The sequence below is a fragment of the Jaculus jaculus genome, chromosome 3 (genome assembly GCF_020740685.1).
Source record: "Jaculus jaculus isolate mJacJac1 chromosome 3, mJacJac1.mat.Y.cur, whole genome shotgun sequence".
Taxonomy (NCBI): Eukaryota; Metazoa; Chordata; class Mammalia; order Rodentia; family Dipodidae; genus Jaculus; species Jaculus jaculus.
Genome location: NC_059104.1, coordinates 139,481,570 through 139,625,748, shown reverse-complemented (window position 1 = coordinate 139,625,748; position 144,179 = coordinate 139,481,570). Strand labels below are relative to the sequence as shown.

Here is a 144,179-nt window from a genome sequence, read left to right as displayed (position 1 = left end):
GAAATGAAACAGATTTCTCCACATACAAATGAGTATCAAGATGGAATGATGAAATTATTGTAAATGCATATAAAATTACTTGAAAATCAGCTACATAGAATGGTAATTAACCATCTAAAAGTTAAATGAATACAATATTATACAGGACACTTCAGTTTGATGATTAAAAATAAGAAGTTCTTTTTAGCTATTAGCATAAGGAGCTAAGAGGACAAGATGGCCTTGTTAGAGAAAAAAAAATGTGAAGGAAATGCAAAGCCTATGGAGATACTCTGGACATTCTACTTTCAAAGGAAGAAAATGGATCTGAAAAGTCTATTACTGAAAAGAAGTTTATAAAAATTTGAGGGATAAATTTATTTTCGAATAAGAAATGATAGCAAAACAAAGTTAAATGGCTAATACACACCAAACACAAAATAGTAATGAGTATATCTATCTGAAAAATAGCAGATATTTTCATATATTTATTAATCATCCAATATCATCTCTTTACAAAAATGTGTCTACATTGAGTATACATTAAAATAAGTAATATGTAGTAAGAGAAAAGTAGACTGGCCCCTCAAGGAGCCCATAGATTACTGGGCAAGATTCAGAAGTTACTCATAAATTACAGGAGCACATTGCTCTACACTGAAACATAAATCATGGTGAGAATGCTCCTGTCAATAAAGGGCTGAGGAGGCATTAAAGATGAGATGCAGATTGAGACCCTTACTCAATGCTTCCAGGCGCTTCTCATGCACTAGCATGAAAAAAAAAAAAAAATCAGAGACAAAGTGAGAAATTGGGAACAATTTTATTACTGGGTGGAAAATAACACACTGAAGGTTAGTGACATTCTTTGTTTTCATTTTTTAAATAATTTTTGGTTTATTTTTATTTATTTATTTAATACCGATAGTCAGGCAGAGAGAGAAAGAGGCAGAAAGAGAGAGAATGGGGGCATCTGGGCCTCCAGCTACTGCAAACAAACTCCAGATGCATGTGCCACCTTGTGCATCTGGCTTACATGGGTACTGGGAAATCAAGCCTCAAACCGGGGTCCTTAGGCTTCACAGGCAAATGCTTAACTGTTAAGCTATCTTTCCACCATCAGTTGCACTTCTTGAGAGGGAGAGCTGTATCATTCAGGATTTTGGTTAATGATTAGTTTCTTTTCTCACTGTTAGGACAAAATCAGTGTAAGTGAGGAAATGTTTATTTCTGCTTACAATTGAAGGTTACAGTGCAATGTTATAAGGAAGATATCGAGTCAAGAGCTTTCAGCTGGTCATAAAGTGATCAACCAGGAGTCACAAGGTAGTGAATACTTCTGTTCATCCAACACTTTCTTTTTTTTTTTATCTAGTCTAGGACCCCAATCTCCACAACGATGCTGCCCATAGTTAAAGTGTGACTTCCTACCTCAATTAACCTAATCAAGGCAACCCTTCAAAGACACACCCAGAGACTAATTTACTCTAGACAATTCCTTACAGGCATGATTTGTGGCAGTTTCCTAATTGATTCTAGATCCTGTCAAGCTGACAAGGAACAATCACAGATAGCACCTTAGTATCAAACATTTTTGGAAGGAAGGATTATTTATTAGTTAATGGAGAGTTAAGAATGTTAGGAATAGGTCAGGCTTTTCCTAGAATAAGGTTGAGTTTCCTATTCTGTCTTTAAATGGGATGTTCAGATGTCTTACTGCATCAGAGGCCTGATAAAAGCAGGCAATTTTGCAAGCCTAATGATTTGTACATGTTATTATAACAAAGCATAGGATAGCTACCAGTTATCTTGGTCAGCCATTTTATTCCCACAAATTTTGGGTGGTCTTGGGTGAACCTGTACTTAAGTGAACATGTATTTTAGTGCTATAGTGATAGTCACATGTTCCCTTGCTTGAAATTTAGCTGTGAGGTTACATCAGCCTCTCCACAGCACTTGCTTTTGCTTTTCACATCCTCCTGATGTCTATACAGCCTGTATCACAACACAGAAGAAGAATTCAATCCACAGTAATGCAGGATTTGGGGGTTTAGGAGGGGGTCTTCCAAACTTACAAACCCCAACTATCATTTTTATTTTTAAGAAAGTGTTAATAAATACAGACTCAAGGAGAATGAATTATGAGTTATTGAGTTCATTTAGTGAGAAATCACAAATTGTGGAGTTTATTTAAGGGAGATTGGGGTCTAGAAAAAAGCTAGAACAGAGTCATGAGCATGTGGATGACAGGAAACACACTTGGGTGGAAGGCACAGCACAGTTCATTAGGTTTCACTCAAGAGAAATGGAGGTCTAGGAAGAGGCCAAGGCAGTGCCATAAGCACATGGAAGATAGGATCTAGGAGATTATGTAGGGAGATTTAGAAGAAGCACACACTCATGTGAAAAGCACAGCATCCCCATGGAAGAAAATTAAGAGATCATGCAATGGAGGACTAAGGAAGAATAACAGAAAGAAAACATGAAAGCAGAGAGCAGGAAATTCAGATGTTTAATCTGGAGTAAAGAGAGTTACACCCATGCTTACCCCAAATTTACAGAAATTATACAGGTAGCAGACCTAGAGTTTAGAGGAAATACCCACATGTTAGGTCTAGAGTATAAAGGAAATATATATACATGGTAGACTCTGAGATAAGAGGGAAACCATACATGCAATTAAAGTGAGAACTTATCCTGCAGCATAAAGCAGAGGCAAGCAGAAACACTGCTCACCCCTGCCCATCCCAGCTGGGTAGGAAAAGTCAGAATTAACTTGTGTCCAGACTGAGATCACAGGGCAGAGAGAGGCACCAAGTTCGGCCTGGACAAACCTTAATAGTAGACTGAAAATGTATTCTTTCATCAGACTCAAGTATGTAAGAGCAAGACCCACTTGGTTTGCAGATTCAAATGGTTGACCCAGAAGGCCAACCCACCTAAGTAGTATGAGAGACTGAAGAGAACAGGAGGTGCTGCAGCTATTACGGATGAAACTGGATCAGACATGAGTTCCATGCCTGCCAAGGTGAAGTGGCATCTTCTGGGTTTCTCTTTGGCTGTCCCTAATTGAAATTGAGAAGCCGGGTTTCTCCCAGATCTCCTTCAGCCACAGCCTGACTCAAGTTCAGAGGCCAGTCCTATAGGATGCAAGGCTTATTATGTATATCATATTGTAACTATGACCATCAGCAAGCACTTATAGTGAAAAGAAAACATATAATGTGGAAAGCTATTGAATGGGCTACTCTAGAGTGTGATTCTAGAGAGCCTCTAAGTGTGATGAAAATAGATTTGTATCACTTGCCCATAAAAACTATTGTATTCATTATAAATTATGGGAAAATAAATTAAAAATTAAAACAAACCTCACTTTTAATTTACCTAACACCCCATTCATTGCTGAGATTATGTATTTTCTGTGTTTGATTTTTTTTCCTAAAAGACCTTAACTTTTACTTCTGTATATTTAAGCTTAGACCTTTTTTAACCTTTTATTGACAACTTCCATCAATGTAGAGAGTTTCCCATGATGATAATCCCCTCCCAACAGTCTCCTTTTCCAATCCTAAATACCCCCTTAGCTAAAACTCTTCCTACCATCCAGTCTCTTCTATTTTGATGCCATCTTTTTTTCCCCTCCTATTATGCAGGTCTTGTGTAAGTAGTGTCAGTCACCATGAGGTCATGAATATCAAGGCCACTTTGTATTTTTATGACAGCATTGTGAGAGTCCTCCCCTTCTTTTGACTTTTGATTTTCTTTCTGCCACTTCTACAATGTTCCCTGAGCCTTGGAGGGTGTGATAGAAATGGCTCAAATAAGCATATACTATTAAATGTTCTCAAGAAGTGCTTTATTTTCTTAAGCAGACAGACCCCAAATGTTTCCTCACATTTTCACTGTGAAAAGCCTTGTGATTTCTCAAACCTGTATGCACATGTCAGTGCTTCCAGAAAAAGGTATTGAGTGAGAGGACCTAGGTGACATATCAGCATGCATTTGTTTTACCTTTCAATTATTTTATCAATGTATACTCTATCTCTCCACATAGACTTTCCTATCTGTCAGGATTGGAATTAGCTCTTAAACAATTTGTCTCTTCTAGACATATAGTCAGTGTTAAAGAAAAATACTTGATTAATTAAGCTGTTAAATCTTAGTCTTAAGTAAGGATTTGATCACCTACTTTTAGAAGTCCATGCTGAGAGGTGGCATTCAGTTTAACAGGCCTGAGATGAACAAGAATCTCAAGGCAAGTCACCTGGACTTTCACCCATGAAATCCTGGGACTTGCATGTTGTAAACCTTTCAGTCTATTTCAATGTTACAACCATAAATTACCTAATTCTTTTTAACACCATTAGTTGATCCCTGAAACACTTGCATTAGTTGACCTCGAACTTCAGTGAGCTCATATCTGAACCTGAGTTATTATCCTTCCTTTTATGCTTATTTCAATTTTCCAAAGGGAAACTACTCTAAGGGTGGCCTTCCCCTGAGGTGACAGTATGATGTAATGACATTCAGGTCACAGTGTCATGAGCCATTGTCCAGAAAGTGATAACCCCCATGTCTACCAATTCATCCTTGAATGCTGAGGTTGGTTTCAATCTAGCCAAATGGAAAGTAGCCAGCCAGGATCAGATATTTACCACAAACTGTCCACTCTGAGCTATTTTAAGAAACCTGAAGTTCATAAAAGCATGGTGAGGCAGCAGACAGAATTCAGAGTGGTACTTTGCAAAATCATTTCCTATGGCAAGCAGAATTTGTTTGGTATCCTCCTCAGTTTGCTGCATCTAAAAAAAAAAAAAAAAAAAGGAAAAGCAGCTCTTTTTTTCCTCTTCCCCTCCTCCCCTCCCTTAGGGCCTCAGCTTGTGTCTGTGCATAAGTCCCGGGGTCTTGGGTGTCAAATGTCAGGCCTTGTACTGAGCTGTCAGAGAGAAGAATGGTCTGTGATGATTGATGACTGGGAGGCCTGAAACCCAAACCTCCACCGCAAATGCTTCTTTTACAAAAAAGCTGGGGCTCCCCACAGCGCCTATGTACAAGGTCACTTCGCATACCATTACACCCACTGCTGTAGGCTCCCAACAAGCCAGGCCATTCACACTCAGCCCAGCTCACGTCTCTCCCTCCATCCTTCTTCATCTCCCCTCATAGGAACGCTGAAATGCCTGAATACTTAATCCCAATCAACTACAATATATATATATATATATATATATATATGAAAATGTGGTCTTTTCATCTGGTTTCCTTGTCTCTTGTTTGTCCTCAGGCTATATTTGTTCTGAGAAGCCATAGACTGGGGCTTTCTGGAGCACAAGTCAGATGACAAGATTATTAATGGGAGAAGGGCAATGTCATATCTGATTTCATGCATATTCATGAAGGGAGCCACACAGCTGGGACCATGTGCTATGGAGAGGGAAAATAAAGAGTGCTCTGCCCCCAACCCTAGGCATGAAAATGTCATTGTGGAGATGAGGAGCCTGATTGGGAAAGTTTAAGTGACTGTATCCTTTATTTTGAAAGAAAGAGGGTAGAATTTACAGTAACAGTCCCCACCTCAAAGCTGCTTCTTCAGCTTTTCCGGCCAAGTTCAGTAACTCTATCCGCATGTAGAATCCCACACAGAAGGTCCAGTACCTAGGCGTTCTCCATGTCAAGTAAACAGAAATACAACTTTCACCAGTGATGTCAACAAATGCAGTTTGTATATTGGGGCAATAAAAGAAGAAAAAAGACAGAAAATGAATGTTAAACAAGAGACAAGAAGCAGTTCCTCAGGGCAATTAAAAATATGGAAGATTCTCCCAATACAAGATAAATTGATTAGTTATGGATTAGACAATGTAATCATAACAGGGATAAATCTTATCTGGATACTAATGCCCAGATCAAATATCCTTTTCAGTCCCAAGAAAATAAGTGCCAGGAAAGCATTCCCAGTGTTAATTTTGTAACCCAGACATGCATCAATCTGTTGCCCCACCATAGTGGCACTCTGGAATTCCCATGTGGTACCATAGACCCTGCTGATCATACTAACAGAATGACAACAGAGGAAAGCTAGTCACGAAATCATGATGTGCATCTTGCTGAAAAAAAAAAAAAATCTAAGAGGAATTGATAAGGGAACTGTTGGGAAGACAACTCTCCTGAGCCATCATGCAGTGTTTATACAGCTATAAGATCAGTGATGACTGAGAGAAAACACAATAAATGTCCCCAAACATGAAAGGTGGTCTATTGCACACCTCCTTTCTTAATTATGCACACTTTCTTTCCTTTTATTTTATTTTTCTCTTTTCTTTCTTTCCTTCTTTTTTCTTTCATTGGGCTGTGAAAATAAATTCCCATTGCAGGTCATAATGAGTTCTCTGTATAGTAATAAACCAACTAACCTACCTGTTCCCCCTCATTGTCAACCCCCTTAGTTACTGTTGAATTTAAAAGTGATGTTCAACTTTCCAGAAGGTCATAGAACCACACCTCAACCATACTCAGTCAAAAAATATTTTTAGTTATTTTGATTCTTCTCCCTCTTCTGAGAGGTGGAGGATCCTGGGAAGTTGCAGACTGAGCCAGGGGTCCAGGCATGTAAAACAAAATTTCAACCACTGAGCTATAGCCAATGCCCTGCCCCGCCACCACTCATCCAACAGTGTTTAACCTATGCAAGCATATGGTCTAAAACCTCTTTTACCTTGCACAGGAAGCATGCAGGATTGGATGTATTGTGTAGACTCAGAGCATAGACTAAACAGTTCAATGATATATGACTTACCAGTGTTTATATTTTGGGATTCTTATAGCAAAGAATTAAAACTTTGAAATAATGTCTATGAAGCTATTTAATGCAATATTATTAATATCAACATAACATTTTAATGAAAAAATATATCATATTAACCCATTAACAAATGATTATATTATTGTCATTCCACTGGAAATTATAAAGTGATACTTTCATATTCTGATATGATATATTTAGTAGTTTCTTTTGAGGTAAGGTCTCAGTCTAGCCCAAGCCAACCTGGAATTCACTTTGTAGTTTCAGGCTGGCCTAGAATTCACAGCTATTCTCCTACTTCTTCCTTAGTGCTATGCTTAAAAGTGATGCACCACCATGCTTGACCTCTACTCTAGTATTTTAGAATGATTGTATTCTAGGATGGTGTGAATGGATACTTTTTTGTTGTTATTTGTTTGTTTGTTTGGTTGGTTGGTTGGTTTTTGGAGGTTTGGAGGTAGGGTCTCACTTTAGCCCAGGCTGATCTGGAATTCACTATGTAGTATCATGATGGGTGGCCTTGAGTTCATGGTGATCCTCCTACCTCTGCCTCCTAAGTGCTGGGATTAAAGGCATGAATCACTGTGCCTGGATTGAATACATTTTTTTTTAACTCAAGTAAATAGCAGTCATTAGTTTAATAGGTCCCATGTACAGTCATGTTTAATATGGGAAAAGATAGTAAGTGTTCCTACCTACTTACCATCTCCCATGAAATGATAGAAGAGGTGACTTGTGTATGAGATATTACGTATCAAACTTCAAGATTCTGGATTTAATTATCCTCATTTGGTAAACATTGAATCATGCAAAATTAAAGGGCAATAAGAGAAATACTTAATTTTTAGTTCAGTGTAAATGAAATAATAATTGTTCTTCAGAGATCCTTACTAGTTACCTATGAGAAGTATGGGAACATTGGTAGAATAAGTTTAGTATGGTTCTCCATTTGGGGGGCCCTGAAGAATAACTTCTTCATTATCTCTTTTTTCTCAGGCCATGATTCAGATGCCTAAGTCCTTTTAACAATAAGTAGGTTATAGAGACTCAAATTTCAAAATCCACAAGTCCAATGTTTGGAATTTAATATAGGTAATGTTTTTTTCTTTAAATTTCAACAAAAATATAAGTACTGCACTTAGTTAAGTTAAATAGTTTATATTAAACATTGATTAATAAATATTAAATGTTTTAATAGAATGCTAATAATACATTAGGTTTTACATAAAACATACCATAAAATATATTAAATTTAAATATTTATGTCTAATAATAATGGGGATTCCTGGGGGAAATATGTTCTGGGATCTCCATCTACAACCGTGTTTTCTTTCTCTCTTATTATTCCATTTTTTTAACTGAACAGGGGATAGCATATATGGGTACACACTCTCAGTGTGCAGGGTAAAAGCCATGAAGTGAGTAAACAGAGGAAGAGACAGAGAAATGAATGAGGTCTGAGGGACAAACTTTGCTGCCTATTACTGTCTATGATTGGTTCTTCATTGCAGGGGAGAGACTTTGAAGCCTATGTTGAACTTCAGGGTGAAGAATATGAAGGGAATAACTTTAGGAGCCAAAGTGTAGCAGAGGTGGCAAGAAAGGCAGAATTCTACCTTGATAGCCAACCAAGCAGGAGTTGGATGGATAAATGGGATGCTCACAGTAGATGAGCAGAACCAGAAAGGGTGCCTATGTCCTGAGGAGGTGCTGATCTCACACAGATCTGCAGAACCAGGTAGGTTGAATTGCATTGCAAGAGTGAAGTAAAGTTTTTATCATTATGGGATGGGCTGGAAAATTAATGCAGCCCATAGACTCAGCCAGGGAGCCCCTGAGCTGCAAACTTAATCTTGCCTGCATATTAAAAACACCTGGGGAGCTTTAAAAACATACCAGTGGAGGCCCCACCCCAATTTAATTAAGCCAGAAATGCTGGAGGTCAGAGGCCAGAAACTGATATTTTTTAAAGTTTGCAGACTTAAATTTGAGGTTAGAGTTAAGCCAAGGTGTGAGGCATATGCATCTGGCTGGGATGAGTGAAGAAAAAATAGAGTTGAATACTAGCAGAGATTTCCTTATTTGGTCTGCAATCAAGATTCTCCAGTCTGTGGTGGTAGTTGCTTAAGTAACAGCTATGTATTGTCCCATGCTATTGGCTTCTAGCATCTTTGCTTCACATATGATCTTCTGAGGCACATACTCCTGCAGGTCCTGTGGATGCAGAGTTCATAACAGGAGGAGGAGCACTGGAATGTGAACGCAACTACACCTGAGTAATGAATCCATCATTGCAGTCATGGGATATTCAGATCCAGGACTGCTGGATTGTAGAGATAAGCATTGACTAGTGCTGTGATTTACAAGTGTCACCCAAAGTCAGTGTCTTACAATCTTGGTAATCAGTCTGTGGTGCTATTGGGAAATTGTGTATCCTTTAAGAGGTGGGAACTAGCAGAAGGAAGTTAGGTAGTTGGAGGTGTTCCCTTGAAGATGATACTGTGGCTTCCTTCTCTCCCTCTCCCTCTCTCTTCTTTGTTTTTCCTCTTCCTTCTCGACCTAAGATGAACAACTTTGGTCTGCATTTTGCTTTCTGACATAGTTATTGGCATCATGACAGGTCCAAAAGCAGTAGAACAACAGGCAATGGAGTAAAACTTCTGAAATGCCTTTCCACTTTACAAGTTATCTCAGGTATTTTATTACCATGACAAAAAGATGGCTAACACAATGTAATGTCAAAGGAGTACAGTTATTGATTAAACCTTTCTTAAAAGTGTCCCCCCTCCAAAAACATGTTCCAACCATTTATCTTGTATACACCTTCTACTCCAAGAGTGGTTCTATACCAGCAACAAATGTCTGCACATATTGATTAGTCCAGTGTGTTTGACATTGTTTGGCTTCTCCCCTCTTAAGCAAAGATTACCAAACTAGCTGTTCTAAATTATTATAACATGTTATTTTAAAAATACATTATTATTATATTTATTATATTATATTATATTATTATTATAACATGTTATTTTAAAAATCAGCAGATAATGTAATAATGATAGCAATAACAACAACATTAGTAATTAACAGTAATAGTAATGACTCAGCAACACCATCAAGAAAGCCTCAAGACTCAGACCCAATCTCCAGGCCCCAAACTGTGCATTTTGCTAGGAAATTGTTGGCAGGATGGCTTCTAAAATGGTTTGGTGATGAATGTTTTACTTTATATACACAGATTTACAACATTACGTACCCATCATACGTGTCAGTAGTTTCTAAGTTCGTCAGCTACCTCTAAAGTTTGTATTTAAAGATAAAGTCTAGATCCTAGCAAGCAATCCCCAGTAAGTTGATATAGTCTTTGTGTGTCAGAGCCAACCCAAACTCTACTGTATCATGACTACAGTGTTAAATGGAGTACTACCACTTTTCTACCATATAAATATAGACATGTTTGTAAAAGTATGTCTATGATACAGGTTTACAAGATAGGATTCACATTATATTACTTAACTCTCACATGAATGGTAAGTGGTGCAGCCAGAATTTCAAATCCATGCTTCTCTGAATCCGGGGTGTCCCAATGCCATTAAGAGAATCTTAAATTTCTCTACATAAATGAGAGTTTTATCAAAAAAAGAAAAAAAAGAAAAAGAAACAAGTGGAGTTTCTTTGCCACACCTCCCAAAATGGTGTATTCTTTTTTACTTCCTTCATATACTTAGGGGGTTTTGCCTTCAGGTTTTTTAAATATTTTATTTATTTATTTTTATTTGTTAAAGAAAGAGAGATAGAAAGAATGGGCACACCAGAACATCCAGCTGCTGCAAATGAATTTGAGACACATGGCCCCCTTGTGAATCTGGTTAACATGAGTCCTGGGGAATTGAACTTGGGTCCTTTAGCTTTTCAGGCAAACATCTTAACTGCTAAGCCATTCCTCCAGCCCACCTTCAGGTTTCTTTTCTTTTTTTTTTTTTTAATGATATAGTGCAGACTCATCACTATTTCCCTCCTCTTGGTAGGAAACCTTGAAGATTACAGAACAGGATGTTATCTGGAGAAGAAGATTTTTATCTTTTGCTCAGTTGCTTCCAAGGATGGCCCTGTAATTGATTTTCAAAGAGTAATATAGACAGAACTACTTACAATTTGGGGGGAGTATCAGTTGTTGGTATGATTCTGCTCCTTTTCCATCTTCCTCTTAGCTGTAAGTTACAGTATCCAGGAGGCACCATCCTAGGCCATGTGGTAGAAGCCACATTTTAAAGATAGCATACAGTCTGGCAGATGAGGAGACTGGCCTTGCTATTCCTAGATTGTTAGTGTCCAAAACAAAACAAAAGTCATTTTTAATACCAGGGATAAGCAAACAATGGCCTGTCAGCCAAATGGTTTCTGTCAATAAGGTTATGCTGGGTCATAAGAATGCTGATCATAAGGGTACTTATTATGGCTAGGAATATGCACCAAAGAATATTTGCAACCCATGGTAGCTTAACTGTATGGCCCCATAGACTGAGGCTTGAATCTTGAGTCTCCAGTGGGTGGAGTCCTACTGGAGTAGAGGTATGTCACTGGGGGCAAAGTCCAGCACTAAGGTGGATTTGGGGGAGATCTTAAGTCTAGCCCTAAGGTGTGTAGAGAACACTTTGAGGTCTGGATGTTGGTGCTTGCTGATATTGTTTTGTTTTGTTTTGTTTTTCAATTTCTCTCTCTGCTATGCTGATCTGATGTATGATGAAGTGAGCCAGATTCTTCTGCCACTGATATAACCTCCCCCTGGACTCTATAAACCTGAAATAAACCCTCTCCTTACATATTCTGTGCCTGGTTAGCTGTTTGTTCCAGTAAAGAGAAGCTGATTGCAACACCACACTTTGGCTTGCAAGGTCTGTAATTCTTACATTCTGGCTCCTTGTAGGAAAAGTTTGCTCACCACTGGTTTAAGCTATTATTCTTTTAGATATTCTGTTATGTAAAATTAATTCATACTAATAGAGAAACATTTTCCAGTGACTATAAAATTCTGTAGAAATCCATCTTAAAAAAAAAAAACAGTTTAGAAATGGGGGATGGTTCATCTGTTAAAGGCAAGCACTTGCTTGCAAAGATTGAAGTCTCTGGGTTCAACTCTTCACTACCCACATAAAGCCACCTGAGCCTCTTCCTTGTGTGGACAGCTTAGAAGATGGTCAGTCATTTTTTTTTTCAGGTGGTTCAGGTGGATAGGGTTCATCATGCTAGTGTTGTAACAACTCAGAAACTATGTGAAGATGACATTAGTCATTATGCAGCTCTCCACACTTGAGCCACCTGGTTTGTATTGATCCCAAGTACATGCTCCTCAGGGACCCAGATAAAATGTGTGCATGCTTCCCTAAACTCTCTTTTCCAGTTCTTCAAGCCATAGATAAGTCAGTGTTTGTGAGCCCACACATGTATAGCTCAAACTTGAGGTAATATGTGTGTGTTTATAGCAGACTTAGAAGAACCCCTTCTTTCTTTTCAGTTTATACCTCAAAGACTCTGACATTTAAGGGCTTATTTCCTATGACTAGAAATGTGTAGCACTTTTTATAAATTTTTTGTTTATTTATTTGAGAGTGACAGACACAGAGAGAAAGACAGGTAGAGGGAGAGAGAGAGAATGGGCGCGCCAGGGCTTCCAGCCACTGCAAACGAACTCCAGACGCGTGCGCCCCCTTGTGCATCTGGCTAACATGGGACCTGGGGAACCGAGCCTCGAACCGGGGTCCTTAGGCTTCACAGGCAAGCGCTTAAATGCTAAGCCATCTCTCCAGCCCATGTGTAGCATTTTTGATATTAGCTGGAGGTTTCATCACTGCTACATGCTATCTAATGACTATGTCATTAGGCAGTTATAGAAGAAAAAGGGAAAAAGTTCTATGAGGCTTATCTCTTTGTAGTTGAATCTTCATGCACTGTATTTTTAAATGTAAAATTTTATTTATTTATTTGAGAGAGAGGGAGAGACACAATGGGTGCACCATAGTCTTCAGCCACTGCAAACTAACTCCAGATGCATGTACCACCATGTACATCTAGCTCACATAGATACTGGGGAATAGAACCTGGGTCCTTTGTCTTTGCATGCAAGCTCCTGCTCACCAGTAAGCCATATATCCAGCCCTTCATGCTTTTTATTAATAGTACTAGTTTTTGTAGAATTGTACAAAGTCTTGAAGGAATTGTTTTGCTTTTTTTTCCTGACATTTTGTTATTAGTGGATGAAGTGGATAGGGATCATCATGCTAGTATTGAAACAATTAAGAATCTTTGTGAAGATGGCAAACTATAGATGTTAGTCATTATTCAGAAGGTGTATATGATAACATGGCTGTAGTTGAATGATTTCATGTATGGCAGCAAAAGGCCATCTGAACTCAGTTAGAGGAACTGGGTTAGAAACAAAATAGAAAAAAGTGGGTTATGAATGAGAATTGACAGAACTGTGGGAAGATTGGATGTGACATGTGTCAGATAGCAGGGGTCAGTGATGTACTAGTTCTGATTTAGCTTGCCCTATACTTAGCATCACTAAAAAGGGGTGAAGCAGAGACAGGAAACTTGGGCACAAATAGAAGAGATTTTCAGCCTGTATGTTATTTGTTGTGGACCGGGCATCACAGAGATGTGGAGTAAGAAATGGGTAACATGACTAACACAGAACACGTACTCCATAATGATGATGAATAAGTTAACTCCTTCAACAGAAATGTTCAATGGAACTATACTGGAGTTTAAACATAGGCCATTCCCCTAGGTTTCATTTCCTCCTTGCTTTGTGTTTCCAGCACATATATCACTGATAAACTGCTGGAGTTAATGGCATTTCACTCTTCATTCATGCCACCAGTCATTGTTTAGGATTTAAATATTACAAATGGAATTGAGTCTAATAAAGACATTACATTTTTCATTCCACTCAGGTATCTTCTTCTTTAGGAATTTCACAGATCATATAAAATAGAATTACTATGTACTTGTAAATGTGAACTAATTGTTCAAATGATGCTTTTTGATTGATTCAAATATTGCCTTTGCAATGGTCTGATGAAAGAAATTCACCATTAAAATTGCAACTGTGCATCATAAAAGTAAGTCAGAACTGAAAATGGTCAATAATGTATAGAGGCATAGAAGAGTTTGCTGAATGGAAAGGGCAGAAAGAAAGGACTAATGTGAATTGAGTCTTTTGAACAGCCAGCTCATTTATACCTGTTATAGCACTTGAACTTCATAAGAACTATTGAGACAGATGTTGTAAGATCTACTCTGAATGTTAAAAAAAATTGAGACTGGGAAAGTAGAAAGACTTATCCAGACCACACACCAAGTAATCTACAGAGTCTACTTCAAATGATTGATGGAAGATCTTCAAATGAGATGCTTAAAGATATTTTATCTAGCTATGCTAGTCCAGAAAAAGTCAACTTCTTAATACAAAATGTGGAGATCCTCAAACCACAGTCAAAGCAAGACTTTCAGTTTTTAAGTTATCGATTCAATGCCTCACTGTGTTATATATGAGTAATAATTAGACTCGAAGCTCTTTGGGTTAGAGTAAAAATTTTCTCACACTCAAATTTGTCCAACATATAAAGGACTATTTTTTCTAGTTTTGTTTTGTTTTACTGTGTTTGTTTAAGATCATGCTAAAGCCACTGAGGATATGGCTCAATGTTTGCTGAACAAGTGTGAGGACCTGAATTCTGATGGATTCCAAGTACCCATGTAAATGCTGGTGGGCATGGAAGCCTGCCGCTATTCCGGGACTCAGGAAGTGGAGAAAGGAAATCAGTGTGACATGTTAGCTAGGTAAATGAGCTGAATCATCAAACTCTGGATTCAAGTGAGAGGTTCTTCCTTGGTAAATAAAATGAAGAACAATCACAACAAACACCTGCCAATCACCAATGTACACACACACATGCTCATTTGCTCAGATTGGCATACAAACACAGACATACAATCCCATGCAAAAGTACTACTAAAGACTTCATCACAACTGTATTATCAACTATAAAACTAAAGCCCATATTATATGTTACCTTCATATCTGGGGAAGGCCAGAGAGTCTTGAATGGCCTAAACACATGCTCACATGCATAACTCTACTGGCTTACCACCCACCGTACATACAAAACTAGGAATAATTTGTACTATCTTTTAGTTATAGGCTTTTGTCCCATGTGAGTCTGTGGCCCTTATTCAAACAAAACACTCTGCAATTGTCTGTGGGATTCAGAGGTCAAAATATCATCTTGATATTCCAAAGACTTCCTCTTTCACAAAACCCGCTTTTTCACTCTGTTCCTGGGTACAGCCCTGATGTTGTGTTGAGTCACATGTAGAGTCTCAATTCTCCTAAGGCTGTTAGTACATGTGAGCTTGTATCCTCTGCTGATGCCCTCCATCCATTGTTGGGTATTGCCACGTGTTTGAATACTCCCCTCACCCTAATATCAAATCCCCTTTCTTGTGAAAGGGAAGTGTGGAAGCAACTTCAGCCACAGCTCACCAAGAAAGAATACTTATTAAATAAGGATATTTACTTTTAATTCTACTGACAAGGGAATCTTCCAGAGAGTCAGAGAAGCCTTACAACTTGCTAATACCAAAAATAGACTCTTTCATTACTGCCCCAAGTAAGAGATTAGTGAGAAATGAATTAAAGACATCAGGAAGTACTTATTTACTATATCTGCCTTCTATGTACAAAGGGAGGAATACAAAGTGGGAATACATGCATAATTTGTGGGAAAATACAATGTTCTACTTGCTTTCTCAAAGTTCTGTTTGCTGTGTCAAAACCAGCTTGGCTAGGTTCCATTTCCAGGTCCCACACAAATTAGCTTTTTGTCCTTGGGTAAGTTATGTAGCATCTCTATGACTCATTTTCATCATCTTTATAACTGGAAAATATTTCTTTGTATGGATATAATTGGCAAAGTTATAAAGATCCCATGTTAACCTAGTAAAGCACTTAGCAATACCCTATTCTTTGCTGAATATTCTCCCAGTAGTAACATCAACACTGCTATTATTACATTGGAAGGAAAATTATTAGTTACTTTCACCTTAAACCATATAAAATTGACATAGTTTAGGGAAAATATAGATAATTTCTTACTCAGCTTCTTTCATTTGTCTTTCCCATTGAGAAGAGAAATCCTGGAACTCAAAGTTATTATTTATATTTCATTTTACATGATTGTGTCTTTTTTAACTATACAGTAGCAGAGAGCCAAGGCTTATAAATTCATAAGAAAGAAAAGAGCATCTACCCATAAAGGGCCTTTCCTAATCTCGTGAGATGAAAATCCACAACTCTCCTTTATAATCATACATGTGTGATACAATATTCATCTTTTTTTTTAAATTTTGCTAAGCCAAAGCTTACAGACTTAGTTGTATCACCACCTCCATAATGTTGGAACTGTTCATTAAGTGAGTTTATATATGCAATAATTTGGTATATCTGTTTTCAGTGAGTATTCTTCAAGCAACTGCCTACTTAATATTCTCTCCTCTCGTAAAGAGATAGATTTATGATGTACATCTCCATCTATGTGTCATAGTCCTAGATTAGTCTCACATGAAGATGGTATAAATTGGGACAGGATGAATTTTCCAGAAACAGACATATCACATGCAAAATTCATATAAACTGTTCTATAAGCCTGAATATTCAGTTGAAAGTACCTTTAAAACAATCAGGAAAGGAATCCATTAACTTGTTGATTGAAATGTCCAAGGGAACAAGCTATCTAAGTGTTCACTCAGTTCTAGATTCCAGAAACATCATCAGGGATCTCCCTCCTCATGTGTTGATAAGCTTTCATTTCACTGATACAAAGGTTTCTTAAATATAGTCAGAAAACCATTGATTATTGCCTTTAAAATCTCAACTGAAATAGATATTGTCTTTTCCCATAAGTATGAATCAATACAAGAGATTTTTCTTGCTCTAATTAGGCCTTATGTACATTTATAAACAAGTATTAGGATGTAAGGGGATATGGTTTTATCACTGGCACAGCACGGGCTTGTTACTAACACCCATGATCAAACTGTGTACTCAGAGGTCAAGTAGAGGTGTGGGTGAAGGCCTCCAAGGAACACATGGAATAGAGAGGAATGATTCAATAACATGCCCACCACTTATAAAGCATATCTTTGATGAAAATACCATACTGTTCTTTAAGAAAGCAGTTGTCAAATTATTTTCACATTACATAGTGTACATCTGTGGTTGTTTTCCTTAAAATGATGGTTTAGGAGCTGTGTCATGTTCCCTGGAACTATATTTGATACTGTGAAATCTGTAAATAGAAGTAGAACTTAGCTATAAACTTACTGAATTATAGGCTCCAATACTTTCATGGAAATTTAACATGTAACTCTACCTAAAGACTCATTTAGTTTGACAGGACCATTTGAAAGGAATAATTTCCTACTGAAGGACTCCATTAGGTGATTAAGGGCAGTGCCATTCTCACTCAAAATCCCTCTGCACCAACTGTAACACTAATCCTTTTACACATTTGTGCAATGCCACTCCTTTGACAGTGTATTAATCTTTAGTCATGATAAAAATAAGTTGTATGGGCTGGAGAGATGGCTTAGCAGTTATGGTGTTTGCCTGCAAAGCCAAAGGACCTTTGTTTGATTCCCCAGAACCCACGTAAGCCAGATGTACAAAGGGTCACTTTTTTTTTTAATTTTTTTCATTTATTTATTTGAGAGTGACAGACACAGAGAGAAAGACAGAGGGAGAGAGAGAGAATGGGCGCGCCAGGGCTTCCAGCCTCTGCAAACGAACTCCAGACGCGTGCGCCCCCTTGTGCATCTGGCTAACGTGGGACCTGGGGAACCGAGCCTCAAACCGGGGTCCTTAGGCTTCACAGGCAAGCGCTTAACCGCTAGGCCATCTCTCCAGCCCCAAAGGGTCACTTTTATCTGGAGTTCATTTGCAGTGGCTGAAGGTCCTGGCATGGTATACCACTCTCTCTCTCCCTCTCCCTGCCTCTTTCTATGTCTAAAATAAATAAATAAGAACAAAGTTTAATTTTTTTAAAAAAATTAGTTGTATACATGGTTAACTGTATGCTTCTGGAAGGTTGAACAAGTTGACAGGCCACCAAGGAAGCCCTGAAACCTTGAATACATTAATTGGCAGACTTTATTCAACAAAGCCAGGAGAGTTGATGATGAATTATATTTGGAAATTTGCACTGAAAAGCAAAATTTATAAAAGAACAACAGCATTCTGGATCCCACTCCATTAATAGGCATTCTATTCCCTTTTCTCTGCTATGAGAATTGAAGTTCTGAGAATGTATAAAACTGGAGGATATATGTTAAGTGAAAGAAGGCAAGCATAGGAAGAAAAATACTGCACATTGTCATTCACATGTGGAAACTAAGAGTTGACTTCATAGAAAAAGAACATAGCATATTCAGTAGTTACTAGCTGTTATAAACATTGGAGTTGGCATGAAATAGATGCTAGATAAAAGGTATCAAAACACAGCAACAGGGCTGGAGAGATGCCTTAGTGGTTAAGCACTGGCCTGTGAAGCCTAAGGACCCCGGTTCAAGGCTCGGTTCCCCAAGTCCCACGTTAGCCAAATGCACAAGGGGGCGCACGCGTCTGGAGTTCATTTGCAGAGGCTGGAAGCCCTGACGCGCCCATTCTCTCTCTCTCCCTCTATCTGTCTTTCTCTCTGTGTCTGTTGCTCTCAAAAAAAAAAAAAAAAACAAAAAAAAAAGAACACAGCAACATAAAGAAAGTATGATATAGTAGGGCAAATATCATTTACATCAGTGTATCATATATTTTATTTAACACACTAAAAATCAGTTTGAACATTCTCAACACAATAAAATGAGGTTTAAGGAGATAAAATTGCTAAATTAACCTTATTTGATCTTTACACATTGTATACAAATGTTGCAGTCAGGTTCATGTTGCTGGAAGAAATCACACAACCCAAGAGCAACTTGTAGGAAAAAAAGGTTTATTTTGGCTTACAGGCTTGAGGGGGAAGTTCCATGATGGCAAGGAAAATGACAGCATGAGCAGAGGGTGGACATCATCCCTTTGCCAGCACCAGCTGGACAATAGTGACAGGAGAGTGTGCCAAACACTGGCATGGGGAAACTGGCTATAATACCTATAAGCCCGCCCTCACAATACACTGCCTCCAGGAGGCTTTAATTTTCAACTGCCATCAACTGGGGATACTAGCATTCAGAATACCAAACTTTATGGGGGACACCTGAATCAAATCACCACATTCCATCCCTGGCCCCCATAAACTGACAACCATCCATGATGTAAAATGTAATGTTTTCAGTACAACTTTCAAAGTACCCATGGATTTATAAATGCCAATGATGTTTAACCATCCTCCTAATTCAAGGTCTTTCAACTGAGTCATAATACCAAAAAAAAAAAAAGAAAGAAAGAAAACATAATGTCACAGAATACACATTCACATTGCAGAAGATGGCATTAGGCATAGCAAAGAAATATTCAACCAATACAAGATTTAAACAGGGCAAACATCAAACTCTGTAGTTCCAAGTGCAAGAACTCTAGTCAGTAAAGCATCTCTAAACTCAATAATTCTAACCAGTAACAAGTCTCTGGAATTACAATTCTTCCCCTCCAGGTAGGCTACTTACAGTCCAGGAAAACTTTATCCAAGGCTGGCAGCTCTCTTTGGCAGGCATGTTGTGGTCCCAGCCTCTCTACTGGGTCCCCACTGCAACCCATGGTTCATCCTTATGGCTCCATCGAGATGCCATGCACTCATACAGCAAACCTACTTCACACTGCCCATTGTGGTTTCAAAAAACACAAGACTGTGTTCCAAACTCAATTACCCCATCTTTCTGGCATTTCTTATAATCAATACCAGGTGGGGTGCCAGTTTGCTATTCCAGGAGTGAATAGGCACATTTTGAAGAACAGGACACTCTGTAAGCATTCTGACCCCTTCAAAAGAATCTACATTCTTCCTGTTGCCCCAGTGCAGGTCAGCTGACCCAATTTCAAAGGATATATATAATCTCTTATAAAATAGCAGCTTAACAGGCAGAATTTTCAACCCAAAGATTTCTTTTTGTGCCATATCCTTCTGCTCATACCTGTCCCTTTCTATGCAAGGCAACTACGCACAACTTCTTAGGACATGGCTATAAAGCAAGCCTCTCACATAAACTGCTGCTGGCCCAGTCCAGACATGACTCTTTATCACCATCAGAAACCAAACCTCACAGTCCATACTTCTTACTACATTCAGATCTTTCAACTCTGACCAGAATAGCCCATCAAGCTGTAATTAAAGCACTACAATGTATCTCTTAGCTCAAGGTTTCAAATCCTTCTACATTCCTTTTGAAAATGAGCCACAAAAGGACAAAGCCAGACAGTCAAGTATCTAGCAGCAATCCTACTCCTTGATACCAACATTATTGCAGTCAGGTTCACATTGCTGGCAGAAATAACCTGACCAACAGCAGCTTCTTGGGGGGGGGGGAAGGTTTATTTTGGCTTTCAGATTTGAGGGAAAGCTCTATGATGGCAGGAGAAAATGATGGCATCAACAGAAAGTGGACATCACCCCCTTGCCAGCATCATGTAAGAACAGGAGAGTGTGCCAAACACTGGTGAGGAGAAACTGGCTATAACAACCATAAGCCTGCCCCCGACATACACTGCCTCCAGAAAGTGATAATTCCCAAATCTCCATCAGCTGGGGATCTAGCATTCATAACACCTAAGTTTATGGGGATAACCTAATCAAACCACCACAACAAGTATCATACTAAACTTCATAAATAGTTATGTTAAAATTATTCCTAAAAAATACCTTAAGAGAGTTCCCAATTCCTTCCCCACCTCCCAGTTCTCTAGTCCCTGTTACCCTGCTGCTGCCTTGAAGCTGACTGAACCCTGCTAGGATTTAGAGGCAGACCCTTTGACCCACATTCCCGATTCATTCCCCACCCCACAGCTCCCTGGTCCCTGTACACCTGGTTTGGGCTTAGAGCAGCCTGATCTCAGCATGTGTGTGCAGCAGAAGCAGGCCTTTTGCTTGGACTACCTGATTGTCCTTACCCTGAGTCCCAAATCCCTATTCCCCTAAACTGGAATGTGAATGGGTCACTGTGGGACCTGGCTTCTTGTCCCTGGATACCCCGCTTCTTAGCTTCCAGGACTCCAATCCATGGTCCATTTGCACTAAAGACTGCATGCAAATGAAGTGATCAGGCTACAACTCCCAATTCCCTACCTCTCAGTTCCCCACCAAAGGTACCTTTGATGTACTTGCAAGCTCCACAATCTTTGCATCTGCAGTTATTACCCCATTATACACCAATCCAGTTCACATTTTAAATAGAACATTCATTAAAGACCCTACAAGGACAAATACTTGCTTCCTCCTTGATAAAATAAGACTTTTCTCCAGATGTATAGATCACAACAGAAAAATACCAACGGAAGTAAGAAAACTGAGAAATTTCCACCAAGGATGCATAGTCCAAAATGGAAGCCTCCAATGAACTCATAGAGAAAAGAACAGAAATTGAATGCCAAAATAAAAATAAAAATAAATTTAAAAAATTACACCAAATGATGTGAACCTGACCAAAAGAAATGCTGAGCCTGAAGTAAACCATCAGAACAAAAATGGTATAAATTAAATTAAGCGGAATTATCTCTTAGAGCACCCAGCTTTTGTCACTAAGCTTAACTTACTTGAAGAAAACCAGAGAAGCCTCAAAAGAAATATCAGTGAATTGAAGGTAAACCAACAAATAGAAGATCTCAATAACCAGCTGATTAAGGTTAATGTAGAAAAGACCACACGCAAGAATGAATTCCAGGAAGCATCGGCTGATGTCTGGATAAGTGTATATACTATGCTTATCAAACTGCCCAGTAAGCACTTCTCTTAATATTCATACCCTTATATTAATGCTACTCTCACTTTGGGTAGAGAATCTTCTCTTTTCAGATGGCAGTGACCTTGGGACGACTCAGAAGGTATCATGGTGCTGGAAAGAAGAGACTCGAGTACCGAGTAACATCTCGATCACACCTTCAAGGCTCAGAGTCTAATGCGGAAGAGGTGGCAGAAAGAATGTAAAAGCCAAAGGAAGGGTTGGACTCTTTACAACGTGCTCCCTCCAGACATAAAATGGCCTCAATATCCATGACCTCATAGTGCCTGACACCACTTACACAAGACCATCATAAGAAGAGATCACAACATCAAAATAAAAGAGAGACTTATTCAAATGGGGAGGGGATATGATGGAGAATGGAATTTCAAAGTGGAAAGTGGGAGGAGGGAGGGTATTACCAGTGGATATTTTTTATAATCATGGAAAATGTTTTAAAAAATTGAGAAAAAAAACTAATAAATTAATTTTTTAAAAAATTGAGAAAAAATAAAATAAGATTTTTAAAAATCTAAAAAGAAAAGAAAAGAAAAGAAAAGAAGACCTCAAATTGAAATCCCACCTCAAAAAAAGAGATGGATATGATGCAAAATAACACAACAGAAAATAATCAAACATGACTTTTAAAAACCTCTCTAGAAACCCTCACTAACTGTAAATTATTTGGAAGCCAGAAGCTCTGAGCTGACAGAAGAAATTGTTCAGAAGGCCAAAAACTTCACTAAATTAAAAAAAAAAAAAAAAAAAAAAACCTCATGGGAATATGAAGAAACAGTGGGATGCCCTAAAACAACCAAACATCCAGATTATGAGTATACCAAAAGGACAGAAAATCCAGACCAGAGCCATAGATAACATATTCAATAAAATTATTGAAGAATATTTTCCCAGTATCACAAATGAGAGGGCTATACAGATACAAGAGGCTTACAGAATGCCAGACAGACATGACCAGAGAAGAAACTCTCCAAGGTACAACATATTTCAAACTCTGCAATGAAAACAAAGATAGAATGTTAAAATCCGCTAAAGAAAGCTCCCTACATACAAAGGCAGAATCACCTCAGTTTTCTCAGTGATAAACCTGAAAGCCAGAAGTTTCTGGAAAAGAACACTTAAAATTCTGAAAAAAATATGGCTTCCAATCTAAACTACTGTACCCAGTGAAAATATCCCTTATAATAGATGGTGAAATGAAAACTATTCATGAATAAATCCAACTCTATGATTACATGAACAAAAAGCCAAAACTACAGAGAATACATAAGGGAATACTCCACACATAAGAGTCAAACAAAATCTGAAAAGCATATAAGAAGATCACAATAACCCAAACTAGAACAGACTCAACAAAGTATAAAGCACAAGGAAGCACCAAAGCCCATAAAGCATACCATCATGGCAGGGATTAAGTAAAAAACCATTATAACCTTAAATATTAACAGTCTTAACTCACCCATATAAAGGCACAAGTTAACAGATCGAACAGAAAAGTGAACCTTTATATGTGCTGTCTTCAAGAAACCCACCTCATCACTAAAGACAGACACCTACTCAGGGAGGAGGGATGGAAAATGATATTCCAAGCAAATGGAAACAACAAGCAAGCAGGTGTTGGTATGTTAATATCTGATAAAAATAGACTTCAAACAAAAATAGTCAAAAAGGCAAAGAAGGGCTGGAGAGATGGCTTAGCAGTTAAGCACTTGCCTGTGAAGCCTAAGGACCCTGGTTTGAGGCTCGATTCCCCAGGACCCACGTTAGTTAGATGCACAAGGGGGTGCATGCATCTGGAGTTCGTTTGCAGTGGCTGGAGGCCCTGGCACACCCATTCTTTCTCTCTCTCCCTCTTTCTCTCTCTGTTGCTCTCAAATAAATAAATAAAAATAAATTATCTTGAAAAAAGGCAAAGAAGTCCACTTCTTGCTCATCAAGGGTATGACCTAACACAAAGATATAACAATCATAAACATATGTGCTCCAAACACAGGTGCACCACAGTTTATAAAACAAAACTTACTTCACAACAAAGCAGAAATAAACACCATCATAACTGGGGACTTCAATATACCACTATCATCAACAGACAGATCAAGCAAACAGTAAAATCAACAGGGAAATAATAGAGATCTAGAACACCATATATCAACTTGATTTAACAGAAACCTACAGAACTTTCTATCCCAATTCTACAGAACACATATTCTTCTCAATAGCCCACAGAACATTCTCCAAAATACATCATATATTAGGACATAAAGTATGCTTCCATAAATTCAGAAAAAATTGAACTAGCTTTCTGCATCATATCAGATCATAATGCTTTAAAGCTAGAAATTAACAACAAGCGACACATCAAGAACTCCATCACCTCATGAGACTGAACTTTTAAACAATGAGTGGGTTGGGGAAGAAATTAAAAAAGAAATTTAAAAATTTCTAGACTTGAATGAGAATATAAACATAACTTGCTAAAACTTATAGAACACAATGAATACAGTCCTAAGTGGGAAAACTAGGTGCTAAATGTCTTCATGACAAAGATGGATAGTTCACAAATTAATAACCTAACTGTCCACTTAAAGTCACTTGCAAAACAAGAATCCAACCCTAAGAGCTCTGGACAGAAAGAAATAATCAAGATCAAAACAGAAATTAATGAATTGTAAACTAAGAAAACAATTAGGAAAATGGATGAAACAAAGAGCTGGCTCTTTGAAAAAAATTAAACAAGGTTGGAAAAATCCCAGACCAATTTGATCAAGCAAAAATGAGAAGTCTCAAATTAACAAAATCAGAAATGAGAGCTGGGTGTTGTGGTGCACACCTTTAATCCAAGCACTTGGGATGCAGAGGTATTAAGATCACCATGAGTTCAAGAAGATTATGGGATGAAGCCTTACCTTAAAATGTTTGTCTTTGTCCTGTAACTCCCAGTACCAGAAATGGGTTGCTACCCACATTGAGCTGTTGATTGGAGAGACCTACAAGGTCCACAAACTAAGGCAGGCTTCTGTCAAAGCACTTGATAGCATAGCTGAGGCAAAGGTAAGATTCTATTGCTGAAGACACCATATGTTGCTGACACAGAACATGAAAAGATCTGGCAGAAATAAGTAAGATGGCAAGTCCCCGGTCAGTTAGCCTGTCTAGTGCCTAAAGTGCTACACGTGCTATGGGAGGGAAGTGGCCAACAGTGGTCTGAGCAATCTGAGCACCCAGAGGTATAAGCTACTCAGAAGCAAACATTCTGATAAGGGATGTACATGCCACACGCCAGTGCAACAGCGGTACACAGTCTTGGTGGGTACCAACAGCTTTCTGATTGACTAAGAGACTGGCTCAGTGAAAAGGATCCTATGCCTAGGATTGGGAACCAGGTCAGAATCCTCTGGAGACAAAGGTTATGCATTCCAGTGTTAATCTCTCACTGGTGTTTTGCTAAAAGAGGGGCTACATACACAAAATGCTCCTTTTAATTAATAATTCTTATCCCATTTAAACTATGCTGACTTAATTCTACATTGAAGAATCTGTTTTTACTTTCTCAGAGCTAGAAAAACCAGAGGAGACAAACTACCCCTCACATATCTACCAAGCCACAGCTGACAATCAGTGCCAGGGTGAAAGAGACAGACTCTGAGGATATTAAACACTTACAGAAGCAGAGATCCAGAGGCTCCTAAGAGTTCATTACTGAAGTAAACTAAAACAAAAGAACCACCTCACCCTCTCCAAAATTATTGCTGCTCCCAAAGTGCATAACCCACAATCCCATGGGAAATACCAGCCACCCCAATTAGGAGAGTCCCCAGCAGAATAGGGGCAGGGATGAGTGAAAAGATGGTATCAACCTATGGTAGAGCTATACAAAATATGTTGTTAATAATAATAATAAATAAAATAGGGCTGGAGAGATGGCTTAGTGGTTAAGTGCTTGTCTGTGAAGCATAAGGACCCCCGTTCCAGGCTCAATTCCCCAGGACACACCTTAGCCAAATGCACAAGGGGGCTCACGCATCTGGAGTTTGTTTGCAGTAGGTGGAATCCCTGATGCTCCCATTCTCTCTCTCTCTCTCTCTCTCTCTCTCTCTCAAATAAATAAATAAAAATGAATAAAATATGTTTAAAAATAGTAGATAAAATAATAAATAAATAAAATATCTAAGAGCTAAAATTCAGGAGTTGAGGGCTTGCCTAACATGTGCAGTTCTCCAGGAAAAGCCTTTAAGTCACATTTCTGGATCTGACTGGCATGACCCACTGCTGTTTAACTGGATGAGAAAACCAAAATAAAAGGGGTTATGAGGACATAACTCTATGGCATTGGTCAGTTCCAAAGATATTCCTTTCCATGTGAATTACCTTAACAGAATATTAGAAAAGTTTCTAATAGTAACTTTTCATTCCATTCCAGTTTGGTGGAAACACAAACAGAAACGCAACCACTCTCTGAACTCCTAAAAACAAAGCACACTGTGGGAAAATAAATAACTTGGGGTGCAAGGGAGATAAAGTATAAGACACAAATAGCAGAATATGATCCTATGTTTATCTTTATTGACCCTGAATTTACAAATCCATTTCACAGATGCATGATCTCATAAACCCTTGGGACATTTTCATTTTTTTCTTTTTGTATAATATACAATTTTTAAGTCTAATAAATATTTAATTTCAGATCAGAATAGTGATGAAATTCATGTGAATTTTATTTAATGCAATCTATAACGATGTTCACAATATAAGCTTGGAGATTATGTAACATACAGGATATTCTGGGTCAGGTTCCTGGGATAGAGACAGATCCAGGATGGAAAGTAGGACTATGCTGAGGGAGACCTGCCACACAGAAGGCAATAATTAATAATAAAAATAATAATAATCAAAATTAAAGATTCCCTGGAGGACTGTGCAGATGGGCCATCACTTGGGAACAATTTGCTTTGAGGTATTGGTCTTAATCTGTCCCCATGTACAATTCCATTCATGGGATCTGAGCATGCTGGGAGGAAGTACAGGCTTAGGGTGGGTAGTTCTTAGATGGAAGGCATTGCCTAAAGATGAAATCCGCTGGAAGATACAGCTACCAATATGTGGTAAGTAGGTGTATGAGTACCTTAATTCTGAAGGATGACCCAGTGTATTCTAGCATGGTATCCATGATAGGTTTGGAAACTGTAGTTCTAGAAACAAGTTTTGCAGTTGTGTATACTGCTCCACTATTCTATTCTTATTACTGTGTGAATGTGGGGAAGCCATAAATATACCCAGAATATATCACCATACATTCCAAGAGGTCTGAGGTTGTAACACAAAGTAAGAAAAATAATGATGGGAACAGGTAATTGGGGAGATGTTCAGGGGTAATGTCCTCACCATGCAAGCATGAAGATCCAAGTTTGGAATTTGGGCATATCAGTGCTTGCCTGCAATTCCAGCATGGAATCAATGAAGACAAAAGATTTCTTGCACTTGCTGGCTAGTTAGTCTAGACGAATCAGTCTTATCTGGGTTAAAAAAGACATGCTCATTCAAAAAAAAAAAATCATAGTAACATATTGGGTATTTAAGAACAACAAGTGGATGTCAATATTTGGCCTACACACACACACACACACACACACACACACACACATACACACACTTGCACAGACATGCTCATACATCCTCACACTCCCACACATAGATATATGCATGCACACCATACACATATACAACCAAAACCATGCGAATTAGTATTGTTTTAACATATTACAGCTAAATATCACTCTCCATCCTGTTTTCATCATCTATTTAGTTGTTAATCTCAACATCACCACCAAATGAACTTCATACATAGTAATGTCTATCTCTGTCTGCTTCCAAGGGAAGCCAAGTTGCAACAAGTGAGAAGATGCCAAACTGGGATTTGGGGAAAAAATCATAGCCCTCTTGGGTGGGGCTGCAGATTCATTCATCACTGTTATTGATAGGTTAAGTCGTCAGTCATTGCTAAGCTTTGGTGGTGACCTTCAGTGACTTACCCTAGGCAATGATCCAGCTGCAACAGTGCTCCAAGTAAGTAGTGTAAGAGAAATTATAGTACTGGGAACAGAAGAACTGAATGGCAGTAACTGGAGGCAATGAATGCTTTGGAGATGCTGAGTGATTAATGAACAATTAAAGGTCCAAAACCACTTTTTGACAACTGAAAAAGAGTTTGCCATCTATAGCTGGGGACAGAGCAAATAGACTAAAAATAAAGCCCCTGATCTAAACATTTGACTAGTGAGTTTTAGACATTGGTCATTAAAATTTTTACAATAGATACTGATACTGGATTTAAAAAAAATTAGATGCTAAAGACCCTAAGAATAAAATGAGGAAATTTATAGTTTGCTATGCATAAACCTCAAATATTCACAAGGTCAATAAAATACTCTAAGCTTTGGTAATAGGGAGCACTTCCTGCCTGAAGTTAGAGCCCTGGAGCTGGAGATATTGCTCAGTGGACAAAGCATTTTGACACAATTTTAGGGGTTAGAGCTCATGTCCCCAGTACCCACGTAATGCTCAATGTGCAACATGAAAGTTGGTAGAGTACACAATGGAGGGACTCAAAAGGCACTGAAGGAATTAGAGCACAAAATGAGATAGATAAAGAGAGTTTACCAAAATGCAGGTGCCACCAGGAATCGAGGCCACAATGATGATTTCATCATGTTGCTAGGACATCATTTAGAAGAATGACAAAACTGATGACATCGAGTAGGTTAAGTAAAAATAACAGAACTGAGAAAGAGAAGTATTCTGCCACGGAGAGTAAAGTTGGCACCAAATAAATGGGATAACCATTATTTTTTAGAGAGAATTTAAGAGGTGTAGGCTCTCATGTAGGCCACAACTGGTGGGAGCTTGATAGTGGAGAGCAGGCTCATTTTTGGATATGGTTCTGACTTGTTTCCCAGCTCTATCAGATAGAAGCAGATCCTAAGGAGAAAACCACCCAATCATATCTCAGCTGAAACTAAGAATAATTGGTGAAACAAGCAAGAGTGCTGTTCTCTTGGTGAACGTAATACCAGCACAAGGGTGAAGGTGATGGACACAGAGAACATTCAACTCCTACAAAATCAGAAATCCAGAGAAACAGAGGCTCCCAAGACCTTATCAGTGAAACAAATCTAAAATGAACCCATCATAGCTCAGGGAAATTTGCAGAAGAGGGGGTGGAAAGAATGTCAGAGTCACATGTTCGGTCATGATACACAGAGACATTTCTTCCTACTTATACCTGATGGCAAATCCCAAAATGCATGACCCATATACCCCATCAAGGAGGGTTCAGGTGGAGTGGGGAGGACAGTGAGGAGACTAACAATTGTACCAACTTGACTGTATTCACTGAGTACAGAACTAATTTAAAAAAAAAATACAGGGCTGGAGAGATGGCTTAGCAGTTAAGCGCTTGCCTGCGAAGCCTGAGGACCTGGGTTTGAGGCTTGATTCTCCAGGACCCACATTAGCCAGATGCACAAGGGGGCGCATGTGTCTGGAGTTCGGTTTGCAGTGGCTGGAGGCCCTGGTGCGCCCTTTCTCTCTCTCTATCTGCCTCTTTCTCTCTTTCTCTCTGTCACTCTCAAATAAGTAAAAATAAACAAAAAAAAATTAAAAAAAGCAGAACTACAATTACGGTCTACCGCTAAAAATAAAAGACCGCTCAGACAGTAGGGCTTCTGGAGACCATATGCTAATACTGAAGTCCCCACCAACTAGCTACTGTATTTTCCAGGTAGTAACAGAGGCCAGCTTTCTCATCAAATTGGCACCAATGCAGTTATGAGAATGTACCAGTTCGCTGCGTCCAGTAGAATCTGGGTGGTGTTTGGTAGAGACTATAGGGTATACTGCTGTAGAGATAAACTTACTAGAAGAATGGAATGACAGAACACAGAAATATTCGAGGGAAGGTAGTAGCATTTCACTACCAGAACAAGTTTTATGCAGTGGTCATGACTGATATATTTGTAATGGTAGATAGAGGTGCCTAGCTTTCTGGGAATTGTAAAGAGAGGCGATGGAATCCACCATATTCAGGAAAAGAGTAGATCAACAAGAGTGCTTCTCAATATCCCATTCATATGACCAGAAGACTTTAAAAATTGATGATCAAAAGGTTTAGGAGAAGGGCTGAAGAGATATCTTAGAGGCTAAGGGGCTTGCCTGCAAAGTATAAGGACTGAGGTTTGATTACCTAGTATCCATGTAAGCCAGATGCACAAGGTTGCCCATGTGTCTGGGGTTTGTTTGCAGTGGCTGGAGGACCTGGTGCACCTATGCTCTCTGTATATTGGCCTCTTTCTCCCTCCCTCTCTCTCTCTCTCAAATAAAGTTTCACAAATTAAAAAAAAAAAGTTTTGGAAGAACAACTCAATAAAATGTCACAGCTCCTTGTCCGTTTCCGAAGTATGACTTAGTTTACTTTTCCCACCCACTTGTTGAAAAAAAGATTGAGTTTCCAAGAGAAACAAATATGTAAACACGATAAGAAATGGTTATTAATGTTATATGCACTTTGATAATACTTTTTTAATCTTATAACAATTAATTTACTTGAGCAACAAGAAAATGTAGCCAAACATAGCCAGATGTGGTGGCACATGCCTTTTATCCTAGCACTTATAAGACAGAGGTGGGAGAATCAATGTGAGTTCAAGGTCAGCCTGAGACTACATTGTGAATTCAAGGTCAGCCTAGGCTAGAGTGAGACCCTACCTTGTAAAGCAAAAGAAAAAGTAGCCTAACATTGTTAAAGCTTAAGAATTTTTGGATACTGTGTCTGAGTAGCTAAGGATATTCCAGTGATAAAAGCTTGTCTTTGATTTTGATTCTTTATCTGTTTGGGTGCAAACAGCCACTGGATAATAGAAAAAAGTTCTGCATCACCCACCAGGTGGTACAAAGGCTGACATCTTTGTGTCATTCCCAGGGAAAGAGCTTTGTGGTAGACAAGGCCATGCTATGTGCCATCCTGTCACCTAGGCCAAGACCGAACCAATATAAAGTTACATCAGTGGTCATGAAGGCACAAGAAAAGCAGAAAGTAAAAGAGAAACTCCCATCATCCTAGCAAAGGTCAGTGGCAGTAATAATTAGGAGGCTAGATAAAGGGCCAGAGGGAAATAAACTTAGTTATAGTTCCTGGGTGAGTCTTGCTAATTTTTGCTAATTTTCATGTGTCTAACTTTGATGAAGAATGAATCAACGCAGAAGACGTGGTCAGAGACATGTGTGGTGGCCGGGAGTTCATCCCCTTAGAATAACTGTGGTCATCCTGTCTCATAGTGAAGATATCTAAACTATCAAGGAACTTCCACAATGAGACATGTCCATATGAATTTTTGTACTGAACGCATAATAAAATATAGATTGAAATTTTGAGAGCATGTTATAGGGATTAGACCCAAAAAATATGCTTTGAAGTTTGAGAATTTGTGATCTCTCTTTCTTTTCATCAACATCTCATCTGTACACACACACACATATGAGCACACAACTGATTTTTTTCAAATGTTATAATTTTCTTCTAAACTATAAGCTGCAGGCTTTAGTTGTATTGTCAGGTGCTTTTCCTCACATAAATATTATGTGTGCAAACAGACTGGTTTTTTCCAATAAATTAAAAGTAAATTAATGCCAATAGAATATTTTAACTGTATTTTCCTTTTCTATTCTTGGGTTTTGAACCATTAATTCACCTCCTGTTACTTTCTACATATTGTGATGGGAAGAATGCAGCTGTACACTCCATTGAAGCTGGTAGATCGATTATGTTTCATATAAGCTATACATTTGTAACACTGCTTCCTTACATCAGTGGTCCTTTTAAATAATAGTTTATGAAGATAAGGTAAAAGAGCCAAAGTAAAGAAAATTTTGCTTGCCCAATGAAGAGTCACCCATATACTGGTTTGTGTGACTAAGCCACAAAGGTGAGTTGGCCTATAAGCAGTTTGACCTTAGACCCATCAGTTTCAGAAAGTCACAGTGAAGGCTCTCAAAACATTCCATTTAAAGAGGTAATGTTTTGAGATCATAGTTATTGATTTAAAGTAGACATTTCAACAGGATTGACTGCTACCTTTAAAGGCAAGCAGTATATTGAGAGCTTTGGTGGACCCCTGGGATAATAAGCTGCTAGAGAGGAAGAATGGACTCCCACCCGGGTCCAGAAGGACCGGACTTGACACACTATACTGAATGGAGGAAGCACATGACTGAGGAACCAGGGCATATTGAAAATGGGAGACAAGGGCTAGATAGATGGCTGGGTGGTTAATGGTGCTTGCTTGCAAAACCCTGGCGACTTGGGATTGATTCCCCAGTGCCCACATAAAGCAATATGCACAAAATGGTGCATGCATCTGGAGTTCATTTACAGTGGCAGGAGGCCCTGATACATCTATACACCCCCACCCTCTGGCTTCCTCTTTCTCAGCCTGTCTCTGTCAAATAAAAAAGAAATAAAAATGTGTACATATATATTTTTTTTTAATGGGAGAAGGGCTTTGATGTACTGTATCCACCTGAAAAGAGATGGAAACAGTGTGATCTAGCTGGATATGGAAGAGCGACGTAAGGGACAGGTTCTTCTGGAGACAGATAAATTTGAAACTTTTACTACTAAGTGTTATTATGGGTACTTCAAGTAGTTTGTAACTTAAAAGTATGTTGTCCATAACTCTGAAGAGACAATTGGACATAACTGGAGTTAGGGACCTCAGGTTATACAACCTTGTGAAAACATCACCATGTATGATCTCACCTTTGACAATTAACACTCTTCCAATGCAACATTCATTGTTTATATTACTTTAAGGCATGTGATGTAAAAGTTAAATTCTACCAGCATAAGATTATATATATTCTCCCTAAGTGATATACTAAAGCAATAGAAATTAAAACAAACTTTAAAACTTACATTAGAATAGTTTATTATACGAAAAGAGATTCATGTAGCTAACTTCTTTAAAAATAACCTCAAGCAAAGACTTAAAAGTCTCTAATACATACTTAAAATTAATCTGAATTTAAAATTCACTGTCTTCATCCTAAGCTGATTCAGTTAATTAAAAAAAAATAAACAAGAGATCTTGGATAAAATTTTGTGGTGAAGCCTGATTATAGAGCTCAATGATGTCTCACGTTTTGGAAACAAACTCAATACAACATCCCTTATTAATTTTTCTATATATCAGGGGCCCATGTCACTTCTTCAATCAGTACAGCTGTGGGAAAATTTAAAGCACTAAAACAAACGTCATTTTTCTCAGGCTGATAAACCAAAGAAAAACCCACTGATAGAGATTATAACAGTGTGAAGAACATGACAGGGAGATCAGAAGAGAGGAAATAACATGTTAATGGCATTCAATATTCTCCCTGTGTCGACCCATCAACATTTTTATTGCCTCAGTTTCTCAGCATATACTATTAGAATTTATTGAGTCAATCTGTCTCCATCACCTGTGATATAATATATTTTATTCAATAAGAGGTATGGAATAATATTTATCTTTCAAATCCAGTGACTGGTTTTCAGGACAATAACTGCTTATCAACCAAGTGTTACAAGAGCAAAAGAGATCATATATTTTCATCTCTGACCAGAGACTTGACATTTTAGCATCTCTACATTTGGTGTTAAGAAAGGTACAGATTTCCATCCAAAAAAAAAAATCCCTCAGATTCAACACTTATGAGAGATGGCATCTCATCAAATCATGGTATAAAGCCTTTGGATGGTGAAGTACACAGCAAGAGGAAGTTGGATTCTGAAGTTAATTCTGTGACATCATTACAGTTGGTTCTCTACACAAAAACTGAGGCTCAAATACATGACAGAACTCACTCATCTCAGAAGTCATATGGAAAGGAATAATGTTTTTCTTTTTAATGTCTCCCATAGCAGTCATTTAAAGATCGCAAGAAATGAGTCTGCACATTATATGAATCTGCGTCCATCCAAGGCTGAACAAATACTTGATTTGCCATGCCAGCCACTTGGAAGAAGTATACTGTGGAAGGCTACCTGCTTTTAATCGAGGAAGGCAGATGAATTTTAATAATCCATATAGCAGTGGTAATTAAATCTCCACTTTAGACTAGGTTCAAGCCCCTGTTATTTACGCCAAGTAATTCCAAGAATCAAAAGTTTCCTTCCTGGGTGCATTAATAAACATTTATTTTGTATCCTTTCCCTACCAGCTTTCTCAGAAGTTCCAGTATCAATGTGTGACAAAGATGTTTCTTGGCTGTGACAAGACTGAGTTGATATTTGGTGACTATTCCTCAGAAATGAAGGACTCTTGAACTCTGGCTGGTAAAAAGCACTAATTCATGTGCTGTTGGATTTACTCTCCAGGAAGTCTTTTCTCCATGCCAGAGAGCATGGGGGTTCTCAGAAGCCACTTCCTGTCAGCCAGTTTACTGCTTGATTGTGTCGACCATTGCCAACCTTCATGAATAGGTCACACAGCAGGTAAAACACAGACATATGCCTTCCAACAAGTGCATGTCACCTCAGTACAGACCACATAGGGGACTTCTGTGCTCAGGGAAGCCATCTTTACAACTTCCTATCTCCTCCCTGACTTTTCATTCATTATCCTGAGTTCTCTTACAATAATACAAATTTATGAAGACACTTTCCACTGCTCAAACCACTCATTTATTTATTTATTTATTTATATTTACTTATTTATTAGTATATTGAAAGAAAATGAAAAAGTTTGGATGTTTGAGTCATCCTATTTGAGTTTAAATCCCAGTGACGTGAGACTTAGTCATAGTTTGATCTTAAGTCAACTCATCTTTCTGAGCTCCAGCCCCTGTACCATTAATGCCAGCTTTCACGGGGGGCTATGATGACAATAAGTGAATTCATATATGTAGAGGCACAGCTGTTGAGTCTTGCTCATTGTAGATGCCTTTGCTATCTTCGGGAACTCAAATGAAACAACTAAACTTTTAGGTTACATAACCTGTCCAAAACAAACAAAATAGTATTGCTTAGTGGTTCATTTATTCACTTACGACTGCACAGGAAAGGGAGCTGGGAAGGAGGAAGTGTGGTTAGGCAAGATCATGCATTAACCCCATGGGGAATTGCTCTAAGTGTATGTTTTGTGTACCCTACTTATATCTTCTTAATGTCCCCATTTTGAAAGCATTTCTTTTCTTTACTTTGGCACCACAAAAAACAGCAACAATAGGATTAGAAGGAGTGTATCTAGTGTAAGATTTGTCCTGAAGTTTTAGCTGAGCCAAAGGAAGGTGTTATATTCTGGGCTTAGTGGGAAAGTGCTTGGCACGGGAAACCTCTACCTCAAATCCTTGGCCATCCTCCAGAGATTTGAGGTTGCTTTGTTGTGTGTGTAACTTTGTGTATTGATGTTGTGGGGAGAAGTGATAGATGTGGGGAGGGTGTTAGAGAAGTAAATAAAGTGGGAACATCGGATAGAGAGATGGGTAGTTTGGACTAGATCCTGATTTTTGTACTCAGGTTGTGGAGGTCTTGTTTACAAATATTAGTTCTTCTGGTCTGGGCCATTATTCCTACAACCACAAGGAACTTTACTTCTCTGTGAAGGGGTAGAAGAATAGGTATCTAATGCAAAGGAATGAGGATACATATCAGACTATATATATATATATATATATATATATATATATATATATATATATATATATATATATACACAATGTAGTGCAGTGATGATTTATTAGTTAGTACATGTTAATTTCCTTCTTCTATATTTTTAAACTTAAAAAAACTATGTGACAGAGAGAGAGCAAGAATGGGAATGACAGGGCCTCTAGCCACTGCAAACAAACTCCAGACACATGAGCCTCCATGTGAATCTTGCATCTGGCTTACATGGGACCTGGATAATTGAACTTGGGTCCTTAGCCTTCGCAGGCAAGCGCCTTAACTGCTAAGCCATCTCTCCATTCCTCCCTTTTCTATCTGTAAACATAGCTCCTTACCTTATATCTTGAGAGAAGCCTACATGGTGTAGTTACATATGGCATCTATTCCTATTACATAATTTAAACATCAATTTAGGCCTTAGGCTTTCACTTAGATAATTCATTTCAAACCTTCTCTCCTATTCATTAGAGTTGTCCTTGGATCAGATGTCCAGATTGGATGGCAAACAATATGGTTCTTTGGACTCTATATGACACACTTCCTTTTATGAATGAAAATGAAGAATCCAGGCCACAAGTTCAAAGTCAACTCTGAGTTGTAAAAGTGGCCATAAAAATGATAGTTCATTGAATATTTATTTAATGGCTTATTGAAAATCTTAAAAACCTATTAAATTCCAGGTAGAATATCCAGAAGAAAATAAGATGTACAAAGTTCCTGAATTTCAGAGCTCTTATGTCAATTAGAAAGAATCAACAAACCTATGAAATATGCACATTAGTGTCTGACAGTGAGGAAATTATCAGAAGAAAACCAGACAAGGGAATGGGACAAGCAGTACACTACAGATGGACTTATGTATATTGAATTGATTAAAGAAGTCCTTTAGGAGCATGTCCCCAAGCACAGATCTTGAAGTTAAGAGGAGATCCAGCCAATGACTTAGACAAAGAATAGTTTTAAAGAGAAAAGAAACCAGCTTATTACAGAAGATTAGTGCAAGGAAAATTCTGTGGCTGGGGTTAAGTCCTCTCTTTTCCTTACAAAGAAAAGAGGTCAGATAGGTAGAATTTGGGTCATAGAAGATGTTAAGAGCCAGAGAATACCAAGTATTGTAGGTTAGGTGAATTAGATGGGACTTATTCTGTGTATGGTAGAAAGCCACTGATGGCTTTGCACCTGAGAATGCTATTCATTTTTGCAGATTTTTGTAAAGTCATTCTGTCCACTTCAGGAAGAACTGATCGAGTGAGCAATGATGGATGAATTCCTATGTTATGTATTACTTTTTACTGCAGTTGTGATGTCACTGAGCAGGACCACAGGACAGATTCGGCAGCACACTGTTCTCTGCTAGCTGACTCTAGGAAAGATACTAAAAAAATTTCAACTGAAAACTTTATTATATGAATATATTGCAAAGTTGTCATATTCCTGTTGAGTTTTACTCTCATGTTCCCTCCCCTCACTCCCATTTCACTGAGGAGTACCCTCAGTGGGGTTACCAGTATTCACTTCTGAGTCATGAATGCACCAGTCAGTCTCTGTGTAGTGGGGGAGGAGCAATCCCTCAGAGTACATCTTCTCACCCTGTGGCTCCTACATTCTTTCTGTCCCCTCTTCTGCAATGTTCCCTGAACCTAAGAGTCTCCTTGAATGTTGAGTTCCTAGCAGTCTCTGACTTTCTGTTTGGATGAATTTTCAGTCTCCTTAGTGTCTACGGCCATCTCCCAGGAGGATGTTAGCAGGATAGCAGTGACAGGAGCATTCATATTTAGTCTGCCTCTTCCTCTGCAATGATACCTGGGCCCTGGGGGGTGTGATATCGATATTCGGCTAGTGCTAGGCAGTTGTCTTTCATTGTCATGCTGAAAGATCTTGGAGATGCCTATTATTCACTGTTATATGTAAAAAGTAAAGTATCTAACCAAGAGTGAGAGCAGCATGTATCACAAGGAATAAGCATAGACATTTAGAAGACTGATTGATGGGCATTACCTGGACTCTTTTTAGAACTGTGGAAGCTTCCCTCTAGGAACTATGACCTTCCAAGCCGTAGACTTTTGACTTGGTTCTCAGTACCAAATATCATTCCCACTGATGAGGTTTCATATCCAAGCAAAGAGCAGTTTATTACATTCACAGCCTGTGTGCCACTATAGCACCAGTGTGTACATCTTGCCTGACTAATTGAGTTTATAGCTTATAGGAACCACTCCTTGTTCATGCTGTTAGTGAACTTTATCTCCCAGGAGCTCACTTATTGTTTGGTAGCAGTATGAGAACTAGCCAGCAGAGATCTGATTATCACCTCACCAAATACCAAACTTTGAGCTTAGTAGTTTCCATGCATTAATTGGGAATAAAGATTGTACATCCATGGAGTTGTCCTGAAAAATAATGAAGAATGCATGTGAAATGTTTGTTGAGTACCCAGAAAATAGCAATCCCTTTCAAAAGTCTAATGTCCCTCCCTTTTAACTCCTTATCAATAGTTACCCTTTGTGGTAGGCAAGGCACTTTGTCAGATGGTACAGGATTCCACTTTGGCCATGCTGCCATGATGAATTCACAGTCTGACAGACATGGTGAGGTTAGGGTATCAGAAGAGACACTGCTAGTGAGCCATACTAAATGCCCACTGTTAAGTAATGCAGAGTGAGTTCTGGAGAATTTGAAAGAAAAGGAATGACTGTGCCCAAATTGACTTCCAAGGTTATGTGAACTGTGAACATCACAACAAGTAAGGGAAGGTAGTACAGATGGCCTTTAACTCAGATAGAGACCAAAAGAAGAACATGTACTAAAAAGGGAGGGGTCATTGTATTTGGAAGAAAGTACTAAACTGATATTGGCAAAACACAATATTGGAAATATATGATGGTTCCAGGATACAGATGCTCTGAAAAAAAGCAGATAGAAATGTTTTCTTTGGACTCCATGAACTATAATTCTGAATTCTATAGAAAAATATCCTGAACATTACTGTTCTACATTTTGCCCAGGTATATTTATTGCTCTGGCAACACCCTGAGAGGGGATTATATTACTAACATTGCTTGTATTTGAAGACATGCATCTCTAGCTCTTTCATTTACATGGTAAAGAATCATACATGGGACTGTACAGTCAGTGTTATGAAGGGAATAGAGAAAGAAAAAAAGCATTTTATTGAAAGAGAAGTTGCTGTAAAACCCCAGAGACTAAGTTTAATCAACCATGGTGGAGAAGACACAGGCACAGGACATTATGATGGATTTCAACAAAAGACATAGTTACCTTTTATAGAATGTACAGTACTAAAGAGAATAGCCAAAGGAAGCTTTCATTTCTTAGATGCACATTATCTATCACAAGGTCAAAAATATCATGGTGCTTTCTCCTAACACAAACTTCCAAAGGCTCTATGCTTTTGAAATGTCATGCATTGGCTAATAAGTGTCTGAAAAATCCATTTTGTACTATATTTGTTAATAAATCTTAGTAAAGCATGAATTAAAATGTGAATTATAATGAAATGTAAAGTCTTAGCAAAAAGAAATCAATAATGCTTTTAAACACAAGCTCATTAGTATTAAAGATTATTCCCATTTTTCATTATATTGAGAAAGAAAGAAAATGATAATCATATCAAAGCATGACATCCATTGAAGTAACATCAAGTGAAAAGCATTGTCTAAAAATTAAAGTACCCCATACAAATCAAATATTATTTATTTATTCACTAGTCCTCTTCTTAGCAATCCTTCCCCCATGTATACACAATTATTTCCAGAGTATTTGAGATGGCTTACAAAACATGTGTACAATGCACTAAGTCAAAAGTAGATAAATAAAAGAATCAGAGAAACATCTTAAACATAGCCTGTCATGAAGATGGTAAGAGAAACAATTTATAATGTTAGTTAGAAGTTATTTTCATTTTATAAACTAAAAGTACTTCCTCCTTCTCTCTATCCCCCTCTCTCCATATATATCTCTGTGTGCCTGTGTGTATATATGTATGCATTGTGATTTTTGTTAATAGATCTGTTATATTCACTCAGGTAGTTTATTTTAGATATCATTAATTTTCAGCCAACTATAAAGTAACTTGATATGGCTATAGAAATAAAAATATTCTTGAAACAGTTTTCCATCTTTTAGGTCATTTATACTTCATTTCTTTCATGATTAAATGTAAAAATAATAATAATATTTCACAATTTTAAAGTACCTGGAACAATGCCTGTTTAGCTAACTCAAACAGACCCAGTTATGTTCACACATATGCTTGTGTTCCAGCATGTGTAATAGCTGTTTATATGTTTTATGGGTGGGGGAAAGATTGCCCCATGACTCTGCTATTGAAGGAAATTATCATATTTCTTAGTTCTTGAAATATGGGAGCTAGCACCACTGCAACAAACTACACAAGGGCTTTTTGCTAGGTGGAATGAATGCTGTGCTGCAGGAAGCTGGTTGTCCTCGCCTATGACAACACTCCAAATTACCAAGCCTTGAATTCCTCCCAGCTCAGTGTTCTGAAGAAGAGTTGCTACCTTACCTAGGCAGAATCTGTGGGAATGGAAAGCCTGCTGATTCTTTTATAAGAGATGCAAACCTGCAAGGTGCACCTAATGTTCACTTACTACTTAGTCATTGTATCACAGGGCCTCATAAGCAGAAGTCTCTCAAGTTAGTAAAATACACTTTTTAAAGGAATTATAGAATCTTAATGGTAGTTTTCTTCTCAGTTTATGTAAATCACACTTTGAGTATTTGTGGTATTGCTATTTTCTTTCCTTTTTCTGTTCAGTCTTTGATGGAGAACATTTCATTATCAAAACCATGGGTATAAAATATGAAATCAAGATTGCCTACCTCTGAGGAGAAGCCAAACATCACTAAAAAGGATTAGTTTCTTTCACTGTCTAGAAATATTTCATGGAAGACCTTTGTTGGCCTTTTGATATTAAAACTTCTTAACAAGTATTCCACAGTAGTTTTAAATTAGAACTTGCTGTCACCAAGACAGTTATAAACTGTTAAATATGTCCTTTCCATGTTAAGCTCCTGTAAAGTATGTTCATGGCCATGGCTGGGATGCTCGCTCTGACAAGGAGCCGGGTGAGATCACAGAGATATTTGCAAGCTGCCTGCAAGGTTGTGCAGGTCCCCCCCCCCCGGTGTGTGTGTGTGTGTGTGTGTGATATGCATATTACATTTGTTCAAAAGCAGGTATACTTCTCTCTTTCTCAAATCATATATATACTTCTCACCAGTGAGGACTTCTAACAGAAACACCTAATGCGCTTTTCAATAATATCTGCAAATAAAAGGCCCATTTTCAAACTTACTTTTCATGCATATGACTAAAACATTGAGTATTCTGAAATAGCAAGAACTTTAAACATTCATTTTATACTGTTTCAATATTTTCTATAAGATTGAGTCTAACAGTTTTACTAACTGTGGATAAACATGAGTTATCTTTAAAGTATTGTTTTTTTCTTATCACTACTTTCCACAAAACAGAAGAGTAATATGTAAAGTTACTAAGCTCAGCATAGACAACATGCAATAATGGAATAAGGGAAGAAAAAATGAAATCTTCCTTTTATTTCATTTCCTCGTTTCATTTTGGTTATTTTCTAATGTTCCCACAGCAAGGGCTTGTTGAGGCTAGTACGTAGTGGACTCTTTCTTCTCCTATCTGACCAGTAGACCCCATAATCAATCCTCAATTCTAGCTTATATGGCAACTTTGTCCAGGAAGAAAAGAAAAGCTTTGTTACAGTCAATGAATTATGTAAGGTTATACCCACGTCTGGAATAGGTTTATTAAACACTTGGATAAGCAATCATAAACTTACATTGATGGTTCAACTCTATGGCTCTTTTATATACTGTTTACTGAAAAAAAATCTCCAGGTGGAATTAAGAAACAATCTTCGGGTGGCTCTGAACAAACTGACAGTGACCTATTCCCTACAAAACCAGCATAATAAGAGCAATAAAATATCTCCCTCTAAGAAAATCTGATCTCTAAAACTGAAAATGCCCATTGTTATTATGATTTTGACCAAAAGAATTGAATACAGCTTAAAATATGTAATAATAGGCAGCATGCCTTGGGAGCCAGGTTAAGCTTAGTACTTTACTTGGATACATAAATAGTTTAAGATTATATGAAAGATAGGGTGGGGAGAAACCACAGCAACTACTTATCTGCCCAATTCTTTTGTGCCAATGTATCCTAGGGCCGGCCAGCCAATGGGATTGTGGGACTTGAATTGGGAGCCTCTTGAGGGAAGTTGGAAGACATTTATTTTGGTGGCAGCAGAGGGCAGTGGAAGTACCATAAATGATCCGGATCACTTCCTGTCACTGTAAAACACTGATTCATTCATTCATTCATTGCCTTGGTCAATGTATGGCTTAGCCCCAGAGAGTAGCCAAATAATTCCACAAATGCACAGGGTCAAATGTTCACATGTATTCTGAAGGTAAAGTCCGAAGCAGCTTGCATACCTATGCATGACTGATTGTGGACTGTGATTTTATAGAAATGACACAAGGATGTGCTGAGAAGATGGCAGAGGGGCAGAGAGCTGTTTATGTAAGGATGTAGGATGCAAGCTGTAAACGTTACTGCCTTAAATTATCACACATTTAGTGCTTTAAATTGTCTGTTTTTTTAATAGTTTGAGAAGCCAGAAGTTGAAAATGGGTCTCATTGAGTTAAAATCAAGATGTCAACAGAGCTGGTATTTACCTGAGACTATAGAACACAATCCCTTGTTAGTCTTTTCCAGAGATTGGAGACCTTTTAGACTTTGTGGCTCATGGCTCCTTCCTCCACCCTCAAATCATCTCCTCTCCAAGCAATGCATCCATCTTTCCACATACTGCCTCTCACGTTGAATGTCTTGTTTCCTCAAAAGGAAAACTACTGATTATGTTGGGCTTGCCTGGATAATCCAATGCAATTTCCTCATTTCCCCACCCTCAGTCACATATGCAGTCACTTTTACCATGTAGAATAATGTAGTTATAGGTTCCAAAGTTTATGATATGGCCCAGATATTCTGGGCAGTGATAAGATCCTATGTCAAGGTACTGAGGCAGACTAGACCATGGTGCGTTGGTACAAGGAAAGAAGGTCAAGTGAAGAGAATTGTGGGAAAGTGCTACAAAAAGTGTTAGAGGGAAATTAAATACACAATTTGCATAGGGAAAGCCTCACTGGTCATGTTGATGGCTTTGCTAGTTACCGTAATACAGCAAGGAGCCATGGTCCGATTTGCAGTTTTAAAGATGGTTATAACTCTAGAGTGAAGAACTGATTCTTGTATACCCTGAGAAGAAGGACAAGAAACCACATGGTCTTCACAACATGTGTTGTCAGGGAATGCCAGGCAAAAAGAGTCTGGAATACTGTCAGAGAACAGGGACACGATATAGAGTTAGACTCCTTAAAATTGAGGGACCACTTCATACATCATCTCTAGACCATCAACACACCATCCCAGTTGTGCTGAAGACTTTCTGAACAGGAACAGGATTTCAACATCCCAGTTAACCAAGCATGGGTATGTATAACCTGGGGAATTAAAATAAAAGGACTTAGAATAGCGTTGGTGTTGTTTTTTAAAGCAAAGTTAATTCTTGAAGCAACTCCATCTAAAATAAACAAAAGTCATGAGTTTAAGTTTTTGGAACAAGCAAGCACTCAAATTCCTGCCCTGATAGGTTATCCTTTATCTCGGCCATTCTGTTATTCAATTTCCCAGGAGTTTTCATTATGCAAACTCACTTTTTCAAAGGAGTTAAACTCACTCTTTACACATGAAATGCAGTCTTTCACATTTGCCTCCTCATTTATTTTGTTTACATTTGTCTTTGCTAAAAGAAACAAATACTTTTCTATACTAAGTGCTAGCTCACATTACCCTTGAGCTTATCCTAGAAAAAATTTTGTTAACATCGAACTCACTTTCATGAAAAGTCCACTGGTATCCACAGGATCCTGCAGAATTCTAGAGATGAAATGACCTGGTCACCAGCAGTTTTTATGACCTTTCTTATAATACGAGTTAGTTTAAGGGTCACCTCACATTTCTGTGCCTGCCCCACCACCCCCTTGTACATACATGTAAGAAATTTTGCAGACATTTTTATTTGTCGATTCTTAATAATTAAGTTATTGGGATATATAAAATATGTTTGGCAAGTAAGATAAAATGATAATTCCAATTATAAGTTTAAATAAATTTCAGGGAAGTAATTATTTTATTTATTTATTTATTTTTACTTTCTAAAGACTGACTCCTAGGATATAATCAGTCAAAAAGGAAGGGATGGATCCACTTTGCAGAAAGCATATTCACCTTTCAATAAAACCCACTTCCTCTTTTAGGACTAAATCTTGGTGTTACCTCCGAAACTCACGGGTCTTTATTGCTCCATTTTACCACACATATGTCTTAGAGTAAAAGTTCTGGAGAGGGCTGGGGAGATAGCTTAGTAGTTAAGGCACTAGCTGGCAAAGCCAAAGGACCTAGTTTTGATTACCCAATACCTTGATAAAGCCTGATGCACAAGGTTCCACATGCTTCTGAAGTTCATTTACAATGGCTAGAGTCTCTGACAAACCCGCTCTCTCTCTCTCTCTCTCCCCATATATATCTGCTTCACTCTTTCAAATAAATAAAATGTATTTTAAAGAGATATGAGGAGATTTACTGCAACACATCTGAATGCTGATTCCTCCTTCAATCCCTTTCCTCTACAGGTAAAACAAAGTTCTGGGCTTTTTCCTGAGCCTTTTCCTGAGCCCATTCTTCTCCTTCACCCCATATGTTGTGTGTTTTAATTGTTTCAAGGCCTTTCTCTCTATATTTTTTCCTTTGGACATATAATCATCTATACCAATCACTCAAAGTATACTTTAACCCAAACTCCTTTCTGTAACTTATAACCCCAAACCTATCTTCACAGAGTATTCAAAATGTTATTGAATGTTTCTGGCCACTTTACAACCTCTTTCTGAACGTGTTTCTTGCCGTCTCTCGCTTCCATCTCTCTTCTCCATTACCAAGTCCTATTCGCTTTTTCTCCCAATCATTCCATTCTCTTCATCTGCATTGTTGTATTACATACTGAGATGCAAACTACTGGGGCCACCATATGTCTTCCATTCCTTTATCAGTAGCATGCATCCGTTGATTCCCCAGGATGTTTACATATGCCATTCTCATCATATGCTTAACTCACTTTAAATCTCAGTTGTGAAAATGTATACTTAAAAAATGTAAGTTGATCTCCAAATCTAAATTAATAAATTTGCTTCATTCCATATAGTTGTAAGCCTTTATTCTTTGAAACCACATTATTATGGAATTTTAGAATTATTCAAGGGATAATTCATTTAATGTTAGTCTTCTCAATAAGCTATAATTTGCATGAGGACAAGACATTTTAAATCATTTAATATACCACCATTATGTCTAAAATTATGCCCATAATGACAAATATAAACATATATTTCATGAATGAATGACTAAATTTGTGACTCAGATAATTATACTATGATTTAGCCTACATGATGGGTCATTTTCTTCTAAAGCCCACATAACAAACATTTTAAGTTTTGCAGTCAGGGATGCTTGGAGCAATTTCTGATGCCTTTCGGTGTGAAAACAGCTATACATAATCTGTAAACAAATGAGCCTATGCCCAATAACAGTAACAAAATTTTTCTAGGTTTAGCTCAAAAGCTTGGTTTTCCAAACTATAATCTGGGCTATGGAGTTTTTAAGTGATGTCTGGTTAAGTATTGTTTTTTGAATTATTTTCCCCACTTTAGCAAAAGTTAAAAATGTCTCAGTTCATATTATAAATGTCAAAATTAGCCTCTTTCTTCATTGTGTTCAAATTATCAAGAATCTCATAGTTTTCTCCTGAAATAGGAAGGGCTCATTTGTTTTTATTCATTTCACTAAATGGTTGCACCAAGTGGTTCACCAAATAAAGGAAACAACCTTTACAGCTGTGAAGGTTTTCTCTTGTGCAGGTAGAAGAGTGACTACCCACACTGGCCTACCTCTCACTGACACCAAGCTGATTCAGAATGTCTTCAGTGATACCATTGGTATGAAAGACTCCACCTTCTCTTCTTTATGGCTAAGAGTTACAATTCCTCATCCCATGTTATTGCATGATAAAATGAGTTTCAATGTTGTGATTGGTTTCAAGAAGTGTTCTGAACTTGCCTTTGATAGCCCACATTATTATAGAAGAGACTGATCATGGTGCCAGAGAAAAAAGAAGAGCCTAGAGTATGTGAATACCCATAATGAATACATAGTACAAGTGAAACAAAGAAACAATTTTCATGTTTCAGCCTTGAGATTGTAGGCTCAGGTTTTCCTGCATCTTACCTCTGTCACTCCTGGCAAATATAATGACTCACACAAAAGAAATAAATCATTTTTGGCAAAGTTACTGTTGATGACAAACATCCGTATTTTTACTGATTTAATAAGGCTGCCAATAACCATCAATAATCATTTGATGGAATTAGGTACGCAAGCTATATAACAAAGGGGACAGACCATATCTAAGAAAGCATATGTAAGAATTTGAACTAATGAGAAATTATTTTATGGTACCAGAAAATACAGACTTTCTATTTTTCTTCAAACCTCAAAGTATCTGGTACAGTGATCTGTCTTCACACACAGAAATGATTTCCAGAAGCTTAGTTTAGACTGCCATTTTTAAACATGGCACCCATGATCTAGCTAGTACATACCTTTCCACTCTTAAAGTCCATGCACATGACTTCCTACAACTTCCCCGAGTATCCCCTTCCCATCTCCTATGACAACTGTAAAACTTATCCAACATCAGGTCAATACCCAGACAACAAGAATCTCAATACCAGTCATGGGCTTGTGTATCTTTGTGTACTCAGCCCCTACACAGTACTTCGAGCACAGCAAGGAGTTAGCATATACTGGCCAAATATATTGCTTTAAATGAGTACCTGGCATTAGAAGTGTTCATAAAGTCAATTAACTATGCTATAGGTTCACATTGAACTGATTATCATTCCACATGAATATTAATTAAATGCAAATGATTAATGAAGAAAATGCATCTGTAAAATGCAGTAAATAGAACAGACTAGAAAGGTCAAAGAAATTCACACATGATATCAACAAGTTCAATCACCTGCAAGGTGCTTTATATATTTAAACCTCAAAGTTTTATTGTTTTTTTTTTTAAAGCAGGAAGCTTCAGGACTTTTTCATTCTAGATACTTATTAGTACTATGAGACTTTCTCCTAGTGAGGCATGGTTAAGGTCCATCCAAGTCTCAGGAAGAAGGGAACAAATTTGATGTCTATGAACTCAGAACTTTAATATGCATCACACAGGCTATATCATTTTCCCAAACCTATTGTATTTCACTTCTCCATTCTCTCCTCTCCTTCCTTCTTGGTCCATTACACTTTATTCTCTTCTTGCGGGTGGGTGGTGGGTGGAGGGAGGCTGAGGTAATTCATGCTGCATCTTTAGACTGAGTGCGGCATGTACCTCCCCTCAAGGTGAACAGCACTAAGTCAAACTCTTCATTTGAGTGAGAGTGAAATCAACAATGTGTACAAGAATTATACACAGCAGTAACAGAATTATGATCAAAATGGGTCAGGTACAGAAGCCACTTGAATATAGCATTTCTTACCTTCTGATTATGAATAGATTTTAAGAAGTACACAAATTTTGTAATTGAAGTGAAGACGTTGCGGTGACATGTTTTCTGTCACCCATTTCATTTCTTCACAAAAATAAAGAAGTGATGAAGTTAGGTGAATATATTTGATAAACTCATACATAAGCAATATTTTAATTCTGTTTTACTTCCATGACATACATTGTTTAATTAATATGACACAGTTATCACTCAGCATTTTATGAAAGACTGGTCTAAAACAGTACTCTGAGTTGCAGAGTTTCACAGCTTGTCTGTATTATGCATGACTTTGCATCAAGGGAATCACAATATCTTGTAAAAATAAATAAATAAATGCAGTAAAAGGAACTTTATCAAGTTCAAGGTGCCTGTATTTTACTCATAGGTGAATTTTTATTGTCCATTATCATTTATATCTAATATGAACCATTCTATAGTGCTTGCGTCTAATCCCCGTGCTTGTTAAGGAGCTTAAGAGGAGAATCCGTTGATTTCAAGGCCTTTTGGATTTCAAGGGCAAAGTGATTATTTCCTTAAAGGAAAAAAAGATCAGGGACCCATCACAATTTCCAAAGTTCAGCTCTTTTTTGTTTCACTAATTAGAAGACAGACCAAACGCATATCTGGAAGCTTTTATACAGCCCACCAGCCCTTTGCCCTGGGACCAATTACAGAAAAGTGTCTTTTATACATTTCTCTCTGTGAATAATCTAGTGTTCATCTGAGCTGTCATGTTTGACCATGAGTCATGGTAAGACCACATAGTCACACAGTTGAAGAGCTAATGATATGTTTGTTCTTCTTAGCTTAACTTATAAATGCAATTGCATGAAAACGGCTGTCATTTAAACATGATTGCATGTAAATATACATAACTGGAGGTGTATGAAAGACACCAATCAGACTATAAATTCATACTCTGTAATCTAAAAATTATGTTTTTATCCCTAATTCCAGAGAAAATTTATTTTTCTTGAAAAAGGAAAGCAACAGTTCAATATACCAGTTCATTTTAATACTGCCTTGTAATACACAGTCTTTTCCTATGGCTTCAGGAAAAGTACTGCAACACATGTTATGTAATTCTAAGCTTAAAATATTTAATATTTACTACTGGCTTCTCTTAAGATTTGGTATTAAAGAGCAGATCAGGTGAATAAGGAGGCTAAGAAGTCCATACTTGCTTGGAGGCATAAACTAGTCTGTGGCCTGCATTCCAGACTGAAAGGAGAACTGATATTCCAGCCATAACAAGGTGAGATGAGAATGGGAATTTTTTTTCACTCAACCCTCTATTCCATTCCATTAGATGGAAACACCAGAATGGGGGAGAGTGGTATGTTAGGCTGCCTACCCATTTAAATACCACTCTTACCTCAAGACATAGATCCTGCAACAGAGCTTAGCGAAGATCTGGGTACCCAGCATCCAGTCAAATTGGCACAGAATATCAACCATAATACCAGCAATATTAGGGTTATATACTTATGTTTCTGATATCCCCAAAAGCTCTAAATAAGTTAAACTCTGACAGGGCTTGGTGCTTATTCATGCTTTGAAAATCTGAGAAAATTAAGTGAAAGTAAGGGAAAACCATGTTCTTCAAAAGGCAATTGTGTTGGTCTAGAGAGATTTCTTAGAGGTTAAAGCACTTGTCTGTAAAGCCAAAGGACCCAGGTTTGATTCCTGAGTAAAGCCATATGTGCTAAGCAACCCATGCATCTGGACTTTGTTTGAAGCAGGGTTGGAGGCCCGAGTGCAACCATTTATCCTCTCTCTCATTTTGCTTGCAAATAAATTGTTAAAAGTTAAAAAAAAAATAGAAAATCAATTGTGCATCTTCTCACAGTGGAGAGTCTATTGAAAACAATGTAGGCTTTTTAGAATGATGACTCTTGGAAAAATTATACAGGCTTCATGTCAAATGCTGCATGGATTAATCTGTGAATGAAATTTTAAAAAGGGTCATGTCCTTGTGACATTACAAGTGACGGCTCTCATTGAAGGTTGTGAATGGTTGTAAGGTGAATGGCTACAATAGCATACATCTCTCTTTGTCCTCCAGTGGAGAAACAACTTGATTATACTTGATGAAAAGGAAAACATATTGCATCTTCAAATAATTACCACCGCTAAAATGTGAATTTATCTTTTATTTTATTGATGGAGTTAGACCAATTTATTTTGAAAAATAAAGTAACATATAAACAATCACTTCAGTTATGTTTTATTTCTCTGATTCCACAAAGTATTTGCAATATTTTGCCATGACAAAGTGGTCATCTTCTCAGTAACAGTATTGGAATGCTAGGATGGTTATCTACAGAATAAAAAAATCTTATAGGAAGTGTGTGGACATATTTGGACACTGCTTTGTTCTGTATACATGCCTTACCTATGAGGTTTCTCCTCATATCCCACCCTGTAACTTATATTTATGTTGGATGTCCATTCCCAAAACAAAGAAAATTGCTTTAGCAAATGACACACAGGTAAAGATCATATCTTCTCAGACTTATCAAAGAAGCATTAAGTTCTTCCCACTGTGCCCCTCATGTGAGTGGTTATTTGTATTTGTGGCTTTGCAATTTTATACCAGTTCATGCTACAAGAGCTTCCTCGCAAGAACTCCTAAAAATTTCTTTGTTCCATATCCACTTTTGTAAAATTAAACATTCCTGCTGAAAATCTTAACTCTATTTTGGTAGCTCCAAATCTGAGCTTTCCTATTTATTCAAGATAAGATTTTCAGTTAGTCAAATAACAGTTTCTAATATTCATTGCTATAGAATGTCAGAAGACAGGGAGGGCATTCTTTCCCAGACAAGTGAATAAAACTAGCTGGAACCCTCTGAAAAGCCTCTGCCAGGGATGCCCAGTCCTGTGCAGGCTCTTACTCATTGATGTATCCACTGAAGACCTCTGCATCTTTGGAACTTAGAGGACTGCATTATCGCTTCAGGTTTTCATCACCTTCAAAAAGCTGCCTCTACACAATGTTCTTCAATGTAACAGAAGCTAATTTTTGAGACAGCAGCTATGTTATGTCTACCTGTTACTTTTCCAAACAGCAAGCTATGTTTTCCTTTCTTCAGTTCCATCTCTTGACTACTTATATTCTACATTCTGGAAATTCCTAGGGCTCAGTTTATTTCCTAGTATTAAATTGGTTAGGATTTTGCACATCATCTGGTGCTTTATCTTAAAAAGTTATGGTATGGTCAATAAATAATAATGATTTTCTTAGTTCTGAGAAAAAAATGAATGCTATTCTAAACTTCCATTTGACATAGATTTTAGTAATTATTATTACTTTGTAGTAAAATTTGTATATTTAGTATGTACAAAATAAAATGTGAATTTCAGATTTCAAATTTGGTCAAAAACATATTTTTCTCCTTTAAAATAATACACTTCTCTAACTTTATGGATCAAACAGCTACGTTTTACAAATTGTATCTGTAATTTCAATTGATAAAATTCATATTGTAACTTGATTTGCAATTAATTTTATTTAGTATAAATTTGAAAGTAGTGTGCCTAGTAAACTTTTGCTTGATTGTGAATGGAATAAATGTATTAGATATTAAAAAAAAAGCTGCCTCTAGAAGTTGCCTCTCCAGGTATGGCAGTGTGAATGAATGTTACCACAAAGACTCAGATGTTTTATTACAGCTTATAACTTGGATTTCCAGCTGCCTGGCTGGAAGAGGTGTTACTGAGGATGAATTTTGGTCCCCAACCCTAAGGTGTGTTTTGGGGGCCAATCTGAAATCCAGCCCAAAAGTGTAAGAGAGCAGTCTGAGCTCTGTTTGCTGTTTTGTGCTGGTTGTTTGTTGATAGTTGGTTCTGCTTAGATCTGTGAAAGGGGGCCAGTCTCTTCCACCACTATGGAAGTTCCCTGGGATCTGTAAGACTGGAATAAGTTGCTCTTTCTTTCATAAACTGCTGGGAGGTTTATCCTTGGAATGTGGAGCTGACTACAGTGCCAGGGTTCCTCTAGACACCGTGTAAGGTGAAATAGCACAGAAACAGTTGTGTGCTTCTGAAAGGCATTGACATGTCAACAAACAAGGTATGTGACAGAATACACAGGTGTTCTTTTGTAGGTGCATGGATTGTGGTATAGAAATTTTAAAAAAAGGTAATTTTACTTCAACTTGGGCAAACTGGGAACTTATATACTATAAGATAGTGCATTTGACCTGGACTCCTAGAAAGAAAAGAAAAAGTGTTGTATTGTGTTAAGATACATATAACATAAAAGATATTTTAGCCACCTCAGTGACATCATATTAAGTTTCAAAAATGGAACAACTGCACACAACAACACAGGATTGCGAAGACTCCAAAATAGTCTTTATGTAAGGCTGAGGTATGAATTTTTGGAAACTGTTAGGTGATAGGTATGGTTAGTAGTCATAACAGAAACTTTCAAATTCGTTTTGCAAATTAAGGGGGAAAGGAGGCATTCTTAGGGACTTTAAGCTATGGAATTATATAATGTACAGAAATATGAAATACAAGAACCAAGATATTACAAATATCCACATAAGGGAAAAGAGTTTACATAATGCAATCAATTTACATAATGATGGATAAAATGTTAAGATACTTGCAGTGCTACATATAGTGGACTGTAAAAGAAGGAAGAGTTAGAACAATAGTATTTTTAAATATTATGGAGTTGAGGATTTTGGAAGCAGCATCAAGAGTAAATAAGTAAATAAATAAATAAGAAGACCAAGGTTCAAGGATAGAAGTTTTGGGCAAAGTATAGCATCAATATGGCTAAGATCGAGCTTCCAGTCAAGATGGCTACAGCTTACCTGTACTGCAGATCCCGAGGAAAGAAAGGCAAGACATTAAGGGTTCACTGGGTCTTTTAGGGGAGAGCAATCTCCAATAGATTGCCAGTGGGAGGGCACAGATGGGGTAAAAACAGAGAATTGCTGATTTACTCGTGGGTGGGTAGCTCCCCCCTCCCCCCAAGTAGCCGCCATATCCACAGCACCACTGTGCACCAATAGATCCCTGCATGGGGAAGGTTACACTGCTCCACCCACTTACTGCTCCTGTCACTGTACCTTCATTGAGTCTATGCCCATAGCAACTGCCACACAAGCTGAGACTGTGTCTGTTGCATGCACCAGCTCAGGTGCTATCCCCTACCAGTCTGATGTGCTGGCTGTCCACCATTGCCTTGTGACAGGGGAGCGCAGACTGCTTTTGGGTCCCACTGTCCCCATGCTAGAGTTTGGGATGCTTTAGTGCTTGGTGCCTCAGTGTCCCTCCTAGCTTGAACACAAACAGCTTTGACACATTACCACTTGAGAGATTGGGCAACTTTGGCACCCTGGCCAGGCAATAGATCAGGCGGCTTTGGCAAGTGAAAGCCAAAGCCCAGGCTGTTTGGCAACTGCCTCAGGCTGCTCAGATTCCCACTGTGCTTGAGCCCAGGCTGATTCACCCACCTAAGTGCCCATACACTGTAATGGGCAGACCACAGTGCAAAAGAAATAACATGAAAAATCAAATGCAAGAAAATCCAGTTAGATCAACCAGTCCTACAGTGAAGATCTCTAATCAAAACATAGAAGAGTCATTAGGGTCAGCACACCAAGATGAAACTATGAGCAATTCAACCTTGACCAAGCTACTGGTAGAAGTTGCAGAAAAGCAACAAAGGACCAATAATCATGTGGATACTGCCATCACTAAACTAGAACTAATAGATAAGAAAATGGAAGGAGTTAAAAGAGAGTTAAGAGTTTTGAAGGAGAGTGAAAAAAAAAAAAAGACCTCAAAAAACAGCTAGACATGCTAAATGAAGACATAAAGAAATGCAAGGATGAATTCCAGGAATCAACAAGAAAATCAGAAAATGATGTGAAAAGGGAGCTTGACAGAGGGATGGAAAGTATACATAGAAAAGAAGTAGAAAATGCAAACCTAATTGAACAAGTCCAAAACTCTCTAGAAGCTCTCAAGAATAGAGTCAGATATGTGGAGGATAGAAACTCTGTTCTGGAAGGCAAGATTGAAGAAACAGTTCAAGAGTTCAAAAATTTCAGTAAGTTCAAAAGTTTCTGTGAACAGAACTTGAGGGAATTGTGGGACACACTTAAACGTCCTAATATCAGGATCACTGGAATACCAGAAGGAGAAGAAATTCATATCAAAGTCATGGAGAACTTATTTAACAAAATAATTGAAGAAAACTTCCCCAGTCCCTTAAAAGAAAGGCCCATCAAGATACAAGAAGCCAACAGAATGCCAAACAGACTGGATCAAACTAGAAACTCTCCAAGACAAATTGTAATTAAGACTCTAAACATTGACACCAAAGAGGAAATCCTAAAAGCAGCTAGGGAAAAACAACACACCACTTTCAAAGGTAACCCCATCAGAATTACTTCAGACTTCTCAATGGAAACCCTGAAAGCTAGAAGGGCCTATGGCTTCCAACCCAAACTACTCTACCCAGCAAAAGTATCCCTCATAATAGACAGTGAAAGAAAAACTTTCCATGACAAAACTCAGCTTTACAATTATATGAACACAAAACCAAACCTACAGAGAGTATTTCAGGAAATTTTCCACAGAGAAGAAACCAATTATCAATCTCAAATGCCTGCAAGAAGCAGATCATAATAACCAAACTAAGAGTAGTCACAAAAAACTTCAAAGTCCATGAAAACAAACCCACATTTACCATCACAATATGGCAGGGATCAAATAAAATCTCACAGTCATTACCCTAAATATTAATGACCTTAATTCACCCATCAAGAGACACAAGCTAACAGGATGGATCAAAAAATTATACCCCTCAATCTGTTGTCTTCAAGAAACCCACCTCACCACTAAAGACAGATACCTCCTCAGGGTTAAAGGGTAGAAAATAATATTCCAAGCAAAAGGAAATAAGAAACAAACAGGTGTAGCTATATTAATATTGGATAAAATAGACCTCAAACCAAAAATAATCAAAAAAGACAAAGAAGGCCACTTCCTACTTATCAAGGGAATGATCCATCAAGAGGATATTACAATCATACATCTGTATGCACCAAACACAGGGGTACCACAGTTTATAAAACAAAACCTACTTAATAATAAAACAGAAATAACCACCAACACCATCATAACTGGGGAATTTATACTATTATCAGTAATGGACAGATCATCCAAACAGAAACTCAACAGGGAAGTAAGAGACCTCAACAAAACTATAGATCACTTAGACCTAATGGACATCTACAAAACTTTCTATGCCAAATCCACAGACTCCACATTCTCAGCAGCCCATGGAACATTCTCTAAAATAGACCATATACTGGGTCACAAAAACTGCCTCCACATATTTAGGAAGACTGACATAATTCCCTGTATGATATCAGATCACAATGCTATATTGCTAGAAATCAACAGGAAAAGACCCACCAAGAATCCCAATAGCACCTGAAAACTGAACAGCACACTTTTAAACAATAATTGGATAGTGGATGAAATAAAAAATGAAATTGCAAAATTTCTAGAATTGAATGACGATGAGAACACATCGTACCAAAACTTATGGGACACAATGAAGGTGGTCCTCAGGGGAAAATTCATAGCACTCAATGCCTTCTTAAAAAAGACATAGTGATCCCAAATCAACAACCTAACCATCCACCTTAAGGTACTGGAAAAGCAAGAAATATCCAACCCAAAGAGCTCCAGAAAGAAAGAAATAATTAAAATCAGAGCATCAGAGCAGAAATTAATGAATTGTAAACCAAGAAAACAATTAAGACAATTGACAAAACAAAGAGCTGGTTCTTAGAAAAATACACAAGATTGAAAACTACTGGCCAATTTGATCAAGCAAAAAAAACCAGAAGCTTCAAATTAACAAACTTCAAAATGAAAAAGGAGAGATCACAAGAAACATAAGTGAAATTGGGAGAATCATCAGGACTTATTTTAAAAACCTGTACTCCACAAAACTGGATAATATGGATGAGATGGTAAATTCCTGGATGCATACCAACTATCAAAGCTAAACTCAGAGAAGATTAATCTCCTCAATGAACCCATCACACTCATGGAGATTGAACAGTAATAAAAAAAACCTCCCCCAAATGAAGAGTCCAGGACCAGATAGCTTCTCACCTGAATTCTACCAAACCTTCATGGAAGAACTCAAACCAATATTCCTCAAACTGTGCCACACAATGGGAGAACAGGGAACACTACCCAACTCCTTTTATGAAGCCAGTATCACCCTAATTCCAAAACCAGGCAGAGATGCCAGAAGAAAAGAAAACTACCAGCCTATTTCCCTGATGAACTTAGATGCAAAGATCCTGAACAAAATCCTCGCAAACCAAATCTGACAACACATCAAAAGCATTATCCACCCTGACCAAGTGGGGTTCATCCCAGGACACAGGGATGAACAAATGGAAATCTGTTAATGTAATACACCACATAAACAAGGTTAAACATAAAAACCACATGATCATTTCAATAGATGCAGAAAAGGCCTTAGACAAGATACAACATCACTTTATTATCAAAACATCAAAAAGAATTGGCATGGTTGGTTCATATCTTAACATAATAAAGGCAATATATAAAGCTCCTAATCCCACACAAGTGCAATAGTGGCACACTGCCATAGTGAGGAACCAACTGCTCTTGATTTGGCTAACAGATACCCTCAGTGGTACCAGACCCATAGCTGGAGCTGGGAAACAAGTTAGAACCATATCCAAACATAAGCCCACTCTCCATTATCAAGCTACCATCAATCATGGGCTACAAGAGGGCTTGTACCTATTAAATTCTCTATAAAAAAAGTAAGAGTTATCTCATTTGTCCTGGAGCTAACTTACTCTCTGTTGGAGAATCTGTTTCTCTTTTTCAGATAGATATAGATCCTAAGGAGAGCGCCACCCCATCATACCTCAAAAGGGCCCTGGCTGAAAGTAAGAAAAATTGGGGAAACAAGCAAGGGTGCTGTTTTCCTGGTGAACCAGATACCAGCACAAGGGTGAAGGAGATCAACAGAGAGAAAAATCATCTCCTACCAAATCAGAGAGCCAGAGACCCAGAGGCCCCCAACACCTTATTACTGAAACAAACCAAAAATGAACCCAACATGGCTCAGGGAAATTTTGCAGAAGAGGGGGCAGAAAGTATGTCAGAGCCAAATGTTGGGTCATGATGTGCAGAGATATTTATCCTACCCATAACTGAGGGCTAACTCCCCAATGCATGACCCATATACCTCAACCAGGAGGGACCAAGAGGAGGGGGTAAGTCACAGATGAGCCTAATAATGGTACCAAACTGACTGTATTTGCTGAATACAAAAATAATTAATTAAACAATAATATGGCTAAGATACTGAGAGATTTCAAATGGGGCAAGAGTATTTGTAATTAAAAAGGCAAAACCAAAAATAAATCTGTCATTGAGTTGTTGCTATTACAACAACAGATGCTGTAAATACCCCTATGTGCAGATCCCACATATACATGACAGAGCATAATCTCTGAACACCCGCTTAAAAATATCTATTCACAATCCCACTTAAGACTAAGTACATTTGAAATACACAGAGAGGTTGTCAATATTGCTCATAGAGTAAGAAATGGCAAGAGTTAAAGAAAGTGCCATCTCTCATGCTGGTATTTTTGTCAGGTTCCCAGTAGAGATTAATCCTAAAAGATAGCTAAGGAGAGCAATAAGTTTGGCTCTAGGCCTCAGGGAAGCACCTATGTCCTCATAGAATGACCTTGTACCCAACAGTCAGCACCACTAAAGCCTAAATGCTCTGCTGTGCCCTCCCAATCCTCTAGATTTGCTATAGCAACATCCAGGTGGTCAAACCTCCCTAAATTTATGTTCATAAGTGTTGAAAAATGAAAATGATGATATTGTCCTTAAATCCAGAGGTTTGTCTAATCTCAGAAAAGTCACAGTAAGAAAAACCACTATTCTGAGTTCAGGAATTACAGGGCTCCTCAGCTTGGGAAAATATATGTATATATTATTCTATACTTTCAAAGATGCAGAAGATCAGCACTCAAAGAAATGAAATATATAGCTGATTATGTAGACCAGAAATAAATATCAAAAGTGCAAAATTATGAAAATCATCATTCAATTCACAAACCCATTAAATTACAGACTTGGAAATGACAAATAGATTAATTGCAGAATATACTAATAAATATTTTGAGGGCTTAGGACAAAGGATAACTACAATACCAAAAACAAAAAAATGTTTGACATCCACAATAAACACAATATAAAATATTATTTATTTAGAATGATAACAAAGAATAAAAATTAAGGAAATCTACAAGATCCCAATATGTTTTATAAGTTAGCACCTTCCTAATATAACTGAGTATAATATTCTAAGTTATTCATTTGCTGCCTAAATGTAAATTAACTTATGGATTGATTTATAAGCCAAAATAAAGCCACAGATAGCTTTAATATATGTGAAACAGATGCTCTAAATATCCCTATATGCAGATTCCATGTATACATGGCAGTGTCTGAGCTTTGAACACCCACTTAGAAACAACTATTCACAATCCCACTGAAGACTAGGTGCATCTGAAATACATAGTGAGGTTGTCAATATTGGACATAGTGAAAGAAGTGACAAGATTTAATGACAGTGCTATCTCTCTTGTTCGTTTTGCCAAGCTCTCAGTAGAGAATAATCCTAGCAGAAGGCTATGGAAGGGCTGACTCTTTGTCCTTAGGCCTTAGGGAAGCACCTACATCATCATAGATTGGCATTGTGTGCAGCAATCAGCACCACTAAAGCCCAAAAGCTCTGCTGTGCCCACCTTATCCTGTTGTGTCTGAGTCATGGAAACTCTTGCTCTATGTCCAGAGTTGTCCTGGGAAATTTGTCACCAGTTCAGGAGACTAGTGTAAGAAACATCTCCAAACTTTGAGAGATGCCATCAGGATGGCCAGGTTCTTGCACAATGTCTACTCTCCTGAGGTTTTCCCTGGTATGGTTCACTTATGACAACTAAGAATCCATGTCTAGGGCTGGAGGGATTGCTTAGTGGTTAAGGCGTTAGCCTGCAAAGTCAAAGGACCCAGGTTCGATTCCCCAGGGCCCATGTTAGCCAGATATAAAAGAGGGTGTATGCATCTGGAGTTCATTTGCAGTGGCTGGAGGCCCTGTTGATCTCTCTCTCTCTCTCTCTCTCTCTCTCTCTCTCTCTCTCTCTCTCTCTCCCTCTCTCCCTCTTTTTCTGGCAAATAAATAAATAAATAAAAGTATTAAAAAATTAAAAAAAAAAAGAATCCATGTCTAGCTACCAGTGAAACTTGGAGGAAGATCTTGGATTTTTTTTTTCATGAGTCAAATGAGAAATAAAGCTGTCTTTAATGAAGGTGAAGTAAAAGAAAAGTTGGACAGTGTAGTGTTCCTTACGTGAATGCTGCTTCTACTGGGTGCACTGGTAATCTCAGTGTTGTGACCATAAGACAAGTCATCTAGAGAAGAGGAGACAGAGAGGTCAATCAATGACCAGTGATATCTCAGATAGGAAGAAGAATCTTTGAATAGGAGAATCCAGTCACTGTCTTAAGGAGAAATTCAGTGTAAAACTGATTTTTTATATGCACTATTATTTACACATACTAGCTTTAGCAATTTTGATATATAAAACTGTAATGCTCAACTTTCAACTTCAGAACTTACACTCAGAGATATTGTCTTCATCCGATGGTCCAAATCCATGTGGAAGTTGTCACCTTTGCATCTGTCCATGGGTGGCAACTGGCTGAATATAGTCCATGGAAGTTTTCCCCTTAAAAGTACTAAAATAGTTGATGAAATTGGGACCTGTGTAAAGCCAAAGCTATGGTAGTACAGATGCTGACTTGTAATGACCTCAGTTTGTAATACACTAAAAGAAAGATAGAACACATTTTTCTCCATATGTTTAAGAATCGTTTCCAAGAGGATGAATTTGAAGGATCTTTTTCCTCATTGGGCATACATATTCTTATGTACAGAAAAATTACTAAATCCCTATTTTCCAAAGTAATTTTAAGTAAAAGATAGTCTCCCATCCACCTGTTTCTGAAAAGGGGAACAGTAATATAATTGCTATTTTAAGAAGATAATGGATTTGCACAATGGACAGTCTAGCTTCTTGAAGAGATGTAACACTCTCTTGGCTGGCACCCAACAATTGAAAAAATACGTATTAACTGAACAGAGAAATCCAAAAATCATAAAAATCAATTAACTACAAATATTAAGAATGCAAAGAGTTAAAATAAATGCAAATCCCTGGCTAGAGTAATGAAATTTTTCCCTTTCGCAACAGATGGAGACAGACTATCAAAGCGGAAATCCAGAAGGTGCTGAGAGCACAACACTAAGTAGACTTAACTCACACCCTCCAAGGTGCAGGGAACTTGGTGGAAGAAGAGGTGGAAGACTGTAAGAGCCTCAGAGCGGGAGGGAACGTCCAGAGGCATTGCTCACCCCCATAGTGACTCACAACTGCTCTCACATTTCATAACCCAGAACCTATGGGGAATACCATCAACCCCACTGAGGAGGGCCCTCAGGCGAATGAGGGCAAGGAAGAGAGAAATGATGGTACCAACATGTGATATATCAGAACAAAGTTTCTACTTAATAAAATACAATTTCTGAGGGGGCACAAGGATGAGGGTAAGGATGGTACCAACATGTGCTGTTCACATACTCTGTATGCTATAACTAACAAAAAATGTATCTGTTTGGAGTATATTAAATAATGTTATATTTAAATAATAAAATAATACTTTCAGATGATTCTTTATAAAAATAATGTAGTTACCTGCAGCTGTAACTATGCTGGTGGCGGGGGTGGGGGAGGAGGACCCTGTGTGCTCAATAGAAAGCAAAAGTTTTGGATGAATTTGCTTTTATAGTTATCATGCTTGCATCCTAAAATAATTGTTTCTACCTTCTCACAAGTATTAATGCCAAACTACCTGTACTTATTTCCAGCAAGTAAAAATAGCATTTTCAAATAAGGGAGTTTAAATTACCATATATATATAAGGTTAATTATATTTAAGAAATATGGTAAGAATTTTTGACTCAATCACTCTGTTATGCATTTTAATGGTGGTCAATTATGGCCAAATAAATTTTCTGAGTCATAAGACAGCATCATCAATAGGTACTTGTCAATTGTTGTACAATTTATTATGCACAAATTATATCAAGCAACACTCAAGTCTGGAAGAATTCCTAGGTAATGATGAGCAAAGATAGGACAGCCAAAAAGAGTTGGAAGAGAAAGTGTGTGATTTTTTTTTTTTTTTTTTTTTTAATGTAAGGCTGAATGCAGGGAGAAACTATAGGAGCTGCTGAGGACCCACTCAGACAGGTTTCACCAGAGCATGGCCCCAGAGAAGACTTCTAGCAAGGAAGCATTCCATCCTGCATTGGTATTGATTTGTAAAGTTAACTCCAAAGGGAAGAGAGGAAAAAAGAAAAGAGAAGAAATGAAAAGGAAAGAAATGAAATGAAATGAAATGAAAGGAAAGGAAAAGATGAGACAGAGATAAAGGAATGGAAGGAGGAATAGTAAGAGGGAAGACAGAGTAGGGAGAGAAAGAAAGAGAAGAAGGAAAAGAAAGCAGTGGGAAAGAACATGACAGATAAGAATTGAAACTAGAAAAAAACGCAGGCTTTTTAAGAATGACAACCAAAAGAAGTAAGCTGAGGAACAGAAATGGAGATATAAAATTATTTTGACTAAAACTAGAAATAATTGTGATTTTAACTTTTATATTTATATTTCATATTAAAAGTTAATTTGATTTAAACTGATTGTAAATCAGCTAATCTGAAATGTACATGATAATTTTAATGCGCTGTGTTTAAATGTTGTTTCATTTCCATATAAATGACTCAAGGGGAGGCACTATGTGGTACTTCTATGCTCAGTTCAACAAATTGCATCCTTCTTTTTCTCACTTTCAGACCAATCTTTTAGAATCATAGACATAGAGATCTAACTTTTATTCGCCAGAAGAATTCCTTTCCCTGCCCCTTGTTAAAGGACAGATGGTTGATAATGGCTCTCTGGCTGGGATAGATACAATTTTTTAAAAATAGAGTGAGGGGGACTGGGCAGCAATGTGGGTCATGCTGGGTCGTAGCCAGCCCTCCAAGCAATGTGTTCCTTCAGCAGAGAGATTAGGGACTCACTTGGCCAAGGGGCAACAGAGGGCACGCCAGGCCAGGCCAGGTTAAGCTGTGGTCACTTTATCTCTTGTTGTTGACGCAAAGTCCTGAGGCCATGGCCCAGGGCTTTCCTGCAGAAATGTGTTTACAAGCAGGTCAAGGACTTGCAGACAGATAACCATTAGCAAAACAACTTTTCTATTGACTACAGCAAAGAAAGGTGTGTTTGCAGATGAATTATCACTTGCTTCTTAAAAAAAAAAGAAAAAAAAACACTCATTCAAAACCCAAATCCGAGCTTTCTTACCCCCTGGAGGAAATTTGTAAGAAGTATATGGAGAGTTTCTTCTCTTCCCTTCAAAATAACTGTCCCATCTTATCCACTGAAGTCTGCTGATACATACAAGTCACCTTTTTAGAGCTAATTCAGATGAAGTAGCAATTTTATACAGGAATTAGAAAAAAAGTGGGAAAACATTGAAACATCAAAAAATTAGATAGATAGATAAATAGATAGATTTTAGAGAATGTTATTGCCCTAACAGTAAATGAATAATACTGAGATCGTTATACAACAACTGAATAAAATGTAAAAACCTGCTGTCGTTTTCTGATACAAAAATCACTCTCATGACCTTTAAGCAGAAAAATTTGTTTTTGGTTAAATCCAATTTCTGTGAGGTCTGAAGACAGAAATAATAATAAAAAAAAATATTCCAAATTAATTGAGACAAGAGGAGGAAAAACAAATTAAACAAACGACTTAACCTAAAGTTATCAGGAACATGGATGAAAAGTTTGACGAGTGGATGTATTTAAGGCGTTGAAGAAGGTAGCCCATTACAGCTTGGGGTATGAGGTAACTGGCATAGGAACAAGGAAAATAGCTTCTCATGGCAGGTCTAGTCTTCTGCTAAGGAAGGCCACTCACGTTCTCACAAGAAAAATCTAAACTTGGGAATCAGCACATGGTAACTATAGGCTGTCTCATTAGAAAGATACTTCTCAATTAGTTTTCTTTTCATCTCCTCTTTCTTTGGGCCTCCAGCCTTGTGACACACACCCAGGCAGACACACAGAGACCTGTGCTTGTGAGGGTCAGAAGGGGTCCTGCCGATTTCTCTCCATAGAAGTCCTGACAATGTGGCATGTGCAGTCTCGATAATGACATGCCACTCAAAATCCCTCCCTTCAGATTGTCCCTCCCTTTAAAGGAGACAGCTAGTGTGAATGAAGCACTTTCCCCCCGGGTACATCTGACTTGCTTTTATTAACCCAGATACAAAGTGCCACTCAGAGGCCTCGGACAGTAGACTTCTTTATTCTCCTAACGACCAATTCATCTGACCCTTAAGAATAGTATTGAAGCTCTACAGTTTCTATATTTATTTATTTTATGTTCCCACTGCTCCATGAAACATGCTTATAAAAATATTGCCATGTACCATAAAGCCTTCATATTAAAAGGACATTCTAAATGGTTTCATCTTTAACATGTTTCTGTCACTCAAATTGGAAAACTTTATGCCAGTTCCTTTCCAAGCTGTTAAAGATTAGCTTGATGTAGATAAGGCTATTCCCCAAACTCATTATCTGCCTTCCAAATGCACCTTAAGGACTCCTTAATAAAGTCAAGGTTACATGAAGAGTATTTTACTGAAAAGCAGTGAATGACTATTAATAAGTCTGCATTACAGATGAGTTATGTTTCCCTGTCTCTCTCCTTTACAAAGGATGCTCTTTCCTTCTCATCAGTTTCTTTAAACAAGGAAATGACCTCTTAATCTTACATCATCAGTGAACTGCTGGACATACTGGCTAGAACTAGGTAAAATTTTTGTTGTCAGCTTGTAATTAACTATAGGCCATGCTATAAAAACCACATTGATGTCTTTCATGTCTACATCACCCCCAAATCAAAACTCCTCCACACTCCACCTTCTCCCCTCTGCTAATGCTAGTATATTATATATGTACACGCACACACGCGCGCACACACACACACACACACAACTTTCCTAAAATAGAAAACCAATGCCCCCCATCTATTATGTATTCATTGTAGCTCAAATAAAATTCCTGTCACTATAATTGATGTAGTAGGTGTTTCTCAAGATCTGAGGGGTATAAAGGCATACCAGTATTATTTTATTTAGTAACTCTATTACCATTCCTTCCCCTATGGAAGTGGAATTCCATCCCTTATTCTTTTTTTTAATATTTTTTGTTCATTTTTATTTACTTATTTGAGAATGACAGAGAGAGAGGGAGAGAGAGACAGATAGAGAGAGAATGGGCGCGCCAGGGCTTCCAGCCACTGCAAACGAACTCCAGACGCATGCGCCCCCTGCTGCATCTGGCTAATGTGGGTCTTGGAGAATAGAGCCTCGAACCGAGGTCCTTAGGCTTCACAGGCAAGAGCTTAACCACTAAGCCATCTCTCCAGCCCCCCTTATTCTTTTTAAGTGATTATTTTTCATGAGCTCTACACCATCACTACCACACACAGTGAATGTCTAGTGCTACCTATGTAAGGATTATTTCATTCTTTTTCTTCTTATCTCCTCCATTTCTCTTGCTTAATTCACCCCATTCAAAATCTCCATATTATTTAGGATGTGGCTTCATTCATTTATACAACAACAGCAAGGACAGCTTATCATGTAAGATTTGTTCATAGTGGGATTTTCACTAGTTTGCTTGTATCAAGCACATCAAAATTGCATGCAAGTAGTCAGGTGTGGTGGCACACAACTTTTATCCCAGCACTGGGGAGGTAGAGGGAGGAGGATGGCCATGAGTTTGAGGCTACCCTGAGATTACATAGTGAATTCCAGGTCAGCCTGGGCCAGAGTGAGACACTACCTTGAAAAAAAAAAAAAATTGCATGCAAACCTTTTCATGTTTGCTAAGAGAGATGCATGTTTATCAGTTTACTCCTTTCTGACACACCTCATCAAGAGTCCAATAATTTCTTCCAAAGTTAAGCTGGGGATTGTCTCAGCACTGTCTTCTCAAAAGTGATTTCTCCAGTTTTTCTGATGTAAATAAAATTAAAATAGAGTGCATGTAGATCATCTATATTTATTAATTATTCTAACATCAAGCTAAAATTACAAACTGCAGGGTGTGATCAAACTCATAGTGGGCTTGCAGGGTCAATACCATAATGGAGCATTCAGAGGCTGCATCCTCTTGGCTCCTGGGAATTATTGTATTCCTAATAACACAGCTCCAGACTGTGAAATATGAGCAGATGGAAGCCTTTTTCCCTGGACCACACCTTCTTAATACCTACTCGTTAGTGTCCTCCCAAATTTAGAGCTCCATGAGCATCCACAGCTCTTCTGGGGTTGGAGGAAACAGAGCTGGCTGGAAAGTGAAGAGCTAGAGTGTATCTTCGAGTCCCTTCCTCAGACACCTGTTGTTCTCCCAAAGGAGATGGACCTTACCCTTGCCAGCCATCCGGTGTGGCTCATGGCTGACAGAGTGAAGCATACAAAAGAGAAAAGCACAGAAGCCAAAGGCCAAGGAGACAACTGCAAGCCAATGAGGTCCCGACTCCTGTCCTCTGGGAGTGTCTGGATCATGGTGTCCCCAAGGTGACTGCTCCAGATGGTCATCAAATGCCTAATGCCTGAGGGGTGATCAGTCTGTGCTGAGCCATTAATAATGCCCCTCCCATTTACAAGGAGACTTAAGGGGCAGAGGTTGCAGATAAACCTAAAACTGAGAGCCCTTAAAAGTTGTTATGTACAAGAGAATCATAAAAGCAGATCATGGAAGACTCTATCAATAACATTTTATACATTTTAAATTAGAAATCATAGTTGTATCTTTGAACTTCCATTACCAGACTTCATTTTCTGTGCACAGCCTGTATCTTTCTCTGGCTCCTGGATCACTGGGAGACTTGGTTTTGTGTATCAAAGTTCATTTTAAAAATTAATCAGTATACATATGGCCTGTGTTATTTTGATTTTAAAATTCAGAATTCTCAGTTTCCAACTTGCAAATCCATCAAGGGTCCTGAGTCCAACCTCTAGGAGCCAGATTTTCTTTTAGGCTCAAAGCTGGCTTTGTAACCTACCTGGACTACCTCAATGAAGAGGCCTGGTTGTACAGAGGACAAGGAAATGATAATCAGGTAGAAAAAGTATTTCTGAAATTGTAAACCTATGTATATAAAGTCACAGTATATGTGATTAGTATACAGAAAGCTATGTATGTATGTATGTATGTATGTATGAATACAGAACTATAGACAACCTGATCTGATTTAATAAGGGAGGCACCTTATATATTATTAGGATCATTACTGTGAGCTGGGCATTCTTCTTTTGCTTAGAGAGGAAATCAAGCTATTCAGAATTCAGGTCACCCTGGAGATACTTGATGCTCAACTGCATTTGTAAGATAAAGCAAGTGAAAACTATATTAGGCATATTTTTAGGCACCACTAAAATTTGGTTTAATTATTCATGCATATATAACTATACAGATTTGCATGTAAATTTGGATATATGTACCCTCTTAGTACATATATGTTGTATATATACATACACTCTGTAAAGGGTGAAGTGAATCATTAGGACACCTATGTCAGATATTTGTTAAATACTTAAAATGCAGGGCTAGAGGGATGGCTTAGTGGTTAAGGTGTTTGCCTGCAAAGCCAAAGGAACCTGGTTCAATTTCCCAGATGCACAAAGGGGCACACACATGTGGAGTTAGTTTGCAGTGGCTGGAATCCTTGGCACACCCATTCACGCTCTCTCTCCCTGCATCGTTCTTTGTCAAATAAATAAATAAAAATAAAAATTAAAATTAAATTAAATACTTATGCAATTTAATAATACTTTTTTTTCTTTTAGTAAGCTTCTAATTATGTTATTACTAATAAGTTATTATAATAAAAGTAAAATATTATCAAAACTTATAGATATGAAAACTGAATCAAACATAAATAGTTTTTAAAATTTAAAATGCTAGTTTTCATGGCTGATGAGATGGCTCATCAAGTAAGAAAGTTTATAGAACAAGAATGAGAACCTGAGTTTAATCCTTAAATCTTAAGCACCCATGTTAAAAAGGAAAGTAAAAGAGGTGGGTGTGGTTGGGAATGTCTGTAACCTCAGATCCGAGGGGTGGTAAAGAGAGGCAATTCTCTGGGGTTCCCTGTTCAGATAGTACAACGTAAAATGGGGAAACTCCAGTAATAGAATCCTTTCAAGGACATAACATACGAGCAATAGAGGAGGCACCTGATAACTTCCTCTGGCTACACAACACCCTCCACATGTGTGCATGCACATGCATAGAAAAGTCACTTTATAAAGTATTTTCCAGTGCTAAAAATAAATGCACTTTTAGTTGCAGTAATATTTACACTCAATAAAATGCATAATACTTACATGTACAGTTTAATGAGTTATTTTGCCTGCATATACTTTAGTAACCACCAGACAACATGAGAGGCATAGCATTCTGTTACCTTAGGAGTGTTCCGGAGTCCTAGCAATTCTCAAAATTCATGGGCAGCAACTGTTTAAATTTCTATCATCAGAGTTCATTATGCTTTCTTCTAGAATTCCATGTAAAGATTTTTTCATTGTTTGTTTGTATAGCTGCAATCAACATACCTGACAGAGCATCGTAAGGACTAGAAAGATTTATGTTGGCTCTCTATTTTAGCAATGTCATCTCCATGGTCAGGAGGGCATGATGGAACAGATCTGTGCACACCATTGAAACCAGAGAAGGAATATAGAAAGGAGATCAAAGTAAGATATAGCCCCAAAGATATCTCCCAATGATTTATGAGCCCCATCTACTACCTTTCACCACCTCCCCAAATTGCCATCTTATTATTAAATTATTCCTTCGATCAACTGGATGGAACATAAGATTCTCCTACCTCAGCCTCCCTAGTGCTAGGATTCCAGGTATGTACCACCACACTAGATTTATTTAGGACTCATAAAGATGCTTATACATGTACTACTATAGCTGTTTTTTTTTTTTTTTCTGAACTCATTCTTTTTATTCTCAACATTATGATATCTTTAAATGCTTTCTGTTGTAAACATCTTTGTACAAGGCTGGGTAGATGGCTTAGTGGTTAAGGTGCTTGCCTGCCAACCCTAAGGACTCCTGTTCTACTCTCCAGGTCCCACGTAAGCCCAATGCACAGTGATGCTAGCAAGCAAGGTCGCACATAGGCATAGGGCAACACACATGTCTGGAGTTTTGATTGCAGTAGCTGGAGGTCTTGGCATGCCAATTCTCTCTCTCTCTTTCTATCTCATATAAAAAGGCCAGTCTGTTGGGTTTGCCTTGACAAAATTAATAATTTTAAAAAGTGGTGCTGGAGAGATGGCTTAGCAGTTTAGCACGTTCCTGAGAAGCCTAAGGACCCGGATTCAAGGCTCATTTCCCCAGGACCCATATTAGCCAGATGCACAAGAGGGCACACATGTCTGGAGTTCCTTTGCAATGGCTGGAGGCTCTGGAGTGCCCATTCTCTCCCTCCCTCCCTCTCTCTCTCTCTCTCTCTCTCTCTCTCTCTCTCTCTTTCTCTCTCTGTCTGTCACTTTCAAATAAATAAAAAAAAAATTTAAAAATATTTTTTAAAAACTGGGGAAAATGTCTTCTCATCATGTTTTAGCCACACCATGTATGTTGCTTCTACACTTCTCTATTTCAATTCTCTGATTCTATATGTTTTAGGGTTATTTTGTACATGTAGTTTTTTTTTTTAAGTCTATTTCTAATGTCTGTTTCTTAATGGAGTGTTCATTTGGAATTAATATAAACATCAATGTTTTGATCAACCCTGGTGCCATGAAGTCTTCCTCATACTTATCTCAGTTCTTTTATTCCTTCTTTTGGGTAAATTGGGAATAAGTTTTAAATTTCATTTTTTAAAAATATTGTTTGCACTACTTTCTTTGATTGCTTTTGTGATTCCATCACTTTAAAGGAATATCTTCATATAATGTTATGATAACATTACTTTTACAGCAATGTCCACATTCTGCAATTATAATTGGATTTTAATTTCTTTCCTTTCTTTGTTCACTTGCTGTCTTATTTTCACTGTTATAAGTTCTATAATATCTTATTACTTTTTTAAACAACCATGGCTTTTTAAAAAATATATGTATAGGGCTGGAGGGATGGCTTAACAGTTAAGGCATTTGACTGCAAAGCCAAAGATCCCATGTTTGATTCCCCAGGACCCACGTTAGCCAGACAAACAAGGGGATGTATGCGTCTGGAGTTCATTTGCTGTTGCTGGAGGCCCTGGCACACCCATTCTCCACCCCCCCTTTCTCTGGCAGGTAAATAAATAAATAAATAAAATATATACATATAATATAAAGTGAAGGTTTCCCCAAATATGTATTCTTGTGAGTTGAATATGAAATACTCTCCATTGATTCATGTTTTTGAATTATCAATAATCATGTCTCAGATAAACCTCATTGGTTACGATACTGCCCCTGCACAAAATGTGGTTCCTGTTTTTGAACATTAAGCCCCAGCTGGGTGTGCTGTTCTAAAATAATGTAGAGCTTTGGTGAAGTAGAGTCTCACTGTAGGAATAAGCCCCAGTGGGACAGACCTCACTTGCTGTATTCTCGCTTCCTGATGGCTGACTCATCAGCATTTTTAGTCCTTCCTCATCATCCCTTCTTAAACTATGAGCAAAAGAAACACTTCTTTAATTTGCCAGGTATTTTAGCAAAATAGCAAGAATAGTACTAATATACTCACCTTTTTTGGTTTCCTCTAATCTTTCTTGCACTTGATTCTGAGTTCCATATGCTATAATTTCCTTCAACTCCATGAACTTATTTTAGTGCATTATAATGTTGAAGATTATGTTCCAATTACTTGAGAATTAATATCAGTTAAGAAGTATTAAAATTTCTTTTGAAACATCTTTTGAGTTTGGAGTGTATTTAGAGAATATGGGAAGGAGGGAAGGAGAGAGGAAAGGAGGGAAAGCAAGGCAAGAAAAAAGACAAGGGAGAGAAAAATAGAGGAAGATACCTGATATCAACCTCTGACCTCCACATGCACATTCACATATTTGCATGTGCTCCCCCCCACACACAAAAAGAACATATATAGGAGACTTCCAGTTAAGATGGCAGTTTACGCACCATGCCAAAGCAGCCTATGGGGGAAAAAGACTGAAAAAACTCAGCAAAATACACACTTTTACTAAAAAGTGAGGTGTATAGGAAATTGAAAAGGCAGTGGAGAAGTAGAAGAGATCCAGTGCCCGCACAGGCTGGCAAAAGTGGCCCCAGCAGGTCCACCAACCGCGGTGGCGGCAGCGCACCTGAAAGCCACCAGGCTCGGCTCCAGCCCCAGGGAAAGCCAGGTGAGGGGAGCTTCCACTCACACAACAGCTCTCTGCAACTCAAGAAACGTGAAGGGAGAGTGGCAGTGAGCAATGGAGGAGCAGACCATGAGGTAGAAAAACACGTGGAACAGCGAGAGAACCAGAGCAGCTGCAGCTCCCTCCCCTCCCCCACCACCTGTGCCCAGCCATCCAGCGAACAGAGCAGTGGTCCCGGGACATGGCCATGCCAACTTGAGTGAACAGCAGGACCCAATCAGGAGCAGGGTCCCTCAGCAACATCAGCAACTCCGGCACCAGCAGCAGTGGCCCCAGCAGTGGCATATCCAACAGCAGCAGCTTCAGAGGCAGCAGCCGCAGATCCAGCAGTAGCAGCAGAGGATCCAGCAGTGGCAACTAAAGGAGCAGCAGCAGTGGCAGCAGTAGGGGTGAACCCAACAGAGGTGACAGACCCAGCAGTGGCAGCTTTAGCAGCAGTGGCAGTTCCAGCAGCGGGCATGCCAATCTGCAGAGCCACAGTTGCCAGGCTCAGTTTGCCCCACAGGAAAAGCCAGTACCCAACTCCAGAAATCAGAACAGCAGCCCAACAACCCAGCCAGCAATTTGACTGAGACCAAAATCTTCCAAAAAGGTAACTGGGGGGCTGGAGAGATGGCTTAGCAGTTAAGCGCTTGCCTGTGAAGCCTAAGGACCCCGGTTCGAGGCTCAACTAGCCAGGACCCACATTAGCCAGATGCACAAGGGGGCACAACGCATCTGGAGTACGTTTGCAGTGGCTGGAGGCCCTGGCATGCCCATTCTTTCTCTCTGTCTGTTTGCCTCTTTCTCTCTCTGTCTGTTGCTCTCAAATAAATAAATAAACAATTTTAAAAAAATTTAAAAAAAAAGATAACTGGGATTGATTGCACCAGGGAAGGGTCTCACTTCATCACAAGCTGACTTGGATTCCTCAACAGACCAGAAATCTTAACCTCTTTGTTGCTAGAACATCTGGTTGTTATAATAACTACTCTTGCATAAATACTCAGTTCTGTTTTTGATTGGATGTGTACAGTGTTTAGTTAAATTTTAGAATCTACCTGTATTTTATTCCACTCAGCCTACTTGAATACTCCCATAGCAGGGAAACTCACCCCTAGGAACATGATTATAGATACTCTGAGAGCCTTAAGAGCCACACCTAATACCTTAAGCTCCTATCCTGAAGATATATAACATCAAATCAATTGATACAGCTAAGAATACCTAGCTAGCTAGAAAATCCAAGCATTAACTTAATCCAAGATGCAAAAAGATATACATTATAACACAAGAAACACTAAAAAGAAAGACAAGATAAATCCACCTAACAGTATTAATGCATCAGAAATGACCTCCAGTGAGAACGAGTTAGAGGAAATGCCTGAGGAAGATTTCAAAAGAATGATTGTAAATATGTTCAAAGAAATCAGAGAACAAATCAAAGGAGTCAAAGAGGAACTCAAAGAGGAAATCAAAGGAATCAAAGAAGATGCAAGATGCCAATTTCATGAAATAAAGAAGGCAATACAAGACATAAATAAGGAAATAGAAATAATAAAGAAAAACCAATCAGAATTACTAGCAATGAAGAACACAGTTAATGAAATAAAAAACTCTGCAGAAAATCTCACCAGTAGAATGGATGAAGGAGAGGACAGAATAGCTAAAAGACCAGGTGGCAGACCTAATACAGTCCAACAAAGAGAAAGACAAACTTATAGAAAAGTATGAGTGGGAATTTCAAGATATTCGGGACACTGTGAAAAGATCAAATATAAGAATTCTGGGCATAGTAGAAGGAGAAGAATTCTACTGCAAAGGCATAGTAGGTGTCTTCAACAAAATCATAGAAGAAAACTTCACCCAAATTGGGAAAGAGGTGTCAATGCAGATACAGGAAGCCTTTACAACCCCAGCCAGACAAAACCTGGAAAGAAACTCTCCTCATCATATTATAATCAAACTACCAAACACACAAACCAAGGAAAAAATATTGAAAGCAGTTCGAGAGAAAAATCAAGTTACCTACAAAGGCAAGCCCATCAGGATTACAGCAGATTATTCAACACAAACTTTAAAAGCCAGAAGGGCTTGGAGTGATGTATTCCAAGTTCTGAAACATAACATCTGTCAACCAAAGTTACTTTATCCTTCAAAGCTATCCATTCAAATAGATGGAGAAATAAGGGCATTCCATAACAAAAGCAGGTTAAAGGAGTATTTGAAGACAAAACCAGCTCTACATAAAATACTTGATAGGATCCTCCACGCTGAAGAAAAGGAAAAGCACACATATAAGGAACCTGGAAAAAACAAGCAATACTCAAATACTAGTTAACACAATAAAGCAAAGGTAGAACCGGAACCACAAAAAAAAAAAAAAGGCAAACATAAATACACACTTTTCAATAATATCTCTTAATATCAACGGCCTCAATGCCCCAACCAAAAGCCATAGGTTTGCAGGGTTAAAAAGCAGGATCCTACAATTTGTTGCTCCAAGAAACTCACATTTCTACAAAGGATAGACATTATCTTAGGGTGAAAGGTTGGAAAATGGTGTGTCAAGCAAATAGGCCTAGAAAACAAGCAGGGGTTGCTATCCTAATATCTGACAAGGTAGACTTCACTCCAACATTGGTCAAGAAAGATAAGAAAGGTCACTTTATATTTATTAAGGGAACACTCCAACAAGAGGACATTACAATCCTAAACATATATGCACCTAACATCGGGGCTCCCAAATTCATCCAACAAACACTATTAGAACTAAGGTCACAGATAACACCAAACACAGTGGTGGTGGGTGACTTTAACACACCACTCTCATCAATTGACAGGTCATCCCAGGAAAAAATAAACAGAGAGGCATCTGGATGAAATGAGGTCATAGAAGGAATGGACCTAAAAGATATATACAGGACATTTCATCCAAATACTGCAGAATATACATTCTTTTCAGCAACACATGGAACATTCTCTAAAATAGACCATATATTAGGACACAAAGCAAATCTTAACAAATTCAGGAAAATTGAAATAATTCCTTGCATTCTCTCTGACCACAATGGAATTAAACTACAAATCAGTAGCAAGAAAGGCTATAAAGCATACACAAAATCATGGAAACTAAACAAGACACTGGTAAATGATGAATGGGTCAATGAAGAAATCAAGAAGGAAATCAAAAAAATTTATAGAGTCAAACGATAATGAGAACACAGCATACCAAAATCTCTGGGACACAATGAAGGCAGTTCTAAGAGGTTAATTTATAGCCTTAAGTGCCTATATTAAGAAATTAGAAAGGTTGCAAGTAAACGACCTAATGCTTCACCTTAAAGCCTTGGATAAAGAAGAACTAGGCAAACCAAAAATCAGTGACAGGAAGAAATAACAAAGATTAGGACAGAAATTAATGAAATAGAAACAAACAACAACAAATAATACAAGGAATTAATGAAACAAAGAGTTTGTTCTTTGAAAGGATAAACAGGATTGATAAACCCTTAGCAAATCTGACCAAAAGAAAGAGAGAAGAGACACAAATTAATAAAATCAGAGATGAACAAGGTAACATCACAACAGATTCCAGAGAAATTCAAAAAATCATAGGGACATACTATAAAAACATATACTCCACAAAGTTTGAAAATCTGAAAGAAATGGATGATTGCCTTGATTTATATGACCTACCTAATTTAAATCAAAATGAGATTAATCAGTTAAATAGACCTATAACAAACATGGAGATCTGAACAGTTATCAATAATCTCCTAACTAAAAAAAGCCCAGGCCCAGATGGATTCACTGCTGAATTTTACCAGACCTTTAAGGAAGAACTAACACCATTGTTGCTTAGCTTTTCCAGGAAATAGAAAAAGAAGGAATTCTACCAAACTCTTTCTATGAAGCCAGCATCACCATGACACCAAAACCAGACAAAGATAGAACAAAAAAAAGAAAATTACAGACCAATCTTCCTCATGAACATAGATGCAAAAATTCTCAACAAAATATTGGCAAACAGAATACAAGAGTATATCAGAAAGATCATTCACCTGACCAAGAAGGCTTTATCCCAGAGATGCAGGGATGGTTCAACATACGCAAATCTATAAATGTAATACATAATATAAATGGGTTGAAGGACAAAAATTACATGATCATCTCATTAGATGCAGAGAAAGCATTTGACAAAATCCAACATTGCTTCATGATAAAAGTCCTACAGAGACTGGGAATAGAAGGAGCATATCTCAGTATAATAAAAGCTATTTATGACAAGCCTACAGCCAACATATTACTAAATGGGGAAAAATTGGAAGCTTTTCCACTAAAATCAGGAACAAGACAAGTGTGTCCACTGTCCCTACTTTTATTTAACATAGTTTTGGAAGGCTTAGCAAATAGCAATAAGGCAAGAGACACACATAAAAGGGATACAAATTGGAAAGGAAGAGATCAAGTTATCATTATTTGAAGATGACATGATTCTATACATAAAGGACCCTAAAGACTCTACTAGCAAACTGTTAGAGCTGATAAAAACCTACATCCATGTAGCAGGATACAAAATAAATACACAGAAATCAGTAGCCTTCATATATGCTAACAACAAACACACAGAGGATGAAATCAGAGAATCACTTCCATTCACAATTGCATAAAAAAAATAATAAAGTACCTTGGAATAAACCTAACCAAGGCAGTAAAGAATCTCTACAATGAGAACTGTAAAACACTCAAGCGAGAAATTACAGAAGACATTAGAAAGTGGAGAAACATCCCTTGTTCCTGGATTGGAAGAATCAATATTGTGAAAATGGCAATCTTACCAAAAACAATCTACACATTTAATGCAATCCCTATCAAAATTCCAAAGGCATGCTTCATAGAAATAGAAAAAACAACCCAAAAATTCATTTGGAATCACAAAAAACCTCAAATATCTAAAGTAATACTGAGCAACAAAAATAAGGCTGATGGTATCACCATACCTGGTTTTAACCTATACTACAGAGCCATAGTAACAAAAACAGCGTGGTACTGGCACAAAAATAGACATGTAGATCAATGGCATAGAATACAGGGCCCAGATGTAAGCCCAGGTAGCTCTAGCCTCCTGATATTTGATAAAAATGCCAAAAATACTCATTGGAACAAAGACAGCCTCTTCAGCAAATGGTGTTGGAAAAACTGGATATATATCTGCATAAGGATGGAAATAGATTCTTCTCTCTCACCATGCACAAGAATTAAGCCCAGATGAATTAAAGACCTTAACATGAGACCTGAAACTCTGAAACTGCTAGAGGAAAAAGTAGGGGAAACCCTTCAACATATTGGTCTTGGCAAAGACTTTCTGAATGCAACCCCAATTGCTCGGGCAATAAAACCACAGATTAATCACTAGGACCTCATGAAATTACAAAGATTTTGCACTGCAAAGGACACAGTGAAAAAAGCAAAGAGGCAACCTACAGAATGGGGAAAAATCTTCACCAGCTATATATCTGATAGAGGATTAATATCTAGGATATACAAAGAACTCAAAAAGTTACATAATAAGGAATCAAACAAGCCAATCAAAAAATGGGCTTTAGAGCTAAATAGAGCATTCTCAAAGGAAGAAATACAAATGGCATATAAATATCTAAAAAAATGTTCTATGTCAAGTGTGATCAGGGAAATGCAGATTAAAACTACATTGAGATTCCATCTCACTCCTGTCAGATCGGCCACCATCATGAAAACAAATGATCATAAATGTTGGTGGGGATGTGGAAAAAGAGGAACCCTTCTACACTGCTGGTGGGAATGCAATGTGGTCCAGCCATTGTGGAATTCAGTGTGGAGGTCCTAAAACAGCTAAAGATTGATCTATCATATGACCCAACTATAGTACTCCTAGGCATATATCCTAAGGACTCATATCATTTCCTTAGAAGTACGAGTTCAACCATGTTTATTGCTGCTCAACTTATAATAGCTGGGAAATGGAACCAGCCTAAATGTCCATCAACTGACGAGTGGATAATGAAGATGTGGCACATTTATACAATGGAGTTCTACTCAGCGGTAAAGAAAAATGAAGTTATGAAATTTGCAGAAAAATGGATGGATCTGGAAAGGATTATGCTAAGTGAGGTAACCCAGGCCCAGAAAGCCAAGCGCCACATGTTCTCCCTCATATGTGGATCCTAGCTACAGATGATTGGGCTTCTGGGTGAGAAGGAAAATACTTAGTAGCAGAGGCCAGTAAGTTAAAAAGGAGATATAAATGGAAGAGAAAGGAAGAGAGGAGGGTACTTAATTGGTTGGTATTGTATATATGTAAGTACAATGATTGAAATGGGGAGGTAATATGATGGAGAATGGAATGTCAAAGGGGAAAGTGTGGAGGGGGGAAGGAGGGTGTTACCATGGGATTTTTTTTATAATCATGTAAAATGTTAATAAAAATTTTAAAAAATAAAATAAATAACAAGAAAGGGAAAAACATATATAAATATACACACACCACATACACTCAAAAATATTACTGAGAACATGATGTTGCTTTTCATTTTTAAAAAAATGAGGTGAGTGATATTTGAACATAAAGACATAAACCCTGAAGAAATAATTGTTGTATTTAGCTGAATATAAATGCAAATGTTTGTATTTTAATTAAAATGTTAAAAGTAATTAAAAGGTAAAGTGATTACCTTTAAAAAAATAAGACAAAATAAAATAATAAACCATTTGTATAAAAAGATCTTTGAGCTTGGGCATGGTGGTGCATGCATTTAATCCTAGCACTCATGAGGGAGAGGTAGGAGGGATCACTGTGAGTTCATAGCCAGCCTGAGATTACATAGTGAGCCCCTAACTCAAAACCAAAACAACAGCAATCTTTGAAAAGTATACCTATACTGAATAGCACACGAGGTATGAAGAGGTGCCTTAGTGAGTGAGATACTTGCCTGCAAAGCCTAAGGTCCCAGATTTGATTCTCTGGTACCTATGGGAGCAAGATGCACATGTGTCTAAATAGAGACCCTAGTATGCCCATTCCTTCTCTCTCAAATAAATATATTCTTTCATTTAAAAAAAAAAAAAGTACATTAGAGTCTGAAAATATCTATTCTCAAAAGAAAAGTAAGTGAAAAATAGACAAAGAGTGTCTTCAATGTTTGCTACTAAACAAATGCAAATTGATAAAATAGGATACACTATTTAATTTATATTAGCAAGAAATTTCACCTGTAATACCCCATGATACTATACCACAGACAATTAAAAGACTGATGAAATTATCGTACTTAGGTTTGCATGGCTGATAAAAATCACCTGACCAAGAGCAATTTGTAGGAAAAGAAGGCTTATTTTGGCTTACAGACTTGAGGGGAAGCTTCATAATGGCAGGGGAAAACGATGGCATGAGCAGAAGTTGAACGTCACCCCCGGCCAACACCAGGTGGACTACAGGAACGGGAGAGTGTACCAAAAACTGGCATGGGGAAACTGGCGATAATACTGCCCATAGGCCCATCCTCAATAATGCTGCCTCCAGGAGGCATTAGTTCCCAAATTTGCATCAGCTGGGAACCTAGCATTCAAAACACCTAATTTTATGGGGGGTCACCTAACTCAAACAACCAAAGAAACAGTGTGATATTTTGTTGAACAAATGATGAAAGAACTTGGAATGCTCTTTCCTGTGGGCTTTCCAAGTGGATATAGAGTGATTTATATAAAAATCAAAGAGACAAAAATCTAACATACAAATTCATAGGTATTAGTGATGACTTCATTTATTATGGAAAACATAATGGATATGGGATCATAACAGTCAAAAATAAGCTGTGGTTATTCATTGATAGGAATATAAACATATATTCAACATTAATTAAAAGAAAATATATCATTATGTAAGGAAAACTTTATATTCTTAAAGATAAAAATGAGTTAAAAACACAATTCAACTTAAATGCATGCATGTATATAGCCAAAAGCCAAAAAGGATATTATGCTGCATTTCTTATCAACATAGTAGGTGAATTCCTGGTACTCTAAGGAATAATTGTTTTGTAATAATATCAAACTTTCATAGAAAATACTCGATTTACCAAGAAACAATATACATATCTACACTGCTACAAATGACTTGAATATTCCTTGATTGCCTTCTTCAGGTTTTAGTGAATCTTTCTGGTACTCATTCTCTGTTAATGGTGGTGAGCTCTGCTAATTTCACCTTCATATAAAAGCTATTCCAGTTTGAATTTCTTAAACTCTGTCATGTTTTATTGTTGACCTTTTATTTCTCCTTTTTATGAAAGAGATTTCAGCAATTTAAATGTCCTTCCCCAAGCCTTTGTACAAAAGCAACATTTTAAGTGTCTGCTCTTTTATTTTTATATCCAAAGGCTGGGATTGTGAAAAGTCTCCTCATTTTGCATTTGTTTGAAGGATACTAAACTGAATACTGTGTATTTAAATAGTTTGTGAAATTTAAGATCTTTGCATAATGACATATAACAGCGTCATCTCAATATTTCAGCTGGCCAACCTGGGCTGGCAAAGATGGGTCATAGATCAAATATAAACCATAATTATCTGGGCAGGACTGTATGCAATGTCTTCTCATCTGTCTGTAACTCCATGTGATCCTTTCGAATATCTACACTAGCTTGCCATAATTAGAAAAAAACAAATGTTACACAGAAACACATATACAGAACTGCAGTTATTTAGTGGGGACAAGATCTTGAAATGATTTCGGGGGTTCTGGAGCTGGCAATAACAGCATGCTTGTCCCTGCACAAACCGGAAGTCACAGCATCAACATCTTTGGGGACCATAGGAAGAGATAAATTCATATCTTTTAGCCTTCACAACATCATATTTATGTGTTTTCCAGCACAGAACTGTAATGTAATAATTGGAGAAGTCGATAGCAATAGCCAACAGAGGTATACCCAATTTCACAGTGCTCTTAAAGCTTAGAGAAATTATTTAACCTGATGTTGGCACAAATGAAGTTTGATATATGAGTATGCCAATTCTCATCAAGACTGCCATTTTAAGAAGTAGGAATAAAAACTCAAAAGGGGAAAAATCAAAAGAGAAAAAAAATGCTTCCTTGAAACAAAATTGGATTTTCAGCATTTTGTAGTTTTGAATTTCACATGAAGATGACCTCAAAAACATTGACCATTAAAAGAGTTGTTGGAAAAGTATATTATGTATACACCAGGCACTTTTGAAATAGAGGTTTCAGGAAGACATAATCATACCATACAGTGTAACCTACTTTGAAATGTAGGCAGCATAGCAAAAAAAAAAAAAAAAAAAAAAAAATGTCCTTACATCATACTTGTCAAGAAACAGAAGTTTTATTACCAAGGAATTTCACTTTTTGCTGCTTATTCCTAACACTAGCCCAAGGACTGAGCGGATTTGTTGATCTAATATAGATAGTGATGTCTTGGGTTTGTTCAGATTTATATGGACAGCATCTGGGGATCAGGAATTACATTTAAAATGTAATAAAATGCTCCTGTGCACTTTAACTTACAAATACAATACTTAAAAAAGTAAACATCAAATAATCTCAGGTATCTTTCAAGAAAATGTTGACATAGCTCAGGCAGCTCACATGGGTATCTTTGAATCATTTCTAAGTAAACTTAATAAACTCATTTTCGTATTCTATTGCTGTACAAGAAATGATCATACCTGGAAAAGAAGAGATATCAAGGTATATAGCAAGCTTATTTGCTCCAAAGTGTATGATTTGTATTTTAAAAAATGATGTTTTTCAAGCAGTATGAGACTCCTTTCAAACTAAAAGTGAACATTTATAAAGGACAACAATCTATTATGGGAGACAGACATAACAGTAACTACACATAAAAGAGCAAACACACTCCACCTAATGAGCATGCAGTTTTGCTGGTCAGAGTTGCTGTTCAGCTCTGATACTCTAGATGAAGGGGATTTTCAGGATTTATATTTCTATTTAAACCTGAGGACTATTCGTTCATTTAACATCTATATTATAAGCTGCTCTTGAAAATATTTCTTAATAAAAAGAACTTGGAAGCTCACTCTGGCATTTTTTTTTTTTTTACACAAGACCACCATAATAGGAAGAAAAGATGATGGCATCAACATAAAAGAGAGACTGTTTGAGAGGTGGAGGGGATATGATGGAGTTTCAAAGGAGAAAGTGGGGGGAGGGAGGGAATTACCATGGAATATTATTTACAATTGTGGAAGTAATAAATATCTTTTAAAAAGGCTCAAAACTTCATTTTTCAAACTATAAGTTTTATTCTTCATTTCCTATGTAAGGAAGTGTTCAAAAGATATTTTTCTTACACCCTAAACCAAATCCACTCAATATTTCTGTGTCTACAAGTCCACACCACTGAGATGGCTGGGGACCTATGGTCAGGACAGTGTCCACATGGCCAGGAAAAAGGCTATGATTCTGTGAGCTTATGTATCCTCTAGAGAACCATTGAATTCAAACTTTATCAGACTATATTTTGAGAGATAGTTTTGGCCCATTTTTTACATATATATTTTTGCATTTATTTTACATTTTATATATGGATAATTTTGATAATATATAATCCATATTACCTTCCCTTACTCCTTTGGTCTTGCTGTTCCATCTTCTTACCTCTTCTTAACAGTGGCTATGCTATGAAAGAGAATGACTCTCCAGCAAACTTAAACTGTCATTAACTCATTAAGTAGTCTCCCTACCCCTCCAGATTTATAACAGAATATTTACTGGCCCCATTATGTGCAGGTCTTGTGGGGCTAGCCACACCTGATGTGAATTCCTCAGTTCCTCATAATGTCTGAAATCAGAGTCCCACAGTGCTCCTCCCCATCCTCCAGTTCCTACCTTCCCATCTGCTGCATGTTCCCCAAGTCCTGAGGGGATAAGGCATATGCCTCATATAAGACAAGCACTCACCAGTCACTTATTTTCAGCACTTGCAGTTAAGATACTCTGCGTTGACTGACTCCCACTGCTTGTCTTTCCACAGGTAAGCAAAGGTAAACATCTTATGTGATGTAAAGATTATGCTTCAAGGATTTTTTTTTTTTCTGTTTTTACATCACATTGGTAGATATTCACTCTGGACATACAAAGTGACTTTCTGACACTATGGACAAATACCAACATACTCCAGCACATATCATTGATCTGTATAGTTACTTCCATTGAATCCATGTAAAAAACCCAGCCAAATATGAATTTTAATATACTTAGATCAAATACTTATATGATAAAATTATTGAATTATATAGGCTTTATTTGGGGATCTTAAGCATAATGAATTAAATTAAGCTTGTATATCCTTAGTTTTAAGTCCTTGAGTGGGAAAAAGTCATAGTTCTCATGATTTATTTTTATTTTCATGAGAGAGAGTGTTAGAGACAAGTAAGTGAGAAAGAAATGGCACTCCAGGGCCTCTAGCCATTGCAATCAAACTCCAGATGCATACGACACCTTGTGTACATGTGTGACTTTGTACGCATGTGTGACCTTGTGAACTTCACCTTTTACATCTGGCTTATGTGGGTATGGGTCCTTAGGCTTCACAGGCAACTGCCTTAAATGCTAAGACAACTCTCCAGCCTGATTTAGGTTTATTTTTAATAATGCAACATGAAAGTCAACATCTCTCTTACATGAATGAAACAGACAGAGACAAAGGGAGGGAGGGAGGGAAGGAGGGAAGGAAGGAAGGAAGAAAGGAAGGAAGGAAGGAAGGAAGGAAGGAAGGAAAAAAGGAAGGAAGGAAGGAGGGAGGAACAGAGGAAGGAAGGAAGGGGAGGAAGGAAGGAAGGGGAGAGAGAAGGACAAGAGAGAAAATTGTATTTTTTGGATTTTCTTCAAGCATATGATATATGATGGAGCCTTGTATACTTTGAAACACAAAAATACTATTACATTTCCCATCCTTGAACTGAGGACATTTCATCTAATATTTGGAAGCAAACATGAAGAGTTTGGCAGCTAAGCTATTTCCTTTCAGAACTCAACAAAATGGAATAACTGCTATCTCTTAATAGCAAGCTGCAGGTTTCCATCTGTTAGGAGGACTCTGCTAACTTCAAAGGACCATTCTTATTTTTGAGCCCTTTTGAAAACTTAAAAGGACATAAATAATTTCAATATGGTTAAATATTTATTTGGAAAGCATGTTTTCCCAGGGCTCACTTAACAATTTGCTACTCCTAGAGTAGATAGAAACAAAGGTGCCAATGAAACGTTGCAGGGGATTTTTCATGCTGTGGAGAAATGAGAACGGACAACTTTCTTTTATTCATCATTTTTTTAATTGACATCCTATTAGCACAGTCATGTACTCTTCCTCATTGCTTTCTGACAACAGAAATTTGCAGAATTTCCTTAATGTATTTTTGCTTTTTATTTATTTTTCTTTCTCCTCCTCTTCCTCTTCTGAAAAAGGATCTTATTATATAGCCCAGTGTGATCTCAAATTTACCATGATCTTCCTGCCTCAGCCTCCCACATTTTAGAATTTATTACTTCATTCACCTAAATAAAATTTATGTCAAGTTAAATGATAAAATGTATTTTCATAACAACTATCCATAGGTATAATGATATCAAATTAGCCAAAAGAAATGGATGGTTGCAAACAAATAAACGACTAATTAATGAAAAGTCTCTTGGAAAGTCCCATGCCCCTGGAAACCAGCCTGACCTAATTTAAAGGCAGTTACAGGAATCTTTCCTCTTTGCTGCTATTACCAACTGTGTGAACAACATTTTGGCACTTATTGTCATCAACATTGACAAGATATCAAGGATGTCACTCATTTTATCACATGCCAATCAGGCCGTAATTACAGGCTGCTATTTGTCACCCAACACCAGAGACATACTCAATGAGTTTAACTTTCAGCTGAAGTGAGATTTATTTAATTTAGATAACCATCCTCCCTTCCTAAGAAATATATGGGGCTTTCAAATATTAGAATCAAAATATCAGAATAAAAGTACGATTACATTTGAAACACATATATTTTGTTCTGGTACCAAATATTTATTAAATATATACTTAAAAGAAATAATACTTTTCTATTAAAAATAAATTCATGTACCCACTATAATTTGTAAAAAAATATTATTTATTATTATGGATACTACCTTTTAAAGAAAGGTTCAGAAATATTTGGTAAGTTTCATGAATTTGCCATATTTCTTTGACCAACATATCTTAAACTATCAAGATTTCATAATCTGAATAATTCTTCTGTACCTCCAAAAGACCAAATGGAGACTATAAAATTGAATTAATTTCTATGTAAAGTCTTAAGTTTTTACTTTTCTTTATTGTAAAGGTAGATTTCCCACTGAATGGAAGAAAATCTTTGCCAGCTATACCATTGACAGAAGCCTAATATCTAGAATCTACAAAGAACTCAAAAAACTAAACAATAAAAAGTCAAATAACCCACTCCAAAAATGGGGCAGAGAACTGAATAGAGAGTTCTCAGAGGAATAAATATAAATGGCTAACACACACTTAAGAAAATGTTCAACATCCCTGACCATAGGGAAATGCAAATTAAAACAACCATGACATCCCACCTTACTCCAGTAAGGATTGCAATCATTAAAAACCCTAACAACAACAAATGTTCATGAGAAAGCAGGGAAAGATGAAACCACTATTCGTGGAAATTTGTACAACCACTGTGGAATTCAATATGGAGATTCCTGAAAAGGTACCAACAGACCCAATTATTTCTTCGCTGGCCATTTATCCTAAATGTTCCATGCTTTGCTGTAGAGATATTTTCTCAACCATGTTTGTAGCTGCTCAATTCATTATAGCTAAGAACTGGAATCAACCCAGGTGCCCATCATTGGATAAATGGCTAATGAAGTTGTGACACATTTACACAATGGAATTCTACTCAGCAGTCAGAAAAAACTAATACAATGAAATTTGTAGAAAAAATGGACAAACATGGGTACAGATCATACTCAGCAAATTTATGCAATCACAGAAAGACAAATGCCACACAGTCTCACTAATCTGTAGTTCCTAACCTGCACCAGGTCAAGTTGATGACTTGCCTGGTAGGCAACTCAAAGCCCAGACACAGGGGTGGAAGGGCTTGGGGGAGGGGAAGGAGAGGAAAGGGAAATACAAACACAAAACTAAGTCCAAAATGAACTGCTACCATAAAAACTTTACCCTTGGAGATAGACTGAAAGATATAACCCTCAAAAGAAGTAAGAGAGGAAGCACCTGAAAAGAAGGGCCCTGGAGAGGGCAGGATGAAGCCTAAGCTTAAAAATGTTATCATTTTCTCTGGCCTATAACTCCCCAGTACCAGAAATCAACTGCTACCCACAATAAGCTGTTGACCTGAGAGACCTTTGAGGTCCCCAAAACAAGACAGGTTTCTGTCAAAGCACTTGATTACCTGCCCGAAGCAAAATGTAAGATCCTATTGTTGAAGACACCATATGGGGCCAACACAGAGCATTGAGGGACCTGGCTGGAATCCAGAACAGAGCCAGTCTCCAGTTATCCCATCTAGGGCTGGAATGTACTAAATGAGCTACTGGGGAAAAGTGACCAACAACCGTTTGAGCAACCAGAGGTCTAAGCTACTCAGAAGCAAACACCCTGACAGGAGGTTCATGCCAGTGCAATAGTGGCACACAGCCTTGGTGGGTAACCAATAGCTTTCTGATTGGCTAAGAGATCTGCTCAGTGTAAAAGAAACCATATCTGGAATTGGAAACCAGATCAGAATCCCATGGAGACAAAAGTTATGCTCTCCAGTGTCAAGGATCTCTAGTGTCAAGCTCTCACTAGTCTTTAGCTAAAAAAGGGGTTACATAGATAAGATTCTTCCTAAATTAACAATGCTTATACCATTAAAACTGTTCTGACTTCACTCTCCATTGGGGAATCTGATATTCTTTTTCAAAAGGTAGTGAGGAAATAAACTACCCTTCACTTTTCAACCAATCCACAGCTGAAACCACAGAGGAATTGGGGAGATGAGCAAGAATTCTGCTTCTATGCTGAACCTGATAATCAGCACCATGATGAAAGAGAAAAACCCTGAGGATACCCAATAGTCACCAAAGCAGGATCCATAGGCTCTTAGGAGCTCATCACTGAAGTAGATTTAAAACTCACCTGCCACAGCTCAGGGCACTTTGCAGAACAGAGAGCAGAAAGATTGTAGGAGCCACAGGTTGAGACATCATGCCCACAGGCATTCCCTCCCCACCCAAAATAACAGTCTTCAGTGTGTGCACAACACATAACCCACAACTCCACAGGGAATACCTGCAAACCCACTGAGGAAGGTTCCCAGCAGAATGGGGAAGGGATGAGGGAAAAGAGCATACCAACACATGAAGTATCCATACAAAAAAATGTTGTTAATAATATAAAAAGAAGGAAAAAAAATTGTACTTGGGTGCTGGAGAAATAATGTAGCAGTTAATTCACTTGCCAAAGCTAAAGGATCCAGGTTCAATTTCCCAGAACACTCCTAAGCCAGATGCACAAGGGGGCGCATGTGTCTGGAGTTTTTGTTTGCGGTGGTAGAGGCCCTGGCTTGCCCATGTTTTCTTCCTCTTTCCCTTTCTCTTTCTCTTGTTCTCTCTCTCTCTCTCTCTTTCCCTCTCTCCCTCTTTCTCTTTGTCTTAATAAATAAATAATTATTCAAAATGATGCTTGAATTTAGGTTTGCTTGCAAGAGTTAAGTAGGATACTCTTCTGCATGTTCAACATGAAACTTGTACAAGTGTACATAAGCCTTTTCTGGACACATTCAAGGCACCCATGTAAACCATGAACTAAGTAGAAACTTAAAACACAATTAAAGTTAACTAGCTAAATATATGTTTACATTATATAAGAGACATAAAGAAATCAAAGATAAACCAAACTAAAATTCTGTTTTAATCACTTCAAAGTTCAATGGGATTTCAATAACCTACTAATTTTCTCTGTTTGGCTTGGCATGTGTGTGTGGTGGTTGGGAGGAGTTCATATTTATGAAGGTCAGAGGACAATTTCGGTTGTTGGTTCTAAGCTTCCAGATGAGTTGAGGCAGGATCGCTTGCTGCTCATTGTTGCACTCACCAGGCTCGCTGGCCAGTAAGCTTCCAAAGGATGCTGCTGTCTCTGCCTCCCTTCTCATTGCAGCTGAACTGGGACACTCATGCTACAAGGTCCAGCTTCACATGGGTTCTTGGGTCTGAATTCAGGTACTCACACTTGTGCAGCAGGCACTTCATGGATCCATTTCAGCTCATAAATCACAAATTTTTGATGGATCTGTGGGATTCTCATGTTGATGTTGCTATGACAAATCAAATGCTCATCCGTCTCCAAATTTACTGTACTTGTGAAAACTATCAACTGATAGAAAATGTGGTCTCTATCAAGAGAGAACTTACAAACTCCTAGCACTTTTGCTGAATGGGATCAGTTTCTTTTCCAGTTATGTGTGATATTTAATAGAACAGGACATGAATATATCTACACTGCCTTAGGACAGAGAACACTGGTAGTCCACATTTCTTTATTGATATACCACCATGAAATCTTCCCTGTCATTAGTACCTTAGTCTGTCATCTGTGTAATTAGAGTCATAGATTAGATGAGGAATTAGAATACTCCTGAATCTAATATCCTGTTATTTTGAGCTTGTTTTCTTTTATTTTTATCTCCTGTTTCTCTTGGTCTTTTATTTACCACATTAATTTGGTAGGAAAAGCAAAGAAACCTAGAACACTAAGTACTTCCACTCTATCTCTACTATGAGCATGGAGAACAAAAGAAGATGAACTCTGTAGGATTTACTGAATATACTCAGATGGACAGATCTATATATGTTCTCAAGGTTTTATTTTTCTTTCCTATAGTTAAGTATTATGGCATTATTAGGTGTCCTACCCTTTACTTTATTATTCTCCAGATATTTCTTTTAAAGTTATGCCTCAGCTATTGTAAATATAATTCTGCTAACACTGAAAAATGCAGAAACTTAATCTAGTATAAGAAAAAGGTTGCCTATGTATATATTCTTTTAGTATGCTTGGGTCTTTCTATGCCAACAACCATTTTCAGGTGTAATAATTTCATAGATATAACTTTTATATTTTTCATTTCTTTAATTTAACTTTGACAATAACAACTAGCTCATATTGGTCTCTCTTTCCCTACTTCTCTCTAGGGCAAGTGTTATCATCTAAAACTATTTTCTGGATCTAAGAAAACTTCCTTACATGATAAAACTTTAGTTTGTCCATCTCTCCCCACCACTTTTTCACTATGTTGATTTATTTAAATGGAGATATTAATTGCAACACCAGATTCATAGGTGTTTTAGAGCTGTTCTAATTTTTCTTATACTACCTCTATTTTACAGATGCACACTTTTAAAAGGATATGGAAAAATTAAAGTCTGTACAGATGGAAATAATAAAAATGATTAAAGCATGGGAGAATAGGACCTTGGACAAAGGATAAAAGAACATGAGATTATTTGTTCTTGAGAAAAGAAACCGAAAATTGAAGTTTTAGAATGTCCTTAAAGAATGTGCAGAATTATCATAAGAACAAATGTTTCCAGTTGTTTGTTTTTAGTTCATAATAAAAAATGGATATTCAGATTTAAATTGTGATTAAGGTAGGCGCTGGATCCAGTGACGGCATACCTCTGGAAAAGGGCAGTAAGGATACTTGTCAGGGAGACATCCGAAGGAAGAGAAACACAGGTGTTTCCCACTTCGCTAAAGAGAGATGTATCTTACTGTATGTTGGTGATAAGAAGTCCAATGCAGTCTTCCTTCAGGATGCCATGATTATTTTACAGACTATGATGATATTGAATGTCAATAGAAGAATTTCTGAAATGGATGCTGAGTCATCTGTCAAAAGAGATTTTTTTTTTCACCTATTCTACTCCTTTCTCCTAAACAAGTAGGTTTACTGAACACCAATTTTGCAATAAGCCAAGAATTCCTCTTAATATTATTTTGTTTTCTTTTTCCCGCTCTTTTTTCCCCCAGTTTAGTCAACATGTGTAGCATGCTGCTTAGATACACATTTTGGATATTGCTATTTTGCTGTGGCTGTGAGTAGGTATTCAAATAAGTTAATTTGAAGGACTGGATAAACAAACAAAAACTTTTTGTTTTTGCCAGTTCATTGGATCTTTGTTTACTAATATCAGTTAAGCAGGTACAAAGTAAAATTAAGAACTTGCAAACTAAATAGAGGTATCTGCTTTAAAGTTATTTCATGAGGAGGAAATGGAGAGTGGTTAAAAAATGCACGACCCATATACTTCAACAAGGAGGGGCCAATGGGAAGGGGGTAGGTCACAGATGAGCCTAATAATGGTACCAAACTGACTGTATTTGCTGAATACAAAACTAATTAATTAAAAAAATTAAAATAAAATAAAATATTAAAATGAAACTCTAAAACAAAACAAACAAACAAACAAAATGCATCTAAGTTTACCCTATGCATTGATGACACAAGAAAAGTAGAAATTTGGTCTCTTAGTTTCTGGGAATCATACCGAATATATTCTCCATGAGAACTGCTTGAGACTGTATTATTGAATCAAAAAAATGATAAATACATATATACACATGTATTGCTAATTTACTGGGCCTAGAATTATGCATATACTGATTTTTCTTTTCCTAACAAGTTTACACTTGGTAGAAAGAACCTTTTGTGAGTTTTCCTTGACTGCCAGGTTTCATTTGATAGCCATGAACTGTGGCTGCAGAATAAATATGGCTTTTGTGTTTCTTACAACCATCCTCTCTGACTTATTTATGTATGACCTGGTACAGTACTGCTGACCTTGGAAAGTTTAATTGAGGCTGGAATTACATGACACAGCTTGAAGCCACCTGAATGGAGAATGTGACATACACAAAGACACATACCCGTTGACAGTGAGAAGGCCTGATGAAGTGAGCATGTGTGTGCATGTGTGCTCAGTGCTGTCAAACTGACACAGAGAATTGGCCAATTGTAAATTTTCACTGTGCAGAACTCTTGTGAAACACATCTTCATTCCTCTATAGTTAACATTAACTTTATTTGCTAAATAAATGATTGAATCAAATATGGAGCTTAAAATAAGCCATGGTTAATAGTAACTAAAGAAATATCTACTCCATGAAATATTGAAAGTCTGATGACAGTTTAAGTACATAGTAAGTACTGACATTTTCACTTTGGAATTAAGATGTTTTAATACAATGCAAACAAAAATGCCATTAATTTACTTGTGTTAGGTAACTAATTGTTTTGAAGTTATCATAAATAACCTATTACTCAAAATAACTTATTAAACTTAATAAGATTATGACTAAGACTTTAGATATAATTGGTTCATGAAATCAAAAATGTTCTTACAAGATTCTTTAAATTTACATATTAATTAATTTCAATTACATTCTTACCTATACATTCCCACATTTGTTTTTACTACATGGTAGTTCTTGAACTATTTTATCTATGGATGTCACTATAGATAAATTTAAACATTCTTAAAAACTAGGTCCATACTAATTTTATGTAATAAAAAAATAATTACATAATTATTTTCAGAGGTACAATTACATATCCTGAGCTTTTTGTTAACATTATGCTAAAACTCAAAACCTTTGACAAAATATTTCCATTTAGAAGTGGAAGATCTAATTCTTGATTCATGTAATATAACTAAAATTAGTTCTGAAAGACTTCCTTAAATAACCATAAAAATGATTAAATTAGTCAATGCAAAATATTTTCATATTCATGTATATGTATAAAAAGGCCTCTAGAAAACTCAAGTTTCACTAACTAAAATTTTAAGGCAAAAGATCTCTCAATAGATAGATGAGTAGACGTTGATAGATAGAAAGATAGATAGAGAGATAGATAGGTAAGTAGATAGATAGGTAGATAGATAGATAGATAGATAGATAGATAGATAGATAGATAGATAGATAGATAGATAGATAGATAGGTGGATGGATGGATGGATGGATGGATGGATAGATAGACAGACAGACAGACAGATAGGTAGATTAGTACAGAGATGAGAGGTTGATGACAGAAAATAGGTGGGCAAATAGAGAAATAGATGAGGTCTCTTGCTGCAGCGAAGCGAGTGGAGCACCAGGAGCCCGGGCTCGGAAGGAGATTCTGCACGGATTGCTTTAAGAAAATGGCAGACAAACCAGACATGGGAGAAATCGCCAGCTTCGATAAGGCCAAGCTGAAGAAAACCGAGACGCAGGAGAAAAACACCCTGCCGACCAAAGAGACCATTGAACAGGAAAAGCGGAGTGAGATTTCCTAAAAGCCTAGAGGATCCCCCACCCCGTCATCTCTTGAGTCCCCTCGTGATGTGGAGGAAGAGCCACCTGCAAGATGGACACGAGCCACAAGCTGCTCTGTGAACCCGGGCACTCCGCGCCGATGCCACCGGCCTGCGGGTCTCTTTAGGGACCCCCAATCGGACTGCCAGATGTCTCCGGTTTGCCCTGGGATATTATAGAAAATTATTTGTATGATTAATGAAAATAAAACACACCTCGTAGCAAAAAAAAAAAAGAAAAGAAATAGATGACACTTAAATACATGATAGCTAATAGGTTGATAATAAATTGATAGATACATAGATGATACCTAGATAGACAACAGATAGGTAAATTAAATTAAAGAGAAAAATAAGAATGTACGTCTATGATCTGTTAACAGCTAGAGTTTTATCTATTTGTTATGCTGAGAGACTGACAAATAAGAGGATCTTAATTATTATATTCTAACCTAGGAATCTAAATACTAATCATAAATGAATGATATGTGTGATAGTCAGGCCTCATTGAAAACCATGTGCCAACTCTGCCATAAACATCTTACATCTGGAAATTTCTTTCATTTTAGTTATTATTAATCATTTTTGCATAAAGAAGAATTCCATGTGCTTCAGAGCTAATACTGAATTTCGTATAAACCATAGGAAACATGGAAAGCAAGGTGTTTAACCTTTATTTACCCTCACATTTATTTCTTATTCTGTATCTTAACCTGGAAGTGCAAAGGTTTATGAGAACCATGTTTGGTTGATGCAAATCTAATAGCTTTCAGTAAATGAACAACATCATTTTAAAAGTGGCAAGTTAAAAAAGACAGATGAGAATTTCTATCTGTAATAATTTTTTGAACATCCTAATACTTTAGATCTGATATTCCATGTTCCATATAAGCTTGAATTCCTTCCTTTCTTCTGAGCAGTAATATCTTTCTACACCTAGAAAACTTAAAATTTGATAATATAATAACAAGATTTGGAAAAGTTGAGTTATTAAAGAAATCAGTGTTGGATTATGACATTGTAAATGTTACAATTAGTCTGGATCATATTCCTGGTGTACTTTGAAATGATTGTAAATGGTTCCACTTTTTCCTTTTCATGATTAGCTGCTCAGAACTATCATCAAATGTTTCTCATTTATGGCACTCAATTTACCACGCTGAGAAAGACTCTACCCCACATGCAATAGGAAATATTTTGGAAAGATGATTATATCGTTTTTCACTCCCAAAGCTGTAAGGAACTATAGTGTACATTGATATAATGTTCTCAAATTATCTATAGATAAAATGTAAAACATAAATTCAATTCCAGAAAATGCATATGAATACATATTATATTAGAATAAAAACAAAATAAAATGAAATGGTGTGCATACCTACTATCCAAAAGGGTGATAGTTTCCTTCCATGAGCCATTCCAGCACAGGCACAAGCTGAGCAGAAGGATGTTGAGACTGTCTGATGTGTTATATCTTGCAGAGAGACATGTTATGACCTAGGACTCTTACCCTCTGGAGTTGGCACAGATACCTTGAACCATTCGCCTAAGCCCACAGATCACACGCAAGTTGCAGGCCATAGAGACCTTGGTACTGCACTGGAGTCTCTTTGTCCAGATCTCCCTCCTTCCCACTTCTCTGAGGTTGAAAGGGCCAAAGGCACTGAGATAGTTTGCATGGGTCTATGCAGATTGTAGCAGTGTTTGTTTTATTAACACCTATCTGGTTTTCAATTTCAGTTCCATAGTGGGATCATGAAATATCAGTAAAATCCATTGCTGACAGCACCTAAGGGGTCCTAAGAGAACGATGTATATTGAAAATAATAATAAAATGGCAAAATGAAAACACTGAATTTTCCCTAAGGGACATCATAAGCAAAGATCTACTCGTGTGTTTTTCAATCTGTGTTTGGATTCCTGGTGAGGGTATTGAATAACTGTGCCATTACTGCCAGCGTTCCATGCAGGCTTACTGTACTGCTCCCTTATTTGTGTAAATAAAGTCTATTTATTCAAATAATGGACTTTACTTAAGGACTCAGAGAGCACCTATCTGATGCTGTCATATCTTTCACATGACTCCAGCAGAGAATATGTTTACAACTGTGAATAGAATCCATGTACAGATGAAAATATCAGACATTTATGGTGAGCAATACAGGAACAAACTGCTGGCCTGGAAAAAGAATTTGGATTTCTTATTTATTTCATTTTTAATAGAAATTCAGAGAAAGTCTTATCTGCTGTCATTTGGTTTAAATTCCACAGCATTTTTTGTATTTGACCAAATTCCCTTATCTACACCTTGTATTCAGCTGCGCCAGCCTACTAGCAGTTGATACACTTATCTATGGTTTTATAATAAAGTTTTAGCTTTTACTGAAAAGGGGGGGAGGAGTACGGAGAGCAAAAGCTGGTCATCAGATACTAAATATACCAGCTGCCTGCATCCATTATGTGACTTTGAAATAGTAGCCTACTCTTGGAATATTTGGGAATTCTGGGGCTAGTTCCATGCATCTCATACAGGATTACATGATGCTGGGTCCATACGCTTTGATTTCTTTATAAAACAGGAAACAGGTGTGTAGAGTATAAACAGGGAAGAAAAGTGCAGATGTATACATGCATACACCAAGGGCAAAGGGAATTTAAACCATGTGCTCCTAAGATAATGTTTTTATTATGTTTTTATTTCACTTGAGAACAAGCCATTATCTTCATTTTCTTTTTTAATTGATTTTTAAGTTAGCATACAAAGTAACAGATTTTATTAAGGCATTTTTTTCATATGTATCAATAAATATAGATGTGCTGAACCCCCTCACAACACTGTGTTGTCCTACATGTTATTTTTAAAAGAATATTTTTGACAGGGCTTCTAATTTGATATTAAGCACTTTACTTATTTTAGTCTCAATTCAAAAGCTGGGGGAGATTTAAAGTGTTTTACAGGGGTAAGTGAAAAAACTAGTTGAGAGCCAACATGTCTAAAGGTGATAAGATGTAAACTCTGACAGCTTTGAGGGAGACTGAGAGTCATGAACAAGTGAATGGAGCCCCTTAGCCAGGGCCAACCATTCCTTTTGAGAGGGATAGTCATGACAAGGGGGCGGAGAGATGACTCAGCAATTAAAATACTTGCCTGAAAGAGTTAAGGGAAGATAAATTCTTCATTTTGATATCAATCTTGGAAGATCGTGTAATAAGCAGTTCAACAACGAAGCAAAGTCCCTTTAATGCCCTAGACCCTCTTCCAGATGTTGACCATTTTAAGGTATGTAATTGTGACCCACAACTTAGGGTCCTGGGCAATGTGCTATGTGTAAAACTCATCGAATCTGCGAGGCTGGGGAGGTGGGCTAATGGTTAAGAGTGCTTACCGTGCAAGCACGAGGAACAGAGTGCCTGACATGGCCCAAGTTCAATTCCCAAAACTCCCCATGAAATAGGTATATGTGGCCATGCATGTCTGTAAGCCCAATCTACAGGGCAGGTGTAAGAGTGAGTTGAAGACCAGAAAATCACTAGGGTTTGCTGACTGAAAACCTGACACCCAGGAAATATAGTAGCTCTGGGTTGAGTGAGAGACTTTATCTCAAGGAAAGAGGCAGATGAGTGAATGCAGGAGTACACTCATTGTTCTCTCCTGTCCTCCTCGAGTGTGCACACAGAATATGTGTGTGGCAACACACACACACACACATACACACACACACACACACGCCCCCTCACATCTCACAGGTACTCTACACACAAAATAATAAACAACCTTCATTTAATTTTTGAGCTCCAGTGACCAGATCTATACGAGAGAGACACGGCTGCTTATCCCACTTGAAGGAAGGAAACAGAACCATGTAACATTTTATGTATTGCTAAAGTAGACAACTTTACAGTTTGAGCTACGTGGCTGGCTGCATGAAAACAAAGCTCTGAAAAGATGAGTATCATTGAAAGAGGAACGTGGCTTTACAGAATTCTATGGGATGCTGGCATTACAGCTTTTAAGTTCAAGTCCAGCCTGAATTTTCCCTTCTGTCCACTTAGATAAATATGATGCTTAGGTGCAGCTACAGAATGCGGAAAATACACACTATCTTTTCCTTCATCCAGACACCGTCCCATGTCTCTCCACACCTGGGGTCTTGAAAGTGACAAGCTGTCACTTTGCAATAGCAGTCAATCCGGCAGCTGCTTTCTGTGTGGGCCCACAGGAGAGCTGAAGACTCTCCACCTCCCTTGTCTTCATCAACAGATGCTTTACCTCTGTGACAGAGTGCAATAAACCTGCAAAATAACAAAAGCATAACTGGTACCCAAACCCCGGCTACTTATGAAGGAAGTAAACAGATTGGGCCATCTCCAAGACATTTGGCTCTGACAGCATGTGACAAGTATACCTTTCCATTTCCGATTCTGCCTCCAGGAGACGCAAGATTTAGTATCCTTTCACACTCTTGAAGTCTGAGAAACTTCTTATGACTTCTTATGAGTACTGGAGGATGTAAAATATATCAATCAAAGATGTTCAGCAAGGACTCATATGAAGGGACTTTAATTTGCAGGACAGATGTTGGTGGCACGTTGCAAATATTGTCACCGTGGACCTGCAAAGGTTGAACAGCTAAACCTCTGAGAGCAGCTTTCATGTTGGCAAATGAGCTGCTTCAATCCCAGTTCCATGTTGTTGTTTTTTTGTTGTTGTTGCTGTTTTTTGTTATTGTTTCTTTGTTTTTTTTTCTGTTTTGCCAAGTTCCAGGCTGAGACTGTCAACATTACTACAATTTGTGATCTTGCAAGCCATCGGTTTAAAACAATTTCCATGCACATTTATTCAGGCTGAGGCACAAGCAGGAGGTCCCAAGGTGGCAGGTTCTTGCATTACTCTAATCCAGTTACCACTGAGTTAAAATGCTTTCATTACAGTTTCAAACCCCTGGGAGAAAGGAGATATGACAAGCGGGGGTCTGCTGATTATGCTTTGAACCAGGATTGTCTCTAGGAAATTGTAGCAAGCCTGAACAAGCATGTTTTTACATGCTTCTCTTCTGTCTTTCTTGGTTCATATTTTTAATTCTTCTCAAATTGAGCTCACTTTAAGGTCTTTCAGTCCATCTTGTTGGAAATTTGTAGAACCAAATCTGAATGGCAATTATCAAATAAATTCTTACTATGCAATGTCCTTTGGAATTTGTAAGTCTTCTACTTGTTTTTTGTTTTTTTTAAAATTTATTTATTTATTTGAGAGCGACAGACACAGAGAGAAAGACAGATAGAGGGAGAGAGAGAGAATGGGCGCGCCAGGGCTTCCAGCCTCTGCAAACGAACTCCAGACGCGTGCGCCCCCTTGTGCATCTGGCTAACGTGGGACCTGGGGAACCGAGCCTTGAACTGGCGTCCTTAGGCTTCACAGGCAAGCGCTTAACCGCTAAGCCATCTCTCCAGCCCAAGTCTTCTACTTGTATTATCTGTCCCAACCATTCAAGGAAGCTATTTTAGACTGTCTAATCCTGTTCACCAAAGCCTTGGTGAATTATTAAAAATTAACTACTTCCTTAATCATTGCAGATGAACACTAAATCAAATATTTAAGTTACATTTTGATATCATGCAACTTATTTATTCAATAAATATTTATGAAACATCTACTTAAATGCAAGTAATATAGCAAGATTATCACTTTTCTCTAAGTTTACAATTTTAGTAGGGAAATGGAACAAGTGTGCATATAATTTTGAGAATTTAACCTAGATGTGCATTGTAACAGAGGATGAATAAAGTGGGGAGAGAAAGTCTCAGAACCTTCTCAGTATCTAACATATATTTATTTTTCTATCTATTTATCTACCTATCATTAAGCTCTCTATATCTATCTATCTATCTCCTAGACCAGACACCAAAAGGACTTCCCCAAGGGAGTGATGTCTTTTCCATTTAAACTAAAGGTGACAGGGTACTTTAAGGGAAGGGCATATAATCCTTATGCACCCTGATCAGCTATGCATAGTAAAGAAAGTATAGGAAGGACTTTGAAAGATGAAAAAAGGAAGCTAGCCTAAGTGTTTTTATATGCTAGTACATATACGTGCCTCATTTTTACAACACTAGTAGGGATAAATCAATATTCTGTGGAAGTATATGCCATTAAGTATCATATGTTTGATTTCTGTCACGATGACAAAATACTTGAGGCAAGCGGTTTATAAGGGGCAATGGTTGAAGAGGTTTCAGTTCATGGTCCAACATTTCAGGCATGTGGCACAGAGTACAGAGTGATGGACTTTGTGGAAGAGGATGTTGTTCACCCCAAGACACCCCAGGGATGCAAACAGGAGAGGAGAGCTATAGTGGTTTGAAAGTAAAATGTCCCCCACAGCTTTGAGTAGTGTTTGTGATTAAACTTCCTATGCAGCTCCAAGCTGGAGAAGTCTTTGAGAGGTGGAGCCTTACTGGAAGAGGCTTCTCACTGGGTTGCAGGATTTGAGGTTTATGAGTCTAGCCCACTGGGTGCCGAATGTTAGCTCACTTAGACTGCTCCTTTCCTGCAGCTCTGTAAGCCAGCTGTCTGCTTCACATGCTTTTCTCCATAATGATGAAACTTCCTCATGAAACGGTAAGCCTTAAATAATTTCCTCCCATAAACTGCTTCTGCTTGAGTGTTTTGTCCCAGCAATGAGAAGGTAACTGCTACAAGGCACTGTGTTCTAATATCCTCTCCCATGACCTAACTTCCTCCCAGTAGTTGCTACCTCTTAAAGACTCCATCACACAATAGCCCTTGATAAAAGACTTCGGGGTATAAGATATGGGGTCATTTCAGATTGAAAGTATAGCACTGTCTACACTTAAGTTTTTAGTCTTAGACATTTCCATCTCAAAGACTTCACCTAGTTCCTCTCATTTCCACACAATCTAATGTAATGATTTTTTCAAAATATGATGCATAGTGGATGAAATGTGTAGTAACAATGAAAATCGCATAATTCTGTCCAGTTTCTATGATTTTTGAAGTCTAAGACATTGTTTTCCTGTGTTCTATATACTTTTTCTGTACAATTGTTTGTGTGTGTGGTATCTATGTACACGTGTGTGTCTGTGCATGCCGAGGCCAAAGGTTAACTTCAGGTGTCCTCTTCAAACATAATTCAGGACATTCGCTGAGGAATACTCTCAGTTGAATGCAGAGCTCACTGATTCAGCTAGTCTAGCTAACCAGGCTGCTGCAGGGGTTCCCTGTCTCTACCTTCTATGTGCTTCGATGCAAGGCAGGCCACGATGCCTACCACATGTGTATTTGGGTTCTAGAAATCTGATTGCTCATCCTCAGACATGCGTAACAAGAACTTGATCCATTGAGTACTCTCCCCGTTCACTTTATATACTTTAATACAGATTGTATGGTGAATATAATGCATGATTGAATGCATGACTTTGAAAAGTTTTTTTTTTCTTTTATGTTTTTCTTAAACATATTTTGTTGTTGTTGTTGTTGTTGTTTTGGTTTTTGGAGGTAGGGTCTCACTCTAGCCCAGGCTGACCTGGAATTCACTATGGAGTCTCGGGGTGGCCTCAAACTCATGGCAATCCTCCTACCTCTGCTGGGATTAAAGGCATGCACCACCATGCCCGGCTAGGATATTTTTTCTTAATTACTCTTATTCATCAGATAATAGCTGAGCTTTAAAAAAACAGTAAAAACATGTAAGATTTATTCTTTGGGGTTGTAGAGATGGCTCAATGGTTTGAAATTACAAAATTTGGCAGCCAAGGGTTTGATTCCCAAGTCCCCATGTAAAACCAGATGCACATGTGTCTGGAGTTTGTCTCTTGTGGCAAGAGGACCTGGTACACCCATACTCATTCTCATTCTGTTTGTCTCTTTCTCAAATAAATAAAAATATATTTTAAGGATTTATATTTTGGTGTCTTTTTAGCATTTGTCATGATAATTTCATTAGTCTTTTAATATAATATTCTAAATGATCATTGATTTTTATGCTTAAAATACATACCTTGGAATCTAATTTAAAGCTGTATACTTAAGGTATCTTATATGAAGTTCACATGGAAATAATTCCAGCCTTAAATTTTTACATGTAGTTCATGGTTAAAAAAAAAAAAAAAAAAAAAAAAAAAAAAAAAAAAAAAAAAAAAAAACAGAAACACATTCTTATTACTTTGAATTTTTTAAATTGTAAAATAAACTGACATGGTTTCTCACACTGTATGGTTAGTTCTTTTTTAAAGTATTTTATTTTTATTTATTTGTTACATAGAGAAAGAGAGAATGAGCATGCTAGGGCCTCCCGTCACTGCAAATGAACTCCAGATACATGTGCCACCATGTGTATCTGGGTTACATAAATTCTGGGGAATTGAACTTGAGTCCTTAGGCTTCACAAGCAAGTGGCTCAAACACTAAGCCATCTCTCCAGCTCCAGTTGGTTTGTTTTTGAAATGATGACTTTGATATTGTTTGACAGTACCTGTGAATGACTTTAAGAAAGCCAGTGTAGAGTCTTAGGCTAAGCTAGAGTTTGGATGAGCACATACATGTAACTCAGAAGGCTGGAAATAATGTTGGAGAGCAGAAAACTTTACAAGTTCATGGAAATGGCTGGTACACATATTGCATGAAATACAACATTACTCAAAAAAAGATGATAAACCAATGAGCCACAGAAAGTCACTGCTGATGCTTTCTTACATAAATCCTTAAGTAAAAATCCAAAAAATATTTCAAAACTTCCTCATCTACTTTGAAGAACATAAGAAAGTATTCAAATTCCTTTGATGTGACGTAGAGATGCTGCTGGGAATATAGCAAGCTTAAATCCCCTCCCTCTATGCTGTTACATTCTTGCTGGTAAGGATAGGCTTCAAACAATAATTAAATTTTGTAATACATTAGATGTCTCTCTCTCTCTCTCTCTCTCTCTCTCTCTCCATATATATATACATACACACACACACACACACACATATATATATATATATATATATACACACATACACACACACACATATATATATATACATATATATACATATATATATATATATATATATATATATATATATATATGGAAGAACACATGTGCTATGGAGAAAAATAAAGCAGAGCCCTCAGTAACTATGACTTTGACTGCATGGGATGGGAAGCCATTGAAATTGGGGATAATGGTTGACAAATCTGATTTGCTGTTTTAAAAGAACACTCGGACTTCTGATAGAGATGGCTGTAGGTACCACGAAGATAAGTTGGATTATGAGGTGCAAGTGTGCCAAATATTATAACAGCCACTTAAAAGCTGGAGCCAGGGTGATGGTAACCAAAGTGGTGAGGAGTGCTGAGGCTCTGGGTTGGTTTTGCAGGTAGAAATGATTGAATTATGCTCAGGGGCCAAACCTAGGACATTAGCAATAGGAAAGAAAACAGAAAACATTGGAATCCTGAATTAGTATCCATTCAAAGGTTTACATTTCCTGGGTTGAACTGATGCATAAAAAACTACTCCAAGGACTGAACTCAACAGTTAAATCCACTTTAACTTTTCTAAAGCCTATCGACTTGGGGTTCCATTACCAAGGCACCTACATAAAGCCAGATGGTGTTCATTTGCAGTAGCAAGAGAACCTAGTGCACTTAAACACACATGTGCACATGCAAGCATGCATGCACACCTGTGTGCACAGGCACACATACAAGTAAGTAAAATAATAATAATAATTTTTAAATACCACAAACTGAATGAAAACTATTTATCTATTTTCTAAGAAAATAGTTATCTTCCCACAAGTAAAAAAAAATTGAACTCCTGAACATTCAAGAACAGAGCCCAGTATTAATTCTAGGCTTTTTTTTTTTTTTTTCATTCAGTGGCCAGCATGTCTAGAAAGAGTTATTTTCATGTTCATGTCAATCCACGTATCATGAACATCATGTGACAGATTGCCTCAGAGTAATCACTCAGCACATATTGATAAAACCTAGTTTATCTTCCTGAAAATCTACAGAAAACAGTATTGCAAGAGTGGCAAAATTTCCCAGAAAACTTAAAGGAATAGTTTTTATGTCATAGTGTAACTTTTTTCCACATATTTGATTTTGAACAGCACTAGTTGAACACGTAAATTGGAGAAGTGCTAAAGGACTTATAAGATGAACAGCACTTATCTATTTTCAAAGATCTTATGGGTTGGTGAGGGACACAGGCATGTATTCAATACAATGTGAGGAATAAAGGAAAATACTGATTTTGCTATTGATAATAAACCAATGTGGGATAAAATAATTTTAAAAAAATAACAGTTAAATCACAGTTAGCCTAACTTTTCCATACAGTGACATAGTATTTTACATCAATACTTTAAGAAAGAAAAACACATGGTTTCTGAAATTTTGGTGCATCATATCATGAAATGTATAGAAAAGTAGTTCACATCAGGGAAGTCAAGAAGCAGACTGTGAAAATGGGATCAGGTATATGCTTCAAAATAGATTGGAGTGATACCAACCTCAGCCACGGAACAAGCATGAAGCATGTGAGCCTATCTTTGGGAGACAGTTCCCATCTAAAAACTAACTTTCTCCACCTAACAATCTCCTAATACAAAGTATACTTAATCCATCTAAGAGTCTCCAAAGAATTAACAGTTTCAACTTTTTCAAAAATTCAGGCAAAGCCAGGGGTGGTGGCACACGCCTTTAATCCCAGCACTTGGGAGGCAGAGGTATGAGGATCACCGTGAGTTCAAGGCCACCCTGAGACTATGTAGTGAATCCCTGCTCAGCCTGGGCTAGAGTGAAACCCTACCTCAAATACAAACAATTCAGGCAAACTCTTCGCTGTGGGTTCCTAGAAAAACAAAAGGAAAGTTACATACTTCCAAGATAAAACAGCAAAAGAGTGAGCATTCCAGTTCAAAAAGTGGGGACTAGTGACACAAAAGAAAGGATAGAATCAAACAAGATATATTCTCAACAGGGTGAACAGGAAATTTGATAACTCCCTGTCTAGTATGTGGGACATGTTGTGTTGGGTTTTGAAATACAATGCATTTGGGTGGCTGACTGTATGACTGACATCTCTAATGTCCAAGCATCTACTGCAGCTTAGGCCCATCTCACAGCCTCATATCTTACCCTCCAGGGGCTGCCTACAGGATCTACACAGGGCATATATTTCTTGGCATCCCAGCCCTTCCTTTGAAATCCTGGTGGATATCTCCATGACCCCGTGACCCCTGCATCCTGCAGGCATATAAAACAGCATTGCACGGGCAAAGCCTAGGTAGACAACCCACACAATCATTATCCAGGCCCTTCAAGCCATGGCTAGAACAGCCTCTGAGTTCATGGCGGCACATGTTTCAATCAATTATAGTGGGGAAATGATGGCAGAACAGCTCATGTCAGCACTGCTAGGAAGCAGGGGCAAAGAATGACCTGGGTCTGAAAATACTACACTCTAAAGCTTACCTCCAGTGACTCACCTTCTCAAATTAGGCACCACTTACTCAAGTTTGGTGAGCCACTCAAAAATAAACCAAAGGCGAAGGAGCAAGTTTTTAAACACCTAAGGATATGGGGGAAAATTTTGTACTCAACTATGGCATATGCTGACAAAATTTTCTGAACCAGAAATAAACGTATTGCGATCTGAGAAACAGCACCACAGAGAAACTCAAGGTCAAATAGTAGAAATTTGGACTCCCATAAACACCATGATTTATAATGATTTTAGTATTATTGTAACATACTACTTATTGCATAAGCCACTATAAAAATGCCTGCCTAGACATCATGTAAGCAATCATCACTGTATTCTGGCCAGATTTTCTCAAATAGAAACTCAGAAATACAGCTAAGTGAGCCCTGAATTTGAAGTGCTTATTTAAACTAAAATTATAACCTTGAAGTTTGTCTCCCTGCCATTATTAATGGATGTTAAACACCCTGCTAAGCTGGTCTCCCACTCAGCTGTTTTCTTAAAGTCAGTTGAATGACTAGTATTCTTCCTGTTCACAAAGTCTTTGTTAATGTGCATATTGTAAAATCACCCTAAGTCAACAGCCTGTGTCATCTGCATTGAAGGGAAGTAATGTATGGATTAGTGCATAATGGCATGGGTTAGGGAGGAAAGTGACTCACCAAAGCAGCTCATTCAAGGAATAAATAACTAAATCATTACCTTGATGCCTGACTTAGAAAGCTTTAGCTCTCAAAGGCAGAATGTCTCACATGTAAAAACTATTGTGTGAAGCCCAAGCCCCATTACAGATTGTCATTGGGTGGTTTCCAATGAAAGACTAGGCAATGCCTACACTTAGTAAAACATGATTTGGAAGAAAAAAAATTTGATACCATGGGAAGAAAATTTCATGATTCCAAGAATGCTTTTTGCTATAGAAGCTGAAAGTTACAGCTCATTGTAATAAAAGAAAGATGTAGGAAAAGGAATAAATTGTTTAAAATGTCACATTTTGGTAAATCTGGAGGCATTTTCCAATAAAGATTTTTACACACATATTATACTATATCTCTTACATGTACCTGATCAGGGTACACAGACAGGTAAGATATATGATCAAGAATTTCACTATTATACAAATAGAATTTATGGCTATGCTGATGCCAATTATTTCAAAGAAGAAGCTACCAGTCACCCTAGTTTAAGAGGTGTCATGAGCTGCCTTTCAATTCCAAACCAGTGCCTTGGCAAGTCATGGCAAAGCCTTGAACACTTCCTCTGATCATTTGAATGTGAAATGACTCCCAGAATTCCATGCTTTTGAAACTTTGTTTCCTAGATATTGGCACTTGGGACCCTTGGGACATAGGACCTAGGTTTTGGGTATTGAGTGTAGGCTAATAGAGGCAGGCCTTTAGGATATAAAGCCTGGCCCTCCTTCTGTCCTGATCTTTTTGCTTCCTGATACACCAATATGTGAATAATTTGTACAGGAGATTCCCACAGCCATGGATGGAGCAGCCTCAGCCACCATGACTTCCCCATTATGATGTACTGTACCCACTAAACTAAACCAAAGCAAACCTCTTCTTCTTGAGGTTGTTTCTGTCAGGTAATGTGTCACAGTGACTGACACACTTCCCTCAAAAGTTCTCCTTTTTCAAAGTCTTTTATCAGTCCTTTAGCAGCCAGATAGGATGTGATTTTCTCAAATAATCCTTCTCAACCCCTGGACTAGATCATGATATATTTTATTTATCTTGATTGATAATTTTGCTTATGTATATTTAGTGTTTGATACCACAGAATCTAGGCTTATTAATTATTTAATTAATTTATTTGTTTATCTATGTCTCTATGTATGTATAGGCACCCCAGGGTCTGTCTCTTGTCACTACAAATCAGTTTGTCTTGCTTTACATGGGTGGCTGAGGAATTGAATCTAGGTTGGCAGGCTTTGACCACTGAGAAATTTCCCCAGCCCTATAGGTTCTTAGGAAAGGAATAATGGAATGCCAAATTTTACTAACAATATCAAATAAGGAGTATTCAGAAAATATATATATATATATATATATATATATATATATATATATATATATTATATATATGATGAAATAAAATAGCATAGAAAGAAGATATATGGCTAAAGAAGTAGAAATATATCTGATCAGGCATAGACACTAGATATCCTGTGTAGAAACTTTATTTTGTTGAATATGTTGGGATGGATAGAGACATAGATTCGAGTTTAAAGCAGCTCACTTAAGTTTTCTTATCTGGAAAGATTTAAAAATGTGGGGGTTGGATTAAAAAAAAAGAATAGATCATTCAGCGTTCTGGCTGGAATAAATATATATAAGTTATAATAAAAGAGGTAGAAAATTATTATTGTACAATTGAATTTCTTATTCTGGCTAAAAGAATCTAGACTGGTTATAATGAGCTTCTACTGATGATCCAGAAATAAATCCATGATCATCTAGGAGAGAGAGTGTTGGGGGAAAGCTAATGGTGGAGTATCATAGCATATAATGTGTCTCAGAGGGTAAAGAGAAGAATAAAGAAAAGCCAAGCAAAGTGGGGGTCAAAGCAACATTGTATCAGTAATGAGCAATCAATAGCTGTCACAGAGCTGGTACTCACGCAAGGGCGATGAAGATTCAGGGTTTGAATATGAAGAAACAAAGTAGGTCGGTAGATTTTGTTCACTGAATTGTTGAAGGTGGTAGAGAATGCTCCCTGTTTAATTGTATGTGGATCCATGGGTGATTTATTTTGGCAGTGCATGGAATTGGTTTAGGAGATCACTGAGAATTAAAAGGAAAGAAACTTGAAATGAAAATTTGAGACTTCTTACCCCGCCCAAGCTCTGTCTTTCTCTCTTCCTTCCCCATCTGTTTTGACATCAAGACTGCCTTGTTTTGTCAACTGAGTGGAGACAGATAACAGGGCTAGGTAGCTTAGCAGTCATTAAGTCCTGGCTGGGCTACTTGACATCTGCCAATAGCTAAAATGGTTTATTTTTAAGTCTGAATTATCTGCTACTCACTTTTCCTGCTATACAGGTTTAGTGACACCACCAAAAGTCATCAACATCACCAGTGACAAAGCTGTATAAAAGAAATCACAAATGCCCTCCTTTTTGAAAAATAAATGAATTTCTACTTTTACTTTTAAAATGTATTTTTGACTAGCTTCACAAAACTATTTATTGGGCTATTTTTTTTTTCATTTTATACTTAAATTTTAAAGAAATATGTTTGAATTATTCTCTTGAGGCAGAATTTAAAACCATAAGTAAAAATTTAAAAAAGTAAAATACTTGCATTTCTCCTTTGAGCTATGTAATGAAATTCAAATATAGATTTTAAATAAAGCTAAAGGAGCAGATAAAATGCTACCCATACACCTGGTCTAAGATCGAGCAGAGAGCAGAGCAGTATTATATACACAGAATGAACATATTACCAGAGTCACACTGGCACTGAGTTCAAGAACTCAGCAGCTGTTCCTGCTGCAAAGATGAGGAAAATAATATTCCAAAATAAGGGGAGGCAAAAAAAAAAAAAAAAAAAAAAAAAAAAAGCACTTCACTCCTGAAGGCAGTTTCTGATTCTAAGCACAGTTAATAAACAGAAAGTAAAGTTTGGGTAAAAGGATTAGAACCTAAAAGTCTGGATAAAGCTTCCAGCAGTCTTCTAAAACTGGGGTGACAATATTGAGCCTTAGAACCAATAAGATGAGGTGGCCTTAAAGAGTAGCAGGACACTCAGTTGTTGGTACCTCAAAAACAATGAGCACCAACATTTTCAGGGAATTAGAAGTTAACTAGTTTTTACAAATATCTGAGCCCGGTAACCTACGTAACTGATTACTGGATCTGAAAACAATGTGTCATGCCCTAAACTGAAAAGGCAAATTTTCACAGAAATAAGACAACTTTCATTTCCCAAATTGTCTCTATTTATTCATCATGGCAAGCAATGTGTCAAAAAGTTCACAAAGAGAAGTGCACAAGAACTCACTAAAACCACACAGAGAAAACAGAAAACCTGCAACAAACACAGACCATAGGAACTGCAGAGCTTCAGAAACTTAAAATGGCTGTATTAAAATGTCCAATATTAATGTGGCTGAGGTAATGAAAATAAATTGAAAATTAGATGAGAAAAGACAATATAAATTCTGTAAGGAAGAGACAGAATGGATATTAAGATCTCAAATAATGGCTTCCTCTGAAAATTAAATACAGCTGAAGGGAACAATAGGGAACCAGAAGATGGTTTAAAACAAAACATCCAGATTGGAGAACATGTGTGCATGTGTATGCACACATAAACAAAGATGGCAGACATAGCAGCCACTGAATAACTCCTGTCATAGACAATCCACAATGAAGCTATTGTGAACAATATTACATTAAACATGGCTTAGATTCCTTCAGGTATATACCCAGGAGTGGTTTATATTATCATAAACAGTACCTGTATTTTTAATTTTTTGTATGTTATTGATTTATTTACATATGTGTGTGTTAATTAATTGCACCAAGGCCTCTTGATGCTGCAGAAGCACTCTAATCACATGTGCTACTTTTGTTTCTGGCTTTATGTGAATACAGAGGAATCAAACCCTAGTCAGCAAGCTTTGCAAGCAATTTCCCTTAACAATTGAACTGTCTTCCAGCTCAAGTATTTTTAATTTTTTTAGGAACTTCCCTACTGGTTTCTATAATGTCTTTGTGTGGTACTTTGAATGTGGACTGTTGCCCATAGCCTCACGTGTTTGTGATTAAGCTTCAGACTTGATCCCTAGCTAGTGAAGCTTTTGAGAGATGCAGCTTTGATGCAGGAAAGACGTCACTGAGGGTGGGCCTTGTGTTTTATTAGTCCAGCTCCACTGGGTGAGCTTACTCTTGCTGCTTCGTCCCAGCTAGGGTGACAAGATGTGACACCTGGCAGTCTGTTCCTACCGTGCTTCCCCTGCCACGATGGAACTTTCCCTTGAGACTGTAAGATGAGTTATATAACACCCTTTCCTTCTATAAATTGTTTCTGGTATTTTGTCACACTATCAAAGAGGGAACTGCTATATAGTACTAATTTATATTCATTATTTTGAAGTAATATATTATCATGGAAAATAATTTATATGATCCAAAATTATGTATGTGTCTATGCATATTATATATATATATATATATATATATATATATATATATATATATATATATATATTATATACACATCTATATGGGTATGTATTTGCATATGATACCTCTTCAGATAACTCCTATATGTATATGCAAATAGCACAAGATCATGTCATATTATTTTTACAACTTACAATTTCTACTGGACAAACTCTTGCCAAGATGTTCATGTCCACTGATTGAAATGCTCGTCTCTTAATTTTACTGATCTAGTTATTCAAACTAGCAGGTTTGAAATGCCCTCTACAAGGCCTTACCTTCATTGGTTGTACTTACTCATATATTTAATCCCATCTGTCTCCAAGCTCCTTCCTCTTCTTTATACCCTCTGTAATCATAACCCATTCTTTTTGTTTAAATGTATATGATAAAATTAGAACTTCCTCATGTCAACAATGTATTTAATATTTAATTTAGATACATGATTAATTTAAATAAATAGTACATGTTATAGAGCCATTCAATGTGTTTCTTCACTCAGCACTTTTTTACATCATGTGTTTGTATACTATTTCTCAAATTTACTCACTGCCATGTTGTACTCTGTGGTGTAAAGTGACCACATTTTACCCACTAACAATTTGCAATGAGGAGAATCCAGACCCTGCTTCCCATTTCCCATACCACAAATACCACAGGAAGAAACACTATAAGGCATGTCTTTCTAGAAATTTTAACAGACTTAAGGATCTGAAGGCAAGTGCAGCTACTCAGTAGCAGAACCTCTGGTTTATTGGAAATGCATGTATTTATCTGAATATGTCCAGTCTGCTTTCCAGAAAGGATGTTTCCGGCCACATGTCCTCCTTAAGGGGACCAGGGACTCCACATACCTGTGATAGCACTAAGATATACTTGACATTCTCCAGCTTTCTAAATCTTAATTATTAAATTGGTAAGGTGATATTTGATTTTCATTTTAATTTCAACACCAAATATGTGGTGTTCTGCTAAGATAAATTGTCTCTTTTTTTAACTCTTTTTTTAATTTGAAAATTTTCATGTTTATTTAGACCTTACATTACCCTGACAGAGTAGCCCCAATGCTACATTCTATTCTCAGCCATGAAGCCTACAAAAATAAATTGAAGTTTTACAGTGTGACTTCAATACAGAACTAAAGCCTTTTACAGCTATTTGAAGGGGATTTAGTTATCAAAGTGCTTAAATTTCATAAATGGAAATTTACATGGAAGATCCATGATTTGACATTATATTTGTGTACATGTGTGCCCTCATATATGGCCTTGGCATACATGTTAAGAGCAGAAGACAACTTTATTTGAAGGAGTGTGTCTCCTGGTTCACCACTACATTCACCAGACTAGCTGGACCACAAGCTTCCAGGAGATTCTCCTGTCTATGTATCTCTTTTTCTCATGAGAGCACTGGGGTTAAAGATGTTGTGATGGTTACTCTCTGGTAGTCAATTTGACAGGAATTACAATCATCATAGGAAGAAATCTCTAGACATGTCTAGGAGAGATTTTTCTAGATTACATAGGAGGACTCGTCCTAACTATAGATGGCACCATCATATGGGTTAGGTTTTTGCACTATGTACAAAGGAAAAAGATAGATGAGCATTCACCATTTACCTCTACCTACTTCCTCCCTGTTGATGTGATTCCATCTACCTACTTCCTCCCTGTTGATGTGATTCCAGATTCATGCTCTCATCATGCTTCCATTGCCGTAATGGACTTCCTTGTGAAACTTTAATCCAAAAATAAACTCTTTACTTCTTTTTTTTTTTAATATTTTTTGTTCATTATTTATTTATTTAATTGAGAGAAACAGACACAGAGAGAAAGACAGATAGAGGGAGAGAGAGAATGGGCGCACCAGGGCTTCCAGCCACTGCAAATGAACTCCAGACACGTGCGCCCCCTTGTGCATCTGGCTAACGTGGGACCTGGGGAGCCGAGCCTCGAACCAGGGTCCTTAGGCTTCACAGGCAAGCACTTAACTGCTAAGCCATCTCTCCAGCCCATAAACTCTTTACTTCTTTAAGCTGTTTGTGGTTAAATACTTTTTCTTAACAATGAGAAAGTAACTGATACAGAGAAATTTGTACCGAAAAAATGGGAATGCTGCTGCAATAAACATGACCATGGTGTCCTTAGTCTTTTGGAACTGGTTTATGGAAGCAATGTGGAAAGATTGGGAACTTTGAACTAGAGAAGTCTTAATGATAGTGATGAGAGTTTGGAGAACTAGAAGACCAGAAGAAATGTGTACTCTAGAGGTTGAGCTAACAAGGTTTCAGAGGGGAACAAATAGCCTACAAGGAACTTGGTTAGACTAAGTTCTAAGAATATGACTGCATTCTGCCCATGTTCTGAGAAGTTGAGAAAAGTTGAACTTAAAATTGACTAATGTGTTTGCTAGAGGAAATTTCAAGGCAGAATAACATTAAATCTATGATGTACTTTTTCCTAGTTCCTCTTACTAAGATCTACAATGAAAAATAGCAAAATACAAAAAAGGAAGATATAAAAAATATGTGAAGTTTTGAGAGATGGCTTAGCAGTTAATGTGCTTACCTGAAAAGGATAGTGGCCCATGTTTAATTCCTCAGTACCCACATAAAGCCAGATGCACAAAGTGGCACAAATGGCTGGAGTCCATTTTGTAGCAGTTGGAGGCCCTGGCATGCCCATTCTCTGTGTCTCTAAATGAAAGAAAGAAAGAAAGAAAGAAAGAAAGAAAGAAAGAAAGAAAGAAAGAAAGAAAGGAAGGAAGGAAGGAAGGAAGGAAGGAAGGAAGGAAGGAAGGAAGGAAGGAAGGAAGAAAGAAAGAAAGAAAGAAAGAAAGGGAGAGAGAGAGAGGGAGGGAGGGAGGAGGGAGGGAGGGAGGGAGGGAGGGAGGGAGGGAGGAAGGGAGGGAGGGAGGGAGGGAGGAAGAAAGAAAAAGTTTTGCACAAAAAGAAGTGTAAAGTTTAAAGTCCAAAGCATAAAAACTGTAGTCTCTTCAAGTGTAATTGTTAGAGACTACCATTGTTAAAAATAAGTTAACTAATATGAGACAATAGGAAAGGTGTCCTGAGGACAAGACCCAGCCAACTGAAGGTTCAAAATACAAACATATATGGATTCTTAAATGGACAAAGTCCCATGAAGGAAGGCTGAAGTTCTCTGCTCCCCAAAGTCAGTATATACTACTGCTCTGATTCATGGCCTAGCACCCATGAAGTAAAACTTGGCATCATCACATACATGGCACTGGTTTCAAGTGAAAATTTGAAGATGAGGTTAATCAAGGTCAGGGTTCATGCAAGGTCAGCGTTTGAAATCACTGTGGGAAGCTATGAAGTTGAAATCCAAATTATATGAGACCCCAGAATTTTAGTATGACCAGGACCACGAGAAATCTTCCAAAGAAAGTTGTAGATTTGGAGTGGACTTGCCCCAAGAAAGACACGGCTCGAGAACTAGAGCTTTCAGAGACCTCTGAAACCCAGATGATCCCATCTCAAGTTCCAGATGCCAGGCCTGCAGTGGCAATATTTGGAGTATTCCCTGCTGAGTTTGATTCATGCTTTGGTTTTATCATTTCTTGTGATGCCCTCATTCCTTGCTTTGTAGTGAAAATGTTTTCCTCTGTACTTATGATGTAGGCATGTAACATTCTTTTTTTTTTTTATGTTTTAGGAACTCACAGTTAAGACATTGCCCATCTCAGAAGAGACTCTACAGTTAAACATTTGAATAGTGTCATTAATGTTAAAGACTATGAGGACTTTTGAAGTTGGACTGAAAATATTTTGCACTTTGAGATGGACATGAACCTGTGAGGACATGCAGGTGTTTATGGCTTAAAATGTTATGTTTGAGTGTCAAGCTGACAGGGGAGGAACTTGTTATGTTTAATCTCTATTTGTCAATTTGACAGTTGCTAGACCCACTATTGAAACAAATCTCTGGTCATGTCACTAAGGGATTTTCTAGATTAGATAGGTGGATCTACCCTAATTGTAGGTGGCACCCTCCCATGGGCTGGTTTTCTAAATTATATATAAAGTGGGAAGCTAGCTGAGTGTTCAATATTCATGTCTCTATACTTCCTCTTGCTGAGGTAATTCTTTCTCTTGCAATGCTTTCCCAGGCAAGCTGTATGCTAAGAAAGAAACAGAAAGACAGAGAGAGAGAGAGAGAGAGAGAGAGACAGGGAGAGAGAGAGAGAGGGAGAGAGAGGGAGAAAGAGAGAGAGAGAGAGAGAGAGAGAGAGAGAGAGAGAGAGAGAGAGAGAGAGAGGAGCAACAACATGAAAATAAATTTTCATTTCTTCTTTTAAAATAGTCTTTTATTTATTTATTTATTTTTATTTATGAGAGACAGAGAAAGAAAGAGGCAAATATAGAGAAGTTGAGAATGGGTTCAACAGAGTTTTCAGCTGCTGCAAGCAAATCCCAGACACATGCACCACCTTGGATATGTTGGTTATATAGGTTCTGGGGAATGAAACTTGGATCCTTTCATCTTGTAGGCAAGCATGTTAACCACTAAGCCATCCATCTAGCCCCAAACTTTCACTTCTTAAGCTGCTTCTAGTTTGGTCTTTTGTGCAGCAAGGAAAAAGTAACTGATACACATGCCCTGATACCCGATAACTGATACAGCATTTGTCTTTGTATGTATAGGGATTCGAACGATGGGATCTCAAGTACTCATGCTTGTGAAGCAAGTGCTTTATTCACTAAGTCATATCCTTAGCACTGATACTGTGTTTTTCACGAATCCATTTTCAACTATAAGGTCCCACTACCCATGCTATTGGATATTTTTGCTGAAGATCCTTAAGTCTCTTAACTTTTCTAGAAATGAGTATCACACTATATTTCATACCACTTTACAATTCCTTTTTTCTTTTAAAAAAAAAAAAGGAAGATAGTGGCAAAATGATGAAAGAAGCATTACAAAATTTCTTTTGGACGTAGAGTAATTCATTTTTATGATTCTCCCTATGGAGTGGTAAAAATGAAAACGACCATCTGAACACTCCATATAAAAATCATAAATGCCATTTGCAAAATGATTGTAAATCCTAACCCTAATCACAATTCTGTAAGGATTTTTTTTTGTTTTCTTTTTTTAACCTAAGTTCTGCTGTGGATTTTATTACTTATTTAAGTCTTTTTTATTTATTATTGAAAATAAAGGGTCTAATGATATTTCTACACATATACATATGACTGTAGCTACTTATTTTCAACCTCCGTTATAATCTTATCAAAGAATAATGATAATTATTACCAAATATTTTGAAGGTACTTGACATAGTTTTTGAACCAAAACAAAATATTTGCTCAAACTAGAAAGCATTTAGCAGTTGGGCCTATTCTGAAAGACAGATTTGAAATATTTGTGGGTGAAAAATATACTTGGCATATAAATATAATCACTAACTCATTTTTAAGCAAAATTAAACATTTTATTTCTGGAATGGAAAAATACCCTGTATGAATGAAATATTTAGTTGCTGAGCTAAAAGGAGACAGTATTGAAGCATTTTCATTTTTTATAGCATATTGGCTAGAATGTGAGCAGTCTTTGTATTCACTGCAGGTGGGATTGCAAAGTAATATGTACACACTCTGAAAGATCATTTGTTGTTGTATCCAATCTAGTAAACATAAGATGCTGGCCACAACATAGGATGCTGAGGTCTATGTACTCAATAACTGGAGTTACTAAAATTACTAGTTACAAGAATAACATGTGGTACTATTAAATAGTATACTTATACAGATAAAAATAATTAAATATTTTAAGTAAAAAGAATGTTGTTTTTTAAAAAAAATGAAAAGTTAACACATTTTGTACCTTTTGTGGCTCCATGTGATTAGAATATTTTACATCCTTTATACCTCTCTATTAACATCAATCATTAATTCCCAGTGTACACTGACTTGACTATCTTGCTTTTATTTTTCTCCTTCCTCTACTTTTTAATAATGTCAGATTTGAAATCTAAATTAATGATAAATTATTTTTTTGTTATTAAATTTCCCTTTCAAGAATATTTTTAACATGCCAGTTACATCCTTTATCTATGTACTGCAATGAATGTTAAAGAAAAAAAAAGGCCTAAGGGTTTCATTACTTTCTTCTTTTTGTTTTATATTATATTCTTTTAGTTATTGTGTCTATTATTTAGATTCATTTCTCATTTAATGGGAATAAGTGTTTAAATTTTTATTATTAATATTTTACAAAAAACATTTGTACTCTTAGATCCCCTCTGTCTTGCTCGGGTTCTAAGGAGAGTCTTCAGTGGGGTTACTGGTATTCATTGTGGGGACCTTAGTCACTCACTTTGGGGATGGGGGAAACATGGTTCCTCAGGCTATTCCCACCTACCCTAAGGGTCTTATAATCTTTCTGGCCCCTCTGCAGCAGTGTTCCCTGGGGCTTCGAGGTTAAGATATGGTTCTTATTTACTGTTGCTTTCTCTGTACACTCTGGATCTGTTTTGATGAGGTCTGAGGTTTGAGAGACTATAGTGTCTGTCAGTTTCCCTGGGACTGCTTCTTAGGCTAGCTGTGAGAGTAGTATTCATGTCACCACTTCTTCTGAAATGGAATAAGTTTGACATATTTTTTTTTATTAAAGGTTCAATATGGTATACTTTCTGAAATTCAGTAGACTTATGAATATTTTCACTCTTCATATTTGTAGATTCAGAGCTTGCCTTCATTTGCAAAGCTTGGATAACAACTCTTAGTCCTCCATAGATATACATAATGTGATTTCCTTGTTATGAAGTATTTCTAATTGGGAAATTAATGCCAAATTTACTTCCTCTCACTTTCCCTGTAGCCTTGATTTTGTAAGTGATGGTAATGTTAATAGCATGCTCTTATTTTACATTGCATTCTGAATTCTTATAAAAATAAATTTAGATGCAATATTCTTGCTGGTACAGTGTAGCTTATGAATGTCTCTCAGAACTGTTGCATTCCAGGCTTGTCCCTCAACCCTTACTTCTACTGGGAAGCAGTAGAATCTTAAAGAGGTGAGGGAAAGTGAAAGGAAGCTGGGTCGTGGGAGGGGAATTTTGAAAGGGGAGACTTGGATAATGACTTCTGTCTGTGCTTTTTCTTTTCTTCCTCCATAACGACTTGTTCTTTCTTCATGTGCTCCTATCATGCACTGTGCTGCCCAAGGCTCAAATAAAAAGTCCATGTTACCATGGAATGAAACCTTTGAAACCACAAGTCAAAATAAACCTTTCCTCCTTTTAAACTGACTTAATTTCAGGTAGTTTGTCACAGAAAAGGACATCTGACTAAAACACTTTCCTCTAATATTTCCTTTTCCCTCCAGATGCTTTTTGAGATTTTTAAGACTAACCTTTTATAAGCTTTTATACATTTCCCGATAGTTGGAGGGGTTGGAGCACCTTCTGAAGTTTTTTTTTTTTTTTGACAATGCAGAATTGGGAGATCTGAAATATGAAATATCTCCCTGAACAGTGGAAGTGCTAGCGAGTCTGCTAAAGAGAAGATATCCACCTCTTCAGTTTCTGAGGACTTGGTAGGAACCAAAATCTTCAGTGTATTTGAGGTACATGCAGGGCTAATATTTGTGAAAATACATGAGAAAGGCTAGAACATGATAAAGAGAGCTTCTTGCTGCAATGCAGTACTGAAAGATTGCAGCCCAGCTTACTGCAAATGAGTACAAAACAAACTTTTTTTTTTTTTTTTTGGTCTTTCAAGATAGAGTCTCACTGTAGACCAGGCTGACCTGGAATTCACTATGGAGTCTCAGGGTGGCCTCGAACTCATGGCAAGCCTTCTATCTCTGCCCCCCAAGTGCTGAGATTAAAGGCGTGTGCCACCACACCTAGCAAAACAAACTATTTTTAAGAAGATTTTTTTTTCACTATTTATTTATTTATTTATTAGAGTCAAAAAGAGGAAGAGAAAAAAGGAGAAATAGAAAGAGAGAGAGAGAGAGAGAGAGAATGGGTGTGCCAGGGCCTGTAGCCACTGCAAATGAACTCTAGATGCATGTGCCACCTTATGCATCTGGCTCATGTGGGATCTGGAGAATCAAACCTGGGTCCTTAGGCTTTGGAAGAAAGTGCCATTATCACTAAACCATCTCTCCAGCCCCCCAAACAAGCTCTTGAATGTGCTGTAACAGCAAGCTGGTAGCTAGCTGCACTCCTTGACGCTGAATGTCAAACTCTTCACAGACTATCTCACTGGGTTATAGTTGCTTCATCCAGCAAGACTCCATAATGGGAATCCAATTGACAGTAACATTTAGTGAAGATATAACACATTAGAAGATGGTGTGTTGTGTTTACTCCTGATCATACCCATGCTAAAAGGAACAGTGGCCAAACAGTTCAACACCTTTGTTTTCTGTAAGGAATTTATCATTTAATTTTTCACAAGTTGAATATATATATATCATGATTCTCTGCAGCATAAATATAAAACTAAAATTATTTTTATTAGTATTAAATGTTTACCACATAGTATGCTTTAGTACTGTATATTCTAAACGTTTTTATATTGACTCACAGAAAATGACACTGACATGGTAGCTTAATACTTATCAAGTGAACTGTCACATTTTATAAATGAGAAAAGTGAAACATAACTTAACTTTAGCTGTTGTAGCCTCAGGTTGCTGAGATGAACTTGTGAACCAGGCACAGTTATGGAGGAAGATAATTTATTGAAAATACAGGGTAAGTTCCATAATGGTAGAAGAAGCAGCCCACTTTCACAGGCCCAGGCAGAGAGAGTAAAAAGCCAAAAGCCACCACAAGCACACTTCTGGAATTCTAGGCAAAGCTCCCACATATTCCACATATTTTGGTTAGAATTCCAAATCCACCCAACACCTTAGGGTTGGACCTTAGGATCTACCCAAAGTGATACAGCCTCCAGCCAGGTGGCAGCAGATATAAATTACAAATTTTAACAAAATCCTGAATATATTGGGCTCCATCTATTTAAATTACCACATTAGCTGACTGTGAATAGGACACAGGTCTTGGAGATTTAGTGTTGTTATACTTAGCAAATAAAACACAGGATGCCTAGTAAAAATTCAATCCCAGATCATAAATAAATAATATTGTTGCAGTCCGGTTCGCATTGCTCGTAGAAATCACCCAACCAAGAGCAGCTTCTGGGAAAAAGAGATTTATTTTGGCTTACAGGCTCAAGGGGAAGCTCCACGATGGCAGGGAAAAACGAAGGCATGAGCAGAGGGTGGACATCACCCCCTGGCCAACATAAGATGGACCACAGCAACAGGAGGGTGTGCCAAACACTGGCATGGGGAAACTGGCTATAAAGCCCATAAGCCCACTCCCAACAATACACTCCTTCCAGAAGGCATTAATTCCCAAATATCCATCAGCTGGGAACCTAGCATTCAGAACACCTAAGTTTATGGGGGACACCTGAACCAAACTACCACAAATATAATGACATCTATGTAATATTTAAGACAAACTTATGCTAAAATATTATTCATTGTTAATCTGGAAGGTAAACTTAACTAGATTTCCTGTATGATATTAGAAATCTTATCTGGGCTGGAAAGCTACTGCATTTTGGGCTGGAGATGCAGCTCGATGAGAAAGAGCTTATGCAAGGCCTGAGGCTTAATCCATGATACTACAAAGAAATCACTACATCCCCTCCCCTCTTGAGGCTTTCACCATAAAATTCTCTCAGGGTGTTGTAAACTTCTGCTCTGTGCTAAAATTAAAGGTGTCTATATGCTAGACTAGAAAAAGATCACAAACAAGAGATAAAGTGGGGAAAAAGTATGTCTCCTATTTTTTTTAATAGTTGCAAAACTGTGGGAGTATAAACTACTGTGTCTATAATAGATAGGCATGTGGAGGTTAAAAAAAACAAACTAACTAAAAGTATAACTGCGAATAGTGAAAGGACTACTGTACATATTAACGCAACAAACCCTATTGCATATTTGTGTTCATTCCTGCACTCTTCACAATACCTGTAACCAGACAAATGGGCAATGAGGAGGTGACATACATGCCTAATAGAATTTTATCTAATCATAAAGCAAAATGAAATCATAAATTATGTTAAGTTAGGTAACACTGACCCAGATAACAAATACTATGCATTCTCTTTCATATATGCATCCAAACTTTCAATTTTTGCATATGTATAGTTGTGAGTGTACATATAGGCTGTGGAAGTAGAAAGGGAGGGTAGGAGGGGAGAGAAGTATGGAGGCATTAAATGAGAAGGTAAGAGAACAAATGTGACATGATAGCACAAAGGGGATTATTAAGGATGGAAAAACATCAAGATAGGGAAGAGCAAGGGAATTGGTGAGAGGTGGGAGAGAAGGGTCAACATCCAAAATGTATGGGAAAAAAAAAAAAAAACTCCATGGTGCAACTCATCACTTTGTGTGCTGTCTACAAAGAAAACATGAACACTAATCAAAAGCTCTCTGCAATGTGCCTGCCTGGATCTCTAGCCTGTCCTCATACTGTGTACATGGCCCATGTTTAGGATAAGAAAGCAAGCCAGTGAGTTGTGACCAGCATGGTTTTTAAGTGATATGGTAAAGGCCAGAACATGAAATACCTTCCTGTCTTTAAAAAAAAAAAAAAAATTGCTTCTACTATAGATTTGTTTGTTCATGAGCATGAACAGGCCTATGTGTACTAGATCCACACTAAGCTAGACTCATTTCTGACAAAATAAAATCAACGTGAAATCTGCCACAAGAACGTTCAGTTATCCTTTGGCTGGGAGACCCCATTTTCCACTGAATGTCAAAAGTGGGAGTCATACTGACATAATAGGCAAGCTTCGTCACACACAATCCTGTATACCCTCATTGGAGAAGGAGCACTGAAGTTTATGAATTGGTATAAAGGCAGGCTGCAATGCCTCAGCAAGCTTCTGGATAAGGATCTTTAAATTATGTTTGAAGAAATGTCAGAAGAGTACTTGGTGACTACTGGAACATAGTCACATGTCACCCAGCTTTGCATGTCAACCAACAAATATTTCTTCCAACAGGAACACATTATCCATTTTTTCTGAGCTGCAATGCTGAGACTATGTCATAGCAAGGTCTTGGGAATATTTTCTTCACAATTTTGTGTTTTAAAAAGGTGCAGGAGTTAAAGATTACATCTTATATTTAATTTTTCTTCTAATAAATAGTGAAAGATGGTATCTGGTAGCATGGTATGTGGTTAATGCTGTTTAAGAAAACACACAGATTATGAATATTGGTTTTGTTTTTCTCATTAGGGTAACTTTAAAAAGGCAGGGTTATTTATGACCCACACAGCAGTCTGTAGTGGTGACTGACTGGCCAACATGAGCAAACTTAGAAACATCTTGAAACCTGGCCCTTGAGCAGTGGGGTGGAAAACTGTTCCTAGCTCACAATCATGTTTTGGGCCAGAAAACACTTCATACTCATTTTTCTGTAACATTCCTTTCCCAGATAATGATTCTGGGATAGAAAGATGGCTTAGCAATTATGGTACTTGGCTACCTGCAAAACCTAAGGACCCAGGTTTGATTCCCCAGTATACATATAAGCCAGATAAACATGGTGGCATGTGCTTCTGGAGTTCGTTTGCAGTGGCTAGAGGCCCTGGCATGCCTTTGTCTCTCTCTCTCTCCCCCTTTCTCTCCCCACAAGAAACAAATAAATGATAACTAAATAAATAGGTTTAAAAAATAACAAAATTAAAAATAAATAATTCTGCAGGACTGGGGAAGTACCTGCTTGGGTAAAATGTTTACTGCCCAAGCATGAGGATCTGAATTCAGATTCTCAGCACCTACATAAAAACTGTATTAAAAACATAAAAATAGTGCTATAATTCCAGCACTGTGGAGACAAAGACAAGAGGATAGCAAGAGCTTGTTGGATAGTGACTTTAGATGAATTGGTGAGCTCTGGGTTTAAGGAGATACCTTGTCTCAGAAAAAAAAAAAAAAAGAATAAATAAATAAAGAAAGAAAAGTCTAGAAAAATGCAGAGGGTATGAAGAAAACACATTTTTATTTATACATTGATTTATTTGACATTTCATTGCAGTTTAAAATTTAATAATTTATGAAAATTAGATGTTAACATAAAGTATGCATTTCCTAAGTTATATTCATTAGCCAAAATAAACTCAAGACTATGGAAATAATTTTTTTTTTCTCAAGGTTTTTTTGTTGTTGTTGTTTATAGCTAGGCATGGTGGCACATGCGTTTTTTTAAATTTGTTTCTGTTTTGTTTATTTATTTGAGAGGGACAGACAGAGAGAGAATGAGGTTGATAGAGAGAGAGAGAATGGGCATGCCAGGGCCACCAGCCACTGCAATTGAACTCCAGACGCGTGCACCCCTTGTGCATCTGGCTAACGTGGGTCCTGGGGAATTGAGCCTTGAACCAGAGTCCTTAGTCTTCACAGGCAAGCGCTTAACCACTAAGCCATCTCTCCAGCCCTTTCTCATGTTTTAATAGTCTGTCCCTCATCATCAACACCAGAATGGCATAGCTGGAAGTTGGAAGTCAGTCCTCAGACAGTCAGCACATCTAGTGCCAGAGGGTGCTGCATGGGCAATTGGGGGAAAATGACCAATATCTGCCCAAGCAACTCATGGTCTAACCTACTTAGCAGCAAATAGCCTGTTGTGATGTCCACACAAGTGCAATAGTTGCACACAGCCATGGTGGGGAACCAAATGCTCTTGATTTGACTAACTGATCACCTCAGTGTTACCAGGCCCATAGCTGGAACTGGGAAACAAGTCAGAACCATATCCAAACATAAGCCCACTCTCCATTATCAAGCTACCATCAATCATGGGCTACAAGAGGGCCTATACCTATTAAATTCTCTATTTAAAAAAGCAAGGGTTATCTCATTTGTCCTCGTGCTAACTTACTCTCCGTTGGAGAATCTGCTTCTCTTTTTCAGATAGATGTAGATCCTAAGGAGAGAGCCACCCCATTGTACCTCCAAAGGGCCCCGGCTGAAACTAAGAAAAAATGGAGAAACAAGCAAGGGTGCTACTTTCCTGATGAACCAGATACCAGCACAAGGGAGAAGAAGATCAACACAGAGAAAAATCAACTCCTACCAAATCAGAGAGCCAGAGCCCCAGAAGCCCCCAACACCTCATCACTGAAGCAGACCAAAAATGAACCCAACATGGCTCAGGAAAATTTTACAGAAGAGGGGCAGAAAGAATGTCAGAGCCACATGTTGGGTCATGATATGCAGAGACATTTATCTTACCCATAACTGTGGGCTAACTCCACAATGCATGACCCATATACCTCAACAAGGAGGGGTCAGGGGAGGGGGTAGGTCATGGGTGAGCCTAATAATGGTACCAAACTGACTGTATTTACTGAATACAAAACTAATTAATAATTTTTTTAAAGTAAAAATTGTATCCCAACTCTAAGACAGTCTATAAAACATATCTTATGTGTTCATCCATGTAATCTGTGATCTATCTTTGTAAATCATCTTGTACCCTCATTTCTATTGGTTTCACTTATTAGTACTTATTTTCCTAACATATTACCAACAGTCAACAATATAGCTTACTTTTTATCTTAGTAGCTGACCAATAAACTAGTAGATTCACTTCCCATTTTCTTAATTATTTCTATTTTCTCTCTCTCATGATCCTATACCTCTGCCCTTAGTTCTCTTTACTCTCATCTGAAGACCTCACTTCTTTTTTTGATGAATGGCTTTGAATTATTTTTTTCAAACTTTTACTGACAATTTCCTTAAGTAATAGACAATAAACCATGATAATCCCCAATACCACCCCTATCTTCTCCCTCCCAAGTTTACTGTCCATTGAATCTCTTATTTCCAATTAGTCTCTTCTATTTTGATGTCATCAGTTTTTGTTTTGTTTTGTTTTTTTCTATTTTTCAGGTCTTGTGGAGGTAGCTTCAACCACTGTGTGGTCAAGAATATCAAGGATATTTTGAGTCTGGCAGACAGTATTGTAAGTACTCTCCCAGCTTCCTTTGACTCTTATGTTCTTTCCACCATTTCTTCTGCAATGGGCCCTGAGCCTTAGAGGGTGTGTTTATTCATTTGAGAAAGTGACATCAGCTATGGTAAAGTCATGAATACTACAGCCATTTCGTTGTTGAAGACAATATTGCAAAGCACTCCTGTCCTTCTGTTGGCTCTTAACATTCTTTCTTCCACCTCTTCCAGAATGGTCCCTGAGCCTTGGAGGGTTTGATACAGATGTTTCACTGAGTGCTAAGCACTCCACTGTCTCTTGTCAGCATATGGTGACTTTTGAGTCACTTCAGTGGTCACCACCATGAAGATGACATTTTAATAGGATAAGTGTGCTGCTCCCCCACCTGTGAAATTTTATTATAGACATATTGGGCACTATGTTTTGTGATTCCATTTTTTAAAATTTATTCTTATTATATATAGACATACTTAGTATGTAAACAACACATGTTGGTACAATACTTTGCCTCATCCCTGCCACTTTTTCAAAGAGGCCCTTCTCATTGGGGATGCAAGACAACACCATGAGGATTGTGGTTCATGAACTGTAAAGGCAGAAGTCAGTTATGGGGGAGAGGCTATGTCTCTGTACATAATGTCCCAACTTGTGGCTCTAACAATCTTTCTGCTCCCTCTTCCACAAAATTCCCTGAGCCATGCTGTGTGCATTTTAAGTCTACTTCAGTGATAGGCACTTAGAAGCCTCTGGAACTCTAGTTTGGTAGATGTTGAATGTCCTCAGTGTCTACCTCCTTCACCCTTTTGCTGATATCAGGTTCACCAAGTAAACAGCACTCTTCTCATTTCCCTAATTCCTCTGTGATTTGAGCTGGGGCCCAGGTGAAGTGTGCTGGGTCATTTATCTCCTCACATCCCACTGTCATCTGAGAAAGAGAAGCAGAATCTCCAACAAAGAGTAAAGTCAGCACCAGTTAAAAGGGATAACCATTATTAATTTAGGTAGAATTTAAAGGACACATGCCCTCTTATAGCTCAAGATTAGTGGGAGCTTGACACTGGAAAGCAAAATCATTATCTAGATATTATTCTGACTTGTTTCCCAGTTCTAGATATGGTTTCCTTTCCACTGAGTGGATCTGTTAGCCAATCCAAGAGCAGGTGGTTACCCACCATGACTGTGTGCCACTATTGCACTTGTGTGAGCATCACATCAGGTTGTTTGCTTCTGAGTTGCTTAGGCTTTAAGTTCCTTGGACAGATGTTGATGACTTTGTCCTGGTAGCTCATGTAGCACCTTCCAACATTAGATGGGCTAACTGTCTGAAAACTGGCTCTCTTCTGACTTCCAACAAGGTCCCTATATGGTCCATGCCAACAGCATATGGTACCTTGAGCAGTAGGGTCTTACCATTAACCTCTGGTAGGTAAGCAAGTGCTCTGACAGAAGTCTCTCTTATTTATTTTGGGAGACCTTATAGGTGTCACTGATCAATAGCTTGCTGTGGATGTTAACCAAATCCTGGTACAGGGAATTACGAGCCAGTGCCAAGGGAAAAGGAAAACAGAGAAAAAAAGGAGAAATTTAAGGTTTGGTTTCATCTCACTCTCTCTCCAGGGCCTTCAGATTCAGGTGCCCCCATAAGGTTCTGTTGAGGGTTCAACCCTTTAGTCTAACTTCCAGGATATAGCTTTCTATGGTACCAGTTCAATTTGGGTTTAGTTTAGTGCCTATCCCACCCTTCCCATTCCTCCCAGTCCTACCCTTCCTATTGCCCAAATAAAGATGCCAATCAGGTATGTTAGCAACATGGGCTGATCTAGGTTAGGATCCACAGATGAATGAGACCATGAGACCAATGTCTTTCTGTGATTGTGTGAGTTTGCATAGAATTATCTACTCCAAGTTCAACCATTTTTCTTTTATTTTAAGCAGAATATTGATTTATTTATTTTATGAATATTCACAACATAGGAATGACAAAAGTTTGAGAGAAATTTCAAAGGGAATATTCTATTTTAATATTTTTGTTTTTTTTTATTTTTTTAATATATATGTGAGTGCATATATATATATATATATATATATATATATATATATATAATATATATATTATTGACAACTTATATACTTACAGACAACAAACCATGGTATTTCTCTCCCCTTCTCTGCTTTCCCTTCATAACTCTGCTCTCCATCATATCCCCTCCCTCTCTCCATTAGTCTGTCTTTTAATTTGGGATCTATCTGTCTTTGTAATGAAGGCATTTAGTACTATGAATTTTCCCCTTAGGACTGATTTGTTATGTCCCATAACTTCTGGTAGGTTGTGCTTTCTTTATCATTCAATTCTAGGAATTTTACATTTTTTTAAATTTCTTTCATGACCCATTCATTGTTTAAAAGTGTGTTCTTTAATCTCTAGGAGCTGGTGGAGTTCTTGATTTGTCTCTTGTTAACTTCTAGCTTTAAAGCATTGTGATGTGACATGATGCAGAAAGTTATTTCAATTTTCCTGACTTTATTGAGGCACACTTTATGGCCTAATATATGGTCAGTTTTCAAGGACTGCTGAGAAGGATGTGCATTCTGTAGTGTTGGGGTACAAAGTTCTTTAGATGTCCATTAAGACTAGTTGATCTATGATCTTATTGAGCTCTATTATTTCCCTGTTGATTTTCTGCTTGAATAATCTATCTATTGATGATAATGGAGTATTAGAGTCTCTGATATGATCATGCTGGTGTGTATTTCTGTTTTGTTGTCAAGTAGCTTTTGTTTTATAAACAGTAGAGCCCCCATGTTTGGTACATATATATTTATTATTTTGATATGCTCCTGTTGGATCCTTCCCTTGATGAGTAAGAAGTGGCCTTCTTTGTCATTTTTTATTTCATTTGGTTTGAAGTTGATTTTATCAGGTGTTAATATAGAAACACGTGCATGATTTTATTTCCATTTTCTTGGAATATAATTTTCCATCTTTTCACCCTGAGAAGGTATCTATCTTTAGGGGTGAGATGAGTTTCTTGAAGACAGTATATACAAGGGGCCATATTTTTGATCCACCCTGATAAATTGTGTCTTATGATGGGTGAGTTAAGACCAACAGTATTTAAGGTTATTACTGTGAAGTTTGAAATTATCCCTGCCATGATGAGGTGTTTTATGGAGTTTGGTGCTTTCTTGTGTTTTTATTATGTAGAGCTTGGTCTATTTGAAATTGGTTGCTTGACTTCTCTTTGTGGAATATTCCCTGAAGTATTCTCTGTAGGTTTGGCTTTTGTTCATATAATCATAGAATTGACTTTTTACATAAAAAGTTTTCCTCTCACCATCTATTATGAGGCATACTTTTTCTGGATAGAGTAGCTTGGGTTTGAAGCCATAAAGTTTTAGACTTTGAAGTGTTCCATTACATGCCTTTCTGGCTTTCAGAGTCCATTGAGAAATCTGAGGTAATTCTGATGGCATTGCCTTTGAATGTAGTGAGTTGTTTCTCTCTTGCTACTTTTAACACTTTCTTTTCATTGCTAAGAGTTTCACTATGATATGACTTGGAGAGTTTCTTATTTGGTCCTGTCTGTTTGGTGTTCTGTGGGCTTCTTGTATCTGGATGAGCCTCTCTTTTGAGAGATTTGGAGAGTTTTCTTCAATAACTTTGTTGAATATGTTCTCTATGCCTCTGGCTTGGATTTCCTCTCCTTCTGGTATACCCATGATTCATATGTTTGGTCATTCTAGGGTATCCCACAGTTCCCTCATATTTTGTTCACTTGATTTTCTTTTTTTAATTTAGCAAAATTTTTGGCCTCTCAGTCATTTTCTTCTGTTTTCTCTTCCAGGTCAGAGGTTCTGTCCTCCACATAAATAACTCTGTTAGTGAGGGGTTCTAATGAGGTTTTTATAAGTTCTACTTGATTTTTGCTTTCTGCTGTATTATATTGCATCATGTCAATCTCTTTCTTGAGGTATGATTTCAGTTCAAATTCTGACTTTCTTGATGCTTCCTGAAATCCATTCTTACATTTGATCAAGTCTTCATTAAGCTTAGTCAACCAATTGTTGAGATCTTCCATTTCTTGACACAGCTTCAATTCATTCATATCTCTTTTGAGGGTTTGTTCCTCAATAACGTTAAGCCTACTGTCAAAAGTGGAATGTTCTAAGAGACAATTCTATCCACTTTCATTGTTATGATTGTTGATTCTTTGAGGGTTTGCTTCCAGTTAATTCATTCTTCTGATCAGGGTTTCATTGGTTGTTCTGTTTTCATTTTGGGATTGAATTTCTCTTGTTTTCTCTATGATTTCACTGGAGGCTTCCATTGTAGAACTAGGCATCCTTGGTGGAGGTTTTTCAGTTTTCTGACTTTCCTAGGCATTTTTTCATTGTGGTCTACCCATTTTAGGGAGACTCTTCATTTAATTGAGAATCAAGTTTTTGTCTTTGGCCCATGCATGCACTGACGAAGGTGAACAGGGATGTTGGTATCCAGTGACCATTCCAAATACCAGAGCAAAAGGCCTGATTCCACAGTCTACACTGGGATCAGGCCTTCAGGGAACTGGAAGGGGTGGGAACCAGGGATTTGGCTTACTAATTCCATGCTGTGCCCCACCTGTACCCTGTTGGGCTCAGGGAATCCATACTAGGAAATTGGGAAGAGATGGGAAGCAAGGATGTGGCCTACGCACTCCACCGCAAGCCCCACCCACACACCCTCCAGTGCAAGGAACTTGGACCAGGGCTCACTTTATTTGTTAATTTATTCATTTGAGAGAAAGAGAGAGAGACAGAGAGAATGGGTATGGTAGCACCATAGCTTCCTGCCACTGCAAAGGAACTCCAGACACATTCTCTACTTTGCGCATCTTGCTTTATGTGGGTACTGGGGAAGAAAACCCAGGCTATCAGGATTTGCTAACAAGTATCTTTAACCACTGTGTTATCTCTTCAGCCTGAGACTACAATTCTTTTTAAAATATTTATTATTACTATTACTAAAAAGATGTTTTGTATGGATATATCATATGTTGGTACCCACTTTTTCCAATCTCTGTCCCCATTTCATTGGGGACACTCCACAGTAGGGTTGCAGGTATTCCCCATGAAGTTGTAGTTTATGCATGGTGGGAGAAGAAGCCAGTTATTTTGGGGAAGAAGGAATACCTCAGGTTATTATGTCCTAACCTGTGACTCTTACAATCTTTCCACCTACTCTTCCCTCTTCCACAAAACTTCCTGAGCCATGGTGGGTGAGTTTTAATTCTATTTCAGTGATAAGCTCTTAGGAGCCTATGGATCTCTACTTTGATAGGTATTGAGTATCTTCAGAGTCTGTCTCCTATACCCTGGCTCTGAGTATCGGGAACAGAATGGTAGCTGCACTCTTGCTCATCTCCCCATTCCTCTGTGGATTCAGCTATGGCTTGGTTGAAGTGTGAGGGGTAGTTTATCTTCTAGGGTCCCACTTCCTTCTGAAAAAAAGAAGAAAAGTTTGTCCCATGGAGAGAAATTCAGTTTAATTTCAATTGTCCAATCATTATTAATTTAGGGAGAATTTGATGTATGTAACTCCTCTTTTAGCAAGGACTAGTGAAGCTTAACACTGGAGAACATAGTCTTTGTCTCCATAGGATTCTGATCTGGGTACCAATTCCATATATGGGTTCCTTTACACTGAGTAGATCCCTTACCCAATCATAAAGCTATTGGTTACTCACTGAGCTGTGTGCCACTATTGCACTGGTGTTTACACTGTGTCAGGGTGTTTGCTTCTGAGTAGCTTAGACCTTTGGTTTCTCAGAACATTGTTGGCCATTTTCCACCAGTAGCTCATGTAATACTTACTAGCACTAGATAGGCTAACTGTCTGCTGACTGGCTTTCTTCTGAATTCCAGCCAGGTCTCTCCATGCTGTGTCAGCAGCATGTGGTGGGAAGACACTATTGGCCTCTAGCACTACATATACCCATATACACTTGTTCCTATGCACATTCAGATATTATACATAGCATATATACTTACAAAGCAGTATTATTCAATGCCTCTCATTTTATCTCTAATAACTGATCTAATGAATACCTAACAAAATGGTTTTCAAGTTGCATCTCCATATAGTGCTTTCTTCCATTTCTTTAGGATTTTAAACACACACAAATATGCACACACACACAGTGTTATGGTGTTTTTGAGTGAGGGTATGCCTATCCCAAGGCACATGTATACATGTCAGAAGACAACTTTCAGGTCTGTCCTTATTGTTCCAACTCTTTTGAGGCAGGGTTTCTCTTGGTCTCATTGTTATTCTTTTATCTGTGCTCACTGGCAGATTCTGAATAATTTTTCTGTCTCTACCTCTTATCTCACCATTAGCATGCTAAGATTACTGAAGCCTGTGACAGCTTTTAGCTTTACAGAGAGTCTGAGGATTGAACTCAGGTTTGAACCCAAGCTTGAGCCATGAGCACTGTATCCATGGAGCTACCACTTAAGTCATCTGCCTTCCTTTTTGTTGTGCCTTCTATTTGTTACATACATCTGTGTTGTTGTTTTTTTTTTTTTCATTTCATTATTGAAAGCACGCCAAAGAAAAATGTGTGGTTTGCAATTTGTGGTATATAATATAAACAATTCAAAAGATGATTCAAAAACAAAAATCTCAGAATTTCACATTATGTACTCCATCCATGGAATGAAATCATTAATATCTTTGACAAATGTAAATTAAAATGTCCCAAAGGAGTGAAAATTGTGGTATGCAAAGAAAGGGGTTAAGTTAGATTCTTGCTTTCTGCAGTTTTGAACATTTATGTAAATTGTTTGATGTTCAATCAGTGACACATGAAAATGTGATGGTGCAGTCCTATGGTACCCATTATTTGGGGTGATTCACTTAGCATTGTTTGAGGGGTATATAGACAGCTATAGAAGGAAAAGGAAAAGTTCCTACCACATTGCCAAGTGCACATTTAGAGTTAAGAATTTTTAGAGGGCAATTTCACATTTACTGAGAAATAATATCCTAGAAAATGAATAAGAAATAAATATCATCAGATTAATGCTATATAAATACATTTGCTATAGGTTTCATCAAATATTCATGGTACACACATGTGCAGGTCAAATTACCTTTAAATATTAAATTTCATTTTGGTGGTAGAAAACTTCAGGTATATATATATTTTTCCATTTGTGAGGATCAGAGAAGGAACTCATGCATTATTATCTGCTGGGAGTTTTTGCTTCTGGTTTAAGTGGGTCTCTAAGGTTAAATGGGATCCCACTCACAACACTTTGGAAGACGTTCACATTTCTTCTGTCTTACAGATCACAAACGATTCTTAAAGATGTGCTAAAAACATAAGCATAAACATTTTACACATACTTTAGAGTAGAAATGGGTTGTTTGATGTTTTCTGCTTTGTTTGCCTGAGGCATGTTATACAAAACTCATTTAATACAACTAGACCTCTGATGTAGGGATTATCATCCTTTTACCCAATGCAAGGGGTAAAAGAAAAGTTCAGAAATGTATCATAAGCACACATGCTCCCAGAAGCTGGAGGGAAAGCAGGCTTGAGAGACTCTGACAATTCAAGTCTGCCCATAGACTAGTCAATGGTCACACAGGGCACAGTGCATCAGAGTGTTTACAGAGCATTAACAAAGTGAATGATACAATATCAACTAACATCCCTTCATATGCTGAAGTATGAAAAGACTATGAATGTACACCAGATAGGTTTAGATACTGTTTGCCTCTGATTATCATGGTATGCTTGAAAATTGAGCATTTCTCAGTTTTGTTTTCAACAAAGGCATTGTCAGAATTCAGCAAGATTTTATATGGGGGTTGTGGCATGTAAAATACTAAGTCAAAAACACATAGGAGGGATGAGTTTCTCACTACCTGTAGCAGTTACCTTCTCATTGCTGGGAAAAACACCTAGCCAAAAGTAGGAAGGTGTTTATTCAGCTTACAGTTTCAAGGGAAACTTTCATCGTGGCTGGGAAAGCATGGTACTTGTATGGACAGGAAGTTGGCTCATAACACATTCACATATCAGTAGTACGGAGTAATCAGGGTGAGCTAGCTCTGAACTTTCAATGGACTGAGGTTATAAACCTCTTTGTCCACCCCTAACAACACACCTCCTCTATCAAGGCTCCACCTCTCAAAGACTCCACCACCTACTCAAGTTCCTACCAGCTGGGGACCAAGATTTAAAACACAAGAGCCTATTTGAAACACTTTATTCAAGTCACTACAGCATCCTTCCATAATAAAATGCAAGAGCAGTACCTTGCATCCACTCTTCACCTGAAATTCTCATGAGGTCTTGGTACTAATGACCCCCCACCACCACAGTATTTATTTGCAAAAGTAATTTCCTTGATGCTCACATTTGAGTCTATGATGTTTCTCATTATGCATTTTACTCAGGCTTGTGGAGCCCATTGGAAATCTTACAAAGGAGTTCACAGGCTTAAATATATTAGATTCCTAACTGGGCCAGTCATCATCTGAACCAGAGCATGTTTGGAATGTTATCAATAATTATGCAGGGACAGTAGGTATAACAGGATTATCAGATACAGAAAGGTGAGCAATACCCTATCTATATTCATTTGTAGAATCATGCAAACTAGTTCTCCATCCATAAATATTATTAGGAATGTATAATTATTTGTAGCAAAACATAACTATTTGGTACTTAAAAGATAAATTTTAATAAATACAAACCTATATATGTGTTTCGCAATTCATTTCTTTTGATGTGACAACTGTCTTAAAACTCTATGCACAGCTCAAGACTTGATGTTATCCCAGGTTCTGTGTTTATAGTAGAAACTCCTGAGGTTTTCTTACTCAATGCCTCCTCAAAGTTACTGCAAGTATCACCAAGCTCTTATTGTGCTGGGATCACTGGGTGACTGCTTAAGATTCCACTGTCTTTGGGTCCTAAATTTGACTAACATGTCACAGTGTAATTTCTTTTGCAATGCCTCTGCTAAAAGAGAACAAGAAAAGTAGAAATATAAATGAGAGTTAGGAATGGAATACCTATACAGTGGCATCTCAATATCTTGTGAGGCCTGTGCTTTCTCACAGTACACAGGTGGGGCACATAAGCAGGGATGTCAAGGAGAGCTCCAGACACAAGGCAGAGAGCCAGGAAACTGAGCCTATATTGGCAGCAGAAAGAGACTCAGGCTTCTGGGGAAGGGGAACTGACAAGGATCCATGCTGGTTTTCCATCTGACACTTACCTGCAACACCATCTGTAACACCAACTGAGACCTGGGAAGTCCTATGGCCTTGGGGAAAATAATAGTATTCCTTGCAACCCTACAGACCCCCCAAGTTGATGAATGGCTGCTCTCACAGAGTACTGGCAATTTTGGTTTAGAAAAAATCCTGCCCCTATAAAGATATTGTCTGAGAATTCTCCAGCAGCCTATGACCTTTGGTGTCAGTTTACTAGGTCTCCCAAATACAGATAGGATATTATTTAGCAAGTAGCATATTTTCACTGTAAAAATGCTATTCTATTTGGAGATGCTCTGTGGTATACGTCATAAAGTAACTGGTACAACATTGAGGAAAAGTGATTGATGCCAGCATCAACTCTGAGGGTTGGCATAGTAGGGCCTCGTCTGCAACTAACAGAAAAATGTAGTAAAATTCTATGACTAAATTTTCATTGACAACTTTAATATATGAACATCTTGCCAATTAGACATATTTTCATCAGGTTATACTTTTATGTTCTCTCTCCCATTCCACTGAGGGCCCTCCTCTGTGGGGGTCACAAATACTCACTGTGGGGTCATGAATACATACTATGAAGTTTCTCTGGAGAGTGAAAATGCCTTAGAGTACACCTTCTCACCTTGTAGCTCTTACATTCTTTCCTCCTCCTCTTCTGCAATGTTCCTATCTTCTCTGTATATTATTTTGCAGATTACAATTTTTATTTTTTGCATGTGTTTGTATGATGTGTGTACATGCATGTTCAATGTGTGTGGGCACAAATGCATCATGACAGGTGAGTGTATAAATGTGGAGACCAGAGGTTAATATTGGAAGTCTTCCTCAGTCACTCTCTACGTTATTATTTGAGTCAGATCCCAAAATACAAGCCATTGCTAGATGATAAGTCCCTATGCTGAAGATACCATGTGCCTCAGTTGCAGAACATTGAGAAATGAAGCTGGAGCTGAGCTGGAAGCCTTCCCCTTGCTTGCTAGCTGTTAGATGCTTTGAAGTGCTATACAGGCTACTAGGGAGGAAAAGTCATCAATAGTCTCACCTATGGATCCACCATATTTCTTACAGAACTGACTGAGCAGCCAGGCAAGATGTGTCCACTAATGTAATTGTAGCAAAACTGTTGTGGAAGTGAACAAGTGCTCTCTGAGATTATATTTGATGTTATAACTTTTAAAAGTTATGTTTTGATAAGTTCATATTCATCTTTTCAGTCCATATCCTAGGCTTTTGCATATATGAGTATGTATAGGTATATATGTATATGTATATGTATACCATTGCAGATTTTGCTGAATTAATGCATATATCAATCAATAAAACATAAAAAAGCAGATACATCATAAATCAATCACATTGCAAGGCAGCCAGATAATTAATAATCAGTGACCAGTATTTTAATTTATGTGTTCTTAATTATTATTATTTCCAGAAAAGAATATAACAAATGAAATTCAACAACAACAAAAAACAACCAAAAAAGATATTTTACCAAAAACAATTGTCATCATCTATCTGTACACAGATCTGCACTGTTGTTAAGGGTCTCCTGTGTGTGCGTGTTTGCACTTGAGAGATTCAGAAATGTTTACTTGATATAAAGGACTCACCAAGAGCTGAATATGTAGCATTTCAGTCCAAGTGGTTCTTTGTTGGCAATGGCCATTGTCATGATTTAACTTTAGAAATATAGCATGCCATCTGGCCTCAAAGAGCAAATCTATTTTTATAATATCAAATTTGCAATAAGGGAAAACCACACACATGCTCAGCATTGGATGAACTTCCCGTTTTAACACGATTGACTTTCACTGCTCTTCCTGGGGCCCCCCAGACTGGGTGGACTCCTTTCCTCTGCTCCAAGTCTTATCTCTGTTAAGTTGTATGATTAGGATCCCAAAGTCACTGAACAAACAGGGTCGAATTCTCCATAACAGACCTTTTGTTCGTATACATTTCCCTGGCTTTCGTTGGAGAAGTCAGAGAATGCCTATCGTCTCCACACTAATAATATCCTTCAGTAAATGATAAAGTCAAGTCCAAAGTAAACGGAGAAGCTTTATCAGCATGTCAAAGCTATCCCCTTACAGCTCTGCACTGGCCAACTGTGCATCCTTTTCCCAGACAAAGACCTGATGCACATTAAAAGGCACTTACTAGAGTGGGTGTTTGTTCTCCAAAAGAGAGAGTAAAGCTGCCTTCTGATTCTAGTCACCCTGGCTGTCCCAGTCTGCCCAGGAAAAGAGGTGTACATTACAGTGAGACTCCTTCCTTGATGATCTTCTGATTCAAGTATGGGGAGTCAGAGCCTCCTGCCAAACTTTACCTTCTCTTTCTCTGTGCAAATATTAGCTGATGGGATTCTCAGAAGCAAAGTATATTTCTCACAGTGAATAGAAAAAAAAGTTGTGCTTTGTGGTTGGCCAGGTATTCTTTCACCCTGTTGTCAGAGAAGATGAGTCAAAAGAGATTTACACACTCAGAGGTAACAGATGGCCATTCTTCTCCTATATTCTGAAAGAAGTTCAAACTCAATCCACATTTCTCTCCAATTCAAAATGAGCCAAATTAACACCCTGGCATTTATTGTTGGTAAGCAAGTTAACAAAGTGTACCCAATGCAAAAGCTGAAAGTTTCAATGGCAAATTTGCATCTTTTTGACATAAAATGATGCTTGTCTAAAAGGTAGAGAAAACAATGATTATTTTTCCTTCCCTTCTCTTGCTTGTTGTGAATATGCATATCATACAACATGTGCAGGACCAAATAGCACATAGGTCTGTGTAGGTAATAACCTTTACAGTGGGAGGTAGCCTACTTTGGGAAACAACAATATGGTGCATGTTTCCTTGGCTTTTATTTGCAATTATAGACTAATATCCCTCTGGGAGAATATGGTTCAGGGAAGGTGTGATGAGATATGAAGACTTTCAACATAAAATCCCTATCTAAAATATCTGCCAAGATTAATAGGGACTAAAGAACACACTGCACTTTTGCTGTGTTGGTTTTATCATAAGCATAGTATCCTCCTGAATGATCTGCCATTACCATGAGCCCCCAGGCAAAGCCAAGTGCTAGAGATAGACCTCTAAAAACCACCTGTATGCTGTGGGAGGAAGTCCAGGTGGCAGCTACAAGACTCTGGGAAACAGCAAGAAGGAGGGCTCTTGAAGTCTGAAGTTTATATGTTCACTAACACCACCTTATTCACTCTTCAACAAGGCATTTCTGGTGCCAGCATCAGATCAGGTGACATGGAGGATCCAAGCAGCGAGGTGACAGTGCAGGTGGAGAATAATCTCCGTTATCTTTGGGAGCACATGTTCTGGGGGCTGGAGAGGTGTAGTGAGACAAGCATTTGGTGGGAGCTCAGGACAGAGGTTCTCCTGAAAGAGGTGATATTTGAGCCTTAATGAGTTCTTCAAAAGGTTGTCCAGGAAACAAGAGTAAGTGATTGCATGCCACCTGAAGGAAAATGCTGTGAGTAAGTGGCCATAGCACAGAATGATGTCTGAGACTGGACATTCACACACATTACCTTTGTGGTATGAGAAGGCCACAGCATCAGCTAACCAAAAGGTCTAGCCATGGTTTGGGACTTAGGCCTCATGCTGTGAGGTCAAGATTATTCCTCTTCTGAATTTGTAGTCAAACCTAATTAGGAAACTATGACAGGTCCACATGGGCCTTGTATGGAATCATCAGAAGCTTAACCAGCAAGGTAAGAAAAAGAAAAAGATGTAAAAGTGGGTTGAGAGAGCTAACAATAAGAACATAAAGCTATGCAACTGTAGTCCAAAATCTGCCACTTTACTGACAATTATTAATTACTTTAAGTAAAAATCAACACTATTATGACATTTGCAATCTTCCAGCATGGGGTTGTCATTTTCAGAAAACATGAACCTATAACATTGCAACATACATATTTCAGAGTGTCTGTCCACCTTCCACCCTTCCCTTCTTCAAGTATACCCACTTCCACAAAGAGGACCTGTTAGCACAGAGACTATATTTACCACTGGGTCTCCTGACCATCCTTTGAGGCAGGCCAAACAGTTTCTTTTTTACATAAATTTCTTCATTTTAGCAGAGAATATTTGGTGTATCTCAAGAGGAAAGATACAGAATTAACTGTTTTTTGAGGTCCTATTTCCACACTAAGCCGCATGACTCAGACCTTCCATGACAGCATCAGCATCCTTCCAATGAAGAGCCTTGCTTTCTTAAGCTAGTGCAAGTTATTTTCTGCTGACTACAAATCAAGGAAACCACTAATACAGTTTGCTTTATTTTTACATTTTATTATTCTGAATTAGTATAAATCTTGTTGGTGATTTTCCCTTGACAGATAATGATGGGTTCCCAAGGAAAAAGTCCTGTTTATTTTCAGAGTAATAGCATGAGACCAGAAAACACCAATCTGAAGATTTGGTTTGAAGTTCCCCAAGGAAAAGGACTATATCTAACATTTTTTTTTTTTGGTATAACACTTGTATAATCCTCAGAATAGTAACTAACTCAGCTATTTCCATCATTTTAACACCCTCTGAATAAAAGTCCCAATTCTTATGAAGATTCCATTACTCAGAACTTACCAGAAGAAGGCCCTAATATAGAAAAAAATTCTTAAAAACGATAGTGCCTGGTAAGATGGCTCAAAGGGTAAAAGTGCTTTCTACACAATGTGAAGCCCTGGGAGAACCAGGTTTACCATGAGTTCAATTCTCCAGCACCTACATAAACTGCTGAGCATTGCCATGCAGGCCTGTAACTTCATCCTTGTGGGTATCAAAAAAGCAGGAAAATATTGGACCTTCTGCTCAGCCAGTCTGACTGAAAATGATAGCTCCATTCAGTGAATGACTCCATCTCAAGGGTACACATGGATACGTAACAGAAGAGGACAATCTGCGGTATTCCCTGGCACATTCATCCATGTGCACATGTACACACAAACACATGCACAAAAAGTGATTCATTCCACTTTGACAGACATGGGTTAATTCATTCCATTAATGTGCTAAAGAATAAGATATGTTTTACATACACCTACCAGTGTAAAGCAAATTGTGAACACAGCTAGGAATGGTGGTATACACTTGTTATCCCAGCAACCAGGAAGCTTAGACAGGAGGATTGTGAGTTCTAGGGCAGCATGGGCTACACATTGAGACCCTGTATCAGAAAGGACAGGAAGGAAAGACAGAAGGGAAGAAAGAGGAAAAAGGGACGGTGAAGGGAAGAGGGAGGGAAGGAGAGAGAAGAAGGGATATTTGTGAGCAGTCCTATTTATCACTATCAATGTTTCCAAAGCTGAGTCATATCATTAAAGAGAAATTACATTTGGAAAAGACTTCCAACAGCTCCCAGAATTTCAAATTAAAAGATCTGCCCATCAGTATGGTTCCACCTGCCCTCCTGACTTCCCTCTTCCTGAGCTACCATCTGGGTATAAATGTAGTACAGTGTTGCCAAAAAAAAATGTTTCATCCAACAATAGGTGTCACTGTCTGACAGCTTCCGTAGATTAAGCTGTTACCTTTTGGTGATGTCATGCCAAAATAATGGGACCTATAGATATTATATGTGGTAGAGTTAAGGACCTGGGGGCAGAGCTGAGTAGGGTTCATATTCCATCCAAATGCATTCACCGAGGTTATAATCTTTGCATCTATTGAGCCCCTGGGGTAGGGCAGAGCTAATAGTAAACATCTTGCCTGTGTCCATGATCCTGACATCCAAACTGTACAACCCTTTTGTTTAAGAGGCAGTGATAAAACAGTGCAAATTAAAATATAGCTTAGGATCTGTAACCTCAGAAAAGGCTGAAATATTGCCATGCTAACAATGAATCCCATTGTCTAATCTTTTAAACAGTTTCTGTTGTAAATCTGTGGCCCCCATCAGATAGAGTAGGAGATAATGCTGAGAAGAGATTGTGAAAGCCTACCTTCAGGATTCAGTCTGGCCATCTCAATCCCTTTGCCTAAAGTTGTCTCCTCTTACATGTTGTAATGAAACAAATTATTCTGGTGCCACTGACTACAAATAACTACTAACCTTGATAAGCACTTACACCTAAACAAAATGAGAATTAATTTTCATTTTCTTTTCTGCTAGTTAACTTAGTTCTTCATTTTCCAGTCGCCACTGAGTTATTTCTGTCTGTACATCCTACTTTGTGCAGTTTGTAACCATTGTTCATGTTCCATCAGACTGTTTCAGGTTTAAGGTTTTCACAATGATGTTGTTTTTGTCTTGTGGTCTCCCCAACACACATACACAAAACACACACACACCATTATCTCAAATGTGTTTATCCCAACAAATAATTTTGAGACCAGAAAACTGTCCCCTGTGAAAAACATGTCACTCATGATCTTTGCTCACAATTGAAATAAACAATGCTCAAGGACTCAACACTTGCATGCATACACACACACACACACACACCGTCACACACACACAGAACTTACCTGGGTAGCCAGATAGGTAAAACTACTAGTTTTGGGGTTGCTCATAATGAATTGCAACCTTCATAAACTGCAGAATTTCCTTTAAAAAAATAAGCTTTCGAATTCAAAATCATCACACCAACCTGACAGATGCTTCAACCACACCATGCCTGGCCTTTGAATGATGATTTTCTCTTCTGATCTATGGCCTCTTAATTTTCTGGAGCAGAGGAGACAAACCACAGCCATCCTTTAAGTAAACATCTATGTACAGGAAGAAAAGTGGGAATCAGGCTGCCCTGGAAACCACAAATACTGGAGTTAGAATAATTGAGAAATGGCTACTGGCAGGTAGGGTAACACAATTATTATAGATGTAACCTTTGCTGAGGTAAAAACAGAAGATCTTAACCTGGAAAGATAGATGCACTCAGTGAACAAGAATGATCACCAGAGGCTAACAGCACATAAGCAGTGGTTGCAAAACAGCATTCCAACATTGACAAATAGCTTGGTCAGAGATCAAAAATTAAAACATAAAATATTGATAGTTTAAAATTGGGTTTTTATTAAAAAAAAGAACCATTTTACCCAATATAGTTGACAAATGCATTTCAATGCGTCAGGAGCTACTATTTATTCTGCATTAGCCAGTATTCTTTGTATGCCCTGATTCCATTTCCAATCAGTAAAAGATAGGTCTGAATTTTTTTTTCAAATTTTGCCAAATGACTTAATCTTGAATGCCAAGTGCTTAATCTCTTCATTATGAATTAATCACATCAGGTCATGAGGAAACTAAAGCAAAGATCCAAAGTAAGAGTATCTTTAAATTTTGTCCTGGACCTTGTGTTAAGTAGATAAAGATGATGGCAGAGTAGCTGCTAAATAAAAGTAATGTAACCACTGGATGAACTGTGGATCCTTAGAGTAAATGAGGAATTCTCCAGTTTAGTGTGATAACACTCTACTCAGAAGCAAGGAGCAGATGCTTATGCAGAGCCCTGTGCAAGGAATTTTTGCACCTGTTTATAAAAGAACTATGGGCTCTTGTCCAGTATCTACAGTGCGTTCTGGAGAAGGAGAGGTGAATAAGACCTTGTGTGGGCTGTAGAAGTTTACACTCTGGGATGGAATTGAAAAGACATGAATCAAAGTACCTCCTACAGTGACTGTTCTATCTCTCCACCTCCAAAATACTCTTGGGAATTACCATCTCCTTAATCCTCACGTTTCCTCTAGAAGCCTGATCTTCATCATCTTAGCTTCAGGACAGGACATACATTTGAGGACACTGGGGAATGACAGGTGAATTAAGCAGCAAGTCTCAACATGGATCTTCATTCTCCCTTCCTAATACTGAACACCAGAGTGGATGATTTCCCACAGAATCTCCACAGTAGTACGGAGCCAGTGGATATTTAGCCAGAGCTGTTCCACAGAATGGGCTAGGCCTAGGTGAGTCTTCTTAATTGAACTGTGCACATGCCAGGTCTGTGGTGGCCATTGAAGAAGTGGAAGAATATGGAATTCAGTAGAGAAAACATCAAAAGACTCTGAAGACCAAGGCTCCTGTCACTGGGAATGCCCACAGCCATCATGCATGCTCTCATCACAGCAGCAAATTGAATTATACTAAACAAAATGGGAAACAGTTACACTGGAAAAATGGAGTAATTTTTCCCCCTCATAAAAAACAACAACAAAAAAAATATAATGACTGTTGCCTCTACCTAAAGAAGTTTAAAATAAAATTAAAAGCAAATAAAGTACGTTGAAGGGTGAGTGTTTGTGTTAACCAAAGACTTTTCCTTTTACAAAAGGGTTCCCTACAGACTTTTTCTAAATGATAAGCTCCCCTGGTGCCTTTAAATGGTTTACAGATCATTAACTACTCACAAAAATTCTGGTGTAGAACCTGCCAAAGTATGGAGCTCTCACACTGATGGACCAAATTTAAGAGAAGGATGCCTCTGAGATAGAATTTAGTTTGCCAGAAATGAATTTTCAAAATCAAATTTGGAATGAAAAGCTGCATGCTTATCAGTCTTATGTACAAATTCTCTCCTACAGGCAAACAAAGCCACAATCATAGCATTATTTTGAGGCTGAAATATTTGGTCATCCTATTCATGCATCAAAGTTTACTCTTAACCAAAGACTGGTTTCTAAATTTTTAATACCCTTGCGCTCAGAGTTTTCTCCACATGCATGCATGATTTCATAAGAGTAATTCATTAAACTAGAAGTGATAGATAACATGTACTTGATTTCTTTCATTCACAGTATCCACTGCCTTTTCTGCAAGTAGTTACAACTCACATTACCTTAACTACAAGGTGTTCGTACTAGTTCTTTACCAGGACTAAGCATAAATATTGTGTGAATTATTCCGAAAGGTGAAAATATTATCTGTTGTTACATACTTCTCAAAATAATTTGATCACAACTGGGCTGGAGAGATGGGCTAGTGACTAAGGAATTTGGCTGCAAAGCCAAAGGACCATGATTCAATTCTCCAGGACCCATGCAAACCTGATGCACAAGGTAGGACATGTGTCTGGAGTTTGCTTGGTGTGCCCATTTTCTCTCTCTCTATCTCTATCTCCCTTTCAAATAAATTAAATTAAATTTAAAAAAATAATTTGATCACAATTAAAATTACTCACATTTATTGTTTCAATTAGTACTTTGTAGTTCTACTTGTAAACCAATTATTTTAGCCCTTGCCTCCCTGTTGCGGAGGTCTCTATATTTTTCTTGCTGCTTTATAAAAGTTCTTTATATTTTAAGGACAACCTATTAAGGACATTCCTTAGTGAGAATGTGAATCTTTCATTATCAGTTAAATATATTTCTTTATTTTTGCATTTTAATTTTGCTTGTGGAATTTGTAACATGTGGTTGGTGTTTTGTTTCATTAACTGTGACTTAAAAAAATCTTTTCCCTGGATATTAGACAAAAAATGTTTTGCTTTTTTTTTTTCTTGTTGTTTCATTAAGTACCTTGAAAAGCAGGATATGTGAGAACAGACTTATGATCACTCTAAACTGTTTTATTTTCCATAGTGAAAAATTATTATTATTATAAGCATCATGCAGAATTCTTGGCATTCTATAAAATAATATTTGAAAAGTATGTTCTTAGAAGTGATTAAGATAAAAATACAGTCATATTTAGGATGATACCCGACAGGATCTGGTATGCTAAAGAATAACAAAACAAAAAATCTGGAATATCTTGACCAGGCAAAGCAAAAACAAACAAACAAAATATGCCTCTTTAATAGCTCTGAACAACTTAGAAGTTAATATCCCTTGGCTAAATGTAAAAGAACTCAATTTTATGAGCTGTTTTGAAACAAACTTTATGATGACCTTTACCCTTTTGTATTTGTTACTTTTGTTTTGTTTTTCCAAAAACCGCCTCAAAGTAACATGTAATAAGAGGATAATGTGTCCCAGAGATGAACTGAATCTTCTGAACTCTATGCACTTAGGATCTTGGGAAAAGATTTTCTCCCCCACGGCCCCTGGTTCCAATCCCATCTTGATGCCCAGTTTAATATTGCTCACTGTGTCATGTCTTCTCCTACCCCTTTCTCCTGTCTATGAATCATTTCAATATTGATTTCTGATCATTATATACAAGGTCACTTTTTAATTAGAACAATATAGTAAAACATATGCTCAGAAGATAAATGAGGTACAAAGCGAGCTGTGCTACAGTGAACCCTTTTATTGGAAAGCCCTTAAAAATAATAAGCGTCATGTATAGTCCAGGGGCCTTTACAACATATTTCAGTAGAGCAAAGTGCCTGCCATAGAGAATGAATACCCTGTTATAGTGAACAGTCATTTGGCAGCATAGGTTATTTTAATGGACACATCACTTTAAACGAAGCCTTCGCCATCTGTTCTGCCCTCTAATTACAGATGCAAAAAGAACATAATTCACAATTGCATCATAAAAAAGTGAGATATAAGTGATTTAAATGCATGTGCATCTTCTGTATTCAATGCAGCATGCAGCTGTTATGTTGTTTTCATGTTTCAAACACAAATGAGGAGAGAAATCGCTCTTCTCTGACAGAGTAAAATCATTCCAGGACAATTTGGGGTGTGAATAAATGTAGAAGTGTGGGTTCCCATGGTGCCATCACAGTAATTGAGAGGCAAAGGTCCCCACACCTGATGGAGAACATGCTTTAATCTGCAGTTCCTTCCTTATTGAGTCTCAACATTTCAGTGATGGCTCAGGTAACTCGATTTTTGATATAGCAAACAGTACAGCTGAGCAAATCCCCCTGCAAAATATGATGCGTACGTTGGATCCTCCAGGACTACAGAGGCCACATGAGGCCGTGAGTTCCTCTTTTAAAATATGTATTTTTTTAAATTTTGAAACTTTCATATATTTATATGAAGTATGTTGATGCCATTGCCCCTAATTACCCTTTCTCATCTCCTCTCCCTCCTTCTAAAGCCCTTGTTCTCTCCATTTTTGTCCCATACTATTTTCACACTTTTTTTTTTTAACCTACTGAGTTTAATCAGGATCACTTGCATGACCATGAGTGAAAGGTTCTTTGCTGGAGAATTAACAACTCACCAGTGGCTATGCCATTGAAGGACATGACTCTGCCTGTTGCAGTCAGGTTCACATGGCTGTTGGTTTATTTTGGCTTACAAATTGGAGGGGAAACTCCATAATGGCAGGGGAAAATGATGGCATGAGCAGAGGGTGAATATCACCTCCTGGCCAACATCAGGTAGGCAACTGGAACAAAAGACTGTGCCAAGCACTGGCAAGGGGAAACTGGCTATAATACCCATTCGTCCACCCCTAACAATACACTGTCTCCATGAAGCAGAGCCATTAATTCCCAAATCTCTAGCAGCTGGGAATCTAGCATTCAGAACACCCAAGAAAAACACCTGAATCAAACCACCACACCTTCTCTCCCAGAAATCAGTAGCCACCATCTACTCTGGAAGGTGTGTGTGGTGGGGGGGGGGGTCTCTCACACCTCTCTCCCTTATCAGTGATGAACACTGACAGGCTCCGTGTTGCTCAGGAAACATAAAACTGTGCTATAAAACTGTAATGGACATGTCTCCGATGTCCGATTCATATATCCCAAGGTGGGCTCCAGCAGAATTCTTTTTTTCTCCCCTTTTATCTTACAAAATACTTCAAGATTCTCTTGTGCATTGATAACATTTAATCATGAATGGAGAATCTTTTCATATACAAGCTTTAAGGTGAACTTAACTCTTCATTACATACCTTTAAGAACCACTACTGTTACTTGGTATTAACACAAACTGCATTTAGAATGCATGTTTTTTGCTTCTTGGGCTAGAGAAATGACTCAGCAGTTAAAAAATATATTTTTGCTCCTTAAAGTTTGCCAAATTCATTCCATATATGCTCAGTTTGCTTTCAAACAATAAAGTTGAGTAGTTGAATAAAATTTATTAGGATAAAGTATTTACTTTTAGGGATAACTGGTATGTATTTTTAAAGTTAATTTATTGGTTTAAAGATGCAAAGAAAGGCCATGCAGAGTGTTTAAAATCCCATTTTCTAACTCTATAAATAATAAAGTAATTCTCAGCAAGTCATTCCTTTAGGTAACTTTTGCTAAAAATGATGTATAGCCGGGCATGCTGGTGCATGCCTTTAATCCCAGCACTCGGAGGCAGAGGCAGGAGGATCACTGTGAGTTTGAGGCCACCCTGAGACTACATCGTGAATTCCAGAATTCCAGGTCAGCCTGAGCTAGAGTGAAACCCTACCCAAGAAACAAACAAACAAACAAACAAATAAATAAATAAATAAATAAATAAATGAAGTATACTTCTTCGTATGGTAATTGTTAATAAACGGGTGTTTTGAAAGTGTTTAACAACTGGTTTAAAATTCATCCATTTTAATTCACATTTCTAATTTGCCTAACAACTACTTTATTTTCACAGATAACAAATAAATGACAGTTAATATAGTCACAGTATCAAAATTATAATATCCAAAATGCATACTTTTGTAAGGCTGTATACTGTATACATGAATTATAATTAATATAAAAATATATGATATACATTATTTATGTAAATACGTGAATACACATGACTCATTAGTTTGATAGTATTCATTGAATGATATGTAGACAGAATACACTTTTGAATCAAGGATGATGAGTGGAGAAAGCTAAACTGGAGGAAAAGGTTTGTGCAGTTATGAGTACTGTCTCTCAGAAGACATGACAGCATCTTTTTCCATTATGGAAGAATGTAACCTATGATGCATGAGAAGCCATGAGATCTGGATGTATATCAATAAATTCCATTGGTCCTAGCTCGTGAAGATCACCTTAATCTAGTAATCCCTCATAGTTTAGTGCAATACAAGTCCATATAAAGACAAAGTTATCAACTTGGTCACAGACAGCCAGTGACAGAGATGTGTGGATATAAGTGAGGATGGTAGAGGTGATGGTAATGTTGATGGTAATAGTAACTGTGTTAGTTGATAAAATGCCCCCCACAGTGTCACATGCTTGTGATTCAGCCTCATACTTAATCCTGAGCTGGTGGAGCTTTGGGGAGGTGCAGCCGTGCTGGAGGAGACATGCCACTGGGGTGGACCTTGGTGTATTATAGCTCAGGCCTACTTGCCATACATGGCTTGCCTTTCTACTCCCTCCCAGTTGATATGACAAGGTGTTAAACTGGCCCCCTGTGCCTGCCATATTTTTCTACCATGACAGAAGCATCATCATCTTGAAACTGTGAATAAGAAATAAACCTTCCCCTTCCATAATTTGCATCTGCTTTGGAATTTGGTCCCAGCACCAAGAAAATACCTATTATCCTGATGGCAATAGAGAACATGATGAAGGTGACAATAAAATTTCATCTTATAACACTACAATATTCTAGACTCTGCTGTAGTTACACTCAAAAAATACACTTCGTATTTCCAATAACCTGGTGAAGATGTCACTGACACAGTAGCTAAGGTACACTACCACAGTGAGAAACTTGAAAATAGCAATGGCTCATGACATCTCACATCAGCTCACCTAATCCTACCATTATACATCTAAGAATAGTGAATAAATAATTATGATTAGGATAAGTGGATTAAAAACTAGCCACATACACCTCAGCACTGAAGCAGACCAAAAATGAACCCAACATGGCTCAGGGAAATCTTGCGGAAGAGGGGGCGGAAAGAATGTCAGAGTTACATGTTGGGTCATGATTTTCAGAGACATTTATCATACTAATAACTGGGGGCTAACTCCACAATGCACGACCCATTTTCAATAATAAGGAGGGTCTAATGGGAGGGGGTAGATCACAGATGAGCCTAAATAATGGTACCAAACTGCCTGTATTTACTGAAAAGAAAACTAATAAATTAAATTAAAAAAAAAAAACTAGCCACATACTACTTCAATGTAATT

General features: G+C 37.6%; 1 protein-coding gene, 1 long non-coding RNA gene and 1 pseudogene across 2 annotated transcripts; 1 reads left to right on the top strand and 2 right to left on the bottom strand.

The window, feature by feature from the left end:
* Nucleotides 1-68,814: 68,814 nt before the first annotated feature.
* On the bottom strand, nucleotides 68,815-68,967 carry LOC123459603 (annotated as a pseudogene).
* A 21,101-nt stretch (nucleotides 68,968-90,068) lies between these two features.
* Nucleotides 90,069-90,506, top strand: LOC101617512 (thymosin beta-10). The gene has a single exon (XM_004658161.3). The coding sequence runs from the start codon at nucleotides 90,118-90,120 to the stop codon at nucleotides 90,250-90,252; it is 135 nt and encodes a 44-aa protein (XP_004658218.1). The 5' UTR covers nucleotides 90,069-90,117; the 3' UTR covers nucleotides 90,253-90,506.
* A 35,563-nt stretch (nucleotides 90,507-126,069) lies between these two features.
* Nucleotides 126,070-129,868, bottom strand: LOC123459264. Its single transcript, XR_006636164.1, has 3 exons — nucleotides 129,715-129,868; nucleotides 128,100-128,322; nucleotides 126,070-126,445 (listed from the first exon to the last, which is right to left on the bottom strand). It is a non-coding gene; the product is annotated as an uncharacterized LOC123459264 (long non-coding RNA).
* Between the last annotated feature and the right edge of the window lie 14,311 nt (nucleotides 129,869-144,179).

Excerpts from the sequence above, each read along its gene's own strand:
- LOC101617512 (XM_004658161.3), top strand. The coding sequence starts at position 90,118 with ATGGCAGACAAACCAGACATGGGAGAAATCGCCAGCTTCGATAAGGCC.